At 39.3% G+C, this 144,179-nt stretch overlaps 3 protein-coding genes across 11 annotated transcripts; 1 reads left to right on the forward strand and 2 right to left on the reverse strand.

Annotated features, from left to right (window-relative positions):
- Positions 1-8,297: 8,297 nt before the first annotated feature.
- CDKL3 (cyclin dependent kinase like 3) lies at positions 8,298-92,771 on the reverse strand. Of its 8 annotated transcripts, XM_060143612.1 has the most exons (13): positions 91,919-92,745; positions 91,529-91,645; positions 87,936-88,130; positions 79,783-79,961; positions 62,855-62,967; positions 60,679-60,818; positions 55,497-55,585; positions 53,279-53,432; positions 52,856-53,172; positions 51,647-51,737; positions 50,062-50,224; positions 49,155-49,262; positions 8,807-8,938 (listed from the first exon to the last, which is right to left on the reverse strand). In XM_060143612.1, the coding sequence occupies exons 2-12, from the start codon at positions 91,625-91,627 to the stop codon at positions 49,183-49,185; spliced, it is 1,620 nt and encodes a 539-aa protein (XP_059999595.1). In that variant the 5' UTR covers positions 91,628-91,645; positions 91,919-92,745; the 3' UTR covers positions 8,807-8,938; positions 49,155-49,182. The 8 variants fall into 8 exon arrangements, 6 of the variants coding, with proteins under 6 accessions (XP_059999592.1, XP_059999595.1, XP_059999593.1 ...); XM_060143609.1 differs by lacking the exon at positions 8,807-8,938 and adding an exon at positions 8,298-8,629 and having other exon boundaries at positions 91,463-92,747; XM_060143610.1 differs by having other exon boundaries at positions 49,155-49,247; positions 91,463-92,753.
- Positions 92,772-95,743: 2,972 nt separating this feature from the next.
- Positions 95,744-110,025, forward strand: UBE2B (ubiquitin conjugating enzyme E2 B). Of its 2 annotated transcripts, XM_060143616.1 has the most exons (6): positions 95,744-95,902; positions 97,992-98,072; positions 99,804-99,829; positions 103,546-103,635; positions 106,945-107,033; positions 108,294-110,025. In XM_060143616.1, the coding sequence occupies exons 1-6, from the start codon at positions 95,859-95,861 to the stop codon at positions 108,420-108,422; spliced, it is 459 nt and encodes a 152-aa protein (XP_059999599.1). In that variant the 5' UTR covers positions 95,744-95,858; the 3' UTR covers positions 108,423-110,025. The 2 variants fall into 2 exon arrangements, with proteins under 2 accessions (XP_059999599.1, XP_059999600.1); XM_060143617.1 differs by lacking the exon at positions 103,546-103,635.
- A 7,543-nt stretch (positions 110,026-117,568) lies between these two features.
- Positions 117,569-124,089, reverse strand: CDKN2AIPNL (CDKN2A interacting protein N-terminal like). Its single transcript, XM_060146248.1, has 3 exons — positions 123,816-124,089; positions 122,400-122,499; positions 117,569-117,950 (listed from the first exon to the last, which is right to left on the reverse strand). The coding sequence occupies exons 1-3, from the start codon at positions 124,052-124,054 to the stop codon at positions 117,939-117,941; spliced, it is 351 nt and encodes a 116-aa protein (XP_060002231.1). The 5' UTR covers positions 124,055-124,089; the 3' UTR covers positions 117,569-117,938.
- Positions 124,090-144,179: the final 20,090 nt, after the last annotated feature.

A 144,179-nucleotide genomic window follows, 5' to 3' on the forward strand; every position in this document is an offset into this window, starting at 1 on the left:
TTCCTCCTACTACGGTTCCTCCTGGGGAGAAACGCTCTCCTCCCCCAACCCCTGCCCACTCGGGCCTACTTTCTCAAGGGAAGGCTGCAAGGAGATAGATGCACCCGTCCTGCCCGGGACCCGGTCGTATTAGAAGCGGCAGTGGTCCGCGCTTTAAATAAAGCTCGGATACCCTAGGATCGGACCTCTGTCTGGCTGTGAATCTCTTTGAGATTTGTGAACTGTTTTCACATTTCGTCGTCCTTCCCTTCACAGAAATATTTGGCTCCGTAGAGTGCCAACTATGTGCTAGATCCATGACTAGGAGACAGAAGGGTCATCCAAACAGACACGGTACCCTACCCTGGTGGAGCTTGTATTCTCCCAACGGTACTTCCTAGGATGGTCTGCGGATATGTAGGCAGAAGAGCGATTATGATGTCCACAGGACCTGAGAGATAGAAGCTTTACAAAAGACATTAAACCTTAAAGGGCAAGGCAAGAGGTGAACCTGGTCCCTGTCTTCTACACTCCTTACCCGCAATAGCAGCCAACCCAACTACTCAGTAGTGTGCTGGAGGAGAGCTCTCACTCTGCAGCCTTGACCACATCATCCTGACCAACAGGCTGAAGAAGGCCCTAGAGGCCAGAATAAGCCAATGGTGGGACTGAAAATTCTCCTTCATCCAAGACAACCTGCTTGACGAGGCTGACTGGCGTGGTCTACCCGGGCTGGAAATTGCAATTCCACTTTCTCAATTTCTGACTATGTTTTGCAGTTAACGTCCCCAAACACAGAGGAATAAGAGTTAAGACTATGTGGAATGAATGAGGAAGAAAATCATCACTTGGTGCCCGTCATTATAGAGCTATGCCCAGGGCTTCCCTGGTGGCGCAGTGGTTGAGAGTCCGCCTACCGATGCAGGGGACACAGGTTCGTGCCCCGGTCCGGGAGGATCCCACGTGCCGCGGAGCGGCTGGGCCCATGAACCATGGCCGCCGGGCCTGCGCGTCTGGAGCCTGTGCTCCGCAATGGGAGAAGCCACGGCAGTGAGAGGCCCGCGTACCGCAAAAACAAAAACAAAAACAAATAAAGCTATGCCCAGTGTGCTATCTTATTCACCATTGCCCTGTACCTGTGAGAAGTGGTCCTTTCTCATCAGGCAAGAAGCAGACAGGCACTCAGAAAAGAGAAGGGAGTTGCCCAAGGTAGTAGTCAGGATTTAAAACTTCATACTCGCAAGTGCAAGGTCTCAGCCATACTCACACAACTGACCTCAAAGGACTGAAATATGGAGTAGGCTCAGTATAATTTCCCTTTGCCTGAGTTCTCTTATCTAAAAAGGTGGGGGTGATGTTAGTTTGGAGGATTAAAAAGTATTGAGTACTCAGTATACTCCTAGATTATAATGAGTGGGTTTTTCCAAAATGCTGTGAGATCCTAGCTGGTAGCATTAATGCAGGTATTATTTTCTCTTGATGCAGATGACTTGGCTCTCCACCACCACAAAAATGGAAGATATAATTATATATACTTAAAACATCCTGCCAAATAATTAGATGCCATGACTTAACTTCTTAAGGAATGAATTCTAGGAAGCTCTTATTAGCATTCAAGCCGTGAAGTAAAGCATATATGATTATAAACAGTACAGAACTAAATCAGAATATCGTTTCCTTTAGAAGAAATCTAGAATTTTTTTTTTACTCTGTAGAACCCAAAATAACCAACGGATCTGAAAATTCAGTTTGATTTATCTGATCTTGGCTAATTAGACCTGACTGTCTCAATTCTAGAGCTGAGGAATACCTGGAACAAAAAGTTAAAAGTGGGACTTCCCTGGTGGCGCGGGTGGTTGTGAGTTCGCCTGCCGATGCGGGGGACAGGACTGTGCGCCGCAGCTGCTGAGCCTGTGCTCTGGGGCCCGGGGGCCACAACTGCTGAAGCCTATGTGCCTGGAGCCTGTGCTCCACAGCAGGAGAGGCCACCGCAGTGAGAGGCCCACGCACCATGGCGGAGAGTGGCCCCTGCTCGCCGCAACTGGAGAGGGCCTGCACGCAGCGGTGAACACCCAATGCAGCCAAAAAGATACATAAATTTAAAAAAAAAAAAAAGTTAAAAGCAAGCCAAAAAGAAGTGTTCTTTTTTGGGCTTCCCTGGTGGCGCAGTGGTTAAGAATCCACCTGCCAATGCAGGAGACACGGGTTTGAGCCCTGGTCCGGGAAGATCCCCATGCCGCGGAGCAACTAAGCCCGTGTGCCACAACTACTGAGCCTGCTCTCTAGAGCCCATGAGCCACAACTACTGAGCCTGCATGCCACAACTACTGAAGCCTGTGCCCCTAGAGCCTGTGCTCTGCAATAAGACAAGCCACTGCAATGAGAAGCCCGTGCACCGCAAGGAAAAGTAGCCCCGGCTCACCACAACTAGAGAAAGACTGTACAGCAATGAAGACCCAATGCAGCCAAAAATAAATAAATAAATTTATTAAAAAAAAAAAAGAGAATTGTCCTTTTTTTTTCTTGGCAAAAACCAGAGAATGAATAAAGGAAATATGCTTCGAAAAAGAATCTTTGCTCAGGTGGCAAATTCAGTATACAGTGAGTCTGAGGGTTGCCTATGATGTTTAAACATAGGTATAAATAAAAATCATCTGATGATGGGGGCAGGGTATGAGGAAGATAATCTTGAGCAAATAGCTTTATAAAGGGCACTCTTAGCCAAGGTATAAAAACTGACATTAAACGTGGAGAAGGAATGAGATGTATTTTATTTGTCAGCAATTCTCTTTGCCTTATGTTAGGTATATTTTGTTGTTTCTTCTAGTTCCCTGACTTCTAAACTTACTGAGACAGAAAGTAGGGCTGTGTAGGTAAGAAATGGCATCTGGAGTCAGATGGACCAGCTTTGAATTCCAGTTCTGCAACTGCCTAGATGTGTGAGGTTTGGCAAGTTACCTAACTTTTCTGAGTTTTCTCATCTATAAAGTGAGGATCATTATAATAGCCAATAAAAGGGCTCTTCTGAGAATTAAATGAAATTATAAATGTAACACACCAAAGAGTATATCATAAATGTCCAGTAAGTATTATTATTATTATTTCTAAGTGGTCTCTGATTCTAAATATGCTTTAATGCCAGTTGGAGCTCCTCAGTGTCTGCCATGAAATACATAGTGGTCTTTGGAAACAAAACGTAACTATCAGAAACATTATATAGGGAATTCCCTGGAGGTCCAATGGTTAGGACTCTGCGCTTCCACGGCAGGGGGCCCAGGTTCGATCCCTGGTTGGGGAACTAAGATTTCCACCCCCAGCAAAAAAAACATCATATAGACATAAAGCCATTGGATCAAGTGGGGAAGGGGGAGGATATTCAAGGAAAGAGAGTAGAGATGGAACAAAAAGAACACCCTCTCTCTTCCTTTGCCATCAAGCAAACATTCAGAAGGTTTGCTGTACAGAGAGTAAGTCACTTAGCAATAAATCCAAAAATTAATTCAGTTGGTCAGTCTTACGCTGTCTCCTCTCTGAAAAAGGTGCCATATCTGATAACACACTCTTTGCGGCAAGGCCGTATATGCCCCAGAAACCCAAAAACAGACCTGAGCAGTCAACATCTTAGTGGCTCTGCCCATGAGAAGCCTGCCGTGCTCTGATCAACTGGGCCTGCCCAACTCCCAGAAGATTTTTGCACTGACGATACGCAATGATGATTGCAACTCATTGGTATCTATCCCTGTTCCTTTCCTTTGTGGTTTTCAGAAAAAATAAACTTATACTTCCCTTTCACCTGAAATTAGAATTTTATAGATGTGATCAAAATTTTGTGACCAGGAGCTTTGCAACAGATATAAATCAGCCCTTTCCCTTAGCTCTGCAGTTTGGCTAAAGAAAATATGACCATGTCCCCTAGTAATGTCCATCACATTGTCAGTTACAGAGGGCATATTCTTTTCTGTTAAAGGAAAAAAAAATCTGAAATGGAAAGCAAAGTTCATCACTTGGGAAGGCTGGGTAAACCTTAAGAATACTGTCACCAACTGTGCAGCTGTTAAAAATCTTATCATAGAAATATGTTTATGACATAGAACATTATTTGCAATATATATTATATAACGTATATATATACATATATATATATATGTATATATATATGTGTTTTTTGTTTGTTTTTTTTGCAGTATGCGGCCCTCTCACCGCTGTGGCCTCTCCCGTTGTGGAGCACAGGCTCCAGACACGCAGGCTCAGCGGCCATGGCTCACAGGCCCAGCCGCTCCACGGCATGTGGGATCTTCCCAGACCGGGGCACGATCCCGTGTCCCCTGCATCGGCAGGCGGACTCGCAACCACTGCGCCACCAGGGAAGCCCTATTTGCAATATATTTTAAGTGAAAAAAATACCTTTATAAAACAGCATGTATGAAGTAGTACTAAAAACTGAGAGCAGGTGTTTATAGAAATTAGGTACTGGAATCACTCAGTTATGTACCACAGTTAAAGAGATAAGGTCAAAAGTTCCCAAACTGTAACCACAGTTTTAATTCGATTTAAATGCTGGCATCATCTAAGAGTGGTTTTACAACTTCAGAAAGTTGGCTCTTTTACCCCATCCAAACTTCACTGGGTCAGATTATTCCAATTTAGATATGACTTTAACATAATAAACTTGTACCATGTGGCAGCAAGCTCATGCATACATCACCTAACTGTACGCTCTCCAAATGAGGCCTCTTAGTGAATATAAATATTCCATTAATCCCAGTGTAATTCAAACTATGAATGTACAGTGGTTAGGCTGGAGATACTCCTAGTTTATGGGGCAGATGACACAGGAAAGTTGGGAGCCAATAGTAGTGGCTGGGGTATGGAGCGGTGATGGGGAGCACAGACAGAAACTTTACCTTCAGTTTTAAAGATATTATGTATATCGAGATATAAATTTATTGCAGCAGAATCTTATTATAACATGGGGTTTAAAAAAATCATTTGCACTGGGGTTGGCAAACTTGTGTAAAGGGACAGAGAGTAAATATTTTAGATTTGCCATATGATCTCTGTTGTATCTACTCAGCTCAGTCATTGTAGCCAAAAAGCAGCCACAGTAAAATGTAAATAAAGGAGTACAACTGTGTTTCAATAAAACATTATTTATAGACAAGGAAAAAAAATCATTTGCATTGTAAGGGGAGTCCTACGTTCCAACAATGAAAACACCTGGACAAACAAAACACCTGGAATTTTCTGTTCTTCTTGTCTTCCTGGGCTTGTGCTAGGCTCAACGCAGTGCCACCAATGGGAAGTTCTCTGTGGAACTATATAGGAAGTTTTAAACATGTATGAGCTAACATCTATATTAAGTAGTTGGGCAAAACTTCCTTCGGTGATCTTGTATTAACTGAAATTTGGAATGTTATCATTTATGTGATAAAGTAATTGTAAAAATTACCACAGGCCTTAAAAAACAGCATGTATGATGCCGCAGAGCGGCTGGGCCCGTGAGCTATGGCCGCTGAGCCTGCGCGTCCGGAGCCTGTGCTCCGCAACAGGAGAGGCCACAACAGTGAGAGGCCCACATACTGCAAAAAAAAAAAACAAAAAAAAAAACCCAGCATGTATGATATAACCCTAATTTTATTAAATATATATTATAAAATATATGTTTATAAGAGGCTTTAGAAAGATACACAGTGAGGTGTTGACAGCAGTTGCTTCTGGTGAGTGGGATTGTTTTTTATTTTCTTTTTACTTCTGTAACAAAACATATTGTTTTTATAATTGACTGCTTTTATTATTGGGAAAAAAAATCTTCAGAATACCTAAGTAAATATGACACGGCACATTTTAGTGGAGTCACAGGCCCAAAGAACATGTAGCCAACAGTTCTAGTAAATATTCCACCATGCCCTGGAATATTACTCAAGGGCCCTCACTTTCTTGAGAAAAGAAGTCTCACCTCTCCTGTGGTCTTCTCAAATGGTCTCCTCACAAAGCATTTCAATATGGCCTTTTCTCCTGCCTTACCTCTCACTAAAAGCTCTTCCACTCAGCTCAGTGGGCCCCTAAATCTCCCAGACCAAAGCTATCCTCATCCGTTCCATTCCTACTTTCACCTCTTTGCTCAGCCTGTCCCTGCTTCCCAGATAGCCCCTTGTATCTATATGAACCCTACTTGTCATTCAAGCCCCACACCCTCTGAACAGTCTTCCCTGATGACTCTAGTTCTCTCCTGATTGGGAGCGCCTAGCCCCAGAATCTAGTGGAACCTCAGAGAGACCTGGCACTTGTCAGAGCAGAGAGCTATGAATGGAGGACTTATTGGTGAACCCATGGGAGGTGTTCCCTAAAGACTCCCAGAAACACTGCTGAGGAGGGGGACATTTTGCCGGAGGCGGGAGTGAAAAATCTGTTCATATTTTGTTCTTTATTTTCCAGATTAATCAGTTCACCACCGCTCTAACTTGATGCTAGGAAAGATTTAAAAATCAGATCCCCCGAAGAAGGTGAATTTGCAAGCACAGAGGCATTTAAACAGTGCTTTGAAGTTCATTTGTAAAAATAGAAAGATAGGACCATACTGCACTCCTGTCAGATGGAAAGAAACAAACTTTCCCCTCACCAGAGTGTTTGTTCCCTAAGCCATTAGAGGGAACACCAGACAGGGAGACCCCTTGATTACCAGGTACTTATGTGCTCCTCTTTAAGTTCTCATTGTGGTGGATGATAGTGGAATTGGGTCCACAAACAGAAGAAGGAACAGTGTGTGTAGAAAAGAGAGAACCGGTGGATAATTTAGTGCCTACATGTTGATGGTTGTTTCTTAGAGGAAAGATGCTAATCACTGTCTCTGTCTTTGGAGGAACAAGCAGGAAATGAGCCTCTGTCAAGTAGTAACAATTATAAGGCCAGCATTAATTAAGTACTTACTGTGTGTCAGGTACTCTTCTAAATGCTTTACATTTTTATATAATTTATTCCTCACCACTCATGAGGTAGGTACCATTATTATCCTCCTTTTACAGATGATGAAACTGAGGCACAAAGGGATTAAGTAACTTGTAAAATAACTAGTACAGAGTACCTGAACTCTTAACTACTGAAGAGTCTTTAGCATCAGATCACAAGCGATTTTCATAAAAGGAATATCTTTTTTGTTTGTTTGTTTGTTTGTTTGTTTTGCGGTACGCGGGCCTCTCACTGTTTGTGGCCTCTCCTGTTGCGGAGCACAGGCTCCGGACGCGCAGGCTCAGCGGCCATGGCTCATGGGCCCAGCCGCTCCGCGGCATGTGGGATCTTCCCGGACCGGGGCACGAACCCGTGTCCTCTGCATCGGCAGGCGGACTCTCAACCACTGAGCCACCAGGGAAGCCCCAAAAGGAATATCTTGACCACTCGACCATCTGACACTTTCAATGCCTAGCAATCTCCAAGAATAGAACAATAACTGGTGTCCTTAAAGGCTGCAGCTTAGTGAGTGGCCTGTGGTCCAACCCACCCCATCAATCCTACTCCCTAAATACACCTATCGCATCCCCTCCTCCACTGTCTTCTCCTCCTACCATGCCTTTCTGCTCTCTTTCCTCCTGATGTCCCCTCTTTTTTTCTCTCCTACTCCTCCATTGCTACCCTATTGGGATAACCCATAGGCATAGTTTGGCTCCCCTTATGGCACTCAGAATCAAAAAGGCTGCTGGTCCCTAAGCCACACCTTTCCAAGCCACCTTCTTTGGGAATGAGATCCTTCCCATCCATAGGCTGAGTACAGGCAGCCTAAAAAGCAATGAGAAGAAAAAAAAGACCAAATAATTCTGCAAACGAATTACCCAGCTTGCCCCCATGTCAGGGAATATCAGTTGCCCTGATTGGTTTGTCTTGCCTTTAAGTCAAGAAAATAGCACAATGTGGACAGCACTCTCTTCCTCTCAGGAGCCAGCTGTAGTGTAAGGAAAAGAAAGCTGGGCTCATTTCCTCTTCTGCCTCCAACAATCTGTATGACTTTGAGCACATCATTTCCCATCAGTTTCCCCTCCAACGATGTAGAGATTAGACTATATTGGGGAGCTCTCAAATTAGGAACCATGGGTGAATTCAAGGGGATATATCAATTCCTAAAGGATAATGTACCGGATTTTTCTTTTTTATTGAAAATTTTATTGAGATAATTTTAGATTCATATGCAGTTGTAAGAAATAACAGAGATACCAATTTCCCAGTGGTAACATCTTGCACTATAGCAGTACACAACTGGGATACTGATATTGGTAAAATCCACCTATTTTATTCAGATTTCCCCAGTTTTACACGCACTCATTTGTGTATTTGTTGGGGTGTGTGTGTGTGTGTGTGTGTATTTACTGCTATACAATTGGGAATTTTCTTTTGCATGTGTTTTCTGGGGAAGGGTTCTTAGCCTTCATCAGATTCTCTCCAGTATCAGAGATGCAAAAAGGGGATTGGATCCCAGCTCTGAGAATTCTAGAAGACCACACCACAAACCTCTACAGCTCTCTGTTCCAACAGCAATATTTAATTAGCACTTACCAGGGACTTCCCTGGCGGTCCAGTGGTTAAGACTCTGAGCTCCCAATGCAAGGGGCATGGGTTCGATCCCTGGTGGGGAACTAAGATCCCGCATGCTGCATGGCGCGGCCTAAAAAAAAAAAAAAAAATTCCAAAAAAATTGCTAATTAGCACTTACCACATGGCATGCACAGGGATGCTTGGGGGGGAGAGTTGATGGAAAGAGATACAGGGAAAGCAGGGAAAACCTAGAGGTGTATAACACAGTCCACTGAGCTATGCTACAGCAGGGGAAGACAGACAGTCCGACAGGTAAACAAGTCATTTATTAAACATTTATAGAAGAGGGATGGCCTTGTTGCTTCAGGCAGCTTGGGAAGTATTTCCACAGAAGCTGATGCTTGAGCTACATCTTGAAAGATAGTCCAGAATTCTTCAGCTGAGAAGAGAAGAACTAACTGTTAAAATTCATTCCTCTTAAATCATATCTGTTCTAGCTGTTTTGAAGAAAACATGCCTACATTTGTTTATTCTACAATGTTAAGGTGTCAGATTCTTCAGCTCCCGTGTGTTGGTGTTGAGACCAAGGGATTTTTTCCCCCTGAGTCTACTTTCCACTGTCTTGTCCAAATTGGATACCATATCCTGCTGACTGAGCTTGAGAAAGGCATTTTATCTCTGACGCCTTGATCACATCAGAGCTTATATTTAAAGCATGAGTGATGAGAAGAGACCGCAGCCAAGTCCCTGGCTCTGTCCCATGCCTAGAGCACCCTCTTCTCTCTACCGAAGGCTCCGGATACCAATCCTAGTGCAATGGCTGGTGGGAGTTAGAGCTGGCCAGAACCATGAGTAAAAACATCTCTGCTCTCCAGTCAATTCTTCAATAAATGGGATCTCCTTTTCCACAAGGGCTCATCAGAAATCCTCAGGGCTGGGTGCCCTGGTTCCCCCATGTCTGCCCTCCCCACGTTCAATGTTTGGCTCCCTTGTATGGGCTCTGGCTCAGGCATCCCTTGGGGTCTCTTTCTCTGTGTGGATTTCAGGTCCACATCAGGCTGTTTAGTTCCCAGTGCTGTTTTCAGAAGATCATTCTCTCTGGTTGAGCCATCCCTGAGCCAGGGAGACCAAGACCCTTCCATCAGGCCCATTCTTTGAAGAGCCCCCTAGAAGCCTGATTCAAGGTACCATTTCTTAGGACTTCTGTGTCCTCATGCAAGTTATTTAAGCCCCTAAACTTCAGTATCTTCATCTGTAAGATAGGGATCATAATAGTACCATCCTCACTGGGTTATTTTAAGCGTTAAATAAATTAACCCAAGTAAAGCTCTTAGCACATGATAAATACTGCATCTACATTAGCTACTACTATTAACATCTAATTTTATAGTAAAATTATTTCTGATTGTAAAAGAATTAATGATCACTGTAGAAAATTTGTGAACTACTAAAGAGTTTAAGGAAAAAATAATCATAACATCTAGGCAAGAGTGATATAATCATTCTGATGTATAGTCTTCCCAGTTATTCTGTGTGTGTGTATATATATACTTACAGGAAATAAAAAAACTGGGTTCATATTGTGTACGTCTGTTCTGTAACCCATTTTATTCAACTGATATATAGTATTTTCCATACATTGGTACTTAAATACTCTTAGAATATTTTAAAAAGACTACCTTTTTTTCAAGCGTATCGATGTAACCCAACTTAGGTAACTAATCCCTTAGTTTGGTAGTTAGATTGTTTCCTATTTTTATATTTGCAAATACTTGTTCATAAATATTTGTGTGCATCTCTGTTTATTCCTTAAGATAAATGTTTAGAAGTAGAATAACTGTGCCAAGTATCAATAACTTCAGTGACATTTCTGGGACTGTTTTTATTTTATTTTGTTTTGTTTTAATATCAGGTTCTCAGAATTGAATTAACCACAATCTTTGGTTCATGACATTATCATAATTGTTACTGGATGGCCTGATTTTGTTAATTTAGGTGGTAAATTCATTTCAATAATGTAATCAGTACCTGTGAATCCACAACCTCAAACAAAAGCTAGGACTTCAACAATAACCAATATTTAACTCATAAGGGCTTCCCCCTCATTTCCCTGCACTCCCCAACCAAGGGAACCTGCATCAGATGTTCATTTCTGTGCTTTTCCTTTTATATGGTTTTACTGTATTTGTATATATTCCTAAAGAGTAATTTTTTAAAATTGTTCTTAGCTTTATAAAAAGGATATCATGTTGCATGTAATCTTTCAGGATTTTTTTTTCACTTAATATTACTTTGCTAAAAATTCATCCATATCATTACATTTTACTGTAGTTCATTTTGACTGGTGTAAAATACCCCAGTGCGTAAATACACCACAGTTTACCATCCACTCTTCCACTCATGGGCAACTGCATTGTTTCTAGGATTTAGCTCTTGTTCACATTGCTGCTATGAACATTACTGTAAATGTCCCCTGTTGTACTTGCACAAGAGTTTGTCTATGGAGCCGGTTTATACTTCTACCAGCTATAGGTGGGAGAGCCTCTGGGTCTATATCCTCTGCTACACCATGAATCCATCTTGTCAGGTTGCTTTCCAGACGGGTGGATCAATCTACCTCCTTCCAGCAACGTATGAGAATGCCAATTTCCCCCAAACTCTTTCCAACCCTAGAGATCATTTAAAATGTTTGACCATTTGACAAGAAAAAATATCTCCCTGCTGTTTAACTCTGTGGCAAGGTACTGACCCCACTAAAAGCTGAGAGAGAAGGGGTTTGGCTCAGAGAACTGTTTCCAGTCTGATAACTTCAGTGACATTTCTGGGACTGAATCCCCAGTGGCTCAGCTGCTTTCCCATGTCCTAAAAGAGGTGACACAGTTGCAAAGAGTGAGGGGGGCCAGGATGGGAAACAAGCCCAACTCACCACAGTGTATGCTTGTCTCCTGGTCCCGGCCTCTGCCAGTGTCAGATCACTCTTTCTCCTTGATGAAGCAGGCATTCTCTCTCCCCACCCCCACCCAAGAAAAGCCAGTATAATGCTGCCCTTTGTTATTTGAATTGATAAATTTAAACCTCTTTCCCTGCTTTGCAGTAAAAGAACTTTCTATTTTGGGCTTAGTGACATAGCCAAAACCAAGCAGAGAGCAGCAGGCTGCAGCATGAGTTAATAGTCTTTCTTCAAGAAGAGAACTCACATGCAAACAGAAGGACCTTCCAAGATATGTCATCTGTATAGCAACATGCAGCCTTGTTGCCTGCTTTTCTGCTGACATATATTTCAAGGTTCAAAATTGAACACTACCTAACTTTTGGAGTAAGCTGATGGATTGAACAATCAGGTTTCTTAATTCAAATCAATTTGACAGGATCTCCTCTGTGTACCTAGTGCTGCGCTGGGTATCGTCAGGGAAGAGAATTCTGTCTTTAAGGGGAATTCTAGCCACCAAAAATTACACTAATTTGAGGAGAGCCTAAACATTTACCTAAGAATATGCTTTCCTCTGCTAGTCCGTTTCTCTGCCTGAAACCTCCACATTAGTGTAGGATCCTGGGTCTCAAGAAGCCCCCAGAAGTACACAGAGATCATGTTTATAAGACGAGCAATCTATTTAAACCATAGGCACCTGTTAGCACAAAACCACAGCCTGGAAGAATAGGACAGAGGACCTACCATCCTCTCTTTTGTCAAACTTTTTCTTATGGGAGTTTTCAAATATGTACAAAACTAGAGATAATAATGTAATAAACCCCCATGTACCTATCACCTGGCTTCGACAATTATCAACATATGGCGATCTCGTTTCATCTGTACCTCCCATCTCTATTTTAAAACCAATTTAAAGCAAATCACGGATATTTTCATATTTAAATACTTCTGTATTTATCTGTAACAAATAAGACTTTTTTTCAATAACCACTGTATCACATTTTAAAAATTATCAATAATTCCTTCTTTTATTAAAAAATCAATAATTCCTTCATACATCTAGTATCCAGTCAAAAGTCAAACTGCCCTGATTTTCCCAAGTATCTTTCTGTAATACTTTATTCTAATCAGGAGCCAAGCAATGTCATTTGTCTTTGTTGATATGTCTCTTTTGTCTCTTTTAGTTGATAATTTTTTAATATTTAATTTATAACAGTTTCCCTTCCTTTTTTACTGCTCTGCATTTTGGTGTTGTTGAAAATAATGGATATTTTAGTTACTAATGCTGTGTAACAAACCACCCCAGACTTAGTGGCATAGAACACCACCAATTTATTGTGCTCATGCTTCTATGTGTCAGGAGTTCAGAAAGGGCATGGTGGGGATGGCTTCTCTCTACTCTTAGCTGTCTGGGGCCTCAGCTGGAAGGGTTCAAAGTCTGATGATGACTTCACAGCTGGGAGCTAGAAGCATCAAAGGATTGTTTTCTCACATGTCTGATGTCAGAGCCTGGAGCACTCAAAAACTAGGACTGCTGACCAGGGCACCCACACGCGGCCTCTCCATATGGCATGGCTTCCTCAGAGCCTGGCTTTCCTCAGCATAGTCAGACTTCTTACATGGCAGCTGAGGGCTTCAAGTTCAAGTAGGCGTTCCAGCCAACAAGGTGGATGCTGTATCACTCTTTATGACCTAACCTCAGAAATCACAGTGTCAACTTTTGCTGTGTCCCGTTGGTTGAGAGTAAGTCAACAAGCTCACCCAGACTCAAGGAGAGTGGAATTAGTCTCCACCTTTATAGAGGCAGGAGCAAAGTTCCACAAGAGCATGTGGGATGGGAGATACTGTTGCTCCACCTGGCAATTAGGATGGTCAGTAAGGCCTGCCTTTCCTAGACCAACGAGCAAAGATGTTACAAACAGTGGAAACCTAGTGGAAGAGAGAAGAGGGGAGTTTATTTGTTTGCAGGGCTACTTCCTATCGTTGTGTGGATTGTGCCCTGAACAGCAGAGGGAGTGAGTGGGGCTGCAACGCAGCTCCACTTGCCACACCTGTACCTGACTACGGGGTTGTGTCTTCAGGAAGAAGAGGCACATTTCTAATACACATAAGACTCCATATGGGGAAGAGGTGTCCCTCAATGGATGGTAAAAGATCACTCAACCTGGGAATTCCCTGGCAGTCCAGTGGTTAAGACTCTGCACTTTCACTGCAGAGGGTGCAGGTTTGAAAGATCATTCAATCTAACTTATGCTTATTGGGTACCTATTGATTGAACACATGCTAACTTGGAGAATATTAGGTCGTCTTTTGGTTAAAGTTGCACACACACTTGGCCAAGAAATATCTCAAAAATAAAAATTATATTTTTTAAATGGTGAAAGTTTTTAGCACTAGGTACTTTATGACTGCATTGGTCTAGAATGATCTAGACCTATCTTTGAAGAAGCCAAGACACTGTATTCCAATGACTGAGGGCCCAGTCTGACCCATCAGCTGCCAGCCTTCGCTGGATGCAAAAAGTGGATGCAGGATTTATAAGGAACCAGGCCAAAAAGAACTGAGGATTTTCTTTTCTTCTTTGCAGCCCCTATTCTTCATTCATATAGTTTTTATAGTTTGATTAAATCCCCAGGGAAGTAGATGCTTTCATTTCTGTTTATGGCTAACAGGAAAATAAAATCATATAGGTAAGACAAGGAATTTCCAAGGACTTTAAGGACCAGGACAGTATCAGACACCTCTGAGTTTGACAAAGGCAGGTGTGTTATAAGGCAGCTCACACAAGTCCAGATATAAATCTTTGTAAATGAGATAATTAAAAAGCTGTGATCATGCTGATCAAGCCATGCTGGTGGTCCACAGAAAGCCTCAAACCGCAAGGCTCAGGGCACTTAATTTAATTTTATTAATTTATTTTTTACTTACTAGGCCTCAGGTGCAGAGTGTTAAATTAATCACTTTTCAGTTCATGCTGTGCTTTTACGTATGTACGCATGTATTTCCTCTTATGCCCACTCCTCACTCCTGTCCTTTCCACAAGCAACCATTTTATTTGTTTGTTTGTTTATTTATTTATTTACTGCACTGTGCGGCATGCAGGATCCCAACCAGGGATCAAACCCGTGCCCCCTGCAGTAGAAGCATGAAGTCTTAACCACTGGACCCCCAGGGGAATCCCAGGCAACTGTTTTAATCTTTAATTCCATTTTTTGGCTTGTATGTGTTCAAGGGAGTGTGTGTTGTTGTCTGGTTTGCATGCATTTTAATTTACATCCATAGCCTTGTGATATAGATCTCACTGTGTCTTACTTTTTCCACTGTGCACTTTGTTTTTAAGACCAATCCACACTGCCATGTGCACTCCAGTCCACCATTCCTGACGGCTGCAGAGGACTCCACCATGTACACACGGCATGTGGCCTCTCTGCTCCCCAGTAATGGGCACTCCTGGTGCCACCCAAAACAATGCTGCCATGAGCAGCCTCATGTGTGTCCAATTTTGGACCCATGTGGCAATCTTTTTAGACAATTTCTCATCCATGTGGTGTCTTTTTATGCATCAGAAAAGGCACCTCTTCCTCCTGGAGGACACAGCCCTTGCACAAGGCTTGGCAAGGTGGAGCTCAGGTTTGGTTTCAGCCCCTACTGGCCCCCTCAGTAGAAGCCTTGCTCAGGACACAATCTGCACAACTGTAGGAGGTGGCTCTGACAAAAATCATTTCCCCCATCCTCACTTCCACCAGGTTTCCACTCTTTTGAACAACACTCCTGATTGTTGCAGGAAGGTGAGGGTGTTAACAGACTGCAGAAATCCCATCATAGGATATGTGTATACTTCATGTGACCAAGTAGTGCCATATTGCTCGAGCACTGTATACTTGGGCTGTACACAGTTATCCTTCTCAAATGGTTCCAGCATGCTTCATCCCCTTCCATACCTCAGACCTGTGACACACTGCCACCTCAGTGCCCTGGAGCCTGCCTCTTGCCTCAGTGTCTCTTGGTTAGCTCGCCAACCTTACATTCTAGGAGTTACTAACTCATATCTTTGGCTTATTGATGTTCCCTTTAAAGAGGTCTGGGTCAGGGCTTCCCTGGTGGCACAGTGGTTAAGAATCCGCCTGCCAATGCAAGGGATATGGGTTCGAGCCCTGGTCTGGGAAGATCTCACATGCTGCGGAGCAACTGAGTCCATGCGCCACAATTACTGAGCCTGTGCTCTAGAGCCTGTGAGCCACAACTACTGATGCCCGCATGCTTAGAGCCTGTGCTCCGCAACAAGAGAAGCCACCACAATGAGAAGCCCACACGCCGCATCGAAGAGTAGCCCCCGCTCGCCACAACTAGAGAAAGCCCATGCACAGCAACGAAGACCCAACACAGCCAAAAATTAATTAATTAGGAAAGAAAAGCCAATCAAAAACTGGGCAGAAGACCTAAATAGACATTTTTCCAAGGAAGACACACAAATGGCCAATAGACACATGAAAAGATGCTCATCATCACTAATTATTAGAAAAATGCAAGTCAAAACTACAAGGTACCACCTCACATAGGTCAGAATGGCCATCATTAAAAAGTCTACAAATAACAATTGCTGAAGAGGGCATAGAGAAAAGAGAATCCTCCTACACTGTTGGTGGGAATGTAAATTGGTCCAGCCACTATGGAAAACTGTATGGAGGTTCCTCAAAAAACTAAAAATAGAGTTGCCATATGATCCAGCAATCCTACTCCTGGACATATATCCAGACAAAACTATAATTTGGAAAGATACATGCATCCCTATGTTCATAGCAGCACTATTCACAATAGCCAAGACATGGTAGCAACCTAAATGTCCATCGACAGATGAATAGATAAAGATGTGGTACATATAAACAATGGAATACTACTCAGCCACGAAAAAGAATGAAACAATGCCATTTGCAGCAACATCGATGGACATAGAGAGTATCATACTAAATGAAGTCAGAAAGAGAAAGACAGATATTATACATATATGATATCACTTATACGTGGAATCTAAAATATGACATAAATGAACTTCCATGGAACAGAAACAGACTCACAGACATAGAGAACAGATTTGTGGTTGGCAAAGGGGGGGGAGGGGAGGAATGACTTGGGAGTTTGGAATTAGCAGATGCAAATTATTATATATAGAATGGATAAACAACAAAGTCCTACTGTGTAGCACAGGGAACTATATTCAATATCCTGTGATAAATCATAATGGAAAAGAATATGAAAATATATACATGTGTATAACTGAATCACTTTGCTATACAGCAGAAACTACACGACACTGTAAGTCAACTATACTTCAATAAAATAAACTTTTTTTAAAAAAGAAGTTATTGTGTCATCTCAGATGACTAATCAAGAAGAAATGGGCCGGGGACTTCCCTGGTAGCACAGTGGTTAAGAATCTGCCTGCCATTGCAGGGGACACAGGTTTGAGCCCTGGTCCGGGAGGGTCCCACATACCACAGAGCAAATAAGCCCACACGCCACAACTACTGAGCCTGTGCTCTAGAGCCCGAGAGCCACAACTACTGAAGCCCATGTGCCTAGAGCCCGTGCTCCATAACAAGAGAAGCCACCACAATGAGAAGCCCATACACCGCATCGAAGAGTAGCCCCCACTCACCGCAACTAGAGAAAGCCCGCGCACAGCAACAAAGACCCAATGCAGCCAAAAAATAAACAAATAAATTAATTAATTTTTTTAAAAAAGAAGAAGAAATGGGCTCAAATTAAGGCAAGGGAGATTTAATTTGGCTCCTGATGAAGTATTTCACAAAAGAGGAAACACAGGCTGGACTAGGCCATGGGCAGGAAGATGGAAATGTCATCTCATTCCGGAGTCCTTCAAGGAACAGAAAGAGCAGGAGACCTTGCCTAGTCTAGACTCGAGGCATGCCTGTCTGCAAGCAGGGGAAGGTCAAGGTGCCTTTCAGATCTGTTAACACTTCTGCAGAGTGGCTAGATACTCTAGCAAGCTGGATTTTTCATTCTTAACAACTGACCAAGAACCTATTCCTAGAGGATAAAGGAGGGCTGAGAGCCTGGCTAGGAGTCCAAGAGCTCAGACTACCTGCTCTGTCTGCTCTCTGGAACCCCTGGAGCATGGGCCTAGTCACTATTCATTTTCTTAACCACTTTTACAGGGCCAAGGGAAGGGGAATCTTAAAAGTTAATGCCCATTTAGTGGAAGAAACTTTCAAATAATCGAATCTTTCCTGTTGTATCACAGCCATATTTACCAATTATCCATGTAGAGCTGCTATAAAAGGTTTCTCCTAAAGAAAACTTCCTGGAGGTATTGAACAATGTCATACACAGAAAAAATGAGATCACAGCAGTTCCTAATGAGTTCCTTGGAGAACACATATGAGCAGGTCCATCCTAAGAGCCAGCGGCTCCCCAGCCCTTCTCAGCTGGGGCCCAGCAAGTGTATGAAAAAGTTTCCCCCTGTTGCTTCAGCCAACAGCTAGGAAATCCTAGCTGCACATACCAGGCTCCTTAAGCAATGATGAATCTGCTTCACTTCCTCCTTTACTTCCTAACCAAGAGTAGCAGTTTCAGTGTGGAAGCCAGAAAGGGCTGACAACATCACCACTTCCCCACAGCAGCTCACTCCGTTATCTTAGCACATTGCTTAAGAGGAAAGTCACCCTCCTCAAACTTCCTTTTGAAAGCCAGAACTAGAGATTATAGCTCTTAAATGGGGCACTCAATCTATCCCTTGAATTCTATCAGACTAAAATTTTCAAAACAAACCTCCAAGGTAGATCTCTAGGACCTAGGTGGAGGTGGGAAGTTGGCTGGTAGAACTGAGACCCGGCTTCTGGTATCAGCCGTGCTGTATATACCTGGCACAAGACCCTGCACATTCAGGGTCTTTGGATAATCTCAAAAATAATGCTATGGCCTTTCACAGCAGTAAAATTTTCTAGAACTCTATGCTAAAAGAGGAAAAGAGGCTGCAGTTGCTACAGAAGATTTCTGGAAGCAATTTCACCTACTCAGAAGAGTTAAAGCTGTGTTGGAGACATACCAATAAGAAACAAGACCCAGGGTTGTGGGCACAGCCACCTGGGGACAGGTCCATTGTCCCTACCACTTAGGAATGAATTTTGGAACAACCACTGGGTGACTGGAGAACATTGCTGCCATTCTCACCCCTGTTTCCCTCCTTTTCCCCTCCTCTCCCTTTCCCATTCTGAGACTAGATTATTTCTGTTTTACAGTAAGAAAAAGTATAAATATTCCCCTTAGTTTCAAAGAGAATCACTGTTGGTGACTAAGTGAACTCAGCTGTTTCTGACACATAAACCAACATTTAGATAATCACCATCCTTTTGCAAGTCTTTTGAAAAATATTGGCTTACACTGTTTGATCTCCTATTTTATCCTTTTAAATTTTATCATTCTTGGAAAGGCATAGTACTCAGTGCTATGGAGTGAAGGGCTGATTACATGGAATGTCCTGACATGATGAGATTACTTATCTAATGCAAGAGAGAAGGCAAAGGTGAAAAAACTCTAGGAATACAGATAAAAGGTAGGCAAATGCATAGGACATTAATCATAGCTCTACAGAGTTAGTGCAGCCTTGGAGGCAGGTGATGGACAGAATAGTGTATAATGCATTACAAAGAGAAATTACTGGACTTGCACATTTTTCTAGAACCAATTCATCAGCATTTCTCCTTTTTCACTACAATACTCAACCCAAAATCTAAACATTGCTAATTCTGCCCTCTACCTAAAGAGTGCTCATTTTAAAGTTATGTATAATTTAAAACATATAAAAAGTAGACCTTTTATAAAGCTAATAATTATTCACTAACACATAGTGAATAGTATGATTCCCCATGCACCCAGTATCCAACTTCGACAATCATCAATTCATGGCCATTATTATTTTATCTACACCCCCCCACTGACTTCCCCCATCCTGTGCCATTTTGAAGCAAATTCTAGTCATCGTACAGTTTCATCAATAAATATTCATTATGTATCTCTAAAAGACAAAAACTCATTTTAACATAATTGTTCCCACATTTGAAATTAATAATTCCATACTATACAGGTGATTATCTTTTAGGGAGCAAGTAAAAAATGTTGACCAGTGGAGAGAGGTGAAATATCCCCATAGCCATAGAGATGTGAAATAGTCATTGCCACAGGCTCTGTGGTTAAATAGGACATGCTTCTAGCTTTGCTGATAAGACCCAGAAAGTGGGTTATGAGGTCTCACAGTCAACCTAATTGTTGTTATTTGTTTACTCTGCACTTCTGGGTGGGGAATCATGGGATGAAATCCTCCTGAAAGGAAGATGAGAGAGCCTGCCTTCTCATGCGTGATTCCCTTTGGACAAGTTGAGACTGTGTAATTAGCCCATGTCACTGTGTCACACATTGTCTCAGAACTACACATACAGCTCAGGAATATGAGCAAGCATTTTAAGCCACAGAATTACTTGTAGATCCAGAGCACAGCCCAGAAGCAACAGTCAGAGAGTTTTCCAATGCCTAATTCTACTGGTTTCTATTTCTTTGGAAATATTTCAGGAATTTATTGGAGATATAATAACATTTAGTGGCATTCATAAGGGTTAGAAGAGAAAGCAGAGTCCTGTAAAAAAGGGGGGTTTGTTTTAAGAGATATATACATATTCCCTATATTCCTTTGTAATGACTGATTCACAAATGTTCCTTTAAGAATGTTACATTAATACAGGGTGGTTTACACATTCACAGAAAGATAGACAAAATGAAAAGGCAGAGGACTTTGTACCAGATGAAGGAACAAGATAGAACCCCAGAAAAACAACTAAATGAAGTGGAGATAGGCAACCTTCAAGAAAAAGACTTCAGAATAATGATAGTGAAGATGATCCAGGACCTCAGAAAAAGAATGGAGGCAAAGATCGAGAAGATGCAAGAAATGTTTAACAAAGACCTAGAAGAATTAAAGAACAAACAAACAGAGATGAACAATACAATAACTGAAATGAAAGATACACTAGAAGGAATCAATAGCAGAATAACTGAGGCAGAAGAACGGATAAGTGACCTGGCAGACAGAATGGTGGAATTCACTGCCACAGAACAGAATAAAGAGAAAAGAATGAAAAGAAATGAAGACAGTCTAAGAGACCTCTGGGACAACATTAAATGTAACAACATTCACATTATAGGGGTCCCAGAAGGAGAAGAGAGAGTGAGAACCCAAGTAAATATTAGAAGAGATTATAGTCAAAACCTTCCCTAACATGGGAAAGGAAATAGCCACCCAAGTCCAGGAAGCACAGAGAGTCCCAACAGTATAAACGCCGAGATACATAGTAACCAAATTGACAAAAATTAAAGACAAAGAAAAATTATTGAAAGCAACAAGGGAAAAACAACAAATAACATATAAGGGAACTCCCATAAGATTAACAACTGATTTCTCAGCAGAAACTCTACAGGCCAGAAGGGAGTGGCACAATATATTTTAAGTGATGAAAAGGAAAAACCTACAACAAAGATTACTCTACCTGGCAAGGATCTCATTCAGATTTGACGGAGAAATCAAAAGCTTTACAGAGAAGCAAAAGCTAAGAGAATTCAGCACCACCAAACCAGCTCTACAACAAATGCTAAAGGAACTTCTCTAAGTGGGAAATGCAAGAGAAGAAAAGGACCTACAAAAACAAACCCATAACAATTAAGAAAATAGTAATAGGAACATACATATCGATAATTAACTTAAACATTAATGGATTAAATGCTCCAACCAAAAGACACAGGCTCGCTGAATGGATGCAAAAACAAGACCCATATATATGCTGCCTACAAGACACCCACTTCAGACCTAGAGACACATACAGACTGAAAGTGAGGGGATGGAGAAAGATATTCCATGCAAATGGAAATCAAAAGAAAGCTGGAGTAGCAATACTCATATCAGATAAAATAGACTTTAAGATAAAGAATGTTACAAGAGACAAGGAAGGACACTACATGATGATCAAGGAATCAATCCAAGAAGAGGATATAAAAATTATAAATATATATGCACCCAACATAAGAGCACCTCAATACATAAGGCAAGTGCTAACAGCTGTACAAGAGGAAATTGACAGTAACACAATAATAGTGGGGGACTTTAACACCTCACTTACACCAATGGACAGATCCTCCAGACAGAAAATTAATAAGGAAACACAAGCTTTAAATGACATAATAGACCAGATAGATTTAATTGATATTTATAGGAAATTCCATCCAAAAACAGAAGATTACACTGTCTCCTCAAGTGCACATGGAACATTCTCCAGGATAGATCAAATCTTGGGTCACAAATCAAGCCTCAGTATATTAAGAAGACTGAAATCATATCAAGCATCTTTTCTGACCACAACACTATGAGATTAGAAATCAATTACAGGGAAAAAAACGTAAAAAAAACAAACACATGGAGGCTAAACAATACGTTCCTAAATAACCAAGAGATCACTGAAGGAATCAAAGAGGAAATCAGAAAATACCTAGAGACAAATTAGAATGAAAACACAACAATCCAAAACCTATGGGATGCACCAAAAGCAGTTCTAAGAGGGAAGTTTATAGCAATACAAGCCTACCTCAAGAAACAAGAAACATCTCAAATAAACAACCTAAACTTACACCTAAAGCAATTAGAGAAAGAACAAAACCCCCCAAAGTTAGTAGAAGGAAAGAAATCAGAAAGATCAGATCAGAAATAAATGAAAAAGAAATGAAGGAAACAATAGCAAAGATCAATAAAACTAAAAGCTGGCTCATTGAGAAGATAAACAAAATGGATAAACCATTAGCCAGACTCATCAGAAAAACAGGGAGAAGACTCAAATCAATAGAATTAGAAATGAAAAAGGAGGAGTAACAACTGACACTGCAGAAGTAAAAATAAAATAAAATCTCATTAGAGATTACTACAAGCAACTATATGCCAATAAAATAGACAACGTGGAAGAAATGGACAAATTCTTAGAAAAGCACAACCTTCAGAGACTGAACCAGGGAGAAATAGAAAATATAAACAGACCAATCACAAGCACTGAAATTCAGACTGTGATTAAAAATCTTCGAAACAAACAAAAGCCCAGGACCAGATGGCTTCACAGGTGAATTCTATTAAACATTTAGAGAAGAGCTAACACCTATCCTTCTCAAACTCTTCCAAAATATAGCAGAGGGAGGAACACTCCCAAACTCATTCTACAAGGCTAACATCACCCTGATACAAAACCCAGACAAAGATGTCACAAAGAGAGAACACTACAGACCAATATCACTGATGAACACAGATGGAAAAATCCTCAGCCAAATACTAGCAAACAGAATCCAACAGCACATTAAAAGGATCATACACCATGATAAGTAGGGTTTATCCCAGGAATGCAAGGATTCTTCAATATATGCAAATCAATCAATGTGATGCACCATATTAACAAACTGAAGGAGAAAAACCATATGATCATCTCAACAGATGCAGAAAAAGCTTTTGACAAAATTCAACACCCATTTATGATAAAAACCCTCCAGAAAGTAGGCATAGAGGGAACTTTCCTCAACATAATAAAGGCCATATATGACAAACCCACAGCCAGCATCGTTCTCAATGGTGAAAAACTGAAACCATTTCCTCTAATATCAGGAACAAGACAAGGTTGTCCACTGTCACCACTATTATTCAACACAGTTTTGGAAGTTTTACCCACAGCAATCAGAGAAGAAAAAGAAATGAAAGGAATACAAATCGGAAAAGAAGAAGTAAAGCTGTCACTGTTTGCAGATGACATCATACTTTACATAGAGAATCCTAAAGACTCGACCAGAAGACAACTTGAGCTATTCAATCAATTTGGTAAAGAAGCAGGATACAAAATTAATGCACAGAAATCTCTTGCATTCCTATACAATAATGATGAAATATCTGAAAGAGAAATTAAGGAAACACTCCCATTTACCACTGCAACAAAAAGAATAAAATACCCAGGAATAAACCTACCTAAGGAGACAAAAGACCTGTATGCAGAAAACTATAAGACACTGATGAAAGAAATAAAAGATGATACCAACAGATGGAGAGATATACCATGTTCTTGGATTGGAAGAATAAATATTGTGAAAATGACTATACTACCTAAAGCAATCTACAGATTCAGTGCAATCCTTATCCAACTACCAATGGCATTTTTCAAAGAACTAGAACAAAAAATTTCACAATTTGTATGGAAACACAAAAAACCCCGAATAGCCAAAGCAATCTTGAGAAAGAAAAACAGAGCTGGAGGAGCAGGCTCCCTGACTTCAGACTATATTATGAAGCTACATTAATCAAGACACTATGGTATTGGCACAAAAACAGAAATATAGATCAATGGAACAGGATGGAAAGCCCAGAGATAAACCCATGCACATATGGTCACCTTATCTTTGATAAAGCAGACAAGAATATACAGTGGAGAAAGACAGCCTCTTCAATAAGTGGTGCTGGGAAAACTGGACAGGTACATGTAAAAGTATGAGATTAGAACACTCCCTAACACCATACACAAAAATAAGCTCAAAATGGATTAAAGACCTAAACGTAAGGCTAGAAACTATCAAACTCTTCGAGGAAAACATAGGCAGAACATACTATGACATAAATCACAGCAAGATCCTTTTTGACCCACGTCCTAGAGAAATGGAAATAAAAACAAAAATAAACAAATGGGACCTAATGAAACTTCAAAGCTTTTGCACAGCAAAGGAAATCATAAACAAGACGAAAAGACAACCCTCAGAATGGATGAAGCAACAGACAAAGGATTAATCTCCAAAATTTACAAGCAGCTCTCATGCAGCTCAATATCAAAAAAACAAACCATCCAATCCAAAAATGGGCAGAAGACCTAAATAGACATTTCTCCAAAGAAAATATACAGTTTGCCAACAAACACATGAAAGGATGCTCAACATCACTAATCATTAGAGAAATGCAAATCAAAACTACAGTGAGGTATCACCTCACACCAGTCAGAATGGCCATCATCAAAAAAATCTACAAACAGTAAATGCTGGAGAGGGTGTGGAGAAAAGTGAACCCTCTTGCACTGTTCATGGGAATGTAAATTGATACAGCCACTATGGAGAACAGTATGGAGGTTCCTTAAAAAACTAAAAATAGAACTACCATACGACCCAGCAATCCCACTACTGGGCATATACCCTGAGAAAACCATAATTCAAAAAGAGTCATGTAGCACAAAGTTCATTGCAGCTCTATTTACAATAGCCAGGAAATGAAAGTAACCTAAGTGTCCATCAACAGAAGAATGGATAAAGAAGATGTGGCATATATATACAATGGAATATTACTCAGCCATAAAAGGAAACGAAATTGAGTTATTTGTAGTGAGGTGGATGGACCTAGAGTCTGTCATACAGAGTGAAGTTAAGTCAGAAAGAGAAAAACAAATATTGTATGCTAAAACATATATATACGGAATCTAAAAAAAAAAAAAGGTTCTGAAGAACCTAGGGGCAGGACAGGAATAAAGACACAGACTAGAGAATGGGCTTGAGTTCATGGGGAGGGGGAAGGGTAAGCTGGGACAAAGTGAGAGAGTGCCATGGACATATATACACTACCAAATGTAAAATAGATAGCTAGTGGGAAGCAGCCACACAGCACAGGGAGATCAACCCGTGCTCTGAGACCACCTAGATGGGTGGGATAGGGAGGATGGGAGGGAGATGCAAGAGGGAGGAGATATGGGGATATATGTATATGTATAGCTGATTCACTTTGTTATAAAGCAGAAACTAACACACCATTGTAAAGCAATTATACTCCAATAAAGATGTTAAAAAAAGAGAAAGAAACAAGAAAATTCTCAAATAAACAATCTAACTTTACACCTAAAGGAACTAGATAAAGAAGAGCAAACAAAACCCAAAGTTAGTAGAAGGAAAGAACTCATAAAGATCAGAGCAGAAATAAATGAAATAGAAACAAAGAAAACAATAGCAAAGATCAATAAAACTAAAAGCTGGTTCTTTGAGAAGATAAACAAAATGGATAAACCTTTAGCCAGAATCAACAAGAAAAAAAGGGAGAGGACTCAAATCAATAAAATTATAAGTGAAAAAGGAGAAGTTACAACAGACACCACAGAAATACAAAGCATCCTAAGAGACTACTACAAGCAACACTATGCCAATGAAATGGACAACCTGGAAGAAATGGACAAATTCTTAGAAAGGTGTAACCTTCCAAGACTGAACCAGGAAGAAATAGAAAATATGAACAGACCAATCACAAGTAATGAAATTGAAACTGTGATTAAAATCTTCCAACAAAGCAGCCGCATAGCACAGGGAGATTAGCTCGGTGCTTTGTGACCGCCTGGAGGGGTGGGATAGGGAGGGTGGGAGGGAGGGAGACGCCAGCGGGAAGAGATATGGGAACATATGTATATATATATAACTGATTCATTTTGTTGTGAAGCTGAAACTAACATACCATTGTAAAGCAATTATACTCCAATAAAGATGTTAAAATGAAAAAAAAAAAATCTTCCAACAAACAAAAGTCCAGGACCAGATGGCTCCACAGGTGAATTCTATCAAACATTTAGAGAAGAGCTAACACCCATCCTTCTCAAACTCTTCCAAAAAATTGCAGAGGAAGGAACACTCTCAAACTCATTCTATGAGGCCACCATCACCCTGATACCAAAACCAAAGACACTACAAAAAAGGAAATGACGGACCAATATCACAGATGAAAATAGACGCAAAAATCTTCAACAAAATACTAGCAAAGAGAATCCAACAATACATTAAAAGGACCAAACAACATGATCAAGTGGAATTTATCCCAGGGATGCAGGGATTCTTCAATATATGCAAATCAATCAATGTGATACACCATATTAACAAACTGAAGAATAAAAACCATATGATCATCTCAATAGATGTGGAAAAAGCTTTTGACAAAATTCAACACCCATTTATGATAAAAACTCTCTAGAAAGTGGGCAAAGAGGGAACCTACCTCAACATAATAAAGGCCATATATGACAAACCCACAGCAAACATCATTCTCAATGGTGAAAAACTGAAAGCATTTCCTCTAAGATCAGGAACAAGACAAGGATGTCCACTCTCGCCACTATCATTCAACATAGTTTTGCAAGTCCCAGCCACGGCAATCAGAGAAGGAAAAGAAATAAAAGGAATACAAATTGGAAAAGAAGAAGTAAAACTGTCACTGTTTGCAGATGACATGATACTATACATAGAGAACCCTAAAGATGCCACCAGAAAACTACTAGAGCTGATCAGTGAATTTGGTAAAGTTGCAGAATGCAAAATTAATGCACAGAAATCTCTTGCATTCCTATACACTAACAACAAAAGATCAGAAAGAGAAATTAAGGAAACAATCCCATCCATCATTGCAATAAAAAGAATAAAATACCTGAGAATAAACCTACTTAAGGAGGTAAAAGACCTGTACTCAGAAAACTATAAGACACTGATGAAAGAAATCAAAGATGACACAAACAGACGGAGAGATATACCATGTTCTTGGATTGGAAGAATCAATATTGTGATAATAACTATACTACCCAAAGCAATCTACAGATTCAGTGCAATCCCTATCAAATTACCAGTGACATTTTTTACAGAACTAGAACAAAAAATCTTAAAATTTGTAAGCAGACACAAAAGACCCCGAATAGCCAAAGCAATCTTGAGGGAAAAAAATGGAGCTGGAGGAATCAGACTCCCTGACTTCAAACTATAAGACAAAGCTACAGTAATCAAGACAATATGGTACTGGCACAAAAACAGAAATATAGATCAATGGAATAGGATAGAAAGCCCAGAAATAAACCCATGCACCTATGGTCAACTAATCTATGACAAAGGAGGCAAGGATATACAATGGAGAAAAGATGGTCTCTTCAATAAGTGGTGCTGGGAAAACTGGACAGCTACATGTAAAAGATTGATATAAGAACACTCCCTAACACCATACACAAAAATAAACTCAAAATGGATTAAAGACCTAAACATAACACCAGACACTATAAAACTCTTAGAGGAAAACATAGGAAGAACACTCTTTGACATAAATCACAGCAAGATCTTTTTTGATCCACCTCCTAGAGTAATGGAAATAAAAACAAAAATAAACAAATGGGATCTAATGAAACTTAAAAGCTTTTGCAAAGCAAAGGAAACTACAAACAAGACGAAAAGACAACCCTCAGAATGGGAGAAAATATTTGCAAATGAATCAATGGACAAAGGATTAGTCTCCAAAATATATAAATAGCTCATGCAGCTCAATATTAAAAAAACAAACAATCCAATCAAAAAATGGGCAGAACACCTAAATAGACATTTCTCCAAAGAAGATATACAGATGGCAAAGAAGCACATGAAAAGCTACTCAACGTCACTAATTATTAGAGAAATGCAAATCAAAACTACAGTGAGGTATCACCTCACACCAGTTAGAACGGGCATCATCAGGAAATCTACAAACAAGAAATACTCAAGAGGGTGTGGAGAAAAGGGAACCCTCTTGCACTGTTTGTGGGAATGTAAATTGATACAGCCACTATGGAGATCAGTATGGAGGTTCCTTAAAAAACTAAAAATAGAATTACCTTATGACCCAGCAATCCCACTACTGGGCATATACCCTGAGAAAACCATAATTCAAAAAAACACATGCACCCCAATGTTCATTGAAGCACTATTTACAATAGCCAGGTCATGGAAGCAACCTAAATGCCCATCAACAGACAAATGGATAAAGAAGATGTGGTACATATATATAATGGAATATTACTGAGCCATAAAAGGGAACGAAACTGGGTCATTTGTAGAGATGTGGATGGATCTAGAGACTGTCATACAGAGTGAAGTAAGTCAGAAAGAGAAAAACAAATGTAGTATAATAATATGTATAAAATGGATAACTAAAAAGGACTTGCTGTATAAAAAAATAAATTTAAAAAAGTACCATATATTAACGCATATATGTGGAATCTAGAAAAATGGTACAGATGAACCGGTTTGCAGGGCAGAGATAGAGACACAGAGATATAAAACAAATGTATGGACACCAAGGGGGGAAAGTCGCAGGGTGGTTGGTGGTGGTGTGATGAACTGGGAGATTGGGATTGACATGTATACAGTAATATGTATAAAATAGATAACTAATAAGAAACTGCTATATAAAAAATAAATAAAATTCAGAAATTCAAAAAAAAATACAGGTTGGTTTACATAGTTCCCCAAGATATGCAAAAAATTCTGTAAACCAAATCCTATTTTAAAAGCTCTCAAAGGGAACACATTTTGTAAAGCTAAAAATTATTTCCTAAATTATGTTCTTTTTTTAAGGGCTTTTTTATTATTATTATTTTTTTTAAAATATTTATTTTTATTTATGTATTTATTTGGTTGTGCTGGGTCTTAGTTACAGCAGGCGTGCTCCTTAGTTGTGGCTCATGGGCTCCTTTAGTTGTGGCACATGGGCTCCTTAGTTGTGGCAGGCGAACTCTTGGTTGCGGCATGCATGTGGGATCTAGTTGCCTGACCAGGGGTCGAACCCCGGCCCCCTGCATTGGGAGCACGAGTCCTAACCGCTGTGCCACCAGGGAAGTCCCTATGTTCTTTTTGAGCCTAGATTTTTAAACATGTTTTTGGTTTTCTTAAAATGAAACAATCTCAACTAGGCTTGCAAGAGGAAATCACATATTCTTGGGGCTCTGCATGCCTTTTCACTCCTGTACCACTACTACAAGAGCCACCTAACTGGTTTTTCTGCTTCTCATCCTGCCCCTTCACATCGAGTTGTCTTCCTAAAGCACATATCTAATCGTGCCACTTCAATAATAGGCATGTAATACTTCCATCACCTTCCAAAAATCCCTGATTCCTTAGGATAGCATTCCAAGTTCTCTGAGATGTGTCCCGGACTTATTGGAACAACCTTATCTCCCACTGTTCTCCAATCTCCACATATTCTATTCTCCAGCCACATCAACTAGTAAATATTTTTAGAACATGGTCCATGTTTTTCCAAACCCTAAAAGACTTATTTCACTTCCTAGGAAAAGGAACAGTCGCAGCCAAAAATAAATAAAAAATTTTTTTAATTAAAAAAAAAAAGAACAGTATAGCCCAGTGTTTAAGAGCATACCCATCATGTCAGACTAGATCCAATCCTGACTCTGTCACCTTCCAGCTGTGTGACTTTGATAAAATCACTTAATCTGCCTGAGCCACAATTTCTTCATCTCTAAAATGGGGATAATGATAGTGCTTTTCTCATAGAGTTGCTTGGAGGATTCTGTTGGATTATGCAAGCAAAATGCTTAGCACAGTGCCCAGCACATAATAAACATCCAATATATGATAGCCCTTATTTCAGTCTATTAAGGTCCATCTATCTGTCAAGAAACACTACCCCTTGAAGCATTTTTAGTTCCCCCAGTCTCATCTCTCCTTCTAGGATCCCATAGATCATTCATACCTCTTTCTCCACACTAACTACTTTCTGCCTTACATAATTATATTATTTAGATACATATCTTCTCTACTTTACTTTACTGAATCCCTGCCATGTACTAAGTGCCATAGGGAAGAAAGGATGAAGAAAACTTGGTTCTTTGCCATACAACTGTTCACAATCTAGTTAGTAAACAGACATTGGTAACTCAATACAATTCACTCAAATACAATGATTGTTGAATAAAGCTGTGGCTCATTATCATTACTGTTATACTCTGTTTCCCTGAGGTCCTCTTGTACAGAATAATCTCAAAGTATAAGCTAGATTTTAACCCAAGGACCATGACCATTTCCCCTACTACCAAGCAGAATTTACCTCTTGAGAGCAAATACAGTGAAATACAATTGAACATAGCTGAGTTTAGGGGAATATCAAGGGAAAAGTTCTATCAGTGATGTTGTCAGATTCAAACGATATGATCAAACTATGACTTCCTCTGCACCCAAAGCTTTTTCCAAAATAAATGCACAAAGTGTTGGACCTAAAATATGGTACAGGGCTAGAAGCACTTTTAGCCTCCTTTTCCTGATGATGCAGTTGTGATGTGTATTCGTGGTGTGTTTGTAATTCGAGAGCAGAACAGATGGTGAAGGCTGCATATCCACGCTGCATCCTCTAACCCTATAGATTGTCAAGACCATGAGGTCAGTGATTACCATTGAGTTTTAGCTGCAGAAAGAGTCCTCTGCCTTGTACTAAATGATGCTTTATGTCAGTGCCAGGTTCTCAGTGTCAACATGACTTGAAGTGAGACTTGCTCAGGTCCCTGCCTCACCCAAATACCAGAAGATGACTCCTACAGCGCCTACTACAGCAGGAAACAATGCAGTTGGACAGCATATTGGGGGCATTAAACTGGGCACATGTCATCACGATGGCATCTCATGAAGTAATTGCTCTGGATTGCCAGAAAAAGAGGAGTGTCTTCTTGTCCCAGGCAGAGCTCACCTCCCCCTTTTCCTAGACTGCCTGAGTCCTACGACCAGGAGCAGAGCTAGGCTGGTTTTCTCCCTCTATCTCCAGAGTTCTAGCTCTGTGGGTAACTGTGGGAAAGGAAGCCTATTCAACTACATGCAGTTTCGTGTTTCTGAAAACATATTCAAAAGTCAGGTGTATGGTCAAACATACATTTTGTTTAAATGTTTTAAGGACAGTTCATTCCCAGAAAGCTAAAAACATTATAAAATCCCCAATTATGTCTCACATTTTAATCACAGTGTCAAACAATGTATTTCCAGCACTTACAGATATTCTTTCTTTTTTTCCTTTCCTTCACAACTGAATACGTCATCTGACATGTGACATCTGGCATGTAAGAGTCCAGATGAGGCTTAAGATTAATTAGCACCCTCTTAGCACCCCTAAGGAGCTCATCTTTGTCTTAATGCGATCACATTCATGGGAGTGACGCTTCTTTTTTGTGTGTGTGTGAGGAGTGAGGCTACTAATCACTAGCATCAGCAATCTCATTTTTCCACTGCAAATAATTTTCATTTTTACCCCCCAAAAAAGTAAAATATTCAAATTGTCACATAAGCACCACTATGCCAACAATGAGAGCAGCACTTTCAAGACTGCACCATGGACCTGGCAGAGGATACTAGACTGCAGTAGCCCAAATGATGGATGAGAGCCTGAATATAAGACAGGTGAACTAAGGAGAAGCTGGGATTACAGTGAGTACGAAAGTAAAATGTTTGAGAGAGGAGGCTGCTTGTTCTGTTAAAACAACCTGTGGGACTTCCCTGGTGGCGCAGTGGTTGGGAATCCGTCTGCCAATGCAGCAGATGGGGGTTTGATCCCTGGTCCGGGAAGATCCCATATGCCGCAGAGCAACTGAGCCCGCGCGCCACAACTACTGAGCCTGTGCTCTAGAGCCCGTGAGCCACAACTACTGAGCCCACGTGCTGCAACTACTGAAGCCCACGTGCCTAGAGCCCGTGCTCCGCAACGAGAGAGGCCACTGCAATGAGAAGCCCGTGCACTGCAACGAAGAGTAGCCCTTGCTCGCCGCAAGTAGAGAAAGCCCACGCCCAGCAACGAAGACCCAACACAACCAAAAATAGATAAATAAAAATAATAAATAAATTTATAAAAATTAAAAGAAAACAAACAAAAAAACCCCACAACATGTGCACAGATAGCACCTGATGGGTTACAATCTACTTCCAGGTACATTATCTCATTTGGCCATCACCTCACTCTTTCATCTCATCCCACAACCCTTCCTTCGGTTTCAAGGAAGAACAAGGATGGTAGGATGATGGAAGTAAGTATTTGTTTAGCATGGATTATTAGTAAACAGAAAAGTATTATTTATACCTTTCCTTGATATGGTAAATACTGAGTAACTGCATAACCATCTAATAGGCTGCTAAGAAGAAAGATATGTTACAGGAGTTCTTTACCCAAGGTCTATAAAAAGGACAAAAAACAACATTATCACAGAGTTAAATGATTATCAGTGATGAACAAACCAGGCATCTGTGGGAATGGCTGCTGGTTTCCCACAAGCCACCTGAAGAAGTCTAGATTCTGAGCCCATCAATGGAGTGAGTGAGCTGCCCTTCACTCAGAGTGAGATCTTCAGCCCCACACATTTTCAATAGAACTTCACTCAAGATGGGCTACCCTTGCACAGGGTAGCCCATCAGCAGTTTAAAAAATTAAAAGAGAGCCTTGATTCAAACAAAATGTAAAATCAGGAGAAATATGGAATGTGAACACTGATTGGATATTGATAACATTAAGAAACTTAATAGGGCTTCCCTGGTGGCACAGTGGTTAACAGTCCGCCTGCCAGTGCAGGGGACATGGATTCAAGCCCTAGTCCGGGAAGATCCTACATGCCGCGGAGCAACTAGGCCCGTGAGCCACAACTACTGAGCCTGCGCTCTAGAGCCCACAAGCCACAACTACTGAAGCCCGTGTGCCTATAGCCCGTGCTCCGCAACAAGAGAAGCCACTGCAATGAGAAGCCCGTACACCACAATGAAGAGTTGCCCCTGCTCACCACAACTAGAGAAAGCTCATGCAGCAATGAAGACCAAACACAGCCAAAAATAAAATAAATTTATATATTAAAAAAAACTTAATAACTGTTGTAAAGATGTAATTATGTCTTTATAAAAAGAGGACTTAGCTTTTAGATATACACATTGAAATATTTAGGAAAGAATTATACTGATGTCTAGGATTTGCTCCAAATTAATACAAGAGGGGAGGAAATAAGTGGCGGAATAGATGAAACAGAATTGGCCATGAGTTGATAATTGTTAAATCTGGGTGATGAGTACATGGGGGATCATTATGCATGTATCAGAATGATACTCCAGGGCTTCCCTGGTGGCGCAGTGGTTGAGAGTCCGCCTGCCGATGCAGGGGACACAGGTTCGTGACCCGGTCCGGGAGGATCCCACATGCCGCTGAGCGGCTGGGCCCGTGAGCCATGGCCGCTGAGCCTGCGCGTCCGGAGCCTGTGCTCCGCAACGGGAGAGGCCACAACAGTGAGAGGCCCGCGTACCGCAAAAAAAAAAAAAAAAAAAAAAAAAAATTTTAAATGGCCAGCACCAACCATATGCTGCTTAAAAAAAACTATTTATATGAAATATATAGCAATACTGAAAGTAAAAGGAAATAAAAATATGTACCATACAAAAAAGCTAGTGTAGCTGTACTGATAACAGATGAAGACTTTATGGCAAGAAGCATTACTAGAGATAAGATATATTTCATAATGAAATATGGTACACTTTACCAGGAAAATGTAACAAATCTAAATTTTATGCACCTAAAAACATAGCCTTAAATGTATATAAATAAAAAATTGATAGAATCAAAAAGAACAAATAGACAAATCCACAATCATAGTCAGAGATTTTAACACACACCCTCAATAGCTGTTAGAATAGGCACATGCCAAAGAAGCAGAAATGGTATAAAGATTTAAGCACTATAATTAACGCTCTTGACCTAATTGACATCTATAGAACAGTGCACCCAAATTTACTATATGCTGGTGTATAAAACAAGTAACTACATTTCAAACGGCCGAAATAATACAGCGTGTTCTCTGACCACACTCTAATTAAGCTAAATTCCAACTTCAAATATATTCACATGTTTGGAAACTGAGAAGCACATTTCTACATAGCTCATGGGTCAAAGCAGATATCACAAAGGAAATTAGAAAATATCTTTTACTGAATAACAATGAAAATACTACATATAGAAACTTTCAGTACAGTTAAAGCTGTGCTTGGAGGTAAATTTATAACTTTAAAATTGCTTATTAGAAAAAGAATAATGGCTGATAATCAATGATTTAAATTAGAAAATGAACATAAAATTTAACCTGAAGAAAGGAGAAGGAAAAAAATAATACAGAAGCACACACAGAAAACAAACATACATAGAGTGGATCAACTTCATTGAAAAGACTCTGAAACTGATAAATTGCTGTCAAAACTTATCAAGAAAAAAATGAGAGAAACCACAAATGACCAACATTGATAACGAAAACTGAGACTTCACTACAAATCCTACAGACTTTTATAAGGGATATTATAAACAGCTTTATGCTGACAAATTTGAAATTTTAAATGAAATGGACAAACTCCTAGAAAAACATAACTTACAAAATTGACACAAGCAGCAGCAGCAAAAATAAATAAATAGGACTTCCCTGGTGGTGCAGTGGTTAAAAATCCATCTGCCAATGCAGGGGACACGGGTTTGAGCCCTGGTCTGGGAAGATCCCACATGCTGTGGAACAACTAAGCTCGTATGCCACAACTACTGAGCCTGCGCTTAGGCCCACAAGCCACAGCTACTGAGCCTGTGTGCCACAACTACTGAAGCCTGCATGTCCTCCACTTTTACATTTTCTCCATATTCCTGCATATTGATCATATGTTTTAATTTTCTGTATTTCTACACTTTGGCATCTTGAAGTCTTGCTGACCCTTGAGCGACTGCCTCCTCCTAGGGCGAGTCAATGCCTAGAAATAGAACTCACCTGTAAACATGTCTTTCATATGCAGTCAATCCATATGTGTCCATATGCCAACTAACTTTTTTATCAGGCTCTTACACTCCACGCCACTATTCCCCTGCCCTAATCACCCCAGGGCCAGGTACAGGACAACTAAGGACAGCCTCTACCCCGCAGAGCCTGCTGAAATTATTCAAACTAGCCATTCCTAAGATTGCTTACCTGCTTAGCACATTCTTCCCTGTGGAATCCACAATAAAAGCTCTTTCCCAGGTTTCCCCCTCATTCCCTCTGCCTCCTGACCAACGCTGATGTTTCCCCTTGTGGCCCTCTGTGGCATGTTGTGCCTCCTTCTCTTGAGATCTGTTGAGTATAACAACAATCTTTTCAATGGTAGTTTTCTCCTGATCTGTTGGCCTCACCATACCAGAATAATAATAAAACCTGTGTTTAATACACCCTGAGTTTTAGCAATTTGATTACTATGTGCCTTGCTGAAATTTTGTGTTTATCCTGCTTGGGATTTATTTACCTCCCTGGATCTGAGGACTTATAGTTTTCAATGCATTTGAAAACATTTCGGTTATTCTTTTTCAAATATTTTTTCTGCCCTTTCCTCTATTTTTCTAGGAACACAATTACATGTGTTACAATGATTAATATTGTACCAGAGTCATTTTGCTTTTATTTCAGTTTTGTTTCATTTTATTTCCATCTTCCTCTATGCTTCAATTTGGATGGTTTCTATTGCTATGTCTTAAAGACACTGATATTTTCTTTTACAGTATCTAATTTGCTTTGGACTCAATTCAGTGAATTTTCATTTCACTTCGTATAATTTTTTTTTTTTTTTCTTTTTTGCTGTACGCGGACCTCTCACTGTTGTGGCCTCTCCCGTTGCGGAGCACAGGCTCCGGACGCGCAGGCTCAGCAGCCATGGCTCACGGGCCCAGCCGCTCCGCGGCATGTGGGATCTTCCCGGACCGGGGCACAAACCTGTATCCCCTGCATCGGCAGGCGGACTCTCAACCACTGCGCCACCAGGGAAGCCCCCCATATAATGTATTTTTTAGCTCTAGAAGTTCCATTTGGATCTTTTAAAATATTCTACTTCTTTCTTCAATATGTTTCTGTTTTCCTCTAAATATTTGAGCATTTTATAATAGCTGTTCTCAAGTCCTTGTCTGCTAATCCATCAGCTTTTTTTTTTCTTGGTCTCACCACATGGCATGCAGGTTCTTAGTTTCCCAACCAGGGATTGAACCTGTGCCCCCTGCGGTGGAAGCACGGAGTCTTAACCACTGGACCACCAGGGAAGTCCCCCATCATCATTACTTTATCTCTTTCTATTGACTGATTTTTAATTTTCATTATGGGTCACTTCTTTGAGTTGTTTTCAAGTCTAGTAATTTTAGTTTGAATGGGAGGTGTTATGATCATTACATGGTTGAGTATTAGTATTTTTTTTTCCTTCAGAGAGGTTGAAATTTGTTTTGACAAATCATTCGAGTTACTTTCAGATCAGCCTCGTCTGTTAGAGCTTGCTTTTAAGAGAAGATCTAAATTGACCTTTATTCTATGACCTTTATTCATCCTGCTAACGTATGATTCTTCTGGGATCTCTACTGAATATGCAGCTATTCAACAACATCGTTCCACACTGGCTGTCAGAAACTTGAGTTTCTCCTAGCTCGGTGTGATCTCTAAGAAGTATTCAGCTTATAGCTCCCTGGCAGATATTCTTTGACTGGCCTCATAAATTTCCTCTATGCATGCCTTGTCAGTCTGGTTACTCCAAGAAGCAGATGCCAAGAAGAGGATTTGACATGAAAGAGATTTATGGAAGTAAACACCTATAAGGAAAAATGGGAAGGGAGCCAGGGGTAGCTTAGAGAGTCATAAGATTGCAATGCAGGTCTAACCCTTGTGAAGGGGAGAGGAATGAAAGTAAGACTGAGTGGAAAACATTTACACTGCACTGTAGCTCCAAGGAAGTTTGGGAAGCTGATGTGGAATCCTCAAGCTTTAGTCTCCCATCAGGAAAACTGCATTTCTCAGGAACAGGCCTGCCTTATATCCCTGATGAGCTCAGTCATTAACTGCGATTAACATGTGGGAAGTGTAGCTTTAGTGCAAATGCGGTGCCAGATTTCAGAGTGCAGCAGCTGGGGCTCACTTATGCTCTCCACAGTCAGAGATCTAAGAGGTACATTTTTGTGGCCACCAGAGATTCACCCATTGCACCACATATATCTACTTCTCACAATTTGGAGAGAGGTTCCTCCATGATTCCTGTTACCCTTCTTGAAAGGAAATTCAGAGGATGGAGAACAATGAGACAAATTACAGCCCTCATCACTGCAGTTGATCTCAGGGCTGCAACTGGTACTTATCCTCCTCCACGATTCATTTTGCATTTTCCTCACCTACAAGTCATCATTTTAGCAGATCTTGGTGGTTTACCTGGTAGCGTGACCCAAACCTACATTCCTGGGCAGTCTGAACCCTTGGTAATCATACCGTCCTCAGTCAGAAGTTGCTACATGAGTCCATTCACAGTTACAGTAGTATGAGGGAGTAACACGGGGTACTCAAATGGATATCTTGGGTTTAACACATATCCCACCTTGCCCCCTTCGTGTAGCAGTAATCCTACCTCCTGCTGCTCAGGGCCAATTACCCCTACCAATATGGTGACTCCTCTTCTTGCTTGCCATGGGCACAAGGAATCCAGAATTCCATGGTGACAACTCAAATTTTTAGTTCAATGGGACTCTTGCTGTGGCCCCTAGCAAGAGTGTGCCCCTTCTGGAGACCAGGAACTCCAATTCTGCCAAAGCCCTGGGTTGCCAGGGATGGAAAGTACAAAATCCCAAAGTAGGTCATTAGGAGTGATGTTAAATGGAACTAATCCTCCTTCCATGCCTTCGTCCCCAAATCCATGGGGATCTAGCACCCTATTATTCCTACTAGGGATACAGCACTCTATAAAATTCCTCTGATTTAACACATGTTCTGCATCCTGAAGAGTGGCATATCATCCTTTTATAAGATTGCCTCTGAGGTGTCACTTCAACTGCACCTTATAAAGCATCCAGTGTTCTACGATGGTTATGGGACCACACCCACACCTCCTTCAATGTGAAGTGGTTGGATGCTACACTGTGTGTATTTCCATGCTTGTGAATCAGGTTTTCTGTAAGTTCCAGGCTACTAAGAATCTGCAGGCAGGAAAGCACAGCCACATTCAGAATGGGTATCTATCTCAGGGAGGATGAAACCCTAGCTCTTCAAGGATGGAAAGAGCCTGATATATTTGACTTGCCACCAAGCAGCCAGTTAGTCTCCTCAAAAAATAATGCCATGCCAGGGGCTCAGTATTAGTCTCTTTCAGTATATAAGTCTTGCACTTCCTTTCACTAGGGTATTTTTCTTTTTAAATTGAAGTATAGTTGATTTATCACCAGGGTATTCTTAATGGACTTGGTGAATGACGGGTCCCCTGGGTCCTCCCATGGAACATTATTGTCTGGTTGTCTTCTGGTCTTACATAATACATTTATTCTAGCATGCCCACTTCCTTCAGTCTATTTATTTCTTCCTTTGTCACTGTAAGGGCAATTCAGACATTTCTACTTCCGTGAGCGTTGGCCACAGTTTTCCCCAGGCTTAAGAGCAAGCACAGCAGTGTATTTTCTATAACCCCTAAGGTCCTTGCTAGGGTGTTAAATCTCGTGTCCTGAGAAGGTTCCCTCAAGTCAATGAATTCTTGCTTATCTAGGCTTATATTCCAGTCACCTTGATCAAACACCCAAAAATCTAATTCCAGGGATATTTTCCTGAATCCTCCCGGTAAGCTAGCTAATTTTTCTTGTTTCTTTTCTTCTTTTTAAAAGATCAAGTCCTTTGTTTAAAAAATTTATTTGTTGGGGGCTTCCCTGGTGGCACAGTGGTTGAGAGTCCGCCTGCCGAGGCAGGGGACACGGGTTCGTGCCCCGGTCCGGGAAGATCCCACATGCCACGGAGCGGCTAGGCCCGTGAGCCATGGCCGCTGAGCCTGTGCGTCCAGAGCCTGTGCTCCGCAACGGAAGAGGCCACAACAGTGAGAGGCCCACATACCGCAAAACAAAACAAAAAACAAAACAAAATTTATTTGTTTTATTTATTTTTGGCTGCATTGGGTCTTTGTTGCTGCACACAGGCTTTCTCTAGTTGTGGCGAGCGGGGGCTACTCTTTGTTGCGGTGCTCAAGCTTCTCATTGTGGTGGCTTCTCTTGTTGTGGAGCATGGGCTCTAGGCACGCGGGCTCAGAGTTGTGGTGCACAGGCTTAGTTGCTCTGCAGCATGTGGGATCATCCTGGACCAGGGCTTGAACCTGTGTCCCCTGCATTGGCAGGTGATTCTTTTTTTTTAGAAGATGTTGGGAGTAGGAGTTTTTAAATTAATTTATTTATTTTTGGTTGTGTTGGGTCTTTGTTTCTGTGTGAGGGCTTTCTCTAGTTGTGGTGAGCGGGGGCCACTCTTCATCGCGGTGCGCAGGCCTCTCACTGTCGCGGCCTCTCTTGTTGCAGAGCACAGGCTCCAGACGCACAGGCTCAGTAGTTGTGGCTCACGGGCCTAGCTGTTCTGCGGCATGTGGGATCCTCCCAGACCAGAGCTCGAACCCGTGTCCCCTGCATTAGCAGGCAGACTCTCAACCACTGCGCCACCAGGGAAGCCCCTGGCAGGTGATTCTTAACCACTGTGCCACCAGGGAAGCCCCTAGATAATTTTTCTAATTCTTTTGGTTTAAGTTAAATTACACTCCCTGCAGTTGGAGCTCTGGGAGGTGCATTTTGATGGCTGCAACACATGCACAGATTACTACTCAGCCAAAGATTGGAGGAGAAGCCATGCAGATTTCTAAGTTCCTTCCCTACATAGCTTTCTCTTCTCTTGTATTTTGCCTTGCAAACTCTAGCCACCTTGACCTCCCCAAACTTATATCCCTACCACATAAACTCACCAAATGTGCCAGGCTATCGGTGAATCACCATCTCCCTGTTTAGTGATCCAGAAATTGAAGAAAGCCTGTGTGATCATAATGATTGCTTCAACTCATTTTTCTTCTCTCAGAGATCAGTGTCCTGGGCTGCCTGTTGCCCAGTGTCCAAGACAGTTGTTTCATATTTTTTTCTATTATCTCAGAAATTGGCAGCAATAAAGCAAAACCTTTGACTTGTTAGAGTTTAATACAAATTACCACTTTCACTACTTCTCTGATAGCGCTAACTGTAAGGAAAGCTGGGAAAAGTAGATTTTATTCCAGGCGTTCATGTGCTCAGTTAAAAATCAGGGATTTTATTACAAAAGAAGAAGCAAAGAACAGATATTTGGAGATGACTATTAATAACCTGCCTCAGTATTCCAAGTTTACAGATATTTTTGCTCCATCCTTAGAAAATATGATTCCAACTTTCTTCTGACTTTCATTGTGCTGTTGAAAAGTTACTGTCATTACCCATCATTCATTTGTAGTTATCAGTCTTTGACTACTTTTAATCTTTTTTCCACTTCTTTGGTGTTCTGCACTTTCATGATGATGTATCTGAGAGTGGGTTTCATTTTAGTTATTCTTGGATTCACTGGGATTCCTGAATTTGAGGATTCTTGAGTTTTTTTACACAATTCTGGAAAAATTATCAGCTATTATTTCTTTGAATATTGCATTTCCTCATTCTTTCTATTTCTTCCTTTTGGAATTCTGATTAGTATTACGTTAGACCTTCTCATACTTCATCCATGTCTCTTAACTTCTATTTTATCTTTTCTACCTCTTTGTCTTTCTAGGCTATACTCTGGGTACTTTCTTTAGATCTATTTTATTTTATTTATTTATTATTATTATTATTTTTTGCGGTACGCGGGCCTCTCACTGTTGTGGCCTCTCCTGTTGTGGAGCATAGGCTCCGGACACGCAGGCTCAGCGGCCATGGCTCACAGGCCCAGCCGCTTCGCGGCATGTGGGATCTTCCCGGACCGGGGCACGAACCCGTGTCCCCTGCATCGGCAGGCGGACTCTCAACCACTGCGCCACCAGGGAAGCCCTAAATAACATTTTTTAAAAAATTAAAAAAATAAAGTGCATTCCTCCAGAGAGTATTTGTGTTTGATTGATTCTGACAGGTAACAGGATTCATTATTTACCCATTAGCACTTTAAACCACATTCTAATCTTGGGTTTTTTGGATCACACGTGTAGTTGAAATGTGACACCAAACCTGTATGAAAGATGGTTATGAGTTCTCAGGTTGTTGGTTTGATTTTTTTTTTTTTTTCCATCCAGAGCCAAGGACAAGACAAACAAATTTCTCTATAATCACACTTTGAGGAGTATATTTTGTCTAATTCACTCTTTACTAAGGGTATCACTTTTTAAGGACTCAGCTTTATGTGTAGTTTCCAATACAACTTCTTACCTTGCTTAGGCCCTAGACTTTATTTCCAATGCTCTAAACCACCAGTAACTTTTGGCCATTAATGAGAAGTTTCATAATTGGAATTTTTCAGGATATCCAACGCATACAGTCAGATATCTAGTACACGTATTGCCAAGAAAAAGTAGAATTGCTTTTGATCTGAGAAGGCTGAAACTTGATAAAAACTTCAGCTAAGCCCTCCTAAAGGCACACAGAATTGTGAGTGCTCTGAAGTTTTAAAGAACTGCAACATGACACCACTAACTGCCAATCCAAGATCTCTTGAGAAGCTTGCTCTGTGACATCCATGCCTCAGATTCTTACTGATCATTTTTAACATCATTCATTGATTCTTCAGCAAGTCTTCAAACTACTAAGGTCATTCTGAATTTAAATTATTTGTTCCATATATATCAAGGTACACAATTATATGAAGGTACTGGGGGTAGGATGTAAAAGTACAAAGATATAAATTAAGAGGTAAGTAACTAGCATCATAAAGCAGGATGTGAAACATATAAATTTGTTTACATATAATATACAGTATTATATTAAACAATAAAAAACGGTAGTCTAATTTTATTCTTCAAGGTGTTAAATGCATCAGGGTACTTCCTATCACTGTGACTATATTCTATGTTCCTTCTTCCAAAGGAAAGGAAATGAGTGTCACATAGCAGCAACCTACTGAGCTACCAGTTGTAACCCCTTCCACTTACAACAACTCCACTTGGCCAAAGGATTGAAACCAGGACTCCTAATCATCACATGAATATCTACCCAACAGATTTCAAAACTTGACCTGGTTGACTGCCAATTCAGCTGCCACTGCCTCTGCTGTTCCCACTTCTCTGCATGACTTTTGGTAGCCACAGAGAACCAAGTAATGGCAATCCCATCAGCCCCGATCCGGGAAGATCCCACATGCCACGGAGCAACTAAGCCCGTGCACCACAACTACTGAGCCTGCGCTCTAGAGCTCACAAGCCACAACTACCAAAGCCCGCACGCCTAGAGCCCGTGCTCTGCAACAAGGGAAGCCACCACAAAAAGCCCGCGCACTGCAACAAAGAGTAGCCCCCACTCGCCAAAACTAGAGAAAGCCTGAGCACAGCAACAAAGACCGAACGCAGCCAAAAATAAATACATTTATTAAAAAAAAGTAATGTAACATTTTATACATGTAGAGCAGACATGTATTTGTCATCCATGCCAACTTCACATCTAAACAAATAGAGACCAAGGCACAGTTTCCCTCAGAATTTCACAGGCAGTGTACAACAACAGTAAAGGGCACCCGTAGACCTAATTTATTACCAAAGTGAAGGAAGTCAGGATAAACTCGGACAACTTGGACAAAAGAACTAAGATTAAAGACCATAATTCTGGGGAATTCCCTGGTTGTCCAATGGTTAGGACTCTGTGCTTTCACTGCTGTGGCCTGGGTTCAATCCCTGGTCAGGCAACTAAGATCCCACAAGCCATGTGCGTGGCCAAACAAACAAAACCATAATTCTGCATCTTTGAAGGAGACAACTACATTTCATCAGTACAGTACAAACTCACTATGTCCTGTGTGTATTAAACTTTATCTCAGTAAGTCCTCACAAAATCTCTAAGAGATAAGCTATTCTTGTCCCCATTTTCCAACTGAGGAAAACTGAGGCAACAAAATACCACACACATACTCCCCAGTGAAGAAGTGGTAAAAGCCATGATTTTAATTTAAGCAATCTGATTATAATCTGGACTCTGTTATACTATGTGGCTTTTTTTTTTAAGATTTCTTTTCATGTGGACCATTTTTAAAGTCTTTACTGAATTTGTTACAATATTGCTTCTGTTTTACGTTTTGGCATTTTGGCTTTTTGGCCCCGAGGCATGTGGGATCCCAGCTCCCTGACCAGGGATCAAACCACCTCACCCCCTGCATTGGAAGGAGAAATCTCAACCACTGGACAGCCAAGGAAGTCCCATACCACAATGCTTTTAATAAAAATTGAATGTTCATTCAACAAATATTTTTAAAAAGAAAAAAGCCCCAGAAATTTATAGGTATAGTTTCAATAAATATTCTGATACCACTAGATATTCTGTTTAAAGGACAGCAATTAAAAGGAACCAATTTTCTAAACTCAAATCTATCAAACAACAATCCAAGGAAGTCTATTGATAGCAGATTATTCCATTATAAATCTGGTTTTTAAGGTTTTTCATGAGGCAGCAGATGCTTTAAACATTTTAATAATACTGTTCAATGTAATAATTAGTAGCCACAAAGAAATTACTCAGAGATGCCCAAGAGATGCTGCCTGAAATTTATGTAAATAATCTAGGGCTTGGTTTGAAAGGTCCTAAGACTTTGGAGTCATTCACCTGAGGAAACCCAAATCCTAGCATGCATTTTTATTACATTTCTCATCTCAGGGAGTAAAAACCACTGATTTAGAGCAAAAAGCACTGCCTCATTAGGATCCCATCTTCATACACTAGTTCAGTCCAACAGGGAACTGAATGGCTAGTCCTGTTAGATCAGAGCAGACACTAGCTCCAGGTCCTGAAAATGCTGGACATTGAGCTCCCTCTGGAGGAGATTAGGACTAAGTGACTTCAAAGAGAACTTCAGAATCACCTTTACTCTTTGGCAAGAGGGCCACAGAGACCATGTAATAGCCCCTGGATAGCTGGAATCTCTATACTGTTATCCATTAAATGAAAAGCCAATTGTGAAGAGCAAGCACCTTAACCCAAAGTTAGTCTGAAAGTCAATCGGAAGCAAACTTCATTTTATTTACCTCTTTTTTTTTTTTTTTTTTTTTTTTGCGGTACGCGGGCCTCTCACTGCTGTGGCCTCTCCCGTTGCGGAGCACAGGCTCCGGACACGCAGGCTCAGCGGCCATGGCCCACGGACCCAGCCGCTCCGCGGCATGTGGGATCCTCCTCGACCGGGGCACGAACCCGTGTCCCCTGCATCGGCAAGCAGACTCTCAACCACCGTGCCACCAGGGAAGCCCTTATTTACCTCTTTGAGTTATATATTTCGTTTATTCTTTCGATACTATCCAATTAAGCAAGCAAATTACTTCACTTATTCTAAGCCAAGAGAGTTAACTGAGAGACCTTCATAACACTGAGACAATACTCATATAATTTCTCACTCTATGACAAGTACTAAGGGTACTAATTTAGGACTTGCCTGGTCTCCTGACACGCAGTCACTAAAGAAACAGAAATGTGGTGACTTACGGTGGATGATCTAAAATTCTGACCCAGATACTGTAACTCACTTAGTAGAGCATTATTTTTTTTTACTCTTTCACTTGTCTTACCTGAATTTCCTTGTCTCTTTATAAATTTTGAGATACAATTTTTCTAACTTATCTGAGATTTCTCTGAATTCTGTTTCTAAAAAGCATCTTTCAGTTTTACCTATAAATGTAACTAAGTTTCAATTCCTCCATTAAAACACTAACAAACTGTAAGTTCACCTTGTCTACTTCACCTTTAAACTCCGTGCTGAATGACTGCTATTCATTCCTTGTTCAGCTACTTGAACAATGAATATTAGCATGCTATAGGAAGCACATTCTACCACACCAATAAAATTATTTCATATTTTATTCTTTGGTTTTTTTCAAGTGATTACTATGTAGGTGCTTAATAAATTCATTCATTCATTCACAAAGAAAATGCTATTGAGTGTCAATATATGCTAGGCACTATTCTATGCTGGGGAATACCGCAACAAACAAAACACTAAATTCCCTGCCCTCATGTAGTTCACAGTTTATTGGAGGGACACCATTAATAAATAAAGCTTGTCAGATAGAGAAATGCTATATGAAGAAGTAAAACAGGAAACAGAAATGGGAATGGGGAAAGTTGTCATTTTAAGTAACATGGTAGAGAAAGCTTCATATACGAGTAAAAGGAGGTTGTCCTGAACAACAGAAGAAGGTAAAGGAGGGAACCATGCAGTGACCTGAGGAAAGATATTTCTCAGCAGAGGAAACAGTAAAAACAAAGGTTCTGAGGCAGAAGCATAGTCACGAACAGCAAGGAGGCCAGTGGGCCTGGAACAGAATGAGCAATAGAGAAGAGAAGTAGCAAATAGCGTCAAAGAGAGGGTAGAGGCATACTGTGTAGGGTCGTGGAGGTTATTGTAATGTCTGCGCTTTTCCTTTGTGTGAAGTGGGAAGCATGGGGGGTTTTGAGCAGAGCAATGACATCATCTGATTTATGTTTTATTAAGAATACTCAGGCAGGGGGAGGAGTCAAGATGGCAGTGTGGGAAGACACAGAGTTAGTGTCTCCCCACAACTAGGGCTCCTGCTGGCCGCTGGTAGGGGACTCTGACCCCCAAGAAGATGGGAGGAAGCCCAGAGTGAACCGGTAGGATGCCTCTCCTCCCCCTCCCCAAGGGGGGAGGAGAAGTGGAGGCCACACAAGTTCAGCATCCCTGAGGCTGGGGAGATCAGGAGAGGCAGATGGGAGAGACTCTCCAGGAAGAACAGGAGAGGAGCAGAGGGCGATTGCCCCACCCACTTGGGCCCAGGGAGCCTGCTGAGAGGGTCCCCTGCCCTCCAAGACCCGCCCTTAGCCCTCCCTGCGCCCCCCCCCCCACGCCGCATTGGTCCTGGGGGCATAGGAGGGAAGGGGGAAGTGGGGGGGTGGGGGATGGGATCAGGAGAGGCAGGTGGGAGGGGCCCTCCCAGACCCCAGACTGGAGGAGACTTGCCAATTTGTATTTTTAAGATTTAAAAGAAAAGACACTACCAAAAAAAAAAAAAAATCTGTTCCTCTTCAAATTCTTCCCCTTACAATGGCCATCTCCACCCTAAAATTAGAAACCAAGCCAAAAAGTGGGATAAGAATGTAAATACATGTTGCCAAAACCTCGCCTGTATTAATGTTAAATTATATGTAACAATATATTCTATATAAACTATTAAATGATAAACATGCTGGTCAAGCCAAAAGATTTGCTTCAATACTTTGCTCAATTTCCATCCTTTTAAACAACCTTCATGATGTTTAAATACTGCTCCAGAACATCCAGTGTGAAACCAAACCCACATTTCATGCTTATCAAGTGTATTTGTTTGCTCAGAAATGTTTGGTGCTCCCAGACATTGGGATCTCACTTTATTACACATTTAGAAACTCTTCCATCTATAATTATAAAGTTCTGAACCAAAGCTAAGAATGACCACTGATCAAACATGACTGAGATAACAGGTCATCAAATAAAATTATATGACTTAACGTAAGCTGTAGTTGTATTAGGATGTACCAGTCAGGAAGTTTTTATAAATTAATGTTCAAATTAAGAAAACATGAATAATTTACAGATTAATAAATTTTAAAACAAATTTAGGTGAGTATACACATAACTACACAGGATTTACGATATATCTGTAGAATTCTCTAGTCAGCATTTTTGTGTATGTAATATTAATAAAAAGGATTTTTTTTAACCATATAGTGATTCTGGGGTTCCCTGAATTTTCAGCTGCTGCATTTTCTACTCTACATCTGGCAGGTTCTTCTTCCTTTCAGTTTGTGCATTTCCTGTATTCTAAACAGTAAATAGAAACAGGACCTTAACTGAGGAAATGGTGAGTCTTTGGCTAAGGAAATACAGCCACAGATAAGTACTTGTAATTTGCACCTGGGGGTTATTTTATAAGGTACAAGAAGACTATTTAGCAAAGTATTCCTTATTATCACCATGAGACAAAACTGAAGGTGGCTTTTCTATGGACTCTTCTCTCTTGCCTAACTCACTCATCAGCAGTAATTAGAATTACTCTCTAGGTCACAGAGTCTATTCAGTTCATGTATATACTATTAACTGGGAAGTGCCTGGATGTGATTTGGTAATTCAAAAAGAAATCAATGAATAGAACAAATAAGTTGCCATTCCCTATCTTAGTTTTTTAAAACATGTCATATTCTCTCATGCTCTAAATTAGCAAACTACCAACTCGAAATTTAGGAAATTTTCTTAATTCTCACATTAATTTATTAAAAGCATTTGAACCAGTCATGTGCAACTTCAGTAGCTTGTCAGAACTGCATTTGAATGATTACTACAAATAAACTACAACCATCATTGACGACTTCTGGATATTTCTAACACCTACAACTGTTTCAATGTTACTTTTTTTTTTTTTTTTTTAGTGGTACGCGGGCCTCTCACTGCTGTGGCCTCTCCCGTTGCGGAGCACAGGCTCTGGACGCGCAGGCTCAGCGGCCATGGCTCACGGGCCCAACCGCTCCGCGGCATGTGGGATCTTCCCGGACCGGGGCACAAACCCATGTCCCCTGCATCGGCAGGCGGACTCTCAACCACTGCGCCACCAGAGAAGCCCTCAACGTTACTCTTAAAAAGAGCGTCTTCTCAGGAGTTCTACACCATATGTACAAAAAGGGGTTTTCCTTTCCTACTTACTTTTGTATTTTTAAAATGACAGAACTGTCTTAAGAGTTCCTTTCTTCCTGCATTAAAATGTAATTTTAGTTCTGGGGGCTCTCATAGGACAGTAGGATAAACACATGTAGCACATTACTAGTCTGCCCAAACTCAAGAGCCCTAACTCACCCAATCATTCAAAAAATCTGCAAATGGTGTGCTGTTCAACATGCTGTGACCCAGGTTTAAAAGTTTAAAGCCACCTTATTACTTTTTATAACAAACTAAAAGATGACCATTAATGCCTTTCTTGTTCTACCTAGAAAATATTTCTTTTCTGCAAAGTTGACTGTGGACTTGTTAACAAGTTCTAGGCCAGGAATAAGGCATAAATGTCACTGTGAAAATATATCTAACAGTGTCTGATAACTCTTACCTGAATGTTGTAGAGATTCAATAGACTTAGTTAAAATACATCCTTACATAATTTCAGATCAAAGTTTCTATCTTCTAATTTCTTCAGATTTCCTTAGGAAGTATGTACTAATTTTATCATGAATAAAAATGTAGTCAATTTTATTTAGAAAATAAGAAACTGAGATAACAAAGTTAGTGACCTCACAGGTGTACAGGATAGAAGACTGTCAATATAATTTAATTCAGTGGGTGCTCAGCATAATCCCTTTCCCTTAAAAGAGTACCTTTAAAGAGTATTCATTTAGATGTTGATGGCTTCAAGATTCCCAAATAAAATTCAAGATTATCTGATAGCTGAGAGCAAATCTTTGAAAATAGGACAGGAGGTGGAGAGCAGAGATGGGGGAGTAAATTATACAAAAAAAACAGGAAGAAAAAGGCTAAAGACAAAATACATATGTTCTTGTGGCCAGTATAATCCTATGTTTATACCATTATTCCTTTCCTCTGGCATGGTTTACCCACCACCAGGTAGTATACATAACACACATACTATTTTCCCTGGGTACCATATACTCAATCACTCAACATTCAAATGAGAGTTCATATTTACTACCCTCAAAAAATAACTTCTAAAAATCATTTGTAATTGGTTATTCTAGGAAATTTTAGTTCTGTTTCTAGAGGTCAAAGATTACAGAATTATGAATTTTTATCTGACTTTCCAACAGTAGTAACTAAAATTATATAATAAGTCAAGGGTTCTAAACAGCATTACTTAGTAAAAGCTATAAATAAAAAAGTCTTACCTCTTGTTTTTCTTGATATTGATCTGCATTAAGTTGGTATTTTAGATGAATCTGTTTTCTTTGATTTCCTCTTCATCACTTTTATCTGTTTAACTTTTGCAAAAATATCTACAACAATGAGAACTTTTTACTCCTACCTTGAAATTTTACTTTACTTTTCAAGAGTTTTAAATGGAAATTCTGATATACACTAAAGTCAGTTTCTGAGTTTATTATAAAGGAACTGAACAAATCATGAGTTGTAATGGTATTATGTGCCAAACATAAATGATTTGCTATATAACTTTACTAACAGTCTACCAGTCTGTCCTCTAAATAAAGAGGACATTTATTTATAAAATTCTGAGTATAACTGTTAAGTGGATCAGATAATTCTTCTTGAGCTATGCAAGTACTATTTTCTTGCTCTTATATTATCTTTTCACAAGGTGTCACCGTTCTTCAAAGAAACATAATAATAACACTGAAAAAAATGAGTTTCATTTTATGAGCTCAGTACATGTTATAAATCTTAATCTACTAAATCCTTGGATGCCTGAAGTACACATATCATTCCTCCTATTATATGCGCAAGTTATCACAGAGAAACAGAGGAAACTGATTTACCCTAGGTCATATACTAAACCAAAAACACCTTCCTCAAATACTGTTCTAACATTCCAACAAAATTGAGCTAATGAAAATTTTACTTTTTAAAGTTTTCTTAACCCTGTTTTAAAGTTATCTCCTTTAAGTCTTACCCATTATTTGACTATGGGAAAAAATTTTTCATCAGCTGAAAATATTTTACATAGCAATATACTCCTTTCTACCTAAATCACATTATAACATCTAAGTTATATTACCAAAAAAGGTCTTGTAAAAGATTAAGTCTGTAGATTTCCAAAGCTATGCAACAAATGTGTACCTTCCATTCCTTTCATCCCCTTTGACTGTATTGTGAAAGGCAATTCTGGGAAATGGAATTCTTTCCTGTTAGTTCTGGAAAAATTCAGCTTCCTTTTGTTCCCATTTGCCATTTGGTCACTTTGACCTGTTCGCTCATTAAACACACCCTTCTCCATTTGGCTCTAAAAAAACCAAATAAACAAGCGTTAATTTGAAGAAAGGTATGTAACTACTTATTGAATGACAAGCCTACAAATGCCAGCCATTTGGATGGTATAAGATAGGCATACAAATAACTATCTTTGCAAGGTTATTTTAATAAGTAAGAAGTAGAAGAGAATACCATCAAACATATAAACAGATCAAACTCCAATAAAAATTTTATAAAGTAAACTTTTTCTAGCATATTCAATATGCTAAGAATAGTCTTGACCACGAGAACCACAGTCTCAACTTTTAATTTTTGATCCTATTCATTGCATTTTGACTTTGGACAAATTGCTTCAGTTCGTTTTATTAATAACTTATTTTTCTATTTACAAAATGATGTGCTCTGGACACTGGGAAAACCCAAAGGAAAAAATTACTTGTGAACTCAGCATTCTGGAAAAACTTTTGTGTTACCTGTTTTTGCTCACTTGACAACAGATGATAGAAACTTTCCTAGGTTAATGAACACTCTTCCACAATGTAATGCATAGTATCCCACTGTGTGGATGTACTTTAACGTACTTAACCAGTCACTTGCTCTTGGATGGATCTGTGTTGTTTTCAATGTTTTATTATTATAAATAACACTGCTGCGGCCTCTCCCGTTGCAGAGCTCGGGCTCCAGACGCGCAGGCTCAGCGGCCATGGCTCACGGACCCAGCCGCTCCGCGGCATGTGGGATCTTCCCGGACCAGGGCACGAACCTGCGTCCCCTGCATCAGCAGGCGGACTCTCAACCACTGCGCCACCAGGGAAGCCTGTGTGCTTCAATTTTTAATTGAACTATTTTCCTATGTGAAAAATGAGGAAATGAACTACATTGATTATGTTTTCTTGTGAAAAGATGTAACTATTTGGTAATTGCTCTTAATCTAAAAAGTAAGATATTAAAATCATTTCTTGGAAGTGAAAAACCAAAAAGTCTTGTGACTTTTTTTTTAATATTTATTTATTTATTTGGCTGTGCCAGGTCTTCATTGAAGCATGCAGGATCTTTTTTTTTTTTTTTTCAGTTGCGGCATGCAGGATCTAGTTCCCTAGCCAGGGATCGAACCCGGGCCCCTGCACTGGGAGAGTGGAGTCTTAACAACTGGACCACCAGGGAAGTCCAGTCTTGTGACTTTCGGATTCCGACTCAGTCTTGTGACTTTTAAAGGTGAAAATCTTAACTTCTTTTCCCAAGTCACACATTAAATACACAAATCAAGTTATAAGAAATTAAAATTGTGAAAGCACTAAGGAAATGATGACCTATTTTCACTTCAGGAAAAAAAAAAAAGGAAACTAAAAGCACGTTAAAAAAAATGTTAGAGCCCCAAACATAGAGAAAATGACAGAAGGTGGGGGGATAAGTTGAAAGAGGCCATATTTTAATGACGAGCTTCTTGCCTTACTTGAGTGGGACCTGTATCCTCATGCCTATTAAATATAACTTGTCCAATAGATTGTGAAGAAGTACGTCTCTTTTTTGCTCTTTCAGTTAACCTATTATTTAAAAAAGAATGAGAAGTTATTAGAACTTCCCAGAAGTGCTTCTGTTTTAGCTTCAATAATGATGTTATACCATGGTAGTCTACTATTTGAACAGTAAGTGCGAAAATGCAACTGTTAGTCCTTAAGTACCAATTGCTCTAAGTAAAGAGGTGAAAACAGTGCAGAGAACAACTCACACATGGCTAACATCAGTGGTGACAACCATGTTGTCAGGTTACTCCAGCTGGCCTACTTGGTCCCTTCTGTCTGTTCTGAACCTGGATCTCTTAACTACTGGGTTCATGACCTTCCGAGCTCTCTGACCAAGGCTAGTTTGTAACTATGGTTATTGCAACCATGGTTTAGGAGTCACCTCAAGAATGATTAGATGCCTGCTGTCTATATTCTGTTGTACAGACATGTCCACTTGCCACCTCTGCAGACCACTAAGCTTCACAACTTATAGCCCAAATCAGTCTGTTAGGATTGGCTTAGGATAACTGAACTAAGCCTGCTTCCCCAACTAGAGCCACAGTAATTTCCCTAAATTTAGAATGGGCCCTGATGCCTTGCTAGGCAGACCCTCGTCATCCATTACACTGCCCTTGATTAACCAGACTTATGGTACCAGTCTCTCAATCTGTATTAGTAGTTAAATCTAAAATCGGTCCAATATGCTGTTTTTATCCCAAAATTTGACCTTGAAAAGCTACTTGACTACACACGATTATTTTCAACTATCTTTTCTCCATTTAGACAATTTGCTATGATACGAATATAAAGCTTACTTTATTATTCAAAGGCACATCAATACCAAAACTGAGGTCACACTACATTTTTCTCTTCAAATGGGAAGTAATTTTTCTGAGAGACTTTTTTTTTTTAATGAGGTTTTTCTAAACAGCATTAGTGAAAAACTAAACACCTAGAGAGCCAAGAAAAGTTAATTTCTTCTGTAGCATTCATACGAAGCACTTAGTAATGGTCCATTATATGATTATAATTTCAATATACCTTCAAATTCAGTTTATATATAGACACTACGAAGTTGATTCTTTGAAATACCATTATATAAAAACACTGTATTACTGAGGTCCATTACCTTCTGTTTCTTTTCTGTTAAAACTCACCTTGAATTGTAGTGCAAGAGATTTGAAGCCATCAAATTCCTGCTAGTTAGATTGATGGGTGGCATCACCATACTACTTCCAGCATGTGGATCGTCTTTCATGCCCATAGAGTTAGTGCTGGGATTGACAGTGTTTGGTGGTCCACTGATTACACGTTTTATATCTTGAGACACAGTATGAGCAATTTCAACTGCATCCTGTTGAAAATGTCCACCTTCACACTCTATCTTTTTTGGTTCTAAGATATCTCCTTTTCCTCCTTTAACTTTAATAACTCTGACTTTGATCTCCTTGGGCTTTTTCTTTTTTTCCATTTCCTAGAAAAAATACATCCAAAATCTGAGTCAGGAGAACAGTTATTTTTATCATTAGAGTACTAACTATAAAATAGTTATACTGGCTAAAAAGAAGACCAATTTTTACCTTTCCCAAAACTGAAGTACTTAGCAGTGTATTGGTATAAACTGTTTTTCTATCATCTTTCATAAATTCATTTTCTTTAGAATTCTCTTTTGGCTTTATGAATGAATTGACTTTTCCTTCTTGTAGCAATTTAGCTCTCAGTTCCGGTATGAATCTGATAAAACAAGCAATATCAAATACTTTTATTTATGTTGATAGAGTATTTTATCTTTAAAAGACTTTCTAATCAATTAATTTGCTTTTGAGCTACAGCATAAATAAGTTATCAGTAATGCATGCCAAGAGATGGCACAATATTTACCTAATACAAATTGTGTCCTGGTAAAGATACATCTTTCTAAAATTTTTCCATGGTAATCTACTATTAATAAAATTTTACAAGATAGACTTATATGAATTAGATTCCTTTTGTGATGCAAAGTTTACTTAATAAAAGCATCGTTTTTAATTTTGATAAATATACTATTATTTTCAAGGAAGACTCAGGCCACTTTGTCCCTTTTGTGGTTCTTCAAAGTAACAGGACTTAAAAGATGAACTAGTTTCTAAAATCTTACTCTAGACAAATATTTTCAGAACAAAATGTAATAGAATACATCAACATTGAAGGGAGATTGTTTTGGTTTTAGTTAGGCTTTTTTAAAGTTATTTTTTAATAGAAAATCCATTCACATGGCTCAAAACTCAAAAGGTTATACCGAAAAGTCTCCTTTCCACCCCTCTCCCAGAGTTGCACAGTTTCCCTCCTTGAAGGAGCTACTGCCATCAGTTTGGGACTGAATGAATTCTACCATGAATGAATTCTTCCCTAGAATTATAGTAAAGGGTAGTATGAGGAGATGAAGAAAATAACCAGTATCATTAGTTTGGCTGAATAATAAAATGCACATTTCTGTTAAAACTTCCTTGCATTGCAGAAGGTCCATGAAAAAAAGAGGCCTCTTATCCAATTAAAAGGTCTTCCCCCAAACATTTTCTGAGGCTCCTATTATTGGAACTCAAGAACTTTCACCCCATAATAGTAAAATCCTAATATCTAAATACCCAAGAGAAATCAGTCTATGTAGAATTGATAGGAAACAATTTTTTTATTCAGTAACTGACACTTCTCATTAATGGCACTTTTTTTTTTTTTTGCGGTATGCGGGCCTCTCACTGTTGTGGCCTCTCCCGTTGCGGAGCACAGGCTCCGGACGCACAGGCTCCGGACGTGCAGGCTCAGTGGCCATGGCTCACGGGCCCAGCCGCTCCACGGCATGTGGGATCTTCCCGGACTGGGGCACGAACCCGCGTCCCCTGCATCGGCAGGTGGACTCTCAACCACTGCGCCACCAGGGAAGCCCTCAATGGCACTTTTAATATATCTTCTCATTTTTTTAGATTAAAATTCCTGAAATGCCTGAAGTTCTAGTTACTCTCAAAGATTCCCTTTTCTTTGCCTTTTTCTATTTTGGTCTATCTTCAATGGAGGTCCTAGTCTTTTCTATGCCTGATCTTAACTCCATCACATTTTTAATTAATATTCATGTTTGTGACCTCGCATCCAAAGGCAAACTGAATGATTTTGCAATTAATGAGAAACCTTTCCTGTTTCTTTCAAAGCCCAAATAGAAAATGGTGTGTTTTTTTAAAAAGCATGGCTGACTTATGAGTCTACATTGTCATTATATATTTTAGATACAATGTGAGACAGAGACAGGCTTTAAGAGGCATGGTCCCTGTCTTCAAGGAACTTCCAGTTTGGTGGGGAGAATAAAACAACAGGAACTGCAACAGAGAATAAGTAAAGCAGAGAAAAAAAATCATGTGGGGAATGAATGCTAATTGTAATATATAGATCAGAGATGCTATCAGAGAGGAAAAACTGGACTATTCTGAGTCAGAGGTCTAAATGGAAACAAAGCTAGAAAATATTTATTGTTTATTTAATGTTATCTCTGGCCTATAATGAGAATTGAAAATGCATGTGAAGAGCTTAGCACACTGCCTAGGACATAGTAACTGTGTAATGAATGTTATGTACACTTTTTTTTATTATTAGAATTTTCACCATGACACCTGTAAGTCTACCATATACTTAGTCAATACAGAAACTCAGTAAGCTTTTGATAAATTGAATTCTTCTGTTGTGTAACATTAACCTACATAGCAATTTTCATGCTAGCAAAACATCCTAATATAAAACACGAAAAAGTCCACACTCACTCAAAATGCTTACTTTTCAATAAATCCATCTCTAGTAAAATACTCATGATGCAAAAGATCAGTAGATGATATCCGCTCAGCAGGATCAATTTGTAAACAAGCCTAGAAAATGAAAAAAGATTCTATGTTAAACAAACTCTTAACAGGGCTCCTAAAGGTAAATGTTAAATTTATTTCACAAATGTAGGTGTAATTAATTACCCAGAGCTAAAATAGTTCTTGAAAAGATGGAATTAGACCTCAGGAATTTCTGACAGTGAGTTCTGACCACTTATTTCCCTAAGAAATTTGTACTTGTAAGGCATTATTACAGGTTAAATGGTCTGTGATTCTAGCCAAAACAGAAGTCGGTCTATTTCTGCTGGAATTAGCAGGAATTAATTAGCTCATTTTGATCCTCTTATCAGCCCTGTAAGGTGGAAAGTTCATGGATTATCATTTCCATTTTACAGAACTAGAAGCATGATTAGTGATTTGCCAAACTAGAATTTTAATTCATATTGTCTGATTACTAATCCAGTGCTCTTTCTACGGCATAAAACAGTTTCACAAATATCCAAGCCCCCAAATCTTTCAATAACGCAGTATCAGAACAGCTCTTTTCTGTTTCCCTAACTTGGGAGGACTTCAACTGAATAGAGAACCAAAAAAACCCCCACAAAACAAAAAGAGACAATGGAAGTAAGAGTTTTGGATAAGGGGCTTCCCTGGTGGCGCAGTGGTTAACAGTCTGCCTGCCAATGCAGGGGATGCGGGTTCGAGACCTGGTCCAGGAATATCCCACATGCTGCGGAGCAACTGAACCCACGTGCCACAGCTACTGAAGCCCGCGTGCCACAGCTACTGAAGCCCGCGCACCTAGACCCTGTGCTCCGCAGCAGGAGAGGCGACCACGGTGAGAGGCCCACGCACCACAGCGAGGAGTGGCCCCCGCTCGCCGCAACTAGAGAGGGTCCACGCACAGCAACGAAGACCCAATGCAGCCTTTAAAAATAAATAAAATAAATTTAAAAATTTAAATTATTAAAAAAGAGTTTTGGATAATAAGATGCACATAATGAATCTATATATAATTAAATGATATAATTATAAATAGAACACATTTCTTTAATCAAAATATTAAAGACAGAATTTGAATAAAAGCTATTTACCTTATAATATTCATTCTTCCTCTAAAAAACGGCAAAACATACTACTAATAGTTAACTTTTATTTATGCTTACTATGTGCCATACAACACTCTATCTAGCCTCTTCCTATTACTTGATCCCAACAACAATCCTACAAGGTGGGTAGTATTACTATCCTCACTGTACAGATGAGAAGACTAAGGCCCAGAGAGGACAAGTAATTTGTCTAAGATCTCATAAATATAAAAGATAGTTAAAGTCCAGAATATCCAAAGTAACTGCATACAATTTATTACACTTTTGTTTATTTCAAAAGGTGTACGTTTAAATTGATTCACAGAAAAAGTCGTAGAGATCTGCTATACAACAATGTGAATATAGTTAACAACACTGTACTGTACATATTAAAATTTGGTAAGAGGATAGATTATATGTTATGTGTTTTTTACCACAATTTAAAAAAAGTTGACTCACAAAGTAAAACTGAGTCCATTATCTTTATGATGTGGGAATATTCAGATCCTTAAGACCGCAACTAGCTAAAAATACGTGCTTATATTAGAACATAATAGTTATCCAACAACAAAACTTAGGAAGAAAAATGCTAAAGGGTCATAGCCTATTAGAAGCAGATAGATATTCTTTCTGTGAATAATATAATTCACAAAATTTAAATACTTGCCCTAGTTTGGAAAATGTAAAATACCATACTTTGAGAAACAGACTGGCAGTTCCCCCTGAAAATAAAAATACACATCTACACAAAGACTTATAAGTGAATGTTAATAGCAATTTTATTTGTAAAAGCCAAAAAGAGGAAACAACCCAAAACAGGAGAATAGATAAAAAATTGTGATATATCCATACAATGTAATACTACTCAGCAATAAAAAGGAACAAACTACCGATACACACAAAAACATGAACTGAATCTCTAGACTACAATGCTGATAAAGAAGCCTGACATAAAAGAGTATATCCTGTTTGATTCCATTTGTAGACTATTCTAGAAAATGTAAACTATAGTTACAAATAAATCAGTGGTTATCTGGGGATAGGAATGAAGGGAAAGACGGATTACAAAAGGACGCAAGGACATTTTGGGGAGTGATGGAAATGTTAGGTATCTTTGTTGTAGTGGTGGTTTCACAGGTGTATACATCTATCAACTCATCAAATTATACACCTGAAGTACATATAGTTTACTGTACAGAAATTATACCACAATAGAATTGTTTAAAAAAATTAAATCTAGGAAAAAAATACATGCTCTACACCAGGTATTAAGATGTATTTTAGGGAATTCCCTGGTGGTCCAGTGGTTAGGACTAGGCGCTTTCACTGCCAGAGCCTGGGTTCTATCTCTGGTCGGGGAACTAAGATTCCACAAGCCGTGCGGTGCAGCCAAAAAACAAAAAGATGTATTTTAAAGTTACACTAATCAATCAAAACTGTATCTGTACTAGAATAAAGAGAGAAATCAACAAAATAGAAACAGACCCAAGCATGTATAAGCATTTTGTCTACGATAAATGTGGCATTCCAAATCACCAGATTATTCAAGTTGAAAAAAAGTAGTTACAACATATACAACAAAAGACTAATATGTTTATTATTTTGCAAATCAATATAAAAAGATACTTGAAATGACAAATAGGTTAAGGATTCTTAAAATAAGAAATACAAATGACCAATTAATATTAGTAAAATATCCAACTTTCCTGTAACGACCTAAGTGCAATTTTAAGAAAGGTATTTTATTTCTAGTTTATTAAGTTGGCAAATTTTTTTAAATTATAATATTCTGGGACTTCCTTGGTGGTGCAGTGGTTAAGAATCCGCCTGCCAATGCAGGGGACACAGGTTCGAGCCCTGGTCCAGGAAGATCCCACATGCTGAGGAGCAACTAAGCCTGTGAGCCACAACTACTGAGCCTGTGCTCTAGAGCCCGACAGCCACAACTACTGAGCCCATGCACCACAACTACTGAAGCCCACGCGCCTAGAGCCCGTGCTCCTCAACAAGAGAAGCCACCACAATGAGAAGCCCATGCACAACAATGAAGAGTAGCCCCACTTGCCACAACTAGAGAAAAGCCTGCACACAGCAACGAAGACCCAATGCTGCCAAAAATAAATAAATAAAATTTGAAAATAAAAAAATTATAATAATGTTAGATTGAGAATGGAGATTTATATCCAGTGCTACTTGAGTATAAATTAATGAAACCTTTCTGGAGAAAAAACCAGCAAAATATATCAAAAGTCCCAAAAAGTGTAAACCCTTTGGTCCACTAGTCACACTTCTAGGAATTTATCCCAACAATACAAGTTCATAAAAACATATAAAAGATGTTCACTGGGCTTCCCTGGTGGCGCAGTGGTTGAGAGTCTGCCTGCCAATGCAGGGGACGTGGGTTCGTGCCCCGGTCTGGGAAGATCCCACGTGCCGCGGAGCGGCTGGGCCCGTGAGCCATGGCCGCTGAGCCTGCGCGTCCGGAGCCTGTGCTCCGCAACGGGAGAGGCCACAGCGGTGAGAGGCCCGCGTACCACAAAACAAAAAAAAACCAAAAACAAAAAGATGTTCACTGTGGCAACTTTACCAATAGTGAGAGAAAAAACCTGAAAACAAATGTCCAAATTGCAAGATCAGTTAAATAAACTATAGTACAGTCATACAATGAAACACTATGTAAGCCCTAAAATTATGATGTAGCTCCATGCTTACTGACATGGTAGTATGCTTAAAATATACTGCTAAGTGAAAATAAACAGATTACATAGCAGTGTGTAAAGTATGATACCTTTTAAAAAGCATAAACTTCTATGCTTGTAGTTGGTTGGGAAAAGCCCAGAAGTATATAAACCAAAATGTTAATAGTAATTTTTCCTGGATTGTGGGGTTGGGAAAATCTTAACTTCTCCTCTTTGTTTATCAAGTATTCCTATTTTTCTTATGATCATTATGTATTCTTTGTATGATCAAAACTATGACATGAAAAAAGAAAGAAACTGAAGTGAAAATGTAGTAAACAAGTCTCATCCTTTAATAAACTCTAGTTCTTTCCAAGTACCAAAGAAACAACTTTCTTCCTTTGATAATAGTCTTTAGATGTTACATGTCATATGTTTAATTTTATCTAAATAACAGCAACAACAGTTAACATTAACAACATTTGTTGATAGCTTCTTCAAGGCTCTGTGCTGAGAATATTTCTACCATTACCTCATTTAATCCTCCAGCTCCAGAAAATAAATATTGTTAATGTTGTTTTATAGCCCAGTAAACTGAGGCACGGAGACTGACTTGCTCAAGTTTACAGAGCTAATTAGTGACAGAGCTGAGTTTTAAACAAAGTTCATGTGAATCCAGAGCCCCTTCTTATAAACATCACACTATACTTGCTTTGAAATTTAGGTAACCACTTTTTTAAGGGCTGTACATTGGAAACAAGATATCTTAGTTGACCCTGGGAAAGGAAATTGGCTGGAAAGAGAAAATAAGTAGAAGCAAGTAACTCTCTCACATTTTGAATTTTGTACTAAGTATGCTGGTATATTTATTATGTAGTTCAAAATAAAATTTAAATTTTAAACTAATTTAAAAGTGCTATATAATGTTTTGCTTCCTCCGATTCAACCTGAATTTTGGTACTGGTGTATCCTCAAACAACATTAAAACTGCAGCTGCGAACGCCTTGTGCGTACCTTAGAATACCACTGTACAAGGAACAAATCCCTTGGGTAGACTGCTAGGAAGACTGGCTGTTAAGAGGTGTTGATAAACATGGTAAGTCCTTAAAATTTTCCAGTTTATCCCTAATTATCAATAAAATTGGGATAAACAAAAAATAATAGACAGGATTACCCCAGGGGCCTTTCATTTCTAACAGCCTGTGACTTTTAATTTCTCTGAACTTAAGACATAAAGACAGAGGAATATAGTAACTTTTAACAGATAACATTACTTCATGAATCCTTTTGGAATCTCATTAAAGTAATATCCTAAAACTGTATTATAATTTATGCAAATTTCCCAGTATAAGTCCTTAATCTCTTAACATACATGAACAATATCTGCCAACAATCCATTTAGCTTTGGGTATTTTTTTCTTGAATTTTTGGGGTGTTGAACTTGAGGAAGGACCACCCCAGCAAAAATGGGATTCTTGGAAAAGATATTCTGCAAGTGAGGTGTCAAATTGCCTGAAAAGAGAAAAAATATATACATAAGAAAACCAGGAAATTATTCTACAATCAAAATAATAAATTGTTATGTAGTCTGCATTAAATTACTAAAAAGGGAGAATAACAGTTAAGTTCTTTTAATTTTTTAAAGTTGAACAAGAAACTATCTGAATACAGCATAAAAAAATGTGAGTTTCCCCAGTAATCTATTGATAGTACATAGGCAGTAGAAAATATAAAACCACATGTGCATATTCTTTTCCCAAAATACAAGACATATAATGCCATTAGAAAAGGCACATTCAAACTTTTACATATTTCTATAAGGGTATATAAATGGTTTAACTAGCAAGTGTTCATCAGCAAACCCTTACTCAAAACAGCTAAAATACTAAAATTATATATAAATAGGAATTCTGCAAAGAAGAAACAAGGCTATAGAGTAGTAGTAGAATGGAAAGAACTATAAATAGGAGTGGAGAGAGCTAAATTCTAGCACTAGCTCTGCTATAACTAATTCTGTGACCTTGGGCAAATCTTCCTTTTCTGTGCCTTGGTTTCCTCATTTGTAAAATAACAAAATTGATCCCACCGTCTCTAGAGGTCCTTCTAACATTAATCTCATAACCAGAACTTTAAAGATGACAGAAAAAAGTATGATGCTTTAAGGCTCTGAACTGTATCTTTAATCAATATTTACCCAGATTCACGGTTTTTATAGTTGTTCACAGTACCTTTCTCACGATCCTGTAATTACATGTTTATGTATAGCTTCCTCACCACAAAAAAGGCTCCTCAAGCTCCTCATTCAGAGGTATATATATATAAAATCCTTGAAACTCCATGAGCAATGCTAATCATGAAAATGTTTTGGTAATCAAAGCAGATGAGCTCTCTGCTTATCTACTGTGGTTTAAAAAATGTTTTCTCAGTAAATAATTGGTTTTCTATTTCCAAGCACTTTATTTATTTATTTATTATAAATTTATTTATTTATTTGTTTTGGCTGTATTGGGTCTTCATTGCTGTACGTGGGCTTTCTCTAGTTGTGGCGAGTGGGGGCTACTCTTTGTTGCGGTGCACGGGCTTCTCATTGCGGTGGCTTCTCTTGTGGAGCACGGGCCCTGGTTGCATGGGCTTCAGTAGTTGTGGCGTCAGGGCTCAGTAGTTGTGGCTCGTGGGCTCTAGAGCGCAGGCTCAGTAGTTGTGGTGCACAGGCTTAGTTGCTCTATGGCATGTGGGATCGTCCCAGATGAGGGCTCGAACCCATGTCCCCTGCATTGGCAGGCAGATTCTTAACCACTGTGCCAACAGGGAAGTCCTCCAAGCACTTTTAAAAAACATCAAAATCAACTCTATTACTCAAAAGTCCTCTCTGAAAGAAGCAAATATTTGTAGAAGCCAAAATTTTAAAACAACTTTCAGACAAATTGAAGTAGGTTCCTATTTTACTATTTTTCTTAGTATCAACCATCAAAACATGGCATAGCTATTTGCATCCTGGCAAAGAAAAATATTATCTTCAAAAACAGAGGAGAGGGACTTCCCTGGTGGTGCAGTGGTTAAGAATCCGCCTGCCAATGCAGGGGACACGGGTTCGATCCCTGGTCCAGGAAGATCCCACACACCACGGAGCAACTAAGCCAGTGTACCACAACTACTGAGCCTGTGCTCTAGAGCCCGTGTACCACAACTACTGAAGCCCATGCATCTAGAGCCCATGCTCCACAACAAGAGAAGCCACTGCAATGAGAAGCTCGAGCATCGCCATGAAGAGCAGGCCCCGCTCACCACAACTAGGGAAAGCCTGCGTGCAGCAACAAAGACCCAATGCAGCCAAAAATAAATAAATAAATAAATTTATATTAAGAAAAAAAAAAACGGAGGAGAATTTTCTACCTTTTTTATCAGCCCACAGCATTCATCTACTCCCATCTATCAAAAAAATATGCTTCCCTGTACTTATAAAGAAAACACTAAATTTGAAAATCAAGCAGAATTGATCTGGAAACACTTATTTGAGGCATTTAACAGTATATTTCAGTAATACCTACCTACTTTTAAAACAATTTTATGAAGTAAATCCAAATCAGAGCTGCTAGGAAGATAGGGATTTCCAGTGGCCATCTCAATGATCATACAGCCCAAAGCCCAGATATCCACAGGTCTGAAACAGACAACAATAAATCACTTTTCATAGAAAAATATATAAAACATCTTTTCTGAAAAAAATTTTTTTTTTTTTTGGCTGCACTGTGGGGCTTGCGGGATCTTAGTTCCCCAGCCAGGGATCGAACCCATGCCCCCTGCAGTGGAAGCACAGGGTCCTAACCACTGGATCACCAGGGAATTCCCTAAAAAAGAACTTTTAAAATAAACTTAAGGCTAAAGAAAACAGAATGGTTAAGTGGTATCATTTATCAATTTTCACTACAATATCATATAGCAACTTTAGGATATATATTAAATATTATCATGTTTTATTAGTAACTTAAATAGTTTATATTTAAGTTGCATGAGAAGCCATGTAGCAGTCCAAAATAATTAATTATAATTCTAAAACTGTTTCAAATACTTATATAAGGACATTATGATAAATGGTTTATGACGTAGAATAGCTGAATACTAAAATCATCTTGTACTTAGAAAGTAAAAATCTTAAATATTTTACCACTTACTTTATTTATCTTAATGCGTTGTGAGTCATCCATAATTCAAGCTTTTTTTTCCCACATAATCAGTTTTTTTTTTAATTTAATTAATTTATTTATTTATGGCTGTGTTGGATCTTCGTTTCTGTGCGAGGGCTTTCTCTAGTTGTGGCAAGTGGGGGCCACTCTTCATCGCGGTGTGCGGGCCTCTCACTATCGCGGTCTCTGTTGTTGCGGAGCACAGGCTCCAGACGTGCAGGCTCAGTAATTGTGGCTCACGGGCCCAGTTGCTCCATGGCATGTGGGATCTTCCCAGACCAGGGCTCGAACCCGTGTCCCCTGCATTGGCAGGCAGATTCTCAACCACTGCGCCACCAGGGAAGCCCCTAATCAGTTTTTTAAATAGATAAAAAGATGCCCAAACTTACATTCAGAAGAAATTATAAATAAACACTATAAGGAGATCTATTTTTCACTGATCCAACTGACAAAAATTATAAAATTTGATAACTGCTATGTTGGTGAGGCTATGGAAAATGAATACTCACATGTACTGCTCTGGGAGTATAAATTTAAACAACTTCTTTGGAGGAAAATTGGCAAAAGCTACTAAAATTTTAAATGTACATACTTTTGACTAAACACCTTTATTCTTAAGAACTTATCCAAAGATCTACTCACACATGTGCACAAAGATAAATTATAAGAGAATTTCACTGCAGCACTGTTTGTAGTAGAAAGATTGGGAACAACCTAGACATCCATCAATACGGGAATAGCTATGTAAGTTTTTGTACAACCACACAATGAAATATTACTCAGTTGTTAAAAAGAATAAGGTAGGTCTATCTGCATGTGTTAATATAAAGTGATCTCTGAAATAAGCTCTCAAGTAAAAAAAAGCAAGATTCATTAAAGAAATCAGAGGAGATCTAAATATAATAAATGGAGAGACATTCCATGTTCATGTATACGAAAACTCAGTATTGTCAAGATGTCAGTTCTTCCCAACTTGATCTATAGATTCAACGCAGTCCCAATCAAAATCCAATTTGGAGAGGACTTCCTTGGTGGCGCAGTGGTTAAGAATCCACCTGCCAATGTAGGGGACACGGGTTCGAGCCCTGGTCTGGGAAGATCCCACATGCCGCGGAGCAACTAAGTCCGTGCACCACAACTACTGAGCCTGCGCTCTACAGCACGCAAGCCACAACTACTGAAGCCTGCGTGCCTGGAGCCCATGCTCCACAACAAGAGAAGCCACCACAGTGAGAAGCCCACGCACTGCAACAAAGAGTAGCCCCCGCTCACCGCAACTAGAGAAAGCCTGCGCGCAGCAATGAAGACCCAACATAGCCAAAAATAAATACATTTATTTTAAAAAATCCAATTTGGATATCAATAAATTGATTCTAAAGTTTATATGGAAAGGCAATAGAACCAGAAAAGCCAACATGATGTTGAACAAGAACAAAGTCAGAAGAAAGACACTATCTGACTTCAAAATGTACTATAAAGCTACAGTATGTGAGACAGTGTGATATTGGTGAAAAAATAGACAAAAAGATCAAGAAAACAGTATACAGTGCCCAGACATAGACTCACAGAAATATACTCAACTGATCTTTTTTTCTTTTTTTTTTTTTTTTTGCGGTACGCGGGCCTCTCACTGCTGTGGCCTCTCCCGTTGCGGAGCACAGGCTCCGGACGCGCAGGCTCAGTGGCCATGGCTCACGGGCCCAGCCGCTCCGCAGCATGTGGGATCTTCCCGGACCGGGGCACAAACCCACGTCCCCTGCATCAGCAGGCGGACTCTCAACACTGCGCCACCAGGGAAGCCCCTCAACTGATCTTTGACAAAGGAGCAAAGGCAATTCAGGAAAGAAAGTCCTTCTAATAAGTGATACTGGAACAACTAGAAATCCATATGCAAGAAGAAATGAACCTAGACATAGAGCTTGCACTTTTCACAAAAATTAACTCAAAATGGATCGTAGACCTAAATGTAATATGCAAAACTATAAACTTCTAGACAATAATATAGGAGAAAATCTAGATGACCTTGTGTTTGGTGATGAGTTTTTAGATACAATACTAAAAGCATAATCCACAAAAGAAAAAATGGCTAAGAAGTACATCATTAAAATTTAAAACTTTTGCTCTGTGAAAGACACTGTTAAGAGACTGAAAAGAGAAGCCACACAGTTGGAGAAAATATTTGCAAAACCCATAACTGATAAATGAGCTGCATCCAAAATATACAAAGCACTCTTAAAACTCAATAATAAGAAAACAATCAGGGACTTCCCTGGTGGCACAGTGAATAAGACTCCACACTCCCAATGCAGGGGGCCCGGGTTCGATCCTTGGTCAGGGAACTAGATCCCACATGCATGCCACAACTAAGAGTTTGCATGGTACAGCTAAGGAGCCCACGTGCTGCGATTAAGGAGCTGCTGAGCCGCAACTAAGGAGCTGCTGATCTGCAACTAAGGAGCCCACTGGCCACAACTAAGACCCTGTGCAACCAAATAAATAAAGAAAACAATCAAATTAAAAATTGGGCAAAATATCTGAACAGACACCTCACCAAAGAAGATATACACATGGCAAATAAGCATATGAAAAGATGTTCAACATCATATGTCATCAGGGAACTGTAAATTAAAACAGTGAGATAGATACCACCAAACACCTATTAGAATGGCTAAAATCTAAAACACTGACAATACCAAATGCTGGTAAGGATGTGGAGCAACAGAATTCTCACTCATTGCTGTTGAGAATGCAAAATGATACAGCCACTTTGGAAGACAGTTTGACAGCTTCTAACAAAGCCAAACATAGTCTTACCATACAATCCAGCAAAAATTGCACTCCTTGGTATTTAGCCAAATGAGTTGAAAAACTTATGTCCACAAAAAACCTGCAGATGAATGCTCATAGCAGCTTTATCCATAAGTGCCAAAACTTGAAAGCAGGTAAGATATCTTTCATCAGGTGAATGGATAAACAAACTGTCAGACATACATACGATGGAATATTAAATGATTACAAAGAAATGAGCTATCAAGCCATAAAAAATATGAAGGAACCTTAAATACACATTGCTAAGTGAAAGAAGCCATCTGAAAAGGTTGCATAATGTATGACTCCAATTATACGACAGTCCAGAAAAGGCAAGTGTATAGAGAGATTTAAAAGATCAGTGGTTGCCAGGGGTCCAGGGAAAAGGAGGGAAAGATAAAATGGTAGAGCACAGAGGATTTTGGGGGCTGTGAAACTATTCTGTATGATACCATAATGGTAGATACATGACATTATACATTTGTCAAGACCCATAGGAAACACAATACAAAGACTGAATATTAATATAAACTATGGACTTTAATTAATGATAATATATAAATATTGGCTTATCAATTCTAACAAATGTACCAAACTAATGTTAGATGTTAATAATAGGGAAACTGTGCTGTGTGGGTAGGGGTAAAGGACATATTGGGAAACCCTGTACTTTCTGTTCAATTTTTCTATAAACATAAAACTGCTCTAAGAAAGTAAAGTATATTAATTTTAAAAATTAAAAGAGAGAAAAAAAGCAAGATTCTATACAATATATATAGTATGTTCCTATTTCTGTTTAAAAGGAAGATGTGTGTCTGTGTGTATTGCTAGATAATGATTTTAAGGAACAAATGACTTAACTGTGGTGTATACAATTTGTTAAGCCCACAACAAAAACTGGATAATAGGAACTTAAAAGCTTGCTTACTTCACAAGTTTTAAGAACTTACAGCAGAAACTAACACAACATTGTAAAGCAGTTATACTCCAATAAGAAAAAAAGAAAAGAAAAGAAAGAACTTAATAGAAATTTATAAGTTATAGTGAGAAACACTAAAATTAAGACCAACTTATTGCCTTCAAAGTTTTAAGTAAATTATTTTTAGGCACTCTCCCTACAGTATGAAATTCTTACTCACCTCCTCCACTTCTAACAGAGGCACTAAAAACACTCCTACACAAATAAGTTCACTTTTTCCCAGCTTGTTCTGAACTTTCACAGTTCAGTTTGGTAAGGTAAGGCATTATCTGCAGAACTGTAAGGAATTATCTAGGCAGGCCTTTCAAAGAGCAATAGGAGACAAAATACATATAGTTGATTGTCACTGCAGTGCTAATCTTAATGGGCTCCCCCATTATCTGAAGTATGAATAAATCCTAGGATAACATGCAGGAATAAGAGGAGGATTAAAAAGAATCACATGGAGGAAGAACTTGGAGATCTGCTGACCTACTCTCCAGTGAAACTGCTGAAAATTATGAAAAAAAAACCCCACAATAATTAAAACCTCTAGAAATAGTCCTAAGGGCAAACAGTGGGCGAAGGACTTGGAGATCTGCTGACCTACTCTCCAGTGAAACTGGTGAAAATTATGAAAAAAAACCCACAACAATTAAAACCTCTAGAAATAGTCCTAAGGGCAAATAGCAAATGAAGAAAAATCTATTCAAGAAAATCTATGAAGGGACTTCCCTGGTGGCACAGTGGTTAAGACTCCAAGCTCCCAATGCAGGGGGCCCAGGTTCAATCCCTGGTCAGGGAACTAGATGCCACATGCATGCTGCAACTAAGAGTTCACATGCCCAACTAAGGAGCTGGCAAGCCGCAATTAAGGAACCCAAGTGTCGCAACTAAAACCTGGCGCAACCTAATTAATTATTTTAAAAAAGAGAAAATCTATGAAAATTTGTTTAAAAAGATGAGTCTGTGGTATTTGAATCAAGACCACTCTCTCCCTCCTCCACTCTAGCTCAGTAAGGCAAAGACACTACCCTACACAGTTCCAGCCAAGAACTTCAGGCTTCCTTTTTCCCTAGCTCCCAGTCAGAGGGCTTTATTCCCAAGAGGAAAACTTCAGTATTTCTCATATTTCCCCCAGTTACCTGTTCCTGAGGCTAAATCCTGGGTGAGTGTGGAGAAAAACTTCAAAACAGCAAGAGAAAAATAATTCATCACTTACAGAAGAATCTCCTTAAGATTAACAGTTGACTTCCCACTAAAAACAATCTAGGCCGGGGACTTCCCTGGTGGTCCACTGGGTAAGACTCCACACTCTCAGTGCAGGGGGCCTGGGTTCGATCCCTGGTAGGGGAACTAGACCCTGCATGCATGCTGCAACTAAGAGTTTATACGATATAACCAAGGGTCCACATGCCGCAACTAAGGAGATCTCGCATGCTGCAACTAAGACCCAGCACAGCCAAAACAGATAAATAAAAATAAATAATAAATAAATATTAAAAAAACCCAATCTAGGCCAGAAGGCAGTGGTACAACATATTCAAGCTGCTCGAAGAAAAAATTATTAACTAAAAATCCTATATCCAGCAAAGTTATCTTTTAAAAATGAAGGTGAAATAAAGACTTCCCCAGATAAACAAAAACTAAGAGAATCTGTTACCAGCACGCCTGTGTAACAGGAAATACTAAAGGAAGTTTTTCAGGCTAAAAACAAGTGACCCCAGACAGTAATTCAAGTCCACACAAAAAACAATGAGCCCAAGTAAAGGTACTTATGTTATTATAAAAGACTGTACATTACTTAACCATAAAAAAGAATGAAATTTTGCCATTTGCGACAACATGGATGAACCTAGACGGTATGCTAAGTGAAATAATTCAGACAGAGAAAGACAAATACTGTATGATATCGCTTATATGTGGAATTTTAAAAATAAGACAAATGAACAAACATAACAAAACAGAAACAGAATTATAGATATAGAGAACAAACATGTGGTTGCCAGAGGGGAAGTGGGTGGGGGAAGAGAACTAGGTGAGGGGAGTTAAAAGGTACAAACTTCCAGTTACAAAATAAATGCGCCAAAGGGATGAAACATACAGTATGGTGAACATAGTCAGTAACTATGTAATATTTTTGTATGATGACATATCATAACTAAATTTATCATGGTGATTATTTGAAATGTATAGAAATATCAAATCACAGAGGGTTATAGGTCAATTACATTGGGTTGGCCAAAAAGTTCGTTCGGGTTTTTCTGTAAGATGTTATGGAAAAACCCAAACGAACTTTTTGGCCAACCCAATACTTTAGAAACAAACAAACTCATAGAAAACGAGATTAGATTTGTGGTTACAGCAGAGGCAGGGGGATGTGGGGGGAGGGTAAAATGGATAAAGGTAGTCAAAAAGTATAAACTTCCAGATATAAGATAAATAAGTACAAGGGATAATGATAAATATAATTAACACTGCTGTATGTTACATATAAAAGTTGTAAGAGAGTAAATCTTAAGAATTCTCATCACACAGAAAAATTAGTTTCTACTTCCTTAATTTTGTATCTATGTGAGATGATAGATGTTTACCAAACTTACTGTGATAATCATTTCATGATGTATGTGAGTCAAATCATTATGCTGTATACCTTAAACTTATATAGTGCTGTACGTCGATTACATCTCAATAAAACCGGAAGAAAAAAAGACAGTATAAATTCCTATTTTCCTCTTTTATTCTCTTGATTTATTTTAAAAGCAATTGTATAAAATACTATGCATATAGTATATTGTTGGGCCTATAACATATAGAAATGTAATGTATGTGTAACATTATTTGCCAATAACAGCAAAAAGGAGGTAAGAGAGAGCAAAACTGTTTTGGCTAAGGAAATTACTATAGATTATAAAGTAATAATGACAACAAGGTATTTTGGGGTTTGTAACATTAATAAATTATTATACACAGCAAAAATACCACAAAAAGACAGAAAAGGGAATAAAGCTATATAGGAGTAAGTTTTCTATGTATATATCACTGGAATTAAGCTAATATAAATCTGAAGCTGATTATGATAATTTAAGGTGCACATAATAAACACTAGAGCCACCACTAAACAAATCTCCAAAACCTATAGTAAAAAAAAAAATCATTAAAGAAATTGAATTGAGGGACTTCCCTGGCTGTCCAATGGGTAAGACTCCACACTTCCAATGCAGGGGGCACAGGTTCAAACCCTGGTTGGGGAGCTAAGATTCCCACATGCCGCACAGCGTGGCCAAAAAAAAAAAAAAAAGAAAAAAAGAAATTGAATTGATACATTACAAGATATTCACTTAATGAAAAAGGAAAGCAGTAAAATGGGAACAGAGGAACAAAAAGGACATGAGACACAAATAAAGAAATAAAGCAGATGTGTGGGCTTCCCTGGTGGTGCAGTGGTTATGAATCTGCCTGCCAATGCAGGGGACACAGGTTCGAGCCCTCGTCTGGGAACATCCCACATGCCATGGAGCAACTAAGCCTGTGTGTCACAACTACTGAGCCTGTGCTCTAGAGCCTGCAAGCCACAACTACTGAGCCCACATGCCACAACTACTGAAGCCCGCGTGCCTAGAGCCTGTGCTCCACAACAAGAGAATCCACTGCAATGAGAAGTCCGCGCACCGCAATGAAGAGTAGCCCCCGCTCGCCACAACTAGAGAAAGCCCGTGCACAGCAACAAAGACCCAACACAGCCAAAAATAAAATAAATACATAAATAAATTTATTTTTTTTAAAAAAAGGATATATTAAAAAAAGCAGGTGTAAATCCAACTATATCACTAATAACATTAAATGTGAATAGATTCAACAATCTACTTAAAAGGCAGAGATTGTCAGCCTGAATTTCAAAAAAACATAATTCAACTATATGCTGTTTACAGGAGACACATTTAATAAATTTTACACATTTATTCAAAGATACAAACAGATTGAAAGTAAAAGGAATGAAAAAGCTACATCATGCAAACAACAAGCACAAGAAAACTGGACAAAGTAGACTTCAAACAGAAAATGTTACTAGAGATAATGTTATAATGATAAAAGTGTCAATTCATCAGAAAGCTATAACAATATAAACATGTTGAGAACAACTGGACAGAAGATCAACAAGGAAATAGAAGACTTGAATAATACTATAAACCAGTTAGACCTAATAGACATCTATCGAATACTTCATCCAATAACAGAATACACATTCTCTCAAGTCACATGGAACATTCACCAAGATAGACTATATGGTAGGCCATAAACGAACCTCAATAAATTTAAAAAGACAGAAATGATATAAAGTATATTCTCCTATCACAATAGAATACAATTAGATATAAGTAGTAGGAAAATTTGGGAAATGACACATTACTAAATAACAAATGTATCAAAGAAGAAATCAAAAGGGAAAACAGAAAATACTTTGAGATGAATGAAAATGAAGAAACAAAACAAAATTTAGGGTATGTAGGTAAAGCAGTGCTTAGAGAGAAATTTACAACTATAAATGCCTATATTAAGAATTAAGACAGACAACACACCTATCCCTATCTACACAGCAGCACTATATACAATAGCCAAGACATGGAAACAACTTAAATGTCCATTGACAGATGAATGGACATGTGGTACACATATACAATGGAATACTACTCAGCCATAAAAAAGAATGAAATAATGCCATTTGCAGCAACACAGATGGACCTAGAGATTATCACACTAGTGAAGTAAGTTAGAAAGAGAAAGACAGACACCACATGACATCCCTTATATGTGGAATCTAAAATACGACATAAATCAACTTACCTATGAAACAGAAACAGAAACAGACTCACAGGTTATAGAGAACAGAATTGTGGCTGCCAAAGAGGCTGGTGGGGTGGGGGAGGGATGGATTGGGAGTTTGGGATGAGCAGATGCAAACTATTATATATAGAATGGATACACAACAAGGTGGTACTGTATAGCCCAGGGAACTATATTCAATATTCTGTAAGAAACCGTAATAGAAAACAATATGAAAAAGAATATATATCCATGTATCAATATAACTGAATCACTTTGCTGTACAGCAGAAATTAACACAACATTGTAAATCAAATACCCTTCAATAAAATTAATTTTTTTTAAAAAGAATTAAGACAGATATCAAATCTACAACCTAACCTTCCATTATAAGACACTGGAAAAAACAGAGCAAACTAAAACTACAGCAACCAGAAGGAAGGAACATTATTAGATTAGATTAGAGTGAAAACTAATGTAACAGAATTTTTTAAAATAGAGAAAATCAATGAAACCAAAAGCTGGTTCTCTGTAAAAATCAACAGAATCGACATTTAGCTAGAATGACTAAGAAAAAAAGAGTGAAGACTCAAATTACTGGAATCAGAAATGAAAGAAGTAACACGACTACCAAACTTACAAACATAAAAAGTACGATCAAAAAATACAATGAACAGGGACTTCCCTGGTGGCGCAGTGGTTAAGACTCTGAGCTCCCAATGAAGGGGGCCTGGGTTCGATCCCTGGTCAGGGAACTATATCCCACATGCATGCCCCAACTAAGAGTTCGCATGCCACAACTTAGAAGCCAGTGAGCCTCAACTAAGGAGTCTGCCTGCTGCAACTAAGACCTGGCACAACCAAATAAATAAATGAATAAAATATTTTTAAAATACAATGAATAACTGTATACCAACAAATTAGAGAATTCAGATTAAAGGATAGTTTCTGAGAAAAACACAAACTACTGAAATTGGTTCAGGAAGAAGTCGACAGGTACTTCCTTGGTGGCCCATTGGTTAAGACTCCACACTTCCACTGCAAGGGGCACGAGTTTGGTCCCTGGTTGGGGAACTAAGATCCCACATGCTGTGTGGTGCAGTCAGGAAAAAATAAAATACAAAGACAATCTAAATAAACCCATAGCAAGTGAAAATTTTGAATTAGTAATCAAAAAACTACACACAAAGGAAAGCACAGGCCCAGAGGGCTTCACTACTGAATTCCACAAAACATTTAAAGAAGATGATCATGTGAACTCTTCACAAACTTTTCAAAAAATAGAAGAAGTATGAACAGTTCCCAACTCCTTTTTAGAAACCAGTATTATCGTGATACCAAAATCAGACAAAAACATCACTAGAAAAGAAAACTACACACCAATATCTTTTACACATATGGACACAAAAATTCTCAACAAAATACCAGCAAATTGAATCTAGCAACATATAAAAAGAATTATACACCATGATTAAGTGGGATTTATCCCAGGAACACAGGTTAGCTCAACATGGAAAAATCAATTAATGTAATACATTATATCAATAGATTAAAAAACAAAAATTCACATGATCATCTCAGCAGGTGCAGAAAAAGCATTTGACCAATACCCTTCCATGATAAAAACCCTCAATAAACTAGGAATTAAAAGGAAACTTTGTCAACACAACAAAGGGTACCTATGAAAAACCCACAGCTAACATCATACTTAATAGTGAAAAGATGGGGAGTTTTTCTCCTAAGATTTGGAATAAGACAAGGATGTCTGCTCTTACCACTTCTATTCAACATTGGGCTGGAGGTTCTGGTCAAAGAAATTAGGCAGGAAAAAGAAATGGAAGGCATCCAGACCAGAAAAGAAGTAAAATTATCTCTACCCAAAGATAATGACCTTTTATACAGAAAGTATAAATCCACTAAACAATTATTAGAACTAATAAGTTCAGCAAGGTTGCAAGATACAAGATCAATACACAAAAATCCCTTGAATTCTTTTACACTTGCAATGAACAATCTGAAAATGAAATTAAGAAAATTTGATTTACACTAGCATCAAAAAGAATAAAATACTGGGACTCTCCTGGCGGTCCAGTGGTTAAGACTCTGCACTTCCACTGCAGGGGGTGTGGGTTCGATCCCTGGTCAGGGAACTAAGATCACACATGCCACGCTGTGTGGCCAAAAATAAAAAAAATTTTTTAATTAAAAAAATAAAAGAGGGCTTCCCTGGTGGCGCAGTGGTTGAGAGTCCGCCTGCCGATGCAGGGGACACGGGTTCGTGCCCCGGTCCGGGAAGATCCCACATGCCGCGGAGCGGTTGGGCCCGTGAGCCACGGCCACTGAGCCTGCGCGTCCAGAGCCTGTGCTCCATAACGGGAGAGGCCACAGCAGTGAGAGGCCCGCGTACCGCAAAAAAAAAATAAAAGAAAATAAAAAATAAAAGAATAAAATACTTAGGAATAAATTTAACAAAATAATGTAAAATGTAACAAATGGGGCCTAATTAAACTCAAAAGCTTTCGCCTAGCAAAGAAAACCATAAACAAAACAAGAAGACAACCCACAGAATGAGAGAAAATATTTGCAAATGATGCAACCGACAAGGGATTAGTCTCCAAAATTTATAAACATCTCATGCAGCTCAATACCAGAAAAACAGAAAACCCAATCAGAAAATGGGTGGAAGACCTAAAGAGACATTTCTCCAAAGAAGACATACAGATAGCCAACAGGCACATGAAAAGATGCTCAACATCATTAATTATTAGAGAAATGCACATCAAAACTACAATGAGATATCACCTCACACCAGTCAGAATGGCCATCATCAAAAAGTCGACAAACATAAATGCTGGAGAGGGTGTAGAGGAAAGGGAACCCTCCTACACTATTAGTGGGAATGTGAATTGGTACAGCCACTATGGAGAACAGTATGGAGGTTCCTTAAAAAACTAAAAATAGAGCTACCATACGATCCAACAATCCCACTCTTGGGCATACATCCAGAGAAAAACATGGTTTGAAAGGATACATGCACCCCAGTGTTCACTGCAGCACTGTTAACAATACCCAAGACATGGAAGACATAAATGTCTATCAACAGATGAATGGATAAAGAAGATATGGTACATATATATAGTGGAATATTACTCAGCCATTAAAAAGAATGAAATAATGCCATTTGCAGCAACATGGATAGACCTGAATATTATCATACTAAGTGAAGTAAATCAGACAGAGAAAGACAAATATCATGATATCGCGTATACGTGGAATCTAAAAAAAATGGTACAATTGACCTTATTTACAAAACAGACTCACAGGCTAAGAGAAGGAACTTGTGGTTACCAGGTGGAAGGGTGGTGGGGAGGGATATATTGGGAGTTTGGGATTGACATGTACACACTGCTATATTTAAAATAAAATGCCTTACCATGAAAAAATGTAAAATGTATGTGCTAAAAGCTATAAAGCATTGTTGAAAGAAATTAAAGATCTGAAAACATCTTACGTTCATAGATGAGCAGACTTAACATTAAGACAGCAATATTCTCCAAACTGATTTATAGATATGCAACCCCTATCAGAATCCTAGCTGTCTTATTGGCCAAAAACCCCACAAAATTGATAAATCTGATCCTAAAATTCACATGGAATTGCAAGGGTCCCGTAACAGCCAAAACAATCTTAAAAAACAAGAACAAAGTTGCAGCACTCACACTTCCTGATTTCAAACTAGCTACAAAGCAATGGTAATCAAGACAGTGTGGTTCTAGAACAAGGATAGAGATACAGATCAATGGAACAGAATCAGAAGTCCATAAATAAACCATCTGATTTTCATCAAGGGTGCCATGACCATTTAATAGGGGAAAAAAATCATCTCTCCAACAAATGGTGCTGGAACAACTGGCTAAACACATGCAAAAGAATGAGGTTAATTAAATTAACTTCATTTAAATTAATTAAATTAACTTCACATTTAATTAAAAATTAATTCAAAACAGATGAAATACTTAAATGTAAGAACTAGAAGTATAAACCTCTTAAAACAAAACAGAGGGGTAAATTTTCACAACCTTGGATTTGGCAAAGGGTTCTTAAATATGACACCAAAAGCATAGGCAACAAATGGAAAAAACAGATAGAATGGACTTCATCAAAATAAAAAAATTTGTGTGACAAAAGACACAATTAAGAAAATGAAGAGACAACTACAGAGTGAGAGAAAATACTTGCAAATATATACCTGATAAGGAATTTGTATCTAGAGTATGAAGAATTCTTCCAATTTAATAATAAAAGCCAATGTAATTTAAAAATGGGCTATGGATCTGAACAGACATTTCTCCAAGGAAGATATATAAATGTCCAATAAGCACATAAAAGATCAACAATGAAGTTCAACAATCATTAGTCATCAAAGAAATGCAAATTAAACCCATAATGAGATACTACTTCACACCCATTAGGATAACCAGAATCCAAAAGTCAGATAATAACAAGTCTTGGTGAGGATGTGGAGAAATTTGTAACCCTCATACTCTGCTGGTGGGAAAGTAAAATGATGCAGACACTTTGAAAAACAGTCTGGCATTTCCTTAGAAAACTCGACATGGGGCTTCCCTGGTGGCACAGTGGTTGAGAGTCCGCCTGCCGATGCAGGGGACACGGGTTCGTGCCCCGGTCCGGGAAGATCCCACATGCCGTGGAGCGGCTGGGCCTGTGAGCCATGGCCGCTGAGCCTGCGCGTCCGGAGCCTGTGCTCCGCAATGGGAGAGGCCACGACAGTGAGAGACCCGCGTACCGCAAAAAATAAAAACAAAAAAAAATTCGACATAGAGTTACCATATGACCCACAATTTCAAATCCTAGGTACATACCCAAAAGAAATAAAGACACATGTCCACAGTAAAATGTGTATACAAATGTTCACAGCAGTATTATTCATAATAGCCAAAAAGTGGAAACAATCAAAATGTCCATCAACTAATGAATGGGTAAATAAAATGTAAATAACCATAAAATGGATATTATACAGCCAAAAAAGGTAAAGTACCGATACATGCTGCAACACGGATGAATCTTGAAAATAGTTAAGTGAGATAAATCAGTCCCAAAGGACCAGATATTGCATAATTCCACTTATATGAAATGTCCAGAATAGGCAAATCCAGAGAAAATGAAAGTAGATTGGTGTTTGCCTAGGCCTGGAAGGGTTGGGAGGAAATGGGGAGTGACTGCTAATGAGCACAGGATTTCTTTTTGGGGTGACGAAAATGTTCTAAAATTGAATGTGGTAATGGTTGCATGACTCTAAATATACTAAAAACCACTGAATTGTACACTTTAAATCTGTCAATTGTATGGTATGTGAATCATATCTTTAAAAGAGCTGTCAGTTAAAAAGGCTAGATTAAACTAAGTAGATACACTTTTGTGTAATAAAACTATTAAAAATGCAAGAAACTGATTATAATAAAAGTCAAGGGACTTTCCTGGTGGCGCAGTGGTTAAGAATCTGCCTGCCAAGGCAGGGGACACAGGTTCGAGCCTGGTCCGGGAAGATCCCACATGCCGTGGAGCAGTGAAGCCTGTATGCCACAACTACTGAGCCCATGCGCCTAGAGCCCGTGCTCTGCAACAAGAGAAGCCACTGCAATGAGAAGCCCGTGCACTGCAATGAAGAGTAGCGCCCGCTCACTGCAAGTAGAGAAAGCCCGTGCGCAGCCATGAAGACCCAACACAGCCAAAAATAAATAAATAAAAATTTTTTTTGAAGTCAATATCATGGCTACTTTTGAGGTTAGAAAGAGTATTGTAAGTGGAATAGGACACATAGAGGGTTTTCTGGGGTAGCCTGCAAAACTCTATTTTTCCATCTGGTGGTGGAAGTATACATTTGTTGTGTGAGCTTTTCTTGTATCTGTGTTTTATTTTACATGTTTTAAAATGTAAAGATGTTAAAATTTAACATGTTTTAAAAACTCACTAGCAAATTTATTTCAAACTCAATGTGAAGCCTTGCATTAGAATCCAAACTGACTATATACAAGGCATCAATTTTGGCTCTCTAGAATACAAGAGATTACACCTATCCTCAAGGAATTTATCTTTCAGCAAGAAGAATATTTTAAAAAGAGGTAGATAGAACTAGGCCATATTAAATATTAACTGGCACAAAATCTACATATAATGTACAACAGGATTTAGAGAAGGATATGATTTGGGGAGCAAGGGATAGGAATAAGGGGGTACATCAGGAAAGGAATTTAAGTAAATATCACAAACAGGGTAAAACTGGGAGAGATCTTACAGAGGCTACATTGATTGAGCATTTACTGTTTTTTCATTTTTCTCATTCATTAAATCATTTAATTCTCACAATAAACCTATGAAACTGGTTCCATTATTATTTCCATTATACAGATAAAGTAACTGAGGCACAGAGGTGGTCTGCATATGGTATCAGTGATAAGTACAGTTGAAAACATACCCTGGATAGACTTCGGGTAAATTAGTTTACTTTTCTTAGTAAACTTACTCACTTTCTTACTTTTTTAGTGTCTTACTCACTACCTGCCTTAGTGTGTCATCTTATTTGAAATGGGGATAAAATACTAGCACCTTCATCAGAGGGTTGTTGTGAAAATTAGATAATTTAATGCATGTAAAGCATTTAGAACAGTTTCTAGCTTTAAAATAAGTACTTAATGATATTAGATTTTTAAAAAAATAAATTTATTTATTTACTTATTTATGGCTGCATTGGGTCTTTGTTGCTGCGCGTGGGCTTTCTCTCTAGTTGCAGTGAGCAAGGGCTACTCCTCATGGCCATGCACGGGCTTCTCATGGCGGTGGCTTCTCTTGTTGCAGAGCACAGGCTCTAGGGTGGGCTTCAGTAGTGTGGCACGTGGGCTCAGTAGTTGTGGCTCACAGGCTCTAGAGCACAGGCTCAGTAGTTATGGTGCACAGGCTTAGTTGCTCTGCGGCATGTGGGATCTTCCCGGACCAGGGCTTGAACCCGTGTTCCCTGTATTGGCAGGCGGATTCTTAACCACTGCACCACCAGGGAAGCCCCGATGTTAGACATTATTATAATAACAGAACAATGGTTTCTAGGAAAAGCATGTGAGAATTATCCCCACTCCCATTTCTTGTATTCAGTTGTACAACTTGGTCCCTTTGTTCTTCAAGATTCATTATTTGTTTATTAGATTGTTGTTTCCTATACTGTTTCGCAATAGACTGAGACCTTTCTACTTTTTAAGGCATCTAGAACAGTTCAATTTAAAAATTATTTGCCAGTCTTTGCAAAGATTGTGCCGTATTCAAGAAGCAGGAAATCTGGCAGATCCTGTGGTAACACTGGCAGAGTATAGTAAATGTAGAGCCTACAGATAAGCAGAGGAGGCAACTCTGTTAAGAGTGGGGCACAGCTTAAAGCAAGCATGGATACAGCCTGAGGGGTGACTGCATAGGTCTTCCGGGGCTGGGGCCACTCAGCCCCAGAGGGCAAGCGTGGTAACGTCAATAGCAGGGCAGGTGCCTAGGGTCTCTCTGCTCTATTTTGGGGTGTCCCTTTTCTAGCCCAAACCCAGATGCAGAAGGCAGAGGATGTCAGTAGTATGGGTGACAGATACACCAAGGGAAAAAAAGAGACGGCTAGGAAAGGCCAAGCAGGATTCCCAAATATACTTACTTTCCATAAGATGTATCTTTTAATACTAATTCTGGAGCTCTATACCAGCGTGTGGCCACATAGTCCGTATAAATGTCTCCAGGAGCTGCTAGCGTTCGTGCAAAACCAAAATCACAGAGTTTAGTAATTCCTGACTGGGATACTAAAATATTCTCAGGTTTTATATCTCGATGAATGATCTAAAAACAAACAGAAGATGCAATAGATTAAAATGAGGTTTCATTATCTAGAAAATCTCTCAACAATTACATAGAGAAAATCTAGCTAATTAAGACAGGAAAGCTATTTTCTTACCAAATGCAAATGATTAAGTACACAATGCAAAAGCTAAATAGTTATATACTTTCAGTTTTTGCCCCATCCATCATCTCCAAACAAAGCCAAGAAAACAGACATAATACTGAAAAGGTAAATCACATTCATAAAAGGAAAAGTAATTAAAAGAACTTAATGGAAAAAGTTTAACTTTCCTTTAACCCCATGTCACACTCCAAGTACTGCTCTTTCTCTCATTTCCTTCGCAGCTAAACTTCTCGAAGACATTATTTTTACTCAGTCTTCACTTTCTGTCTTACCACTCATTCACTCCTCAAGGTAATGCAATCTGTCTTCTGCTCCCACATTCAAACTGCCCTAGCCAAAGTCATCAACATCCTTGTTGCTACATCCAACACACACCCCTCAATACATATCTTACTTGGTATCTTAGTGTAAAAGATATCAACCAGTCGTCCATTCCTGAATTCTGGGACCTAAAATTTCCCAGTCTCCTCCTATGGCAGTTCCTTTTTCTCTCTCTGTCCGTAAATGTAGGGTTCTGGTCTTAGGCTTCTCTTCTCTTACATCTTGTTTCCTGCACAATCTCAACTACTTTTTTTTTTTTTTTTTTAGCACTTTCTTCACTTGGTTATGGGAACACCATATTCTTTTGGGCTTCTTCCCATCTATTGGCTGTTCCATCTCAATCTCACCTACTATTACATCCTTAGTAACTATCCATAAACTGATGACTTCCGTATTTCTATTTCTATCTTTCCTGGTTTCCACAAGGAATGGAAGTCCACAAGAAGTCCCACAGGGCTGAACCACACATCCCACAAACTCAGCAAATCCAAAACTAAACGCATCATCTTTTCTCCCAAACTCATTTGTTCTCAACAGTCCTTTAGCTCAGCAAATGGAACCAACAGAGATCCCATGGCTCAAGCCAGAAATCAAGGCACTTTTCTCCCTCAGGTTCCATACTCTCTCAACCTGTCTACTTATCTCCCTAGTTCAAGTTCCCTCAGTTCTCTCATCAAAATTACTAGCTTACCAAATGGTCTCCCTGAATTCACTCTAATCCCCTCCAATCCATTGTCCACAGTGAAATCACAGTACTATTTTAAAATCACATGTATGATTATGTCACTCCTTCAAGGATTCCCTACCTGACAGGACAAATTTGAAGCTACGTGAAATGGCTGGTAAGGCCTTATAGGATTTGGTCTCTGCTCACATTCTCAATGTCCCTTCGCTAGCCTATTGAATATTAGCTTCCCAATTCTCCAGGTTTGTGTCATTATTTTTTGCATTTGCTGATGCTGTTCTAACCTCCTAGAACACTTTGCTTGGCCAACTATTTCCTCAGGTCTCAGCTGAGATGTTTCTATTAGATGTTCCTTCTATATGTTCTCACATTATTCTGCACTTCCCCCTTCACAGCATTTGTCATGCTTATTAATTGCCTATTTACTTTTTCGTCACTCCCGTTAGACTGTAAGTTCCATGAGGGCAAGATGTATGTCTGTTTTGTTCAGGCTATATCCCCAGGGCCCAGTACAATGCCTAAAACAAAGAAGGCATTTAAAACCTTTATCAAATGTATTAAGCATATTCTCGTCACCAGAAAAGTATCATGACACGAGTGAAAATATCTTGGTGACAGAAATCTGGGATCTTTCCTTTTTTATACAACTTGCTGCTATAAGCCTTTGGGGATGGCTCTTGTTCTGCCTCACTCTTCCTCCTAAATGGCCAAATAATTAATTTAGGGTAATGAGTCACCTTAAAGGAGACATCTATAAAACTATATTAGTCCTGTTTTACTTCTACAACTTTTATTGAGTGACTACTATATGCCAGGCACTATACCAAGATCTGAGGATATAACATGAGAAAAAATAAACATGGAAAAGCACGTTAAGATACCACTTCACACATTCTGCCTACTACACATCCATCACCCTCCTCCTCAGTGCTCTAAACATGGGGGAGAAAGATTCACTCAGCTGATGTCCTAATGTTCTCACTCGTTTTAACAACTAACACCATGACTACATGCAGAACTCTATCCTTGAGAATCAAGCACTCTCTAAATCCCAACTTTTAAAATTCTGTGTTTTGACAACATCCTCCTTGGTCTTCCACAATCACTGAGACCTCTATAAACACAGTATTTCTTTCTATGTGTCTAGATCTTCTTTAATTTCTCTCATCAATGTTTAATAGTTTTCAATGTATAGGTCTTATATATCTTTTGTCAGATTTTCTCTAAGTATGTTATATTTTTGATGCTGTTACAATGGTATTTTTAATTTCAATTTCTGATTGTTTGTTGCTAATACACAGAAATACAATTAATTTCAGTATATTGATTTGTATCCTACAACCTTGATAAACTTACAAGTTAGTTCTCTTAACTTTGTTGTAGATTCCATAGAATTTCCTACATAGATGATCATGTCATCTGTGAATAAAGACAGTTTTACTACTCAAAAAAAAAAAAAAAAGATACCACTTCACACCCACTGGAATAGCTATGATCAAAAGACAATAACAGGAGGATGCAGAAAAACTGGAATACATTGTTGATGGGGATGTAAGATGGTACAACCACTTTGGAAAAAGTTTGGTAGTTTCTTTAAAAAGTTGAAACATAAACTAACCATGTGATGCAGTAGCATTCTTAGCTTGTCCTATTTCTATTGCTCTCTCCCCAGCTTCTGGTAGCTTTGTAAACCAACAGCCCGCCAAATCATGGTGAAAACTAGCAGCCTAGCAGCCACCAGAGGGAGTAAAATAGGGCTGTATCTCCTCCAAAGCGCCATTCCCAGGTAATAGTCATTATTTGACATGTCTGGCAGATCACTGGAAAATCATACTAGAAGTCTTGTCTTTACTGACCTAACTCAGAGCTGGCCCAAGCAATCAGCCTTCTTAGCAGCCACTATATAACATTATAGCCACCTGAGGAAGCTATAACAGGACAAACAACAAGCTGACCAAAATACTTAATTAAAAAGAAAGGCTGTTTAGAATGGATAAACAACAAGGTCCTAATGTATAGCACAGGGAACTATATTCAATATCTTGCATGATAAACCATAATGGAAAAGAATATAAAAAAGCATGTCTCTATGCGTATAACTGAGTCACTTTGCTGCACAGCAGAGATTGTCGCAACACTGTAAATCAACTATACTTCAATTAAAAAACAAAAGAAAGGCTGGAGTTGAAAGGTATTATAAAGTTTAAGCACAAATTGTGGTGAGACTAACAGGTTCAAATCCCTACTTTACCCCTTGATATTGTGAGAGTGGGGCAAGATTCATAAACATGGCTTCTTCATCTATAAATGGGGGTGAAATAAATACATATTTCCTAGTGTGGTTTTGAAGAATAGTACGTATGCCTTAATATCTGTAAAACACTGAAAACGTTTAAAATAGCGCCTCATGCATGCTGCCATAAAAATGTTGATTACTATTATGATTCTTCTGTAAAAAAGAATTGAAGACATTCTCTGTATTCTGACATGGTGTGACCTCCAAGATATAATGTTAAATTAAAACAAAATATGTGTGTAAAACAAGAGAAAAGAAAGAAAGAAAGGCTGGGAGTGAGATGTCCGTAAAGGGTTTGAAAAGTTCCAACATATTCCTGAGAATCACGGAGGGTACATGCACAGCTGTGCACACACCCAGGGAAGACCTGAGATTGTCCCTAAGCTCTCAAGACTGGCGGACTTTAAGGTTCTACACAAGCAGGAAGGTAAGGCTAAGGCAGAGTTGTAAACTGCCTGCCTGAACATTGAAGACATGGCCCAACACAGATAAAGAGCCCTCAGTAAATATGGCTGAGAGATTTACTGGTTTCAAGAATTGAAGGAAATTTCTGTCCAAACCTTAGCTGACCACTAAACTAACTGAGCAGAGATTTTAGTGGTCACACGTGATAAAGAATTCAGACTTCACAGAATTAGTTCAGCAAAGTACTAAACAAATAGCAAAAACTACAAACCCTGAGAGATGGGAAATTCTGACTTCCAGAGTTAACACATATTATTTTAAATGTCCAGTTTTCAACAAAAAATTACAAATGTCCAAAAAAAAATCCCCCCAAATAGGTGTGCAAAGAAACAAATATGGCCATGCACAGGAAAAAAAAAAAAAAGCAGTCAATAAGAAGCTTTCCCTGAAGAAGCCCAAACATTGAAGCCACTAGACAAAGACTATAATTGGCTATTTTAAATATGTTCAAGGTTAAAGGAAACCATGTCTAAAGAACTAAAGTATGAACACATCTCACCACATAAAGGATATCAATAAAGAGAAAGAAATGATTTTTAAAAAAACCACTATCAAGAAGGCAAAAAGGCAATCCACAGAACGGGAGAAAATATTTGCAAATCATGTATCTGATAAGGATCTAGTATCCAAAATACAGAAAATACAACTCAACAATAGAAAAACAAATAATCCAATTTAAATATGGGCAAAGGACTTGAAGAGACATTTCTTCAAAGAAGATATACAAACATAAACTTGCCTATTCTGGATTTTTCATTTAAATGGAATTTATACTTATGTCTTTTGCATTTTGACTTTTTTCATTCAACATAATGTTCTCAAGGTTCACTCATTTTGTAGCACATATCAGTACTTCATTCCTTTTTGTGTTCGAATAAATCCCACTATAGGGTTGTACCGCATTTTGTTTATCCATTCATCAGCTAATATACATTTGAGTTGTTTCCACTTTTTGGCTACTTTGAATAATGCTGCTATGAACATTCCTGGGCAGGTTTCTATGTGAACATATGTTATCAATTCTCTTGGGTAGATACCTAGGAGTAAATGTGCTGGGTCATATGGTAATTCTATGTTTAACTTTTCGAGGAACTGCCAAGCTGTTTTCCATAGCAGCTGCACCATTTTACATTACCACCAGCAGTGTATGAGGGTTCCAATTTCTCTACTTCCTTGCCAGCATTCATTCTTGTCTGTTTTTTAAATTACAGCTAGACTACTGGGTGTGAAATGGTACCTCATTGTGATTTTGATATGCATTACCATAATGACTCAGGATATTGAGCATCATTTCATGTGCTATCAGCCATTTTTATATCTTCTTTGGAGAAATGTCTATTGAGTCCTTTGCCCATTTTTAAATTGGGCTGTCTTTTTATGTTGAATTGTATTTCATATATCCTGGATACTAGTTGCTTAACAGATATATGATTTGCAAATATTTTCTCCCATTGTGTGAACTGTCTTTTTACTTTCTTGATGGTGCCCTTTGATGCACAAAGTTTTTAATTTTCATGAAGTCCAATTTGTCTTTTTCTTTGATTGCTTTTGATGCATTAATACATGATCACACACAGATTTACACCTATGTTTTCTTCTGAGTTTTATAGTTTTAGCTCTTTTTAGGGTTTTGATCCATTTCAACTTAATTTTTGTATATGGTGTGAACTATCAGACTTTGGATTCAGTGAGTTTAATTCTTCTTTATTTTGTAGTGAAATGCTCCAAAACTACATAGAACTCCATATTACAATGATTTATAATAACTCTGCTCCATATGCTTGAATATTTTTGTTTAATTTTTTTTTTCCGCTGCACCATGCAGCTTGTGGCATCTTAGATCCCCGACCAGGGATCGAACCCTGGCCCTTGGCAGTGAAAGCACAGAGTTCTAACCACTGGACCACCAGGGAATTCCCCTTGAATTTTTTTGACTATTGATTCACTTTCTTTGTTAGTTTTAAGATCATTTATATTTTTTTCCATTTGGATTCCATTAAGGCATTTTTGTTTGTTTTAGTGAACTATTGTTGACTTACAATATTGTGTTAGTTTCAGATGTACAGCAAAGTGATTCAGTTACATACTTTTTTTCAGATTATTTTCCATGATAGGTTATTACAAGATATTGAATATAGTTCCCTGTGCTATACAGTAAATCTTTGTTGTTTATCTATTTTATAGTAGTTTGTTATCTGTCAATCCCATACTCCCAATTTATCCCTCCCTCCCTTTCCCCTTTGGTAACCATAGTATGTTTTCTACGTCTGTGAGCCTGTTTCTGTTTTGTATATAGATTCATTAGTATTATTTTTTAGATCCCACACACAAGTGATATCATATATTTGTCTTTCTCTGATTTAACTTAGTATGATATTCTCTAGGTCCATCCATGTTGCTGCAAATGGCAATACCTCATCCTTTTTATGGCTTAATAATAGTATATATATATATATATTTAGATATAGATATATCATCTGTCTAAACCAATCATCTGTTGATAGACACTTGGGTTGTTTCCCTATGTGCTTGAACTTAAACACCCATATAAGTTCAAAATTGTTACTTTAGTTTTACCTCCTCTTTGAAGTCTTCTACTCTCAGTCTAGACCATACTGGTGTCTCCCATTATTCAACAAATATTTTTAAAGTCTACTACAGGCAAGACACTATAGGGATACAGATAACATATAACTATTCCTGACTCCTTATCTGCACTATTTAATGAGCACTTAAAACACACCTAGTGTTAAACACTACCTACTACCTAATTTGATCTTTATAAAAAATCTGTGAGGTACTATAGTATCATTTTACAGATGAGGAAAATGAAGTTCAGAGAGGTTAGATAACTTCCTGGGGCCACAGAGTAATGGGGCTACCATCTTTCATTGTGCAAGTGTGAACTCCACAAGTTGTGTGGTTATCCATACATAAGCTGGTGGGTGAAAATCCAGGACAGTCTGATTCCAAGGACTGTGTGCTCTTAACTATTACATTATACTGCCCCCCCATGGATCCAGTCGGCAAGGAAATTACAATCTGAATTTCCAGTTGCTATCACCACCACATTTTTCAAAGCTGCAACATGAGATGCACTATTACCAAGACAGCAAATTAGAAATTAAGGTATCTGAAAAAGCCTAGGGTATATAGATGTTATGCCTATATCACTTACTAATAAAACTATTTTTGAAGCTTGTACTGTTATTTCACAAACATACATCTAACTTTACAGAAAGTAGAGCTCATGTTGGGAACAAAGTATGTCCATAAAAACCTGCTGAGATAAACATTAACTAAACAATGCTAAAAGGCAGCACTAAAAATCAACAGTTGATCTTCTTTCCTTTCTTGACTTAAATGACAAGGCTCTACACCCCTCAGCCACTTTATTTCTCTCTGTTCTTTCCCTAAAGGCATCCACCTTCTCTTGCCATTCCCCTGGTCTAGTTTCCAGTTCCTACCTCCAAACCTCCCTTCATCTGAGCTGGCTTGACTTTCGATGTTTTAATGTACTTTCATTAATAAAAGATGCCCCAGTTGACTGCTGATTCCTCTATACCTCCTTTAGCATCCCATAGTTGGTCTGCCCTATAGTTATACTATGCGTTCAATACGTTTTTTGGTTTTGCAACTGAATTATAAGGTAGTAACTCCCCTGATCTCTCCATTTTCAGGATGTCAATTAATATTGTCCAGAAAAATAATTTTAACAACTTTCATAAAAACAAAACAATGTTTAAAGGGCACTTACAATTCATATTCATCCTACAGTTTGGCTTATTTTTAAGCACTTACATTATTTTTTTAAACATCTTTATTGGAGTATAATAGCTTTACATTGTTGTGTTAGTTTCTGCTGTATAACAAAGTGAATCAGCTATACGTATACATATACCCCCATATCCCCTCCCTCTTGCGTCTCTCTCCCACCCTCCCTATCCCACCCCTCTAGGTGGTCACAAAGCACAGAGCTGATCTCCCTGTGCTATGCGGCTGCTTCCCACTAGCTATCTATTTTACATTTGGTAGTGTATATATGTCAATGCCACTCTCTCACTTCGTCCCAGAAGCACTTACATTATTATTGTGAAGATATTCAATTGCTCGAAGAATCTGGAAGAGGTATTTTCTAAGTCGTTTACTCTCTAGTCCATGACAATAATGTTGTAACTCATCTAATACTGTGTGGTCAATAAATTCAAACACCAAATGAATTTTCTTTTTCTGTCTAAAAACTTCAATCAGATTGACCAGGTTTTCATGACGAAATTGCTATTAACAAGAGAAATGGATTTTTAGTATTTCATGCACCATAATTTGCACATATAACACCCATATAATTTTTAAAAGAAGAAATATTCTCTGCTTCTTTTCCTCCATGCATTTCAATAAAAATTTCTCAACTGGTTTGCTTACATTCCTATTTTTTAAATGTTAATTTATTTAATAATTAATATTTATAGAACAGAGGGAGATGTATTGCTTTACTTCAAGTTGACATTTGGTTGCCTACTAAAACAATTCAGAGTTAATGTACTAAAATGAAACTTGGTATTCTGCTAAGAGATATCTTCCTATCTTTTAAATTGGTTTGTGATTAAAAGGTCCTTATGATTTCAAATGAGCATGGATTCCAGTGCCACTGAGCACGTAATCTGAATTTACAGAAGTTAATTACTCTCTGAGATTTGTCCTGAACTCTCAAGAGTAAAATATAAGTTCCAGGTGGACGTTATAAATTCACCACACTGTAACAAAAGGGTATCAAAATATCCAGAAACTTTTCATATATGTGAGATACCAATTTATATCCATAGGAACTCAACATAAATATACAATTATTTGTGGGTACATTTTTGTTCATTGTCTGTAATATTCTATTAAGCAACCAAACACATTTTTAGAATGCTAAGCACTCACTGTCAAGATAATTTCAAAATGTCAAAAATGGCATGTATCAGCTTAGAAAACAAGAGGTTTATCATTTTATGCTGCTAATTCTATTTTTTAACACACTGACTTAATTATAATCAATTCTCAAATATTTAACTTTCTCAAATTACCAAAAATATTTATTCATTTGGCTAAAAATTAAGGGGTATATTTTTGATGTTGGATTCATCAAAAAGCTTTACTTGTAAGAAAAAAAGTTTGCCTCTATTTCAATGGCACAACATCCATTTTTCTACTTATCTGTACTAATACATAGACTAAATTCCTCAAGACATGACTAATAGAAAAACATGCCAAAATATAATGCCGGACTCCTTTCCTATTTTTGCTCCCAATCCAATTTCCCTGGTTGGTGGGGTGCCAGAGTGCTGCAGCAACAACATGCTGGCAGTAGCAAAAAAAAAAAAGACTGCCTTTAGACACTATAATATTAATCCTTCAACTAAGGAAAATTACTGGTGTCTTGACCAGTCTTAATTTTAAAGGCAAAAGCAGATAACGATGAATGCAAGTTAATAAGCATTAAGGAACATCCATCCAGGGGTAAGGAATCAGTGACTTTCTCAGATAAACCATAAAACCACTAGAAATACTCCATTATCCTTTTTCAGCTTGTTTACTTTTGTTTTCCTTTATAAATAGAAAACTTTTCTACAGATATTCTCACTAATTACTCTAACTGTAATTTATTTAATGAAATTCCAGCAGATAAAACTTTAGTTCTAATTAAGTCATTATGGCAGTGTTTTTAGACTAAGAATGTTAACTAATCCAAGAAATCTCTCGTGGAATTAGATCTGATGAAACTAAAAATTCTACAAGAAATAAGCCAATGAGAAAAAATAGTTAAGCTATCTCTAAATAGTTTGCATAATAGTTGTAATAGTACATTTTCAAATTCATCTCTGTGTTCTTGCCACATATTGGTTATTTTTACAAAACAATTAAGAAGCAAAAAATAATTAGCTTAAATGAAACAAAGATGAAGAAAGAGCAAAAGATATTGCCTGGGAAAATGTCTCCTTCTAGTCAGATTTTCACTTACAGTGCACAAGTTGCCTTACAGTATTATTATGCTTTAGGTCATCAGGATAAGGACAGGTATCGCTCACAAAATCATAACATCTTTACTGACTTTAACTTTCCTTTTCATTGTCTAGAAATAGAGCAGTTCCAACAATCTACACATGCCTAATATATTTCTTCTATTTAGAAAGTAAATTGATCCATCATATCTAATATAGACTTACAAAGAGAAAGAAGAGAATATTACTTTTGTATCAGATAAAAAAAACAAGAACAGTATCTGTTTTCTTCATCACATGTAAAAACATCTAGGCAATGAACCTTAAAGCATCTAGATAAATGCCAATAAACAAAATACATATGTATATTTATTTTTAAAATCACTAGTTTTGTACCCAATTGCCAATGAATCTTAATGCTCCTTTCTTTACACTCCTGAGGTCTTTCCACTAAGTGGACCAATCATACCTACATGAAATTCTACCTTGTCCCCTGATCTCTCCTGTTATTGTTCTCCACCTCTAAACGCCTACCTATCATCTTTACTGCACTGTATTCCTGTCACCTCAAATTCAACATTTCTAAAACCGAACTAGTTCCCAAACCATGTCTCTTTTGGGTCTTTCATATTTCCATCAATGGTAGCAATCACTGAACCTCAAAGATACCTTTGATTCCCCTTCTGTTTCCTTCTACACTTTCATGTCTTTAGTAATATATTATGTTCTAACTCTACTTTCCATTCAAATTGCTGCATTCTAGCAAGGACCATCACATTTAACAGGATTCCTGAATTAAAAACACAACAGATCTCCCTATTTTTACTTTCTCAGTCCTCCAATCTATTCTAAAAAATAATGCTAGATTAATATTTACAGTTTCTTTACTCTGAATTCAAAACCTCGCACCTCTCACAAAATCAAGTTTTGATTCCTTAGCCTAAAAGACAAGACTTTAAAACCTACCTCCAGCTTACTTCTCTAAAATCACCTCCTTCTATTTCCATATAAGAAACTCTACAGGCAAATGCACTTTGTCCTTTCTGCTCTGCTCTTTGTCCTGCCTTCAGCCTCTCTGAGCTTATGCCGTTCCCCTAACCTGGAATACAACAGTCTCTCCCTCTTTCCTAAATTCTACATACACTTTAAGGCCAAATTCATGTTCCATTTCCTCCAAGAAACATTCCCTACCCAACAGGACTTTGTGTTAATCACTTGGTTTTTATTATCAGCCACTTAATAGTCAGTATTATTTGTATATGCCCTCTTGTCTTTCTAATTAATAAAAGTCCTGAAGAGCAGGTACTGTCTTTTACATCATTATAGTCACAGCATCTGGCACAAAACACTGCACAAAGCAGACATTTCTACTAAGTATTATACCTGGATATTTCTGAATAATTATTTCACAATATTTGGCATAGCTTTTGTTACATTATACATAAGAACATATATCTAGTATCACTGTAAAATTACAAAACGTACACAGTAAGGTAAGCTATGACACTTGTTTTTCTATTAATATGTCCAAATACATGTTAACTGAAATATTCATTATATAATTTTTTATTCCATAACAACTCCCCTTTTGACTTACAGAGAGCAATTAAGGCAAAAGAAGCAAACCTTTAGCAACTTTATTTCTCTCGTTGCGATTTTGTTGACAGACTTCTCTGGTTTCTCATAAAATACCTTAATGGCCACTATCTGCCCAGTGTCCTTATGTTTACATTTCATGACTGTTCCATAACTTCCCTCTCCCACTTTTCCAAGGGTTTCATACATCTCCATTTTCAAGCCCAGCTTCTTCTTCATAAAAAGAAAGGGGGGGGGAAGAAGGTTAAACATTTATACCTTTATTTATTCAAGGCGGATAATGCATTTCCACAATAAACCTATACTTAAAAATACGGAAACAGGAAAAGTAGGAATCTTTTCACAGATTCTGTTTGTCTTTGGGAACTCTGCCAGTTCGGCAAGTAAGGGGTCCTTGTGGGGCTCTGGCCCCCACCAGAACTTGGGGAGCTTCCTGCTGTCAAGATCATTCCCACCAAGAGTTAAGATTCGCTCACTACATGTCACCTATTCATCATGAGTGGGGTCCCCACACGTCCAGTCATGCCCGCGTCAAATATGAGGTTCCCGCAAAGCTGCAGTCGCCAACAGGTCAGGCCTTGGGGCCCAAGAAAACCTCGGTCCCACCCGCTCCTCAAACCAGGCGTCTTAGGGTCCTGGACCAGTGCCGCGCCCTTTGCCCCTCAGTCGACCTCGTCCGGACAGCCGCCGCCGCCTCAGCCTCAGCCCATTCTGCAGTCCCGCCGGCCCGGCTCCGCGCAGTCTCAGCCGGGAACCAGACACCGACCCTACCTATCCAGTCCGCTCCCAACGGCCTGCTGCCATGGCAACGGTGCACCGGGCCTCTCGCTCGGGGCCTAGGGCGCAAGACCGGAACACCGGCCAGGCCCGAACCGGAAGGAAAAAGAGGGAACAAGCAGAAAAGAGTTCCTGGTGGGCACTAACTGGAAGCCTCCTTGAGGGTGTAAGTGGCGAATACGAGCTGCTGTTGATCAAACTGGGGCCACTACACAAGGTTGGTTTTGAGCGGCGATGGGGGAGGGTCGCATTTTGACGGCAGCTTGAGTGACTGCAGATCCTCTAGGGAAGGGGAACCGGCGTGGAAGTTTATCCGACCTGCGTCTTAGATGCCCCCAGGCCCGTGAACACTTGCCACTTGTGTCGGATCCTAAAAGGATGCCTGGTGTCACCAGGCAGAGATTTCTTGTAAAACGAAACTTCCAAGGAAGTCTTGTGTAATTATAGTTTTCTAAGTTACCTAGTTACGTTAATATTCCATAGATCTGATTTCGACCTCAGTTGTTGACATTCATCCTTAAAACAGGGATAAAACGATTCATCAATCAAGAACATTTCTTGAACACCTCTTATATGCTTAAAACGTTTTTTTGAACTCATAGTAATCCTCCTTTTAAAAAACTCCCTTCCTACATGTCAAAACTCTAAAAGTCCCTCTTGAAAAGTAAATAATTCAGAGGGCTCCACCCCCCCCAAAAGAGGGCTTAATCTAATTGCTTAAGAACTAGACATGAGGTTCTGCTGGAGTGCCAGCCTCCAATGAATAAACTGAATATCACTGGAAGCGCCCAAGGAGTGCTGTCTTTGTTAGGGCTTTCATTTCTTTTTTCTGTAAAAAGAAGTTAAGTGTAAGAGGCCAAATCTCACTGTGCCGCTCGGAAATAAGATAAAGCACTATTACTATCCGATAAATGCTAATCCAGTTGGTCTCACCCCACCATGCACGTTAAAAATCACACCTACAGAGCTTTTTAAAAGGTCCCATCCCCAGAGATCCTGATTTAAATGAGTTAGGGTAAAGGAACTGGTATTTTAAAACCTTCCTAAGTGTTTTCTGTGCTGCTAAGGTTTATACTGAGAGACGTGTGGGGAAGGAGAGGTGGTCATGGTTTTTTGCTTATCACCACCAAAATATTCAGAATTGTCTTTCCTTTTGAAAAGTTATTCAACCATGTTATAAAATACTTTCTATCTATGTATAAGAATATCATAGTAGGGCTTCCCTGGTGGCGCAGTGGTTGAGAATCTGCCTGCTAATGAAGGGGACACGGGTTCGAGCCCTGGTCTGGGAAGATCCCACATGCCGCGGAACAACTAGGCCCGTGAGCCACAACTACCGAGCCTGCGCGTCTGGAGCCTGTGCTCCGCAACAAGAGAGGCCGCAATGGTGAGAGGCCCGCGCACCCCGATGAAGAGTGGCCCCCGCTTGCCACAACTAGAGAAAGCCCTCGCACAGAAACGAAGACCCAACACAGCCAAAAATAAATAAATTAAGAATAGAATTCTTTAAAAAAAAAAGAATATCATAGTAAATCTTACAGTGGACCCAGACTTGCTGTAAAGCACATTTATTAAATATTTGTTGTTGGCTTAATATTGACAAGGGACAAAGCATGAATCAGAGTACCTGCTGTCAGTGAGCTCACAATCTAAAGCTACAGTCTCTACGGTATAAACTTATAGCTTTAAAACTATTCTTTCTACAAATAGGTTATAGCAGGCCTGGTAACCAGGACAGCCTATGATTCTTTCTTATACAGTAAAGCTCTAGGACTTAAATGAAATCTCCTCACTTGATTTTCTCAAAAGCGTTACTTCATTTTGGAAAATCATAATCTGTAGATTTCCAAAACAATTATAATAAATTGCTAGACAAATGACATAACGGATTTTAAAAAAAAAGTTTCTCTTTGGCATTTCACTGTAGGTAACCCTACCAGTGTGTCTTCATCCTTAGTTATAGGGAGTATAAGGATTGCTGTGGCAGGAAGGCAAAAAAAATAAGAATATTCACCTTATTAGAGAACTACATTTGTGAATGCGTGTCTATCAAGAGTTAGGCCTGGCTAACTTGATTACCAAGGCAGTTATAAAAACAAGAGAAAGAATTCAGGGATTGAAGAAAGGGAGGTACCAGCAAAGTAGAGAACGTTAACCCTTTCTGGTTCCATGAAAGTATGGGCAACACTAAATTCCTCATTCTATCTTCCTATAACACCTTGGGCTGAGGAATTGCCCCAATGGGTTAAAAGAGCTCAGAGTTCAGACCAGCAAAGCCCTGAAGAACAGAAATTGGCGGCAATAGAGAAAAGGAACTCAATGACTAGAAGTAATGTCAGAATCCCAATGGTCAACATCCCTGAGCCCCCTAGAGGCGGGGCGGGGGGGGGGACATTTCAGGTCATTTACTTGCTAGTGTAGAAAACCTGAAATAAGTTACTCAGGCTAGATACATAACCCCCACCCACGTTTGCATGCTCTCTGCCCCAGATCTGAATCACAATATTAGGTTTCTCTGACAACCAACCACCTATTGATAACACTCTTGCGACCAACCCATTTCCTGACAAATACGACGGTACCCTATTGTACACAAATCCACGGACTCACACAAAACCTCAAATAAGAGGAGACCCATAAAGGAAAAACAATTCCGTAATTATATAGGGATTGTAAACAAATATTAGATAATCTATACACGCGTTCTTTTATCTCTGCCCAGAATTTCCAACCCTGGAAACCCACTGCAATGCACATGCAGGATTTTTGGTGGCCCTAAGGAAGCATTTCAGGGGATTTTACTTAGTATGGGCCTCAGCATTGAGCTGGGGAAAACGGAGGTCCCTTCAGTGTTCCCCACATACCAGATTTGATAAGCCATTGAGCCAACTAGGGGGCATTTTAAGTCCAAATTATTTTTGGCTCTATTTTAAAGATTTAAGAAGCAAAACAAACTATTGCTTCCGACACCACCTCATCAATTGCCGTTCATTGGACAAACTGGACGGAAAACTAATAAAAGTGTATACCCGCCCTCAGCCCCGTAAATTTAACTACCCGGTTCAAAGACCTGGCAGAAACTCGGACCCAGGCGACGCTCTCACGTGATCCGTTCTAATCGCGTCATAGGGACACGTGGTTCTAGATACTTCGTCCCCTCCCCCTCAGGCGTGGATTGTTGACAACACCGCCGGCAGTCACGTGATCTTACGTCATCCTACCTCCTTTCCCTGATATCTCTGGCCCCGGATGCGTCCCTCTCTCCCCACCCGGTTGAGCCTAAACTAGTAAAAGAGGGGGAAACTGGTTGGTGTTTCGGTTTCGGTATTTCTTAATCACAATCTCCAGCCTGAGCACAGAGACCAATAATTGGTCGATTCGTTCAGGAAGCCAAAATGGATAGCGTCCTTGCTAAAGGGCTCCCATAACGAGCTCTCCTACGTCCCGTCCCCTTCTCCCCATCCCTCACTCCATGGTACTGGCGGAGGGCGGAGGGATCTGGAGGCGGCGGAGGGAGACGTCATTGCAGGGTTGTTTGTGCAACCTCGGCTGAGGCAGTGACCCACAGTGATTCGACCGCCGCGCCGGGGGGTGGGGGGGCTGCGCGGGACTCTTTTTTTTCAGACTGACCGCGGGGCAGCTGGGGAGCATGTCGACCCCGGCCCGGAGGAGACTTATGCGGGATTTCAAGCGGTAAGGGCCTTCATCTTCGTCTGGATGACGGCTCCTCCCCAAAGCTACGGGGCTGCAGGGCGGGGATCCGGGAACCTTCCTCTCATGACCCTAAGAGGGCCGCTGTGGGCCCAGCGGGACGGATGGAAGCCCAGTCCTAGCCCCTGTTAGCACTCTTGTCCTTGCCTGTTCATTCGTACGACGTAAGAAATTTCGATACCTTCTCGCCACCCCTTCCCCCTCAAAAAGTAAAAAGATGGCCATGGGCTGTCCTAGGATTCCCTGCTGCCCACTTGTCCCAGTTGCCCGGTGTCTCGCCCTGGCGTTCAAACCTCCTCCCCCGCCCCTGCACCTTGCCGTACCTCCTCTCTCTGCCTTAAAAGCAGGCCCTTGCAGAAGCCTTTCCTCTCGCTAGCTGCACCAGTTAGCTTTGTTCGATGGCCTTGCGGTCTCCTTCGAGGGCCAGGGTTGGGGCCAAACCCTCCCTCCCTCCCCATTCTTTCTGCAGTGAGGGTGGGGTCTGATGCTCTGGGGCCGGGGGTTAACCGATCCTCCGAAACCCGACTCTCTCCCCGCCCTCCTGAAAGGACCTTGAGAACTGGCTTAGAGGGCTGGGACTCGGGCTGGCAACCCCAGCTGCCAGTGCTTTCTGGAACTCAGCTCTGTGGCCTGGTGTATAAAAGCCCTATCTATAGCCTCCAAAGCCTGGGGAAATGCCGCCTTGGAGACTGGCGCTAACCTGATACTCCCTGGGCCTCCTTTTGTAAAGTAGGGTTTTGTTAGGAGGTGTTGGGGTTAGTGAGGAGGAAGTGACTTTTTTACAGTTGTTTCCCGTTGATTGAATGCTTGGAGGTACGGGGAGAAAAATGACCGAGAAAACTTAGCGCTACGCTCCTCTGCGCATTTTTAAGTGTTTTTCTAGGGAGACCCGCCCTGCTTGAGGCAAAATACCTAGTGTAAAAACTTAGAACGGCGGCTCGGGAAGTAATCTCTCAACTTCATTATAAACTCTTAAATGAGGCACTTGGAAGCCATTGTTTGGGGCTTTGGCCAGTTTATCATTGAGTGTATTCGTAACTTAGGCTTTATCTTTGGTGGGCGGGCTTCAAGCAGCATATCCTGTAACGCTTCTGTTCGTTGTGGCCTATTCTGCTTGAGGTTGACTAAAAAGAGCCATTCTGGGGGGTGACTAATATCAAGTATCATACCACATGGCAGTCTGTATATATATATATATATATATATATATATAATGTAGCATTTATTTTTTACTGAGATGACAGTCTTTAAAAGGAGATGCTCATTTTGGTGCAGAACTCACTTTCTACAGCTTGAAACCAGTACATTTCAGATTAACTCCCATGAGTGAAATTCAAATATTAAAACTTCCCAGTTCGTGGCCATTGTTACCCTGGTTTCTTACTGCAATTCTCTGCTTAATTCTGAGTTGTATACTTGGCATCTTTGGTAGTTTTCCAAGGGTCTTCGGTTGCAAGAATTTGATTATGACAAATGTTGGAAGGTAGCTTTGTATTGAGTTGCATGATCTGAGAGGTAGATTTAGTGTTGGTGCAGAGCTTTTAAAATAGGGACTGAGGGGAAAACCTAACCAAAGCTGTGATTACTTTAAAACCTATTGCCAATTGAAGCAAATGGGATAAAGTAACTCTACTGCCTCAAACTAGTTTCCTAATTAAATTGGATATACGTGTGTTTTCAGTCATTTAGTGTTTACACTGAGGTGGGTTTCTTTTGGTTTTGGTTTTGGGGGGAGGAATATTTGGTGGCCATGTTGCACAAGTAACTGTGGTTAGGACTCACGAAGTCTTTGCATGTTCACAACAGTAAAATTGTTTTTTCATTTGAGGTTTTTACTTTGTTGTTACTGTTGAAGGCAGTTCTTGAACAGATATCTTAACTTTGGTGATATTTGAAGAGGGATGACTCCAAGGCGCTTTTAAGTCATGGTTTATTCCAGCCCAGCACAAGAACAAGGAAATTGATTTACTTTGTTTCTCAAAGTAGATGGTGTACAGTCCATAGGTGTTCTGTTTGGCGTTCTTAGTGGCCTTAATGTTCAACTCTTAAAATTTCTACTCTGGATTTCTAGATTGCAAGAGGACCCACCTGTGGGTGTCAGTGGCGCACCATCTGAAAACAACATCATGCAGTGGAATGCAGTTATATTTGGGTGAGTTGAAAGAAATGACAAATGGTAGGTGTGGTGATTCTTTTAAGAAAAGTGAATGTATAACAAGTAGGAAAGGAAGCTGAGGGATCAGGGATCTTACAAAAACTGCAAGGTAAAAAAGAATTCTGAGAAGAGTTTCGGCAGTTACATAAAATTTATGATTTTATGATCACTTTGGGCTTTACTTGATAAAAATGTCATTTGAGACTAAAGGAGAAAGATAAATTATTTTGTGGAAAATGTGCCAAGCAAATTCTTATGCTTGCATTCTACTAGAACTGTAAAAAGGCTAGGAACCAAAAATACTAGAACTTCCACCATGGTAAGGATTTAAATGAAAAAGGATTTCAGTGTGAAATAACTGAATGGAGCCTTTTGAGATGCATTCTTACCTTTTACAGATAGTATATATTTTATATATGCTTTTTAATTTAAATTTTCCATATGGTTTTTCTTTAGTTTTCTAGAACTGGATTGTATTTTCTTTCACTCTTTTTAAACTAGGGTTTTGCACTAAAACTTTAAAGGATTACTTTTTGTAAACAGAATTCTGAATTGCTCTTGAATCAGTTATGAGAGTCTACGTTAAACACTAGTGGAAAAATGAGGGTAGTTTACACTTCTAATTCAGGCTGTTAGCATGCTTCTTTGAGATCCTGAATGTGCCTTGCAAGTGGTAATTAAACTTCATGTTGCTGCTTAGGAAAGATGAAATTGGAATGTGGTAACAAGAAAAAGATTTGGGAAAAAGAAACTGGCTTTCTTGGTGACATCAGATAAATCCAGTCGATTTGAACAAGAGCTATTGCTCTTTTGAAAAGCAGGACACTTTGGTGTCATAATTATCTTTTTTTTTGTTTGTTTGTTTGCGGTACGCGGGCCTCTCACCGCTGTGGCCTCTTCTGCTGCGGAGCACAGGCTCCGGACACGCAGGCCCAGCGGCCATGGCTCACGGGCCCAGCCGCTCCACGGCACGCGGGATCCTCCCGGACCAGGCCACAAACCAGCGTCCTCCGCATCGGCAGGCGGACTCCCAACCACTACGCCACCAGGGAAGCCCTTCTTTTTTTAATATAAATTTGTTTATTTATTTTTGGTTGCATTGCTGTGCATGGGCTTTCTCTAGTTGCAGCGAGTGGGGGCTACTCGTTGCAGTGCCCAGGCTTCTCATTGCGGAGGCTTCTCTTGTTGCAGAGCACATGCTCTAGGTGCGCAGGCTTCAGTAGTTGTGGCAGGCAGGCTTAGTTGCTCCGCGGCATGTTGGGATCTTCCTGGACCAGGGCTCGAACATTTGTTCCCTGCGTTTGCAGGCGGATTCTTAACCACTGCGTCACCAGGGAAGTCCATGGTGTCATAATTATCTTAAACTAAAGGGTATTGATTTCCATCTTACATTGAAAGTAAGACTTTTCCTCTTAAGAATACAGATATTTACAAAAGCGTTGGTATTTATGAACTGAATTCTTTTTGTGCTAAAATTATGACAAGTTTTTTTTGTTTTGTTTTTTGAAAAGCCACCCTAAAAGGAAAACTTTGAAAATTAAAGTTACCCTTTATGTCTACATCAATAAAAATCCAGGGCTATGGTGATACTAAATTAATAATAACTTAAATACTCCACAAATGACCAGAATGAGCCCCTCTTTCTCTGAGTTTATTCTTTCCACTTGTGAAAATCAGGAAAAAGCAGAATGAAAAACTTCTTTTAATCAGAAATCTTCTTGTTTTCAGACCAGAAGGGACACCCTTTGAAGATGGTAAGTCATTCTCAATGTTTTCTATTAAGAGGCTTCTTTTAAGTAGGGAATTGTAACACCAACCTATCTAGTTAACTAGTTTCTATTGTTAATAGGTCAAATTGTAACTAAATAATGCTACTGAGAATTTATAGTTTACAAAGGACTGTCTTCTCAAATCAGCTTGATCACCTTCATTACTAGTTCCCTGTTACTTTGATATTGGCTGTAGAACTCTAAGCCTAGATTAGATGGTGGAGTCTATGTTGAGAATAGTTTAAATGGCTTTGTATCATGCTAAAAGTGTCCCTGAGGTAAACATCAGAAGGGTAATCATGCTTTTTTAACTTTATGTATATTGATCAGATGCTGAGCTGAAATTGTTCTTAATCATACACGGCGGCCAGTAGCTTCACGTAACAGCTAGCATTTGACACCCGTAAATAGTTACCATTTTGCAGGACCTTTTGCATCTTAAATTCAGTATTTTCACCAAGAGCCAGGAAAATGGAAAACTCCTTCTAACATGTTTTTATAGTCGAACTTCTCAAATTGATTTTAACCAGATACTTAGTTTCCCTAATTATAGCATGGATTTTTAAAAATTGTTAAACAGGTTTGTCTTAGTTATCACAGTGGCTTCAGAATTAACCCATCAAGGATATTTGTACAAATAATGATTGCAGAAGTATTTTTAAGGAGATAACCTGAATCTTCAATAGGAGAAGTGGTTAAGCAAATTATGATATATCTAGACTCTAGAATATTATGTACCTATTAAAGAATAAGGTAGATCTGGACATATATCTGAGGAGACAAAAAAGTTGCAGAATGTATGTTGTAATACCACATTTTTACTAAATACATGCATGCAAGTGTGTGTGGTTAAAGGGGGTTATATACCATACTGTTACCAGTGGTTACCTCTAAATGGGGGTTAAGGAGTTGAAGGGAGGTACTCAAGGAGTTCAGCTTTTTACTTTATACCAGAGGATTCTTAAGGGTGGTCCATAAACCCCTTAAGTTCCCTGTGACCCTTTCAGGGGTTCCATGGGATCAAAACTGTCTTCATACCAGTAGTGAGACATTTGCCTTTTTCATTGTATTAACATTAGCTCTGATGGTACAAAAGCGATAGTGGTTAAAACTGGCCCTAAGCAGTTTAGCACCTTGGCATATATCAAGACAGTGGCACCAAACTGCTGGGAGTCATTGTATTTTTTGCATTTTAAAAGATGCCAGTTTCAGTTTAAAATGTCTTCATGAAAAAGTGGGAATTTATTAATATTACTAAATTCTGACCGTTGAGTATGCATCCTTTTAACATTCTGCGTGATGAAGTTGGAAGTATGCATGAAACACTTCTCTTGCATACCAAACTATGATGGTCGTCTAGAGGGAAAGCAGTTCTGCAGTCGTTTGAGCTGCAACTTCAATTACTGCTTTTCTCGTGGAACATTTTTTACTTGAAGGAATGACTGACAGACAAACTCCGGTTATTTAGACTCCAGTATGTATTTGGTTGACATATTCTTAAAAGTTACCAAAATAAGCTGTTAGGTCAAGCAAAGTGACTGACAGTATTTGTAGCTGCTGATAAAATGACGGCTTCCCAATACTTTTAAGACTTCTCTCATGAGATCAGTAGGTGGTATTACCTGTTGTGATTTTTTTTTTTGATGGAGTGTGTATGTAATGAAATATGGCTACATTTAGAAGATTTGGATAACTCAGTGAACCAATATTTTCCAAATGGCCAATGTATTAGAAAATTATGGATGGATAAAAGATATATGCAGCATGCAACAGTTGTTAATGTAACTGATGCAGAAAGTTTATGTGGTTTCAGATTCTACATTGCAGCTAACCTTTAAAAACGTACCATTTCTTCGGTGTAATATCAAAGAATATCTACAGTTATCTGAAAAGGCTATGAAAATAGTCTTTTCCTTTTTCATTTGCATATTTGTGTGAGGCCTGATTTTCTTCCTGTACCTCAACCAAAACAGCACGTTGCAACAGATTGAACGCAGAAGCAGCTAAGAGAATGCAGCTGTCTTCTATTAAGCTAATCATTTAAGAGATTTGCCAATATGTAAAACAATGTTACACTTCTCACTAACTTGGTTGGGGGAAATATAGTTATTTTCATTAAATGTTACTTAGGTTAATGTGTATACAGTTGTTAATAAATATGTTAAGTTTTCCTTGAGTTATAGTTTCTAATATAGTAAATATAGATAGAGCCTGTGATGTGCTGGAGGCAGCTTATACTGATTATGAGAATAGATTGTTTAAAAATTTGGGGGAATTTTTGCAAGTTGGTTATTAAAGAGCCCATATTTTAAAATTATTTTCAATTTTTGGTGGAAATACCATAAAATGGTATGCTGTTGCATGTATCTCTTCCCAACTTCACATTCAGTGACTTCACTTTGGAAACTTGGCGTGGTTGGGAGTAAGAGTATAAAGGGGTCCTGAGACCCCATAATGTGAATTTAAAAAGGTTAAAAAAAGCTGTTTCATATTTGTGTTTGTCTGAAGTGTTTATGTTGTACATTTTTATAATTAAAATCAAAACTGTAAAATTATAGAATTAGGTATAAGCTATCTTTGCTAATGAACTGTACATTTCATAGAATCTCTATTAATATATCAAAATGTGAATTAAATATCATCTTTGATTTTGTTTGTATCTTTGGCCTCCCTAATCCCAAATTTCCAAACAAAACATGTAAAGAGGTAGAGGTTACATACTGAATATATGACTAATGAAAATAAAATATTAAATATTTTACTGAACACATGCCTCTGATACTGGAGTCATGAGTTTAGAATTTAGGGTGAGAAAGGGTTTTTGTTTTGTTTTTTTTAAACTGCATTGATGAAATAAGGAAAGAAGCTTGTGGAGACATCTGGAATGGTTTTAAACTTTTATTGACTTCATTAGGAATAAGCCTCAACTTACTATGCCCAAGGTGTTGTGGTTGGAGCACGTATCCAACCTTCAGGTAGATTTCCTCAAAATAAAAGGACTCTGGATAGTGAATAAATGCAAAAGGAGGCTAGAAAGACAAACACGAAACTATTAACAGTGGTTGTTTCTGCTAAATAGATTTGGAATTTGAGTTAAGAGCTCTTCTTTGTACACTCTGAACAGATAGACTTTATTATAAATGCATAATATTTTTAAATGCCTGTCTCTTTTGACCATAAGATAATGATTTAGACTGACCAAAATGTACTGTATTGGTCTATAACCAACAGTAGGCAGTTACACTAATGCTTAACTGATTCTTGGCATACTTAAGTGATAGGGACAGAGCAGACTTTTCACATTAGTGGCCATGCCTCCAATCTGAGTCCTTTGTCATGTGGTGGTGAGCCCATCTCAAAATCATTTGGCACCCCCTTCTAAGTTACAATAAATTATTTGTAGTTCCTCAAATGTGCATTTAAAATTTTGGTAGCTAGGGCAAAATTGCTTTCCAACAATATGACAGTTAATGTTCCCACCAGTAGCACATGTAAGTGCTGTACCCCCCAAGTGCTTGCCAATGCTGTATGTTATCAGTACATAAATAGTATATTTAGTATGTTTTATGCGCTAAACCAAAATTGACATTAATTTTTGTATGGCCGTGCAAAAGCCAGCATGGGCTTGGGAGTTCATTGATGAAGAGAGAGAAAAGTTATGCTTGTCTTTACTGTAATTATTTTGGTTTGTTTCTATCTAGGTACTTTTAAACTAGTAATAGAATTTTCTGAAGAATATCCAAATAAACCGCCAACTGTTAGGTTTTTATCCAAAATGTTTCATCCAAATGGTAAGTAGCAATTTATTAGCCTTTGCAAATGATAGGAGGAAAAAAGAGTTGTTTCATCCTTTTAGCTCTTGCCCATACTTCTCGTTATTAGGGCCCACTTCTAGATGTTGCTTCTATGTCAATATTAACCATACTTTTGTAGTCTGGAATCTTATCAAGGTTCTAGATTTGAGATAAAGTTTTGTTTTAATAACTTCTGATTTTAAAGTAATATCTATTTATTTATCAAAATGTGAAAGATACTAAGGATTTATAGCTTAAAATTTAGCTTGCAGGTAAATGTACAAAATTAAGATCATGTTGTATGTAAGGTTAAGTAATTTATATATAACATGAACATTTTCACTTATTAAACATTCTTTTGTATCTTTTTTTTTCTCCTCCTTTGGCCGCGCCACACGGCTTTGGGGTCTTAGTTCCCCAACGAGGGATCGAACCTGGGCCCCCGGCAGGGAGAGCACGGAGTCCTAACCACTGGACCACCAGGGAATTCCCTATATCATTCTTAATGGCTGCAAAATGTTCTGTTATATGAGTTTATCATTATTTATTTAATCATTGTCCAGTTGGTGATTTTTAATTGTTTACAGTTTTAAACAGCACATTTTTCTTGAAAATAAATCTTCTCAAATACCCATGAATAAGTTTTTAGAAGTAGGATTACTAGGTCAAAGGTTTGTATGTTTTTAAGGGTTTTTTTTAAATACAGTTTTCCTCCCTTGTTACTATTTTTACTTTTAGCAGTTTATTACTATTTTCCATAAATGATTGCTAAGTGACTTTTGTAATTAAATTTGCTCTTCCTGACTTATTGCTCTTTACTTCTAATAAATTTGTATTCCTGGATTATAAATTACTGTATGAAAGACTTATTTTCCAGAATATTTAAGTTCTCTTTCCCTTTTATATCCTTTGCACATTTAAATGTGGTTTTCCATCAGTTAACTTACTTTCAGGAGGAACATTTTCAGAGGTCCTCTTGATTGTGCATCTAGTCTAGCACTACAGACTACGTGAGAAAACTGCAGGCAGATAGGGATCTCCCTACTCATAGGAGAGAGGTGTGTTTGTGTGTCTGGAATCAAGGTGACTTCCCAATAATAGATTAGATCATAGATTTAGCCTTTGTGCTTTATTGCTGTGAAGTTGCTTTTTCTTTCAAGGTCTTCCCCCACCCAGAGGCAAGGCAGCTTTAATTTTATTTTCTGTTTCTGTTCTGAGGAAATTTTCAAGTCACTTATTATCATTTATTCTACTGTAGCTTTACTAGCTTAGACTTGTTAGTGAATCGACCCAAACTGTAGTAAGGGAGCTCTGTAAATCAAGGTAGAAAAGACTGGAATGTGCAAGGAGTATATGTGTATAGGCTTAAGATTTTCAGCCTTAACAAATTTATAAGGAAACAGCGTATTTGATTTTTATCCCTTCATATTAATAACATGGTTTCTCTTTTTTCCACTATCAGTACCTTATTTAGTTAACTTCCTAGTTTGCTTTTTTTTAAACATCTTTATTAAAAGATTCACATACTGTGCTACTCACCCATTTAAGTTGTACAATTCAGTGGTTTTTAGTATCTTCACTGAGTTGTGCAACCATCACCATTATCAATTTTAGAACATTTTTATCACCCTCCCCCCAAAATCCCATGCCTATTAGCAGTCACTCCCCATCCCCATCCCCCCCACCTCCCAGCCATAGGCAACCACTGATGTATTTTCACTCTACAGGTTTGCTTATTCCGGACATTTCATATAAATGGAATCATTTAATATATGTGGTCCTTTGTGATTGATTTCTTTCAGCTGACACAGTTTTCAGGTTCATCTGTGTTGTAACACATACCTGTACTTCATTTCCTTTTATTGCTGAATGATAATCCATTGTATGGATAGACTACATTTTGTTCATTCATCAGTTGATGGATGTTCAGTTTCTAGTTTACTTTTGGATTACTTCTCAAAAATAGTTACTAGTTCAAAACTTTAAAATCATTTTACAGTTTTATGGGTTTTACAGAGGTGATGATTTTTGCTTTGGACTTGCTAAGTTTGATGTTCCTATGGGATACACAGTAAGCGGTTGACTATGCTGCTTTAAAGCTGAGAGTTAAATCTGGTCTAACGCTAACAATTGGAAGTACCTAGCACATAGATAGTAATAATTGAGGCCATGAATAAAATTGCCCAGAGGGTGTGTAATGGGTAAGAAGGAAGAGGACCGAGGATAGAGCCCTGAGGAATGACAGTACTTAAGTGTAATTTGCCTTCTCTCCCCAAAAAGGCCTCACTTATTCCTGTTTGATGCAGAGTGGTCTGGCTTGTTCTGCATTCCACAGTTTGGCAGTATCTATAACATTTAAATATATTTATCCTTTGTCAACACAGCAATTCTGCTTCTGGAAATTTATTGTAGAGATAAATCACCTGGCAAGTTCTGGATAAAAATTTATGTTCATTGTATTCTCACATAATCAGTTCAGGAGGGGGGAAAAGCCTCTCAAATGTTAGACTTTTAAAACGGTAATCCCTTGATTTTTATTTTTATTATGAAAGGAATGCATACTTATTGGAAAAACAAATCATAAAGTACAAGGAAAGGTAAAGAAGATAATACCCTTCATAATCCTGCTATTTACAGATATTTACATTTTGGCATTTAGTCTTACAGATGTTTTTGTGACTGCATATACTTCAGATGAAAATATTTATAAATAATTCTTTATAAAAGATGGAATTATCCTAAATAAGTAATTGGAAACTTATTAATGTAATATATTGAGGGTGTCATTCTACATTAATTAACATATGGTAGATGTATATCATTTCTGGCGGCAGTATTGGTATGTACCGTTAATAATGTACCATTATTTAGCCAGTCCCCTCACTGTGGACCAAAGGTAGTTTCCAGTTTGTCACTTCTATAAAGAGTATTATAGTGGACATCCTGTAAATAAAACTTTGCATGTCCATGATTATTACTTTTAGAGTAGAATTGCTATGTCAAAAATTCAGCTTTTTTATCCCCCCAAGAATTTTATTTAGGAATATTTGGAAATGTGGAATTTAAACAGATTTGCTATATGGTATGTAATGAAAAAATTTAACTCTCACTCAGCCTCCTGATCAAAAGGCGCGTAAAGAGTCCTTAGTTTGAGACTGATTTTCCTGTGAGACAAAAAGTTTTAGTTATTGACTAATGTTCAAGATTTCTGACTGAGCCAAGCATTCGGTTTGTGGTAAAAATTTCTCTTTAATTGTTAGAAATGACAAAGTTAATATGTAACCAATTTTAGTGTTGTCTTTGCAGTGTATGCTGATGGTAGCATATGTTTAGATATCCTTCAGAATAGATGGAGTCCAACATACGATGTATCTTCTATCTTAACATCAATTCAGGTAAGCATGTGTTAGGATGCATCTTAACTTTTCAAGATTCTATGGGATATAATTGGCTCTTTTAGGATCAATTTAAAGGCCAAGTGAGCAAACTAACCTTCCCAACACTAAGGTAACCAGTGGCAGAGCTTGGACAAAACCCTCATGATTTTTATACAACTGATCTGCTTTTTCATTCGTGACCACATTGGATCAAATACACAATCATTCTGATCAAATTTAAGTATAAAGTGTTCTCACAGGTCAGGTGTTTGTTTTGTTTCGTTTGGGTTTTTTGGGGTTTTTTTTTTTTTGCCACACCACAAGGCTTGTGGAATCTTAGTTCCCTGACCAGGGATTGAACCCATACCCCCTGCATTGAAGGTGCAGCGTCCTAACCACTGGACCACCAGGGAATTCCCTCACGGGTCAAGTATTATTCGTGCCCAAAAAGAAGAGTCTTCTTGGGGAGAGATAAAGATGATTGTTTAGAAAAAAACATAGGGACCTCAAGAAACTGCAGAAGTGCAGAGAAGCATTGAGTATGTTGCCCCATCCAAGAAATTCTATTTTAAACGAAAGTAAATAACTATTTGCCAAAGTACTCTGGCAGAATATTTCAGAGTTGACCTTGAATGACAGTTTGGGAGAGGGGTGGGGGGTGAGTGATGTTTTAGTTATATGGATTTGAGAGGAGCAGAAGTAACGTTTTTGGTTTATGACCTTTTTAAAGTTTTTTCTGTCACACTTCTGCTTTAATTCAGGTCATCTTATAAAGTGTTTTCGGCTTTCCTGTTTCATTCCCTTGCTGCTAGGTGCATATGTTTTGTTGATTAAAGGAAACAAGGTACACCACCCAACTTACTGTCAGAAATTTGCAAACTTACCTCAGTAATAGAGTTTAACTTTGGAAAATGTTAGTTGCTAAGCTATTTTATAGATATTGTGTATTAACCAAATCAAGTTGTTTATTTCCTGGTTAATGTCTCAGTATGCTGAAGAATACTGTTCTTTTCCAATTTCTTTGAGATTAGAGATCTTAAGGCAATTAAGAACTATCTGTTTTGAAAGCTTAAGTTTTCTAGCAGCAGGAAACTTCTTACTGTATTTATCAAACCATTTCTGAAAGTACTTAGATCTAAAAATATGTAAGACGTACTAATTTCTGTCTTTCTTCATAGAATAATTTCTGTTTTATACAACTTCTGTGCTCCATATCGGACCCATGTTAATATAAAGAATAACTCTACAAATATGTTTTATCTCTGTCTTTCCTTCTAGTCTCTGCTGGATGAACCAAATCCAAATAGTCCAGCCAATAGCCAGGCAGCACAGCTTTATCAGGAAAACAAACGAGAATACGAGAAAAGAGTTTCGGCCATTGTTGAACAAAGCTGGAATGATTCATAATAGACAACTGGTCTGTTAATCTTTTTCATCATTGTTGTGTATAATTTACCTCTCAGTAGAAAGGCTAACAAATTTTAAGTGCCACAGGTTTTAAGGATTCTGCAGAAAAAAAAACCTTCGGTTTAGAACCTACAAAAGCTTGTGTATCTTGATTAATGTACTTTTTATTGCATGGTGTGAACTAAGTTATTGCTTACATAAATTTGTAATATATCCTGTTTGTATTTTTTTCGAAGTGTATAATGTTGGTGTGGAGTTTTCATGACAGAATATACACATTTTGTAAATCTGTACTTTTTTCAAATATTGAATGCCTTATTTTTGAATTCTTTAGATTTTTAAATTGGAGAAAAGCACTTAAAGTTTTTTATATATGAATATTACATGTAAAGCTGTTAAAATACATAACTTCAGTGCAAGAGACTTTGTCACTTATTTCCTTATCTGAGTAGGAGGGGTTAATAAGTCTCTAGCTCTCCATCAATTGATAGTTTCATTTCTAATTTCAAAAGAACAGATTTATATTTTATCAAGAAATTCTTCAAATTTGATTCTAAACACCAATTATAATCTCAAACTTTATTTTGAATGTACCTATATTAGTTTCAGTTGAGCAATTATAGACATAACTGGTTTGATTCTGTCCAACTCTGTATTTAGGCCACTTGTTACTGTTTCTTCATGCACTACTTACTGTTAAACTCTACCTTTTGGGATTTCACAATTTGCACCTCCACCACGAGGAATTGGCACCTCTACCATGAGCAGAGAGCTGATGCAACTTATTTTGCTGCTTGATAGCACTTTAAAAGATTTTTGATAATGGAAAAAAGTAAACTGTCAACATTTACCAAAAACTCATGCCCCACTATTAACAATAAATAAGAACTTGTTGCATTGGTTTGAACAAGGCAGATATTTGGAAGGAATCTTGGTGTAATTTAAATATTTGAAAACTGCCTTTTAATGCAATTGCCTATCTTTTTATTCTGGAAAAATGTTTTAACACCAGGGCCTGCTGAGTTGCTTTCTCTTGTGGAGATTTTTTTTTTTAATCTCCTAAGTTGTATAAAATTTGTACTGCATTTTCATTTACTGGATAAACAAAACACAATATTGAAGAAAGCTAATAACAAAGCTATCCTATGCCTTCAAATAGTATAGAAAATGGAAAATATACAAGTAAATTCTGTTGAACCACCTGTGTAGTCTTTCTAGTAGTTAAAAGAGCTATTTCATTAACCCCAAGAGTTTCTTACACATTCATACTAGCTTAGTAAGCTAACAGCTTTTCTATTGAAAGACTGATTCCTCTACTGGAAGACTGTAGGATGGCAATATCTATAGGTTCTATTTATTAAGCAAATTTTAGAAAGGATAAGTGCTGATGTTTCCCTTTAAAAGTTAATACTTGGGAAATTTGGGGGTAAGTATGATCTTAGGGAACTTTTGATACAAGTGAGAGTTAACTCACTGGAATTATGCCCCCACCCCCCCAAAAAAAGATGCTTTATTTAACGGTACTTTTTGGTCATATCAAATGTGTGATGCTTCTATATTCAGCTCTAAAACAGTTTCTTTAGACATGTACTCCAGTGACTGTCTCTTAGATTAAATATACAGTAGCTATGATAGTCTCCCCTCTTATTTCATTAAATGTTATTTGGATACTACTTCAAAATCTATTTTTATCCTTAACCTGTTTTCCCTATTTAAAACTGAAATATTTCAAGTATTGATAGATAATTATAAGGAAGTTACATCTTACTTCGCAGGGAGTTAATGAGCTCTAATTCCTAAATTCAACACATGCATAAAACTCATATCTAGCCCCCATTCCTATTGGAGAAAATTCTTAGGAATGTTCCATCTCTCAATGACTCTTCACAGTTTTTTTCTTCAGCCTTGGAACAGATTCCTGTTTCTTTGGTTGAATACCAGATGCACTTCAATTTACAAAGTCATGTCATGCAAAGAATGTTTACTCTAAAATTTACTACATAAATTTTATAAATGTATGGTACAGCAAGAGGCTAGAACTAATTTATTTTGGTACAAATTTGGATTTATGTTAAAGATTAAGTGCATTTGTGATGTGCAATTCCTCTGTAACAGTACTTCTAACATAACTCTGTGCGAGGCACTATTCTAAGCACTTTAACATGATCACATTTCAAACTCAGAGTAATCTTATGAGGTGGGTACTACCATATTACAGATGAGGAAACTAGGTACAGATCAAGTAACTTTCTCAAGGTCAACCAGCCAGTATCTGATAGAGCTGGGATTTGAACCCAGGCAGTCTGGTCTTTTAGCCAATAACTATACTATCCCTTAAGAGATGTTAAGGGATTGAGTTTAGTTTTAAAATTCTACTGAACTTAAATATTCATCCCACTTTGTGAAAATATCATGTTGATTGAGTTTTATATAGACTTGTATCTATCCAGTGAAGAGGTTTTCACCATTTTCCACTTTTTTTTTGTAATGTAAACAAGTAAAGTCTGGATATAGGAACACTCTGATCTCTGATAGAAAGCACTCTTGACTTATACACCAGTTTTTTTCCCCTTCCTAGAAATATCCTTGAGTCTGTACAGACACACACACACATCGCAAAATTTAAAAGTTCCATGAATATGAATAACTTCTGAAACTGATCTAAAAATTCTTCCTCATGTAGTGGAAGGTAGTGGAGAGGAAAGCTATTGAAGGTGGCTTATTTAGTAAGTCTGTTGTGTGCCCAGTAAACGAGGTACCTGTCTTAATTTATTCATTTAGTACTCTTAATTGATTGATTGATTGATTGATTGCGGTACACGGGCCTCTCACTGTTGTGGCCTCTCCCGTTGTGGAGCACCGGACGTGCAGGCTCAGCGGCCATGGCTCACGGGCCCAGCCGCTCCGCGGCATGTGGGATCTTCCCGGACCGGGGCACGAACCCGTGTCCCCTGCATCGATCGGCAGGCAGACTCTCAACCACTGCGCCACCAGGGAAGCCCCATTTAGTACTCTTTTAAAAGACAGAAGCCTGGGGCTCAAAAACAATTTAGAGTTATGTCTTAAGGTAACCAATTCTCCCAGGCTTTAAGAGAGATCAAGTTTTTAGGTCTTGGTGTTATTACAATTCCTTTCTAGTGCATTCAGCAATGCAGAGTCCCAAAGGAATCTGGTATGTGGGGATTATGTATGTAAACAGAAAAGTCCATAGGTGGAAAGCTATTAAAGGTAAATGAAATTGTCCATAGGACAGGGGCCTTGTGCAAAGATGGTACTTCAGTTCCCATCTAGTTGGGGAAAAACTAAACTGTTGTCTGATGTGGGGAAATTCTAGTTATCTTGTTCTAATATATGATATAGAGCACAAAGATATGTTAGAAACACACACACAGATGTGTGTGCTGTTTTTTCAGTAATTTCTCCTCACCATCACTACAGGTTTTTAAAACAACTTTGTCAATAATAACCTGAGGTTTTTTAAGTTTTCTGTTCATTGCATGGACTAGGGCTTTCTTTTAGATGGGCCCAAAAGATGAACGAGGTGCACCCTATACAAAACTCTCTTAGTTCAGCAACATTAGTTCCTTGCTGGTTGAAATCAAGAGCCCTGGAAGGAAATGCTCCAAGTTTCCCCTTTGGCATATGGAGGACTCAGACTTGGGCTAGAAGCCTGCATGGACTGTCAGGAACTCTGCCGTTGACTTAGTGCTAAAGCTTGGCCACAAGATGCTTTTGTTTACCATTGACTTCTGGAATCATATATTTGGAAAGACTCTAAATATAGAGTGTACTTTGCTGAGTAAAAGCAAGTAACCTTTTAGCTGGTTAGGTCTTTTTGTGGTGATGGTCTTCGTTTGGTTACAAGTGTGATGCTTCTGTAGTCCTTTGGGGGGATATTAGAGCTGACCTCAGGCACCATCAACCTGAATCATTTAGTTGTCATTCTTCCTGGAATGCAGGAGGGCTTTTGTGGTGTCTTGAGGGCTGCCAAAGTGCAAATGTAAGCACACTTAAGGCAGAACTCTTAATGCTGCTTCCTGTGTGAAGCCCTCTTCCCTTCCCCCTTTACAAACAAGGCCTTGTGTCAAGAATACTGTAGCCCACCAGCTAAATTGGACTAGCAGCACTCTTGAACAGAAGAATGTCAAATGCCGAGAGGTTTGCAGCTCTTTGGCTGGCATCTGCATAAAGTCATTCTACAAAACTTGAGTTGGGAGCTTTTATGTTTTATGTTTTTGTGTTGGTGCTAGTAGAAAGACAACAGGAACAGGAAGCTTCTTGTTCTTATAACCGTCCTGAGCAGAGAATAGAAAAGAATCCAGAGACTTTAGCTCATGGCTTCAGCTTCAGCTAAAGGCCTAGAATATCGCCTCCAAAGAAAATCTAGATTAGTGACCTTGCTGTATTGTAGTGGGCCTCAGCTATAGGACTGTACCTGCATGAACACATTAAGACTGCGGTTTCAGGTGGAGACGCCCTGGAACATCCGCTGGAAAGCTGCCTTTAGAATGAAGACTGTCAATCCCAGAGGTGAGTACAAGAGATCTCTCGCAAGCCAGAAAGATCAGCGAGGGCAGTACTGAGGCCTGGTGGTAAGTTGATGATACCATCTGTTAGGGAGAAGGTTTCCTTCCTAGCTTTCGTTAGCCCTTACACATTGGTTCTTTGGCAGGGGCTGGGTATTGTGCACAGAGCAGCTTGAGAACAGACTACAGTCACCATGGCACCCTCTCAAGACCTAAGTTTGAGGGATCAGGCTGTAAGAGCAACAATATAAGTACCAAAGATTGGAGCCAAACACTGGGAACTGCTTTCCAGATAACCTCTGGCAGTATATGCACAGGCGTAGGGAGGAGGCCAACAGGACAGCAGTGGACCTCCAAGGGTCCAAGCTCTGAATCCTCTGGGGACACTTTTTAATTAGCGGCTTTGTTTTTTGTTATAAAAGTAGAACCTAGTCATAATAAATTTGGTAAGCACAAAGGCAGAAGGAAGCATGAGTCATTCTCACCACCTGAGAAGTTGAGAACAGCTGGTTTAAGGGGAAGTGAGGACTGTAGGTGTTGGTCCAAGCCCAAATGTTTCCAATAGTCTGGGGCCCAAAATTCACACCCAAAGTGATAAAGAATCCAGTCAGTTTACAGTATGAGACTCCAGGGCAAGCTTTCTGCCAGGCAGCTATGCTGTTCATGGAGAAAGGAGCATACCCACAGCCTTTGCAAGCCCCAGACCCCTAGAGGTAGGGATTCCAAGGCTGGCCACGTGCTGACCCCTTTCCCCATCCTGCTTCTGCCCCCTGTCCAAAACAGCCTGGCATTTAATTTGTGCTGCACTGTTCAGTGCCTGCTGCCATTTGTTCTGTCAACATAACTACTGATACGTTGGCACCTAATGGGTGCCAAGCTGCATGTTAGGTCCACCCTTTTGCAGCTTTGGGAATGGAGACTGGTCTGGTGGGGTGATTATGGGTGGTCATTTTTATTTTATGTAAATTTTAGTTGAAACATTTCATATCTTCCCAGCGTGGCCTCAAAGGGAAAGTAGGGCAGAAATGAAGCAATTCACTAAGTGCCAGGTACTTATACAGACATTGGTTTTTCTATGGAATCCTCCAATAAAGTAGGAATCATCCACACAGTGCAGATCCCTACACTGAGGAACTCAAGAGGAAGGAATTACTACCAGTTCACAACTACTGGGGATAATTAAACATTCTTAATAAGAGAAAATGCCGAAGGGAAGGAAAAATGCAGCCCTAACAGCATGAGATTTTGGTGCTAGCATTCACAGCAAAGCAAGGGCTTTAATCGCTAGGCCCAAGCAGTTCAAGGTTGACCTTACTGTTAATTGCCCCTCCACTAAAGCAGGGGTGGACCAAGAGCTGCCTCAGGGAACTTGCCTGGTGGTCTAGCGGTTAAGAATCTGCCTTGCAATGCAGGAGACGTGGGATTGATCCCTGGTCAGGGAACCAAGATCCCACATGCTGCAGGGCAACTAAGCCTATGCGCTGCAACTATTGAGCTTGCGTGCCGCAACTAAGACCCAACACAGCCAAAAATAAGATGTTTTTTTTAAAAAAAAAAAGACCCGCCTCAGGCCCCTAACAGCTTCTTTCTCCTAGGCAAGTAAGTTGAAGGGCCATATTCAAGGGTATTTTTGGTTCACTGGCTTTTTTTTTTTTTTTTTTACTAGGCTGGGAAAGGAGGATGGGACTTGGGCTGTGACTACCTGGATTATGTTCTAAAGAGGTATCCTTGTCTGACAGCACTATCAAGGAAAAAAGCTCTGGTTCACATGCCCAGGTCTAGAACAGGTAGGAATTAGCTCCTTTCTAATAGGAGCTTAAGAGTCTCAACTTTTACTTTCTGTTTGATTTCCGAGGGAATCTGTTCAGGTGATGAAGTCTTTGTTACCCCACCTCCTCAGCTGGTACTCTTGTCTGTGAGCAAGGCTTCAGGCCCACCTCCATCTCTGATAGGAGCACATGCAAAGGACTGTGCCTCTACTGCTGGCGGTGTGAAAAAAAACCTTCCAAACCAAAATGAGAAAGGCAGTCAATACTACCACCCCTTGCCCTGGGCGTTATAACTTAGAAGGGACAGAGTAAACTTTGGGAAAGAAATTAGCAGGCTTGCTTTTCATTTAAATAAATAGGGTCTCTGGCTATTTATTTTAATGAAAAGCCAGGCGAGGTTCTCTTTCTTAAGAGGGAGAGGGAGAGCATGCATTTATTTGTTGAAGGAAGCAATTTCCATACGACCACCAACCTGTTTAAGTTCTAAAATTCTCTCCTCTTAAGGATTATGTTTACTCTTATTCCTACAGAACTGAAAGGTATCCCTAAACTAGTCAAGAATGAGAGCCAGGACTAGATGACAAGATAACTAGATGACAGGCCTCAGACCCCAGAAGTTGACAGTCTCCTTCCAGACATAAGGGTACCCAGGCAGAGACTTTAGAGCTGGACAGCTGGGAAACACAAGTCACCTGATGGTTAGGGTATATATATCTCATGTCAGATACAACAATTTGTATTTTCACTGCCACTTACTACAGATAGCAAAGCAACAGAGGATGGGCAGTGATAGTTAATGTGATTCCTCCCAGTGCCCACAGAATAGGTAAGCCACAGGTCCAAGTGGATCCTGGAAAAGTTCAGAGGGAATCCTTTCCTTTGCAAAGGTAGAGAGTATTGATCAGGTGGGCCACAGACTCTGAGGAATGTTTCAAAAAGCAACTTTCTGGATAACATGAAAGGGCATCACTATTAACTGAGAACCCTAAACTGTACTGTTAGTATAGGTCACCCAAACACAGGTCTGAAATGCACAGGTCCATTTATATGTAAATTGTTTTCAATAAATATGTACAGGATCTGCAGTTGGTTGAATCCATGGGTTGTTCAAGGATCAACAGTACTTGCTTCTCAAAAGGTCTTGAGACTTATGTCTTTTAACAGATAAGATCCTCTCCTAGTCATTACGTGCAGTAATACTTTATTTACCATTTCCCTTCCTGTGATCTCACTTGATCCTCCCCCATCTTGGGGAGGGCTGTATATATGAAGAGACCAGTAGCTTGCAGCTTAAATCTGGTGTGAGCTCCAGTTTCAGATCTAAGAGAGGGCCATTTTACTTGCACAAGGAGTGCTGCAATGCAAATTTTAGATTTCTATGCCACTTTCCACTCCAAAAATACAAAGGATAAAATTCTAAAATACTGATTAATTTTATAGGTGAGATAGCCACAGAGGTTGTGAAGGTAAGATGAAAAACAGGCAGCTTATCCTGGGAAGAGTAATGGGATCCTGAAACAGAAAAAGGATATTAAGTGAAAACTAAGGGAGTCTCAATGAAGTGTGGACATTAGTTAATAGTGTATCAATATTGGTTCATTAATTATAACAAATGTACCATACTAATGTAAGATGCTAGTAATAGGGGAAACTGTGCAGAGTATATGGGAACTCTGAACTATCTTTGCAGACTTCCTGTAAATCTAGAATTGTTCTAAAATAAAAGCTTATTTTTAAAAAGTTTTTAAGAAAGGGCACCTTAAACTGAGGAAATAGAGAAAACCCACTAGAAAATGGCATCAGAAAATTTGATTAACTAGAGAAGTCTTCAAAAACTATATAAAGACTTTGCAATGGATATGTTCCTGTAGGACATTTTATTTTATATCTTATAGAGAGGCCAAGTCTCACTGAGCACCGTGCTTGGCCCTCTTAACATCTTAATCCTCGCCATAGGTCTTTGTGGTAGGTATTTCTATGATCTTAATTTTCCAGGGAAGGCCACAGGAGAAAAGTGGCCTGTCAGAGGTCCTGAGGTCTTCACTTGGCCCATCCTAGTGGTCACTACAGATTAGAGCTAGAAGCTGCACAGAGATGTGGTATGCTGTTTGGCCTTAACCTTGAGCCATGGGTGAGAGTCATCCTACTTCTCTGCTCCCAGACACCACGCTCCCACAGTTGCTCTCCTCTTCAGCACTTCAGTGACCTGAGTTTACCAGTAGATTAAGCTAAGGCTGGTCCACTGTTGTATTCTGCCACCCTGTCCCGTACAGTGATAAGTGAATCCTGCTGTGACTGTTACATTGTTGCCCCCCAAATGAAGTCCCTCTCTGTATTTATGCCTGGAGATAAGTACTTAAGAGTGGGTACTAAATAAGAAAGAGGAACAGGGAGGGGGTAAGAAACATACATCAACTGAAAGGGGGAAATTAATAAAACCAGAATTTCAGAGCAAAGCAGCACTGCACTAATAAGCAAGTATTTCTTGAGGGACTTTGTGCAAGGCAATTCCTCAAGCCTAGGATACTGAAGCCTCAGGCTCCCTGCAGAAAAGGAGAATATGGGCTTTATTCAGCGGCCTGGAAGGCTTTGTAGAGAACCTACAATCAACTGGCTGCCTGGAACAAGCTGTGGAATCTTGTGTCAATGAGTTTTAAAATAAGGCTTTTTTATAGGCTGCCTCTTCCCATGAGCTGGTAGATACCTGAAGCCTATGATTTGATTTTCACTCAACTCTTTAAAAAAAGATGAAGTGTGTGTGGCAATAGGGTACATGGATGGTGTAAACTTCAGGTAGAAATAAGGGATATGGTTTACCTCAGTCGCAGGGAAAAAAGACCATAAAGCAGAATCACACATAAAGGTACGTTGTTGAAAAATCCAAAGTGTAAAATTCACTACCTGCCATTATTACATCAACATTAAAAAAAAAATAGGCATTTTTAACATTTTGACCAACATTCAAAACCTGAAAATAAAAAAGAGGGCATGATTTATAAATACATAAATATCCATGCATACTTTTACAATGATAGCTACTAGAAGAATGAGAACTTTTAAAACGCCAATTTAGACAAGATTCCCTTTCATTCCAATTGCCTCTTTCCTACATGTTGTTAATATCAAGAGTCTTAAGAGAGCTGCTGAGGTCAATGTCATATTCATTCCAGCCTCCTTTCCAAGCCTGTAACTAATGATGAAAATGTGATGAATCTTCTGCCTTAGCTTTGATGCTAGGAAAAAAAGAAAAAGTTAGTAACCATGTAGTCTTACATACAGAAAATTCAGCAAAACACTGACCATACTATCCATTTGGAAGCCAGAGTCTAATTTTTTTGTCTTGTCACTTGTGATCTATAAATGTTCACAATTTAAAGTGATAACAGAAATACTTAAAAAATAACTTTTTCCATGGCATGCTCTGCAGTGAAGGCTTATAAAAACAGAATCACATAAACACTTATTGTTCTAAATTAAAATCAGTTGAATCCAGATAGTAATTTACAACATTTCACATTGAGTCAGGATATTTAGGAGATGTGAAGGTTATAGGTTTCTGGATTTCACACTGTTAGAAACTACAGAAACTGCATGTCTTCTAAAAGTGGTGAACTGAAGCAGATATATTCTTTCTGGGTACTCTCTAGCACCATTGGTAAATTTAAACTTGGCTTTAGACAACTTTTAAGCAGGGTGCAAAGAAATTATTTTGTCTGTCACCTTCTATTTGAATGGATTTCCTTAACATTTAGCAGTGCAAGTGAATCAGTCTGAGACTCTTTTTAGTAAGCAGAGTTTTCAAGGTATGACCTATTTCCTAGCTTAAGCCTGTCACTCCAGTCTTTGAGAAGTGAAGCGAAATTCCTCAGCAAAAGCAAAATATAAGAGGGCTTTCTCTTTTTAGGAGAATGCAGTATCACCTAAAGAAACCATCTTTAGTCCAAAAGGAAAGAGAATCCCCTAAGCCATCTCTCAAATTTCCCATAGGATAGACCAAGGCTATAGCAGAAGAGTTGCCACTGGCTTTGGCTGCTGCAAGTATGGTCTTTGACTCAAGGTGCTGGCAGGGGATTCACTCAGCCTGGGCACCAGGCAACAGACTGGCCTGTGGGGTCAGACAGAGCTTTTCTGGCTTCTTCTATTTCTGTGGATAAAGGGAGAAGAAAGGTAGCTCCATGGAGCATTTATCTTAGGATACAAGACAAAACCTGACTTAACTAATCTGATAAGCTGAAAAAAATTTTTTTTAAATACTCACAAATAGTTGCCATCTTATTAGAGTCACATCTCTTTCCACCAATGGAGTGGCTGCTCCATTGCTTTAGAGCTTGCCAAGACCGTATATAATGCACAAAAAACCTCTTGAAAGGCAGGCACACTTGTGTTTCCAACTTCTTTCACATTTCATATTTAGTCACTTTCCATACTGCCACTTTCCCTCTTGGACAAAAATGTTCTTAGGGGGGACTTCCCTGGTGGCACAGTGGTTAAGAATCCGCCTGCCAATGCAGGGGACCCAGCTTCCAGCCCTGGTCTGGGAAGATCCCACATGCTGCGGAGCAACTAAGCCCATGCGCCACAACTACTAAGCCTGCAGTCTAGAGCCCGTGTGCCACAACTACTGAAGCCTGTGCGCCTAGAGCCCGTGCTCTGCAAAACAAGCCGCCGCAATTAGAAGCCCACGCACCACAATGGAGAGTAGCCTCTGCTTGCCGCAACTAGAGAAAGCCTGCGCGTGGCAACGAAGACTCAACGCAGCCAAAAATAAATAAAAATAAATTTATTAAAAAAAAATGTTTTTAGGAAAAATGAAGTAATTAAGTGGACAGATTTTTTGAGCCAATAATGATAACTTCTTAGTCAATCACTCCTCTTTCTCCTTAAGACAATGCCTTGGAAATATAAACTCTGACAGTCTTAGTAATAACATCATTCCTGAGTGAGCTGCTGCTCTTTGTTAATTATTGCTCATTAATGGGTAAAGCTGGTTGGTTAATCACAAAGTCTGCTAGTAGGTACCTAGGGAGGGCTGTTAGATAACTGAGACTGTTCAATATATTTGTCTGAATCCCCCTTTTTCAAAAAAAACCATACACTGCAAATATCTGACAAATACCACCTGTCAGAGACCAATGCTCATTTCTTTTCTCAGATTCCACATCCCCCTTCCCCTGCCAAAAAAAAGAGAGTTGGACAGACCACAGAGGTGTACTGGCCTTAAAACTGCAGAATAACCATAAAGTATTTTTAAAATCTTACTTTAAAGAACTTATGTCCCTAAGTTATCTTCACTATTCAGTCTCAGGATACCAATAATGCCAGGCGATTCATTTCCACTTGCTAGCTAGCTTCAAAACCCAACTAAAATAATTTTAGAGCTAGGGATCAAAGAACTATAACTGACCTTTTCAGGTGCATGGCTCAACATCAAAGTTTTTTTGTTTTTGTTTTTTGTTTCTGGCCTGGCAATGTTGCTTAATGTTTGCCAGCCTCTATCTATTACATGCAAAAACCTCAGGCAAGAAGACAAAAAAAAACTGCTGCAAAGCTCCCAGGGCTCTCTTTCCAGTGGGCTCTCAGGGTAGCCTTCAAAAGAGAAGGGACAGCCTTCAACACAACACAATTCTGTCACGGCACACAGATCAGATGACTTGTTCTCAGGACAGGCTTATCTAAAAGACTCTTACCAACTGGCAAAACTCTACACATCCTCTAAGTATCTCACTTTTCAGGATCAACTTAGCTTCATTTTCAGTGACATCAACAGTCTAAAACTTGGTTACTAAGAAAACATAAGTCTTATTTGAAGGAAGTTCAAACATATATAATCAACAAGCGCTATAGAAATACAGGCTCCCTGTAGGCTTCTTCCAGGTAGCCAGGTGCCAATCATTAATTAGTCTGATGGCAGAACTGGTTTCAGGAATGCCAAAGTTCATTTCTGAGGACTCTTCTCTGGAGATTGACACTGTGCAATTAAAGTGTCAAAAATGAACATCCCAGGACAGGGCTCCCTATATTTCTGAGGTTCAAGACCCCTTTACAATGTTTATAACAGTTTAGAAACTCTTCTCCTCAACACACATACATATACTTCTTCACACTAGCCTATGGATAATGTTAGGGACATGCATATTAATTACAAAACCTCCTTAGTCTCTTCTGGAGTCTGAAGCCCAAATATCGTGAAGTGTTCTGACCTCTAATATTCCAGTATGACTGGAAGGAGACAGAGAAGTATAACAAAATTTATGTGAAAATGGATCTTACGGAGAGCAGAATACCTCTTAAGACCAAAAGGCCAAGGAAAGAATCGGCCATGAGCAGTCAGGAAGTAAAGGCTCATCCTATTCCCTGCCTGCCCTGACAAATGGGGTGCAATCAGGTGGCTGGAAATTATCTAGACGCCCCATGCCTGGGCCCCAGGAACCTCACCGCTAGGATACTGAAGGACTTCCTAGAGGTTTTTAAAAAATATTATATAAGAGAATCCAAAAAGTCACAAACTCCCAATTCACAACGGCTCCCAGGCTACAAACAACAGCCCTGTTAACAGATTTTAAAAACAAAATAGGCCCTTGAACACAACCTGAACTTTTGATCCCAGGTTCAATTAAAAAACAATACTTTTTTAAAGAAAAATATCTGAAATCATGCGGAGTGTGCTGTTTGGGGCTGAAGTACTTTCTGGGCAGCTGAGGATTTGATTAGCACCTGACACTCACACTAAAGGGAACATTTTTATATGCCCAGCTTCCCAAAAAAAGAACCAACTAGGGTGAAGCAAGGGCTTACCTATGTTTCTGACAATAGAACTATAAGAGAGGCCAGCAGTCTTTACTCTTTTGCTTTGGTCAATTTTGTAAGCATTTTCTGAGCATCTTCTCTGGATTATGCCTATACTAGGTTTTGGAATTAGAAGGACTAATATCTTAAGCACCATCTCTTCCCTCAAGAAGCTTACAATCTGCTCTTAAAAAGGTCTGGGTAAAGTGCTAAAGAAATAAACTATGGGAGATGAGGAAGCAATTAATTTTGTTGCCTGAGGAGACCAGGGCAAATGAGAAAAACCATATCTTGGGAGATTGTGAAAAGCAGTTGGGACGCCCAGCCCCATCCTCTGAGCTTCCTTCTGCCACACTCTCCATGGCCCCAGCCAAAGGACCCAGATACAAGGCTTGACAGGCAGCAGCTCACCATGTAAAAAATCCACAGCCTCAGATCAGAACAAGCCTGGCAGAATAGGGAAAAGCTATGACGATATTACTCCATCTACATTTCCATCAGCAAGTCAGAGGGTCCAAACAGGTCTGGTGGGGTCCTCAACGACTGGGGTAAGGTTGAGTTAATGTTACCAACAAGATTTTTTAATAAGTGGGAAACTGTAGCACTCTAACCAACATTTTCTTAAAATTCAAGCAAAAAGCTCAAAACAGAATTTTCCTAAAGGAACTGAAGAGGTTGAGTTTATGTGTTACTCTACCAACAATGCATAAGTTATCTACTGAGTTGTTCTCTAGTTATGAAAAGGCTTATACCAATTACAGAGAAATAAAATGAAAGGGCTTAGATCGGGGTAGTAAACAAGAGCATTCAGAAAACAATATACTCTAATACATCATCATAAAGGCAGGGGCCGTTAGCTCTATACCATTTCAAATGCACTTGGAAATCCTGTTTACCTTTTTCATTAATTCACTTCTGGTAGTAAATTGTGGCAGGTCTTCCACTTCAATCCCATCAGCCATTTCCATCACCTTGTCTAAAAGGTCTTTGTTGTAACTGCACGATAAAAAGTAGTAAGATAAAAACCGTGGAAGAATTATTGTCACTGTGGGCTAAAAAGAAATTGCAGGTAGCTGGACTATAAACTCAACTCTCAGAGGAACGATTTGATACTACTGGGGAAACTGATAGATGTTCAGCATCAAGTCAGAAAATAGTTCTTGCGCATGTGGATACAGAAGCAGCACTAGGGATGCCAATGGAGCAGGTGTTTTAAGATTTACAAAACAAACAAGACTTACAAAAATAGAGGCAGTGTACCTCTGGCAGTATATATTCACGGATATGATATGAGGGCCAAAATTCTTTTTTATTTTTTTGAACATGTGGAGTATTGGTCTAACGGAATAACATTATTTGTTCATTTGTCCAATTTTCTGACATTTGCCTAATCTTGGATCCTGTTAACCAGAATTTACTAGAGGAACCTGGAAGTCAGAGAAAAGGGAGGGATACAGCAGGCACTGCTTCCCCATATCCAGTTCTAATAACTCCCCAAATCTGAAAACACCACCAAGCAGCTTAGGGCTGGAGGGACCATGTGACCAGACAGCCATAAGGAGCACAGAAACCAGGACTAAGCCAAGTCATCTCGTTATCCTAACACAATTTCAGGAAATGCTAAATAAAAGGATGTGGGAGCCTCAAGATTTGCCACCTGCTTCATGGAGTGGCAGAGGGAGCGCCACTTCAAAAAGTCCCTTGAAGGCATTTGTTATTTTGATAAAAGGAAAGGCAGAGAGGCAAAGACTGCTTCTTGCTACAGGGTCCAGCAGACTAGGACACGGGGAGAAAAAGACAAGGGCCGCAGACTACATCCTGCCATAAATGGTAAAATCCACCAATCCTGCTAGATGCTGCATGACCCTAGGTATGTCTCTTTCCCTCTCTCAGCTTCGAAGATGTAAACTGGAGGTCTGAGTTTCTGTCCCTGCACGTTTGCCATGTGGAAGAAAGGAGCTAATGAGCTTAAAATGCCCTCTGCAAAGGTGACAGTTTGAAGTAATAATAATAATATAAATAACAATGGCAAATCGAACGCCTAGCATGTATAGAGCTCTTGAGAGATGACAGCCTGTGCTAAGTGCTTTTCACCCTTTAAGACTGTAGTCATCACAACTAATTTTCCAGATGAGGAAACTAAAGCTCAGAGAGATTAAGTATCTTTCCAAAGGATTGGCTAGGATGGAAACCTGCCTTAGGCCTTTCTAGTACAGTTGGAGTTTGGGGGCAGGGTCAGCCTTGGGCAGGGGTCAGCCCTGGGGGAGGGCTGCGGATCGGGACAGGGTCAGCCAGCCGCCAGGGGTCCGCACCTGCAACCCAGGAAGAGGTGATTGGCCCAGACCATGGAGAGGGACAGCAGCTGGTCCAGGCGGCCGCCGCCGTCTGGCGGGTCGCGGTAATCAGGCAGGTGGCGCAGGATGAATTCCATGCGGGCCTTCCATTGCTTCTCGCTCTCCGAGTAGGAGCGGAACTGCTCAGCGAAGTCGGTCGCCTGCCGCACACCAGAAACCAGCTCCTCCACAGCTGCAGCCGCCTCGCCACCCACCATGGCGCCCTCCGCCGCTGAGGGCCGGACCCGCCCACCGCCTTCCGTACACGCACTGCGCCACCTCCCCGCAGCTAGAGGGGCCGCAGCTGCGAGCGACTGCTCAAGAAGACTGGTCTGGAGCGCCCTCGGCGGGCGCGGCGGTCTCACCCGGCCCGGCCCCTCAGACTTCTGCAGCTGCGGCGGCCCCCGGAGTGGGTCTACCCCGGGGCCTCAGGGGCAGTTCTCGGCCCACCCCGCGGGGAACCAGTAGGGAAACCGAGGCCCTCCCAAGCACGGAGTAAGGGCGGCCCTCTCCAATTCGGCAGCCGGATGCCAGCCAGGACTGTACTGTGTCCTTGGCCTGGGAATTCCCCGGGCACCCGGCCCGCAGACCGATGCCCCCAGTTCTGAGGACGTATAGGTGTAGCTGCTCTGGATCTACTTTTATCGATTCCCAGAGGTCTCGACACTCCACCCAGGTTGCGGCCCGCCTTCCTGGAGCCAGTAATCCATCCAACTGAATACCTGCCAGACCCTTTGCTACGTGCTGGAGATGCAGTGAGAGCAAATTCAGAGCGCTGCTCTAATGAACTTTACAGTCGTGAATACTTAATTGCTCAAGGGTAACTTTTCAAAGTTGACAACTTTTAATAAAGGCCCTGAGTGCTAGGACCATGAATAAGCAAGAGACCTGATCCAGACTTGGAGGTCAGGGAAATGATGCTGGAGAGCAGAGAGATGAACAAGAGTTAATTACATGAAAAAGAGTAGGGCACTGCAAGAGAGCCTGGCCTGGTGAGAGAACTGCAAGATCTGTATGACAGATCCTAAAGTGGGGGACAGTGGGGGAGATGAGGCTGCAAAGATCACCAAGAACAGTAGGTCATGGAAGGAGTTGTGGTCTGGACCCTAAAAGGAATGGGGAGCCACTGAAGGATTTTAACCAGGTGTATCCAAAAGATGTTGGGAGGAGCCAAACTGGATGTGTCAAGAGGAGATGAGCAGGTGAGTTGGCCTAACAATGCTGTCTGTCCTAGGGTCAGGGAGACCCATCGACAAACAGAAGAGCTTCCTCATAAGAGGTGCATTTCCCATCCCGTTCAAGTACAATAACTGGGAAACCACTTGAGCCTCCATCAACCTTGGGAAATTATTGACCTAATAGGCTTCCCCATCATCCCCCATCAAATGTGGGACAGAGTACAGAGCTGAGCCTAGAATCCAGGATCCAGGATTCCAGTGTAGGTCCTATATTGTGAATGAGGCCGAGGGGCAGAGCCACCTATGTGTTGTCTGCTGCTTCTGCAGCTTCTGATGAGACATCAGGGCCTCCAACAGGCAGAAACCCCATATAGAATGGAAATATCAGGCAGTCTTATGAGTAGACTGTGCCTGTAGAACCAGCAACAGGCTCAGTGACATCCCATTGTGGTTAAAAATAGGGAGGCACACTACTCTCACCCTGGTGAACAGGAAGAATGTGAACAGGGCTGTGAAACCAAAGACAAACTCAGCTACTCTACATCAGCCAGGAAGAGGTGCCCAGAGCTGGGGCTCCCAAAACTGAGTGCAGATTATATCTCCTGAGAGCCTTGTTAAAATAGCAGATTCCCAGGGAGTTTCCTGGTGGTCTAATGGTTAGGATTCGGCGCTTTCACTGCTGTGGCCCAGGTTCAGTCCCTGGTTGGGGAACTGAGATTCCACAAGCTGCATTATGTGGCAAAAAAAAAAAAAAAATAGTGGACTCCCAGGCCCATCACTGGATGTTGAGTCTAGGCTCCAGGTAATTGATTCCATCTGCAGCTGGCCAAACTTTGAAAAATGTTGATGAGCGTTCTTGGAACCAAATTGTGGGTCACCTGATTGTATGGTGGAGAGGTTGACCCAGAAATAGGAACCTGGGCTTTGTGACCAACAGCTGCAGCTACACAGCTAACTCCGCCCCCCAGGGTGTGAAAAAGCTAAGAGGTCATCCAGCAACTGGCTCATTTAGCATCATCTTTGACAATGATGAGACATATGAATATGTGTACCTACACACAAACATATTCAGACATGCATGCAGATTATAACAACTCAAAAGTACACAAATAGGTACTCTTTTTTTATAATATGATCTTGTTAACATTATACTTTCAAAACGTAAAGTAGCCTAAAATGATTAGATAATATTAACATTTTACCAGCCCCTGCGGCAAGTCCAATTACTGCCCAGTTTATTGTTTCTAACTCATTTCTGTGATTCAGGTTTTCTTAAAGTTACTTACTTATATAGACAAGGATCAGTTTTCCTACTTCATCTTCATTTTAAAACATCATTATTGATATATAACTCACATACTATAAAATCCACCAATTTAAAATACTCAATGGTTCTAGTATATTCACAGATTTGTGCAGCCATCAACACGAATATAGAACATTTTCATTAACCCAAAAAGAAACTCCATACCCATTAGCAATTGCTCCCCACTCCCTCAAGCCCCTGGCAACAACTAATGAACTTTTTATCTCTATGGATTTCCTATGCTGGACGTTTAACGTAATGGTTTCTTGTGACTAGCTCTTTCACATACAGAATGTTTTCAAGATTCATCCATGTTGTAGCATGTGTCAGTACTTCATTCCTTTTTTATGGCTGAGTAACCTTCCATTGTATGAATATACCTCATTTTGTTTATCTTTTCATCAGTTGCTAGACATTTGGGTTTTTTCTATATCTTGGCTATTATGAATAATGCTGCTGTGAACATTCATGTACAAGTTTTTACGTGGACATATATTTTCAATTTTCTTGGTATATAGTGGATTGCTAGGTCTATGTTTAGCTTTTTGAGGAACTAACAGATTGTTTTCCACAGTGTCTGCACCATTCTACATTCCCACCAGCAATGTATGAGGGTTCCGATTTTTCTACATCCTTGTCAACTCTTATTATTTTCCCTTTTTTTGTTTATAGCTATCTTAGTGGGTACAAGGCTGTATCACATTGTGGTTTTGTTTTGTATGATGTTGAGCATCTTTCATGTGTTTATTGGCCATTTGTATATCTTCTTTGTAGATATGTCTATTGAGATCCCTTGCCCCTGTTTTTTTTTTAATATCTTTATTGGAGTATAATTGTTTCACAATGTTGTGTTAGTTTCTGCTGTACAACAAAGTGAATCAGCTATATGTATACATATATCCCCATATCCCCTCCCTCTTGAGCCTCCCTCCCACCCTCCCTATCCCACCCCTCTAGGTGGACACAAAGCATCAAGCTGATCTCCCTGTGCTATGTGGCTGCTTCCCACTAGCCATCCATTTTACATTTGGTAGTGTATATATGTCAGTGCTACTCTCTCACTTCATCCCAGCTTCCCCTTCCCCTCTGTGTCCTCAAGTCCGTTCTCTACATCTGCGTCTTTATACCTGCCCTGCCGCTAGGTTCATCAGTACCGTTTTTTTAAGATTCCATATATATGTGTTAGCATATGGTATTTGTTTTTCTCTTTCTGACTTACTTCACTCTGTATGACAGACTCTAGGTCCATCCACCTCATTACAAATAACTCAATTTCGTTCCTTTTTATGGCTGAATATATATATTCAGCCATAAAATATATATATTGTATATATATATTGTATATATGTGCCACATCTTCTTTATCCATTCATCTGTCGATGGACATTTAGGTTGCTTCCATGTCCTGGCTATTGTAAATAGTGCTGAAATGAACATTGTGCTACATGACTCTTTTTGAATTATGGTTTTCTCAGGGTATATGCCCAGTAGTGGGATTGCTGGGTCATATGGTAGTTCTATTTTTAGTTTTTTAAGGAACTCTTCTCCATAGTGGCTGTATCAATTTACATTCCCACCAACAGTGCAGGAATGTTCCGTTGCCCTTTTTTTTAAAAAAAAAAAATAGACTTTATTTTTTAGAGCAGTTTTTGGTTTACAACAAAATTGAATGGAAAGTACAGAGAGTTTCCATATATCCCATCCTCCCCTGACCCCCACCACACACGGCCTCCTGCACTACCAACTGCTCTCACCAGAGACACATCCGTTACGTTGACACATCATTCTCATCGAAGTCCGCAGTTTATGTTAGAGTTCACACTTGGTGTTGTACATTCTGTGGGTTTTGACAAATGCATAATGACATGTATCCATCATCATACTAACATTCGGAATAGTTTTACTGCCCTAAAAATCCTATCAGTGTTTTCTGAAGAGCAAAAGTTTTTAATTTTGATGAAATCAAATTTATTATTTTTTTTATGAGCCATGCTTTTTTGTCCTATCTAAGAAATCTTTGTCCTATCTAAGGACAAATCTTTGTCCTATCTAAGAAATCTTTGTCTAACTCAGTGACCTAAAAATTTCTGTTTTCTTCTGGAAGTTTTATAGTTTTATGTTATAGGTCTGTGATTATACTTTTAGGTCTGTGATTCATTTCAAGTTAATTTTTGTATATGATGCAAGGTATGAGTTGTCAAGAGCAACAAAGAATATAAGATTTTATCCCACTTACAAGCTAATAGGTTACGCTTCCACAGTTTCAGTGGGTGCTGGCAAAATACTTAAGACTCTTAAAACAGAGACAAAGAACTTTGTGACTCAGAGCACAGCAAACATGAGTTTCATGTTTGTATTGGTTCCCCTTGTCCCATAAGTCCCACAGGGGCTATGCCAAAGGGCCCAGGTAGATAAGGTACAAACAGGTACACACAGTGGGTTTGTATGACCACCGAGGAACCCCAAGTTTAAGGAACATCAATCTTTTTTTTTAAAATTTATTTGGCTACGCCGGGTCTTAGTTGTGGCTTACAGGATCTTCAGTTGCGACATGTGGGATCTAGTTCCCTGACCAAGGATCGAACCCGGGCCCCCTGCATTGGGAGCATGGGGTCTTAGCCACTGGACCACCAGGGAAGTCCCAGGGAACATCAGTCTTTTATAAAGGACTGTAAGCAAACCTGCTCAACCTTTGCCCCAGAGCAATACATTATCTTTTTTATGTGGATGGTAAACAAATTTACCCTTTGCTCTGAAGGTAGACACTATCCCTAGGCTGCTTCATGGACAAAACATCCTTGAAAAGACAGTCTGGAACAAAAGGGCAGTTAGTGTCTAACTCTTAAGATGTGCAGATACGTGAGAAATCCATGGAAAATTATTTCCCAGCATAGGTTGAGATTTTTTTTTTTCTGCATATGGTTGTCTAACTGGTCCAGTACAATTTGTTGAAAAGATTATCTTTTTTCCATTCATTTACTTTGATACCTTTGTCAAGAATTAATTGACCATATATGTGTGAATCTATTTATGGACTCTCTATTCTGCTTCATTGATCTATGTGTCTTTGTACCAATACCATAGTGTCTTGATTACTGTAGCTCAAGAGTTAGCAAGCTTCTTCTGTTAAGGGTGGGCTACATATAATTCCTGTTGTATACTTTTTTTTTTTGAATTGTAGAATTTTATTTATTTTTTTATACAGCAGGTTCTTATTAGTTATCCATTTTATACATATTAGTGTGTATACTTTCCTTGTTTCTTTTTTCAGCCATTTAAAAACATAAAAAGCATTGTAGCTTATGGGCCTTACAAAAATAGGCTGCAGGCTAATTTGGCCCATGCTGTAGCTTTATAGTCTTTCTTTTTTTAAAAAATATTTATTTATTTATTATTTATTTGGTTGCACCAGGTCTTAGTTCTGGCACGCGGGCTCCTTAGTTGTGGTATGTGAACTCTCATTTGTGGCATGCATGTTGAACCCGGGCACCCTGCATTGGGAGTTCAGAGTCTTATCCACTGCACCACCAGGGAAGTCCCTATACAGTCTTAAGATGAGGTCATTTAAGGACTTCCCTTAAAGAATCCTCCTGCCAATGCAAGGGGACATGGGTTCAATCCCTGGTCCAGGAAGATCCCACATGCCACAGAGCAACTAAGGCCCATGCACCACAACTACTGAGCCTGTGCTCTAGAGCCCGCGAGCCACAACTACTGAGCCTGCATGCCACAACTACTGAAGCTTGTGCACCTAGAGCCCATGCTCCGCAACAAGAGAAGCCACCACAATGAGAAGACTGTACACTTCAACGAAGAATAGCCCCTGCTCACCACAACTAGAGAAAGCCCACATGCAGCAATGAAGACCCAACACAGCCAAAAATAAATGAATAAATAAATAAGTTTATAAAAAAAAAAAAGATCAGATCATTTGAGTTCTCCAGCTGTGTTCTTACACAAAATTGTTTTGGCTATTTTAATTTATTGCTTTTCAATACAAATTTTAGCATTAGTTTTTCAATTTTTAGAAAAACAAAAGCTGCTAGGATTTTAACTGGGATTGTATTGAATCTATAGATCAACTGGGGGAGAATTAGCATCTTAACAATATTGAATCTTCCAATTCATAAACATGGTATATCTCCATATATTTAGGTCTTATTGTTATGGTATATTTTAAAATCCGATGAAATATTAGATTTAAAACACATTTGCCACTTTATTTGTTCTTCCTTCATTCTCTACTTCTTACTTTCCATCTGTTTCATTTTTCTTCTACCTGAAAAATTTGTTAACATTTCCTTTAGTACAGGTCTGTTAGTGGCAAGCTCACTTTTTGTCAAACTTAAAATGACTTTATTTTGCCTTCTGTATTAGTTGTATGACTGCATAACAAACTACCCCAAAGCTTAGTGTCTTAAAACAGTAACCATTTATTATCTCACAGTTTCTCCTTTTTTAAAAAAAAAAAAATTTATTTATTTAGCTGCTCCAGGTCTTAGTTGTGGCATGCAGGATCTTTAGTTGTGGCATGCAGACGCTATAGTTGCAGCATGCACGATCTAGTTCCCTGACCAGGGATCAAACCCAGGACCCCTATATTGGGAGTGCAGAGTCTTGCCCACTGGACCACCAGGAAAGTCCCTCACAGTTTCTGTGAATTAGGAATTCAGGTATGGCTTAGCTGGGTGGTTCTGGTTCAGGGTCTCTGCTGAGGTTTCAGTACATTTGCTGGTGAGTACTTTAGTTATGTGAAGGCTTGTTTAGGGCCACAGGAGCCACCTCCAAGATGGCTCAATTACATGGTTGTTTGTCTCAGTTCTCAGTTTCTTACTACATGGACCTCTCCGCAGGGCTGCTTGAGTGTCCTCACATGGCAGAGGTCTTCCTTCAGAGTAAGTGAACGAAGAAAGAGTAAGGCAGAGCCACAGTATCTTATATGACATGGACTCATCGGTAACATACCATCACTCTAACTTATTCTGTTCATTAGAAGTAAATCACTAACTCCAGGGACTTCCCTGGTGGTCTGGTGGTTAACACTTCACCTTCCAATGGAGGGGTGTGGGTTCAATCCCTGGTCAGGGAACTAAGATCCCATATGCCTCACGGCCAAAAGACCAAAACATAAAACAGAAGCAATATTGTAACAAATTCAATAAAGACTTTAAAAATGGTCCACATCAAAAAAATCTTTAAAAAAAAAAAAAAGAAGAAGTAAATCACTGAGTCCAGTACACATTTGAGGGCAAGGTGTTTTAGGCTCCACCTTTTAAATACAGTGTCAAAGAACTTGTGAATGGATTTTATAAATTTATTTATTTATTTTATTTTTGGCTGTGTTGGTTCTTCATTGCTGCACGTGGGCTCTCTCCAGTTGCGGCGAGTGGGGGCTACTCTTCGTTGTGGTGCACAGGCTTCTTGTTGCAGTGGCTTCTCTTGCTGCAAAGCATGGGTTCTAGGCAAGCGGGCTTCAGTAGTTGTGGCACACAGGCTCAGTAGCTGTGGCTCACGGGCTCTAGAGCACAGGCTCAGTAGTTGTGGTGCACGGGCTTAGTTGCTCCGTGGCATGTGGGATCTTCCTGGACCAGGACTCGAACCCATGTCCCCTGCATTGGCAGGCGGATTCTTAACCACTATGCCACCAGGGAAGCCCTGTGAATGGATTTTAAACTACCATATCTTCTTTTATTTAAAACATTTTTTTCTCTTCTCTTCTTACCTCTTCTTTCTTCTCCTCCTTCCTCTTCTTCCTCTTTCTACCCCTCCTCTTTCCTCCTCCTCCTAAGATGATCTTCTAGAACATTCCTCACCAATTCTTTTAATCGTGGGCCTGGAAACCTTGAGAGAATTCTAGAAGATACTTTAGAAAATACTCTAGAATACTTCTATTCAATTCTTTTACCACAAATTTATTTCTCATGTCTACATTGCATTGGTTAGTAAGTATAGCAGAACCTAAATATTAGTGTCTCTAGTATTTCCTTGTTAAGTAAAGTTTTGCTTTTCTGCTGAAAGAAAAACCTATTTTTCCATTTTGAGGAAGTATCCGTTGATTCCCAGTTTACTGAATGTCTTGTTTTTAATCAAGAATAAGTATTTGGGGGCTTCCCTGGTGGCACAGTGGTTGAGAGTCCGCCTGCCGATGCAGGGGACGCGGGTTCGTGCCCTGGTCCGGGAGGATCCCATGTGCTGCGGAGCCTGCGCGTCCAGAGCCTGTGCTCCGCACCGGGAGGGGCCACAGCAGTGACAGGCCCGCGTGCCGAAAAAAAAAAAATATATATATATATATATATATATATATATATATATATATATTTGATTTTATCAAATGCATTTTCGGTATTTATAAAGTAATTACATGATTTTCTATTTAGAACTATTAGTATGATTTATATTGATAGATTTTCTAATATTGAACCTTATTTCCATTTCTAGAATAAACTCCATTTGGCCGCTGTATATATTCTTTCAGTGTGTTTCTCTGGATTCTGTTTGCTAAAATTTTATTTAGGGTTTTTTCATTAATATTTGTGAGTGAGATTGGCCTTTTTTTCTTTAATCTTATAATCTTTATATTTTGGTATTAATGTACTTATATTTGCTTTATGAAAATAATTTGTAAGCTTTTCTTTTTTTAGGCTGTGGGGCATTTTAGAATCCATTAGAATCATTTGTTCTTTAAAGATTAGGTTTGTTAGAATTCCCCTGTGCAACAATGAGCCTGGTGTTTCTTGGGGGTTTTTTTGGGGGGGTGAAGGGTAAGTATTTGACAAGTTTTATCAATTTACTTTGACAAATTATCTAATAAATTATTTATTATAAATTATATATTACATCTGTATACTTATATTTATGCATACTATATTTATTTCATTGAAATTGTTTTGACAAATTATTTTATGCAGATTGGTGCATTTTGGTTTTCTATCTTTAGTTTTCTGATAAAATGGTACATTTCATATAGGTTTTCAAATTTATTTGCATAAAATTGTACAATGTATTCTGTTATGGTTTTTTGTTTTGTTTTTTACTTTCTAATGTTTGTTTGACTATTTCCCACCTGTAATTTCTTACTTGAGGTATTTGTATATTTCCTCTCCTTATTTAAATGATTAAATTCGCTTGAGACTGACCTAATTTACAGATTTTTTTTCTAAGAACAAGTTTATTTATTTATAAGTTCTACTTTATTTTTGTTATATTAACTAGTTAATTTCTGTATTTGTCTTAACTTTCCTTTTGCTTTCCTTTGGTTTACTTTTAAATTATTTTTCTAGATTTTTGAATCAGCTGTTTAATTCACTTATTTTCTTTCATTTATGTTGATATAAACATTGGAGGCTATTAATTTTCCTTTGAGTACTACTTTAGCTATATTCATAGATTCTTCGATATGATATGTTCATTATTATTGTTTTCTAGAAATTCTACAGTTTTGAATTTGTATTTTCCCTTTGATCATGGAATTATTTTAGACCTCCCACACACCCCCAAATAGAAGGGCACTTTTTGTTTGTTTTCTGAATATGTTATACATGTCAGTGTTTATTAAGTTGCTATTATAGGATGCTATCTATATTCTTTTTACTGTGGGAATTTAATGAGGTTTGGTTTGTGGCCTATTTATAATCTTGTGTGTATGCAGGAATATCCCAGAGTACTTGAGAAAAAAGTATGTTCTCTATTCTCAGGGCACAATATTTGATGCATATCAATAACATCTACATTTTTTATTGTGTTTGTTGGACTTCTAGATCCTCATTTAATTTTGACCACTTGATCTGTTTTGGGTTGAGAAAGGTGAAATCAAAGCCTTCTATTATTATTGTGTGTTGTGATGGGATTTCTTCTGTGTTATGATTCCTACTCATCTTGTGAGAAACTCATAGAATTTAAGCTGTGTTAAGTAGTTCAAAATGGAGTCACAGTGGCCAATGTGAATTTCCATATTAGTTGTTTTGAAACATCTGATGTAGGATTGTGAGTGTCTTAGTGTTAGAAACTAAGAGTGTTACTTTAGATAAGAAATTTGTTTGTTAACATCTTAGGAAAGACTTCACTGGGACAGAAGGTACATCAGATAGAGACTAGACTCCCTGTAGTGTAACTATTATACCCTACCGGTGGACTCCTTAAAATAAGACCCTTTAGTCAGGTGACTTGAAGGCTCTTTGCTGGAGGACCCAACTCCAGGCTGCTGAGAGCTGTTCTAGACTGACACTGCCAGAGACTGTCAGAGCAGAGGGGAACTCCTCACTCAGGCTTGTTGTGAGACCTGTTGAGGGACTGGGGACCACTGCTGAGATGCCTTCTTCTGAGGACTTCCCCTTGGAGTGGTTCATTACCCCTTTTTTATTTTCACTACTTTGACTAACCTGTGTTGTGCATTAATTGTGTGCAGTAGACCAAGTGATTATGCATTGAGTATTGGCTGTGTTTCATACATCTCCAGTCCTGTGTTCTTACCTAGCCTTACCGCTGGGCCCTACCACAGTGTGTCTTTGTCTAAATCTCCTTGTATCTCTATAGTTCTATTATGTGAAAGTTCCTGCTGTGTTATTTGGTACATAGATATTAATAATTTAAATTTTCATAATGAATTATAGCCTTTAGCATTTAAAAGTACTTCTCTTTACCTTGTTAAAAGCTTTTTGTCCTGAATTCTGTGTTGTTAGATATTAAGACTTTTGATGTTTGTATTTTTCTGGTATGCTTTTCTTTGCCCATCCTTTCATTTTAACCTTTCTGAATCATTTTGTGTGTGTAACCTAGAGTTGGATTAGGCTTTGCAATCTACTTTGAAAACCATTTTTAAAATAGATGAGTTAAACCCACTTATATTTATTGAATTGACAGATATATTTGGTTTCAACTCTGTCATATTATTTTATGTAGTGTTTTCATTATATATTTTTGAATTTGCCCTTTTTATTAATGTAGTTTTGATATTTAGGAAGGTTTGTATTTTTGGTCTAAAAGTTACCTTTATAAAATACCCTCAATCCACTCCTTTTGGGGACTGTATCTTGATTCCCTACTGTGAGCAATAATAAAATTATCTTTTAATTTCATCCTCTCTGCCTCACCCCTCCTCCATCATTTACTCAATAGAATTAACAATCGTAGTGTTTATGTTGCATATGATTAAGCTTCTACTTGATTTGGAAACTTTAAATACTATCCTTTGAATCAAGTAATTTGAGGTGATCAGTAAACTCATTCTTATTCCTATCTTCTCTCTTTCTTCTTCAATTTTTTATTAGTAATGAGAAATGTCTACAATATTAAGTAAGGCATGTAACATCTGCATTCTGATCTGTCACCCTAATCTCTATATTTGTTTTATTTCTACAGTTTAATAGATTCAGTGCTCAAGGAAGGTCCTTTTACCCTGATTTCCTCAGGCTTGCTTAGGGGTCCTGACACTGCTCTCCCATGGTTCTAGCAGGTTCCTCTGAAAGGGCTCATGAGAATGATATCCTGACTTCTTACAGATTTTTAAATGTTTGTCTGCAGGCTTTACACCTAAAGATCAGTTTGGCTGGATAGAATTCTTGGCCTTGAGGTGTGGCTCCACTGTTTGTGGTAGTGATTGTTGCCCTGGAGAAGTGGTGGAAGGGTGGAGAGGTGGGGCCGGGGGTGGGGGTGGGGGAAGCTCTCCGTTGCCACAGTCTTGGACTTCTGACATGGACTCCTTGAGAAGTCACCTGTTCTCTGGATTTCAGAGCTTGGTTGAGGAGAGCTTCTCTGTTTCCCAGATTTCTTTACAGCCTTTGTCTCTAGGAAAATGGACCCACTTTTAAACGTTTTCTTTTTTTCCAGTGCTTTCCGAGACTTTCCACTGTCCCCAGTAATCTTGCTTTGTTCAAAATGACCTTGTTCTCATAGTTCCCTTTCAGAATAGGGTCATTCCCTTCCAGAAGGGAATCACTGCTGGAGATTTCTGCCCTCTGAGGCTCTACATCCCCTCCTCACTCAAGGTTTTTCACCAGCTTTGCTGCTCATTTTCACCTCTGGCTGCTCTGAACAACACCTTGGAGGTTGCATTTTTCTCCTGGTTTCACCACATGTGTAGTTGGCAGGTTTGTTGTTGTCCTTGTTGAGTGTGAGACAATTCAGAACTAAACTGCTGCCATGTTCCTTCTGAAATGGAACATTTTCCTATTTTAAAATTATAATAAAAAATCTTCATGCCACTAAAACATCCTTTCAACTAAACCTCAATGGACATCAGGGTCTTTTTTTTTTCCTTCTGAGAAACTCCTAAAAGTGAAATTCCTGGTTCAGAAGGGCATGCACACTTTTAAAGCTTTTACTATGTTTTGCCAAAGTACCCCCTAGAAAGTTTATACCTAAGTTTCCATATCTACCAGCCACAGGCTTCTTCTTTAAAGCCAGTGAACAGTTACTGCAATCACTGCTCGAACACTCTAATATTTCCAGACTGTCTTGAGCAAAACTTTCCTTCTCTTTGTGCAGGCCCCTACTTTGTGGCTGACACTCTGTAGAAGTCCCCCACCCAGAGGCCGTGGCATGGAGGCCTGAGGCTGGAAAAACAGCTTGTCATTATTTACCTTCCAGCACTTTCAGCTCTTCTCTTCTGATCTTCGTCTTGAAAAGGGGGGTCAATCCAACAGGTGAAAACACTCCTGGAAATGGCTCAAGAAGGCCTCCTAGTGGGTGGTCAGATGAGAGCACTGAACCATGGACCCCCAAGGTTTCCTTTTTCTCAGCAAATAACCTAAATTCATAGCGGTCCTGGAGGTATCAAAGGGAAAAAAATACCTAGTTCCCCTCCATACATGACAAAACTATTTCAAAATAGCCAAATGGACTGGAGAAGCGGTTTTATTCTTGCCCATCCTGCTTTGGAAAAGTTGAAAATGCAGGTGCATTAAAAATACCAAGTGGAGAGAGCTCTTGGATCCGGCTTCTCAAGCCTTTGTACAGGTTTTCCCAGCCAAAGGTGGGAAACATTAAAAGTTTTGAAACCCTGGGATCCATGGCTATTAAAGAAGTATCTAAATTCTAGATATTCCTCTCCTAGGGCTTCTCCCATATCCTGACTAGCCAACAGCAGAGGGCTCTCACAGGGACAAATAATATGCACAACTTTTTTTAGTCTGCTTATGATAATTGTCTCAAATTAACATCACAAGGCAGTGGAAATTACATTCCCCAGAGGCTTCCTACTGCAGGAAGTTACCCTGCTCCTTACTGCAAAGGTAGTAAAGATTAAAATTAGGTTAGCCTCTGTTTTGCAAAAGTTTGTTAATCCATCATTTATATTCATATAAGATGGTGTTTTGTATCAAAATGCATGAATGTTTTAACCTGTTGTAAATGTTAAGCTTAAGTGTTTTCTGTTGAATTAGGCAAGTCTTCTCTTTGCCAGAAGCGTTAAAATTGATATTCTTATAACAGCAGTTGAGCGGCTGCTTTAACCTAACTGAATGGATATTCAGCGCTCAGATCACAGAAAGTTCTAGTTCTTCGCTATTTTGTACGCCTCGGGCCATACCAGGAGTTGAGTCTGAGTGCCTTATTTTAAGCGCAGCACTGATGAACTGAAGTGCTCACAGGGAAGGAGATGGAGGAGGGGAATCAGAGACCAGGTTACATGGGGGCAAAGGACACAGTGGAGAGGCCATAGGACTGTCTTCAGATCTTGGAAGGGCTGTTTTGTAGAATACGGCTCATTCTTCGTTGCTTTCCAAGGCAGGCATAAGGCCAAAGAGTGAGAGCTCTATACAATTAGATTTATCTTTAAATAAAAGAACTTTAAACAATTAGAGATGTCAGAAAAATGCTTCGTTGGGTTGAACCGAGCTTCCAGTCATCTCACATCTACAATAAATTCATGATTGAACTAGATACATAATTAAATATTTTACGATTAAAAAAATATGGGGGCTTCCCTGGTGGCTCAGTGGTTGAGAGTCCGCCTGCCGATGCAGGGGACACGAGTTTGTGCCCTGGACCGGGAAGATCCCACATGCCGCGGAGCGGTTGGGCCCGTGAGCCATCGCCGCTAAGCCTGCGCGTCCAGAGCCTGTGCTCCGCAGCGGGAGAGGCCACAAAAGTGAGAGGCCCGCGTACCGCAAAAAAAAAAAAAAAAAAAAAAAAAAAAAAAAAAAAATATGGCCACAGCTATTTGTTTTTAGGAAGACCTGAAAATGTTTAAGAAAAGCAGACTCTTTTGTTTTTCTATTAGTTTTGCTGAATAGGACCCTGTGGCTGATCATCTTAATCCTAATTGGAGTTCTGAAACCTGTTGCCTGCCTGGCTGCCTTTGACATCTACTCACATAAGGAATAATTAATAGCAAAACAACAAAAATGCTTTATATTTGTGTTCTCCCTCTTTTTTTTTTTTTGGTACGCAGGCCTCTCACTGCTATGGGCTCTCCCGTTGCGGAGCACAGGCTCCGGACGCGCAGGCTCAGCGACCATGGCTCACGGGCCCAGCCGCTCCGCGGCATGTGGGATCTTCCCGGACCGGAGCACGAACCCACGTCCCCTGCATCGGCAGGCGGACTCTCAACCACTGCGCCAACAGGGAAGCCCCTCCCTCATTTTTAAATATCTAAATTTTAGCTGTTTCTCTTTCTCTATATACATTTATGTATATGTATTTCCAAATTATGTATTTATATATTCCAGAAATAATTTTAGCTTTCAGTAGGACTCACATATCCTTTGTATTAATTCTATTAACCCCAAAGAACAGTTTCCCCAGCACAAAAGGGAGAAAATTATTACATTCCTACTGTTAGTCACTGATGGTAGAGGATTTTCCCACAGTTCAAGAACAAAATCCTTCTTTGAGAGTGAAACTCTTAAGTAAGCACACAGTACACTTTTTGTGTAAGAAATTTTCTTAAGGAGATAGTTCTTCCAAACAACCCAATCAAAAAATGGGCAGAAGACCTCAATAGACATTTCTCCAAAGAAGACATCCAGATGGCCAACAGGCATGAAAAGATGCTCAACATCACTAATTATAAGAGAAATGCAAATCAAAACTACAGTGAGGTATCACCTCACACCAGTCAGAATGGCCATCATCAAAAAGTCTACAAATATTAAATGCTGGAGAGGGTGGAGAAAAGGGAACCCTCCTACACCTTTGGTGGGAATGTAAATTGGAACAGCCACTATGGAGAACAGTATGGAGGTTCCTTAAAAAACTAAAAATAGAGTTACCATATGATACAGCAATCCCACTCCTAGGCATATATTCAGAAAAGATGAAAACTCTAATTCGAAAAAATATATGCACCCCAATGTTCATAGCAATACTATTTACAATAGCCAAGACATGGAAGCAACCTAAGTGTCCACTGACAGATGAATGGATAAAGATATGGAATATGGTACAATGGAATATTACTCAGCCATAAAAAAGAATGAAATAATGCCATTTACAGCAACATGAATGGACCTAGAGATTATCATACTGAGTAAGTCAGACAGAGAAAGACAAATATCACAAGACATCACTCATATGTGGAATCTAAAAAAATGATACTAATGAACTTATTTACAAAACAGAAACAGACTCACAGATATAGAAAACAAACTTATGGTTACCAAAGGGGAAGGGGAGGGGGAGGGATAAATTAGGAGTTTGGGATTAACAGATACACACTGCTGTATATAAAACAGATAAACAACAAGGAGCTACCATATAGCACAAGGAACTATATTCAATATCTTGTAATAACCTATAATGGAAAAGAATATATATATATATACACACACACACACACACACATATATATGTATAACTTGATCACTTTGCTGTACACCTGAAACCAGCACAATATTGTACATCAACTATACTTCAATTAAAAAAAAAAGAGAGAGAGATAGTTTTTCAATAGAAAGCAAGAAGGGGGAATTCCCTGGTGGTACAGTGGCTGGGACTCAGCACTTTCACTGCTGGGCCCAAATTCAATCCCTGGTCAGGGAACTGAGATCCTGCAAGCCATACAGCCCAGCCAAAAAAAAATAAACTAGCAATTTTGGGGGTTTGGGTTTTAAAAAAAAGCAAGAAGAGGTGATATGGATGTGGTTCCACTCCTGAATTTAGCTAAGTTTATTTTTTATCTTGCCCCTCCCCTTCTCAAGAAAGAAAATGCAGCAAAGGGATGGTGATGACTGGCAAGAGGCCTGGGCTCATCTCCTGTGCTCTGAGGAACAGATGGAGGAAAGCAGCCAGGCATTGGGCCCTGGGGTGGACACTGCTGCCAGTCACAGGGCAAGAACTGCACTTTTCTAATACTTTTGGACTCACCAAGACTGGCCAGGGACTGGCTGGCACCACACCACGACTAGATAGCAGATCACTTCTCAGCATCTAACCAGGAAGTTCTGTCACCTGTTATATACGCTCCCACACTGTGAATATTAATTGCAGACAAACTTTCTGCTTCTGCCATCTCTTTAGCCATAGGATTAACCTGTGGGGCTAATGAAAAGAGAACTACATTTTAGTGTGCCAGATTTAGTACACACAAAAAAATACCGGAAGCTGGCTTAAATGTGAATTTCAGATAAACAAATGATTTTTTAGTGTAAGTATATCCAGAATCTGTTTTCTCTGGCAATCTGCCACATTTTTCCAATCAATATTTAAGACGTAGAAAGAAAAATGAATGAATGAATGGTGAGGAAGAGCCATAGGACAGAAACACATCACAGAGGTGTAATTAATGCATGTCTAACACTTTTAAAATTTTTGTTTTTGTCAATTTAAAATATTTTCTATTAATTTTTCTTAATTTTTAAATTTTCATAAAAATAACATATATACCCCCCAAATTAAAAAGTTAAATAGTACTGAAAGAGACATGGTGAAAATAGCAGTCTCTTATCCCACCCAACCCCAGCTCCCTGTTTGATGCTCAGAGGTACCCAGTTAAACGCTTTCAGCTGTTTCTCCCAGTTTTAACCTCCTCTCCCATCTTTCTAAATCATATACTTATAGTGTTCTTTTGTTGATTTGTCAATTTTAAACATTACCCATTTTCTTGCAATCATGGGAGATGAGGATTGGTTTCTTTTACCTTCTTCCACCTACATCCTCCTTCCCTTTCCTCCAGCTTCCCATCACTGTAGCACAGCTTTTGGTTAAATCAATAATCTGTGTTAACATTATTATGGCTCTGTAAATTTTTTTGTGTTGCCTTTATCTTCTTTTACAGTTTTTGTGTTGTGGGGTTTTCTGTAGGTAGCAATTGCCTCAGATTTTTTATTGACTCAGTTTTTGGTAAACTTTTTCTCACAACTAATTCTCACAACCATCTAATAGCCCCTCAACATAATTTTCCACCTAGTCACACCTGTTAGGTAATCCATCTGGCCCATCTCTGTCCTGAGTCCTCTATTCTCTGGCTCAGAGGGGGACATCCCTAGGCCTACTGCCCCCCTGGCATCCAGGTCTCCTTTACCATCATCCTGGGAATCCCTATGCCCTCTCCTAGGTATGTCTTCCTCATTCTTGGATTGTTCTCTTATTTGGGTGGAGAGCTTCCTGAGAAAGGGAGCATGAGAGGCAAATTACTTGTGATCTCCCATGTCTTCAAGTGTCTTTTATTCTACCCTTTCTCTTAATGGTTTAGGTTTGATTTCTAAGCTATAAATAATTCTCACTCAGAATTCTGAAGTCCTGACTCCATTATCTTCCAGCTTCCAGTGTTGCTGCTGAGAAGTCTGGTGTCTTTCTGATCTTTTCCTGATCCCCTCAATTGACCTGTATTTCCTTTCTGAGTGCTTTTGGGGTCTTTTCTTTATCCCTGGTGTTCTGACATTTCATGAAAATGAACCTTGAGAGAGAAATCTTCTTTTCTTTCCCTGAAGATTTCATAGCATTTGTAAAGCTTTCTCCTCCTCTCTGAACTTATACATTCTTTCCTCCTCCCCAACACCTATCTCTCATGCCTGAGGCTTTCCTTAAATGTCTGGGGATCTTGGCTCTCAGATCATATTTAAGAGTCATGTGCTGAAGAGATGACTGGATGGTCAGCATGCTTGGGTAGAGCTTGTCTACCAGTGGATTGCCCCGTAGAAGGTGAGCTGGCTCTTCTATTGGGCGTCTGTAACGGTATCATGTCTGTATCTGTAGGCCTTCCCCTTGAGTCTGCTCGGTTTCTTCAGAAGAGTTCTTGAGTCTTCAGCCTGCGGTGTGCCTGGTTGCCAGGCTTCCTAGAAGCAGGGTGAGGAAAAGGGGCTGCAAGTTTACCTCTTAGTATCAGGGTTTCCATTTATTCCCCATATTTTCAGTTCTGTACTCCATACTCACCCTCCATAGTGCCTGATGAGCTGACCCAAAATCCCCATGGGCACTTGAAGTCTCCTGCAGGAACAAGCAAGGTGTGGTGACCCCACTGCCCACAGGGACTGTGCTCTCATGCAGTCTCCACCAGTCCCCCGCTCCGCGCCCCATGTGCAGCTCTGTCCTCCCTGTCCCAGCAGTCTGCCCGCTTCTCACCCAGAAGCCCTCTGTAGGCATCAGGCCTTCAGCCTCCCCCTTACCGCCATGTGACTCGCCACTCCTTCCTCTGCTTCCTGCCTTCCAAAAATGTGCTGACATACTTCATCTGCTGCCATGTCCTCCCTTATCTGCATAAACCTTGTGGATTTGTAACTCTTTTTACTCCTTTATGGTTGTTTGTAGTAGGGCTTTGGGAGGGAGCAGATGGAGATTCATGAGAGGCTCTTTTGTCACATTTAGCCAGAAGTTCTTTAGAGTCCATTTTCACTCCGAAGTACTTGAGGGGAACAATTTCCAGGCCACGTTCTGAAATAATTCCTGCTGTCAATCAACACACTTTTTATTGTGTTTTGGGCTAGGTGTTTCTTTGTGGGAAATGGAGCAAAGTCCAAACACACACATATGTTTAATATGTTTAATCATATTAGTAAAACACTTCTGACCTTTTGAACAAGATCCAAATGGGTTTCTCTGCTTTTGTTTAGGAACAGGGACAGAAAAGCATGAGAGGCACTTTGAAACATGGTCCCGGGCCCCAGTGCTTACCAGACCTGCTCTGTCTTTTGGGCTTGAATAAAAGCAGGGAGAATGCTGAAATACCATCTTCTTTGAATTAATCATGAGCCCCACCTCTCCTGCTATCCTGTGTTTACACATTACTGCTATTGTGTTGTATCTGCTGGCGGATCTCCTTTCATCTGCAGCCACACAAGCCCTCTTCATTTAAAGCTGCACACATGGCTCTTGAATTAAGAGGGCATTTTAGCAATAATTCCTCATTCCTCTTATTGAAGGGCTCAAAGTCTTAGGGAAGGATCACTGCTGTTTCAATTGACATCTAAAGTCCAGACAAGCTAAGGAGAGAGAGCAGGGCCAGGAGGCTGTCACAGGGAAACGTGGCTCTGTGGGTGGGGCAAGGGGTTAGCAGGATGAGTAGATCAGGATGGAGAGGGCCTTGAATGCCACACTAAGGACTTTGCACTGGCCTACAGGCAGTGGGGAGCCACCAAGGAATCTTGAGCAGGACAGTGACCTGAGATAAACTGCGCTTTAAGAAAATTAAGCTGATAGCTGTGGGTGGGAGGGTTTGGAACAGGGAGAGGCTGGAGTCTAGGTGGCCAGTTAGACAAAGTGGCTCTTAATCCTGACTTCATAGACCACTGGGAGACCTTTTTAAAAATCCAGACCCTGGCCTCCACCCTGCTAGATTGTTTCAGGTTTCTGGGGAGGGGACCAAGAATCTGTGTTCTAATACATTCATCAGGTGCAGCAGTGAGCTAGACGGCTATTTTTTTTAATTTTTATTTATTTAATTTATTTATTTTTGGCTGTATTGGGTCTTTGTTGCTGCATGCGGGC

The sequence above is a fragment of the Lagenorhynchus albirostris genome, chromosome 3, assembly GCF_949774975.1.
Source record: "Lagenorhynchus albirostris chromosome 3, mLagAlb1.1, whole genome shotgun sequence".
Lineage (NCBI taxonomy): Eukaryota > Metazoa > Chordata > Mammalia > Artiodactyla > Delphinidae > Lagenorhynchus > Lagenorhynchus albirostris.

Coding starts and splice junctions, on each gene's coding strand:
- CDKN2AIPNL (XM_060146248.1), bottom strand. CDS start 124,054: ATGGTGGGTGGCGAGGCGGCTGCAGCTGTGGAGGAGCTGGTTTCTGGT. Junction 122,500..123,815: donor CACCTCTTCCTGGGTTGCAG/GTGCGGACCCCT, acceptor TTTATCGTGCAG/TTACAACAAAGACCTTTTAG.
- CDKL3 (XM_060143609.1), bottom strand. CDS start 91,684: ATGTTTAACCTTCTTCCCCCCCCCTTTCTTTTTATGAAGAAGAAGCTG. Junction 50,225..51,646: donor AGGATACAGGTCCCACTCAA/GTAAGGCAAGAA, acceptor TGGTTTTTTTAG/AGCCAAATGGAGAAGGGTGT. Junction 49,263..50,061: donor GGGGATGAAAGGAATGGAAG/GTACACATTTGT, acceptor TCATTGTTGTAG/ATATTTTTGCAAAAGTTAAA.
- UBE2B (XM_060143616.1), top strand. CDS start 95,859: ATGTCGACCCCGGCCCGGAGGAGACTTATGCGGGATTTCAAGCG. Junction 95,903..97,991: donor CTTATGCGGGATTTCAAGCG/GTAAGGGCCTTC, acceptor CTGGATTTCTAG/ATTGCAAGAGGACCCACCTG. Junction 107,034..108,293: donor CTATCTTAACATCAATTCAG/GTAAGCATGTGT, acceptor CTTTCCTTCTAG/TCTCTGCTGGATGAACCAAA.